Source organism: Heterodontus francisci, chromosome 8, assembly GCF_036365525.1.
Source record: "Heterodontus francisci isolate sHetFra1 chromosome 8, sHetFra1.hap1, whole genome shotgun sequence".
NCBI lineage: Eukaryota > Metazoa > Chordata > Chondrichthyes > Heterodontiformes > Heterodontidae > Heterodontus > Heterodontus francisci.
This window is the reverse complement of record NC_090378.1, coordinates 84,253,260-84,366,767: the sequence shown is the minus strand read 5'-3', so window position 1 is coordinate 84,366,767 and position 113,508 is coordinate 84,253,260. Positions and strand designations below refer to the sequence as shown.

The 113,508-nt window shown below is 43.4% G+C and overlaps 1 protein-coding gene across 1 annotated transcript; it reads right to left on the bottom strand.

Moving 5' to 3' along the window:
* Positions 1–21,721: 21,721 nt before the first annotated feature.
* On the bottom strand, positions 21,722–83,113 carry dbt (dihydrolipoamide branched chain transacylase E2). Its single transcript, XM_068037563.1, has 11 exons — positions 83,016–83,113; positions 73,861–73,981; positions 73,691–73,766; positions 57,468–57,649; positions 52,635–52,762; positions 40,059–40,287; positions 39,315–39,481; positions 38,395–38,472; positions 25,163–25,354; positions 22,799–22,870; positions 21,722–22,699 (listed from the first exon to the last, which is right to left on the bottom strand). The coding sequence occupies exons 1-11, from the start codon at positions 83,100–83,102 to the stop codon at positions 22,532–22,534; spliced, it is 1,500 nt and encodes a 499-aa protein (XP_067893664.1). The 5' UTR covers positions 83,103–83,113; the 3' UTR covers positions 21,722–22,531.
* Between the last annotated feature and the right edge of the window lie 30,395 nt (positions 83,114–113,508).

The window sequence follows — 113,508 nt, the reverse complement described above, 5'->3', positions numbered from 1 at the left end:
CTCTTTAATTTAGTGTAGTAGCAACCTACTAAATACTGTTTACTTAATGTTGATTTTTATTTTAGTTTTTATAGTAAAAGTCTTAAATTGTGAAATCTTGTTGGGTAATTCTCTAATCGGTCTGGGGAGTTCAAATCTCTTGTTTTAAAGTTAATGGTCTCTGCTGAGGTTGCAACATCGTCTAGACCCATCTTTTGTTGTCTCATTACCATCCCCTTTTGTCTTGCACCATCATCTCTTTTGTTATTTAATCTTTCCTGTCTTCCACCCTATCACAGACCTTACCTTTTGTACTTTCCTCCCCTCCCGCCACCCCCCAACATGACCAGACCTCTCCTATCTCTGTAATCTCCACCAGCCCTATAACCTTCCAAGATCTCTGCAATCCTCCAGTTCTGGTTTCTTGCGCATCCTCAATTTTAATCACTGCGCCATTGGTGGCCATGTCTTCAACTGCCCAGATCCTAAGCTCTGAATTCTCTCCCTAAATCTCTCCTCCTCTCTACCTCTCTCTCTGCTCCCTTAATGCATTCCTTAAAATCAATTTTTGATTACCTGTTCTAATATCTCTTTATTTAGCTAGGCATCAAATTTTATTTGATAACCCTCCTGTGAAGTGCCTTGGGACATTTTACTATGTTAAAGGTGCTATATAAATGCAAGTTGTTGTTATTGCTACTCTTGTCCTTCTAGATGTTGGAGGTCACAGTTTCGGGAGGTGCTGTAAAAGTTTTGGCCTATTACTGCAGCTCATCCTGTAGATAGTACACACTGTAGCCACAGTATGCTGGTGATTAAGGGAGTAGATTTTTAACAATGAAAAATAACTAAGAAAGTTTAATTACTTGAATGAAAACATTAATAGCCAAATCCATAACGAAAAATCCAGGAATTTATTTATCTTTTTGTTATGTTGACTGAAAACACTGCTATTTAGTTGTAATATTCTGTTAGGTGTACATATTGGGCCGCAAAAGAAAGTCAGTCTTTGAATCCACTACCTTAAACATTCACTCCCTCTACCACCGGAGCACAATGTGTACCATCTACCAAATGCACTACAGCAACTTGGCAAGGCTCCTTCAGCAGCACCTTCCAAACCTGCGAGCTCTACCACCTAGAAGGACAAGGGCAGCAGACACATGGGAACACCATCACCTGCAAGTTCCCTTCCAAGCCACACACCATCCTGTCTTGGAACTATATCGCTGCTGGGTCAAAATCCTTGAATTCCCTCCCTAACAGCACTGTGGATGTACCTGCACCTCACGGACTGCAGAGGTTCAAGGAGGTGGCTCACCATTACCTTCTCAAGAGCAATTAGGAATAGGCTGGCCTTGCCAGTGATGCTCACATCCCAAGAACAAAAAGAAAATTGTTTGACAAAATGTCATTGACCTGAAATAATGACTCTGTTTCTCCCTCCATTGTTGTTGCCTGACTTACTGAGTGTGTACCATATTTTATGTTTTTATTTAAATCTGTTTCTTTTACTGGCTGTGTAATGTGAATGATTCAGTGATGCTGAACAGCGAAGGACAGCTACCCAGTACAGCTTTATAACTGATTAAAGGCATTTCTAAGTGACTCACTGCAAGGTATGTGTATATCTGTGGGTGGATGTTGCCTGAGAATACAATCAGTTTCCACTGTGACTCCTTTTGTGGGAGAGCAGTGTGATGACATGTATTATTTAGCCTCATTCATGAATCCAGGAGTCACCTAAAGGTAGGTAACATTTAGGGGATTCTACACCACAACATGAGGCAACATATTGAGGAAATTGATGGGAACAAATTGGAGGGTGACTTCAAAACACAAGTGCAAGAAATTTGTCTCAGCCTGTCAGGCAGTATCAGATTGGCAGTCTTTTCTATGTGCTGCCTGCTATTCAGTTCCGTTGCAGTCAATGGAATTAAATATCAGGCACTGCATAGAAAAGATGGCCAATTCGATGCCATCCGTTTTGCACCACTGCCTGAAATAATTTTCTAGTCCTAGATATCTACAGTGCCCACAACATACTTCAGCTGGTTAAGGCAGGAAGTAGCTGAAGCATAAGGGCCAGATTCCATTCTTACTCTGTGCTGAGTTATTTAATCTTAGCTACCAGACACCTTATAATTGGATTCTGTGCAAGGAGAAGGAAGATCGTGACTAAAATAAAAACAGAAAATGCTGGAAATACTCAGCAGGTCTGGCAGCATCTGTGGACAGAGAAACAGAGTTAACGTTTCAGGTCCATGACCTTTCATCAGAACTGAGAAAAGTTTAAGATGTAAAAGCTTTTAAGCAAGTACAGAGTCAGTGTAAGGGAGGAAGGTGGGAAAAAGAATAAAAGGGAAGTTCTGTGAAAGGGTGGAAAGCAGGAGAGATTAAATGGCCAGAGGCTTGATAATACAAGGTAAAAGGGAATGGTAATCAGACAAGTAAACTAACAAAGGATGTGTCAAAGTAGGTGTAAAAGGCAAAATCATGAACAGCTGCAGTCTGAAAATAAAGGAAAAGAAGAGAAAAACCAAAACCAGCAAAGAAAAAGGAAACAAAATGGAGGCAGAAGTCTGTAAAGTGGCCAGTCAACAGATGAGGTGCTGTTCCTCAATCTTACATTGAGCTTCATTGGAACGCAGCAAGAGTCCAGGGACAACAAGGTCAGAGCGGCAGCAGGGTGGAGAATTAAAATGACTGGTGACTGGAATCTCAGCTTCATGCTTGCAGACTGAATGAAGGTGTTCCAGAAAGCAGTCACCAAATTTGCGTTTGGTCTCCCTAATGTAGAGGAGACCACACCATGAGCAGCGAATACAATATGCTAAAATTGAAAGAAGTACAAGACACTGTTTCACCTGGAAGGAATGTTTAGGGCCTTGGACGGTGAGAAGAGAGGAGATAAAAGGGCAGGTGTTGCATCCCCTGCACTTGCGTGGAAAGATGCTGTGGGAAGGTGAGGGGGTATTGGGGCTGATTGGGAAGTGGATCAGGGTATTGAAGAGGGAACAGTCCCTTTGGAATGCTGGGAGCAGAGGGGAAGGGAAATGTACTTGGTGCTGCCATCACTCTGTAGGTGGCGGGAAGGATGATCTGTTGTATGTGGAGGCTGGTGGGGTAGAAGGTGAGGGCAAGGGGAACCCTATTGTAGTTCTGGAAGGAAGGAGAAGAGGTGAGAGCAGAAGTGTGGGAAATGGAACAGGCATGGTGGAGGACTCTGTAAACCACTGTGGCGGGGGGGGGGGGGGGGGGGTGCGCGCCTCAGTTGAGGAAAGGGGGAGATATATTGGAAGTGCTTGTATGGAAGGTTGCATGTTCCGTACAGATTGATGGAGATGGAGAAACTTGGAGAATGGAATAGAGTCGTTATAGGAAGAAGGGTGTGAGGAAGGTGGTTGTGGGAGTCACTTGGCTTAAAATAGGTATTGGTTGACAGGCTATCCGCAGAAATGGAGACAGAGAAGTTGAGGAAGGGGGGAGTCGGAGATGGATTGTTGTCCAATGACACCTGGGGGAAGTTTGTGTGAACATCGGGCGAGTGGAGGATCTGGCTCTGCTCTGATGTTATATGGTAGAATAATCTGCCAATACTCATTGTACTAGGTACAAGAGGATGCTCAATGCCCGTGGGTCGGTATCCCGGGGTGAGTCACAGCTTTTAGGAAAGATAACTGGAGGAGAGGAAGAAAAAAGGATGTAACTGAAGAATAAATAAAAACACATTTTAAAAATTGAAAACTGGAGGCGTTTTGGAATTGGCGTTAGCTGTCTATAAATCTGCTGTTAATGGACTCTAATTATAAATATTTTATTAGCCCCCCCCCCCCCCCCCGCCATTGTCGGGTTATACTGCCTCCACTTGGTATCTGTCTTGGTGTAGAAACTCGTTAACCTACCCGGCTGACCTAGTGCCCTCCTGTGAATGCTATATAACACTACTCACTAATGTGCAAATCTCTCCTTTGGTTAAGCATATATATAAAAAATGTTTACACCTTGAAAGTCAATTGTTGAACATTTTCCAGTTTTTCTGCTCGGAATGCAATATGTCTGATAGTGAGCGGCTTCTTCAAAGAAACCCTCTTTTAAAACTCAACAATGTCAATCGGAGCACAATAAAGTCATAGTTTCGAAGAAATGTGATTAAAAAAGAGGGTGTGTTAGGAAGAATGTTTTAAGGATTTGTTTATTTCAACATGCGATATGCCTGGTGGACAGAGTCAACAGCAACTAACGAGCAATAGAGAGAATTAACAAAACCAAACGAACCTGTGGGTAATACACTACTTTATTTTCTTAAACTGTAAGAACCACCAAAATCATTATTTAATTTGCTTTTAATTTGAAAAATTCTCACTTTAAAACATTGCAATTTCCTTTTAAGACACAGCAACATCAATTATTTTTTGTTTAAAAAACCTAAAGAGAAATTATAATTTATAACTTTTAGCTAAAATAGTGTAAAAATTAAATAATTAACTTTAGCAAATGGGAGGGCCGGTGTCAAACCCTGTTCTCTTGATCACTTGAACGCTGTGTAGTGTCACAGAGAGAACAGTGCCTTCTGAGAACGTCTTCACCCCGGGACTGTGCTTTGCGACCAATGCAACAGCGAATAGTAGCAGCCTGGTGGGCGCCGAGGACGAGGCCAGACAGCAGCTCACTTGCTATGGAGAAGCTTTCCCTTGGGACAGGCGGGGGGAAAGCGCCTTTTGAGGCTGGGGAGCTGAGGTTAGATACAACTGAGAAGAAAATGAACAATTAAATAGGAAATCAAATAGTCATTGCCTTTCCCCATTTTCTCGAGAAAAGCGTGTAATCCACATTGGCATCTTTTTTAAAAATTATTTCTGTATTGTTTAAAAAATCGGGGGTCCGACCTTTAACGAAGCGATGGTTAAACCCCCGTTTTGTGGAACGGAACCCTTGGACCTATGAAAGGAAGTGAAAGGTTCAGATGAATTTAGCCTTTAAATGTGGGTAATATGTAAAATAAGAACAACCAAATGGAACATTACACGAAATAACTAATGGGAATTTTAACAGCGACCGATTAAATAAAAAGAAAATACACAAACATTCTCCGTTTTAAAATACATAAACAGCTCTCCTTGCTGGTTTTGGATATTAAAGTGTGGAAATGTCGGTTCTTTCACTCCTGCAAGTTCTCCGGTCAAACCAGGCGCCCGGTGAATAACGCGCCCGGGTTTCAGAGTGTCTTAAATCTCAGTACAAGCAGTTCCTGCTCAATAACACATTTCTTTCTGTCAAATTTACAATAATCGGAGATTATGGCAAAGTCAAGTAAAAGAACTTTGGGAATCGAAGTATTAAAAAAAAAACACTTCAAATGCTGGAAATCTGCAAGAAATTGAGAAAGTCTCTCTCTAGCCGAAACGTTAGCCCATTTTTATTTAGTTTTCAGATGCTGAGATTTTCCCCCTAACATTCTCGGTTTTATTGGGGTAATGGGGCCTGGGTGAGATGATTGGTGGTTCTGTCGCGGTTAAACTCGACGCTCATGTTGTGTGACGGGTTTCCCGTAGATTTACGAGGTTCTGTTGCATTTTATTCATGATACACAGCAAATACCAGGCAGAGAGCGAAGAGTGAAGGGTTTTGGAAGCAAAATTCTGCGTACGTGTCCACGGTGGGACTCCAAACGGCTCTGCTGGAACACCATAGATCGGAGGCTCTGGTCGCCCCTAAGACCAAGTAGCAGATGATCTTGTACCTCTCGTAGCCCAGGGCTTTCACTGCCGTCTTCACACACTCGGCCAGCTCCACTGCTGCCAGAGCCGAGCCCTGCGGCTCGTACTTGGCATCTTTCAGCCTGCTGTCCAGTACCGTGCGAATTGCTGCCCGAGCTTCTTCAGCAGAGAAGGTCCTGGCGGCTCGGGGCTCATAGATGTTCGCAGTCGGACTGTTCAACCTGGAGCCGCTGGTGCCGGGGTTTGACCTCTGGCTCTGGATCATCCAGCGATCTTTCTCTCGCTTCTTCTCCTTTCCCCTTTTTGCCAGGACCCTCGTTTGCTGCCGTTGTATGTCGCTGCCCGCACCAGCCGAACCCCATCCTTTAGCGATCTGAACGCTCCAGATCTTGGGAAAACTCCTGCAATTCTTCAATCTTTCAGCCTCCCCGAAGCTACAGCTTCCCATTGTTTCGCCGAAAAGCGGACAACTGTGGCGGAGACCTGGAAAAACGCTGGCTGAGTTAGTTATCTGGGCTGACGCACGTTCATGTCACTGTATACATTTACTGCGGAGATGGATTTAACCCTTTGTAAATGTCCAGAACTCCGGCTGGTGCCGATCTGTAAGCCGGATGGACCCTCGCCGACAGTCCTGAAATAACCGAGAGTCCAGGAATCCAAGGAAGGAGGAATTTAGTCTATATGTAGAGGGAACACCTGACGGGGGCTGGCCTGGCCGGGGGGGGGTGGGGGGAAGGGGTTGAGAAAATTCATTGAACAATCTGGTCAGCAGATCACATTGTGTTCAGACTGTCCTGGAAACCACACATGCCAAATGAGAAATATTAATTTCATGGTTTGGAACCTTGCTTGAGACTTTTACTGAAAATTCTTACAAATAACTTTAAAAAAAAAACAACTGGCAGCCAAGATGGCCACAGCAATTTACATTTGAAACACTAAAGGATTAGACTGGAGACAACATGGCTGACTCAACCTAGCCAGAATGATGGGGTGCTTTCTGATTGAATTACCTGAAATGGCTTTATCAACATGGTCGACAGGAGCCATTGACTTTGAAAGAGCCAACTCCCACCAAGTGTGACTGGACAACTGGAGGGGTAGAGCCTTGAATCTCAGAGAAGATTCCAGAAGGATCTCATTACCACCACAAAGAGGTTTGGTAATGTCATATGACTGCTTATGTAAGCTTTGTCACACAGAAAGCAGAGAAGGGTAACTGAAAAAGCTATCAACGAAGCAGCTCTCTCTCTCTCTCTCTCTTTCCGGTCAGACTGTCACAGCCAGCAACTAGGGGACAAGCCTGAACCCCTCTTCTGCCTTCAGAAGCCCTGAGAAAAGCAAGCTCACCACTGTGCACGTGGCCTAATGAGGACTTCAGGACTACAATTTCAACTGCGGTCTCTGGGACTGATACACTGTATTTAAATTCCATTTATTCCAGACTCTACCCCAACCACAAAAGCTGTTTTCCATGTGTAATCTATTTGTGTGTGTGTGACTCTCATGTGAATGTGTACATGAAGGTGTAGCATATTTTAGTAATTTTAACCGGTTTAGAGTGTTAAGAATAATAAACTTGCATCTTTCATGTTTAAACGCAAGAAAACCTGTCTGATTGGTTCTTTGGCAATTATATTAGTGGAACAAGAGCAAGTGCACACTGAGGTGGTAAGTTCAATCATTGTGTAAAAAGGATAAACCCTGTTGCGGTCAAACCAGAGAAGGGACAAAAGGGGAAGCCTGAGACCCCTTCCTCACGTGGCTGTAGCAAGACCTACTGGCAATGCATTGATCTAAAGTTGCTCTCTCCACTGTTTTAGCCTAAGTATTAATCCAATTGTTTGAAACCAAGTTAACATTTGTCCAGATACAGAGAATCAATTTCAATCGGAACTATATACCAAATATTGCTAGATTACTATTTCAAGTGTTAATATGAGGATGAAATCATATTTAATTGTGAATATCATTCATTACACAACAACTTACACTCCTTTTTTATTCTCTTCAAGTTAAATGCAGGATTGAAAACAAAACCCACTTGACTGGGCTGCGTGGATGAATGGAACTAATATGAGGTTGAATGGTACATAAGCAAAATACTATGGATGCTGGAAATCTGAAATAAAAACAAAAAGTGCTGAAAATACTCAGCAGGTCTGGCAGCATCGGTGGAGAGAGAAACAGAGTTAACGTTTCAGGTCGATGACTTTCGAATGGCGCTCCTCATCTGTAATTACCTCTGATCCTATCCTCCATCTACTGCCACCAATCAGCCCTTTCAAATAGTTATTTAAAAATGCTTACTAAAGCATCAGATCTTGGCAAGTTATTGTTTCATAAAAGGCTTTTCACCCTTCTTTGCTTTGCCCAGTCACCATTATGCAAAAATGAGTCGTGGTTTTACATGTCCGTCGCTTTTGGATCACAGGTGGCATCACAGCTGAAGCTGACCCTATTCTAACCTGAACATCACACATACATACTTCTAGCAGGGGTGGTTGGATAGTGATAAAGAGCAAGCTGAGGTCAATTGCAGCATCCTGTCTTAGCATTGCCATTTCCTGGGCTAAGATCAGCTAAATCAGCGGAGACTGCTGATCAAATTTGTGACTTCTCATGTCTGCATGGCCCAAATACTCATCTGATAAACTGAATGGGTCAATGGGAAGCGTACTAGTTATCTTTTTATTTTAACCAGTAAATTACTTTGCCTACAGTCAGAATTCTTTTTCGGTCTGCAAGATGGCAACTGAGTTGGCAATGGAATGCAGAAACTTGCTCCACAGAGACACCGAATGACAGTTGACAGAATAAAACTGGATGAAAATAAAAATAATCATTTACCATGGTAAATGTTGAGGGGGAAAAAGTGCCAAAAACTGTGGCAACAAATTTTACAGATTTTGGACAGGAAATGCAACATTTTTAATAACATAAGATGTGTATCATAACAGCATGATGAGGACATTATCAGGAGACATTTCAGAAACTAGTAGAATGTTTAAGAAATAACAAACTTAATTTATGGGTATATATAATTTGTCAATTGCTAGAATCTAATGCAATAGGATTTACTTTGAATTATTGTAGGCAGAAGCTAGAGTGGGATCAAACTCAAAACAGTAATTTCTCAGTTGTTGCTTGAATCTACCTATGGCAAAACATTTGTATGTTTCAGTGTGAATTACTTAATCACGCTGAGCATTTATCAAAAATATATTTGCATAATAGACCTTCTTTGACATTGCACATTGAGTTTTGCCCCATTAAAACCAATCATAATTGTGGGACCTGTGCTAGTATGGAAAATTAATTTGGACTCCAAGTGACTATTATAGACAAAAAAGAATATCACTTGATATTTTCTTCATTTGGATTTTCAGTAATTCTTGAAAACTGAAAGATGTATTGTGCAGTGGCAGCCACCAATTTAATTTATAATTTTATTTCCCAAGATTAATTTATCTCTGCTAATTTTTAAGGATCTTTAATGCCAGTTTTTATTGTCAATTTAAAAGCCTAAGGTTTTAAAAATTTCTTTCAGGTTTGATTTTAGTATAAAAATGAGATAACATTAGTGGGGAAACATCGGATACTAAAAGCCTGGGCAAATTCAGAGGAAAAAAAATCACACAAAAAATAGTTGTAATTTTGAACATCACCAGTACTCAGGAAAACAAGCAAGAAACTTAAGAAAGGCACAGTCAAGCTAAATAATAACCCACAACTATTAACAACCTACAGGATTTTTTTATGGGCGTGCCATAAAATTGTCACTTGACCCCGTAGGTAGCTTTTTTTTTTAATTAAAAGTTGAAGATCTAATGCTTATTGCTGTAGATTCAGCCATTACAATGGTGGGATAATGGGAAAAAAACTATTGGAGAATATGCACAGTTGTAAACTTGCTTTTAGTAATTGATGCCTTGGTGTATTAACTGAGTCAGCCTTGGTTAATGATCTTAGTGCCCAGGGGACTATCAGTGTGTTAATTACATGAATGCCTGCTGTCCTTGCTCAATACCCAACAAAGAGTAAAAGATTAATAAAAACAAGAAATGCTGGAACCACTCAGCAGGTCTGGCAGCATCTGTGGAAAGACAAGCAGAGTTAATGTTTCGGGTCAGTGACTCTGCTTCTCTTTCCACAGATGCTGCCAGACCTGCTGAGTGGTTCCAGCATTTCTTGTTTTTATTTCAGATTTCCAGCATCCGCAGTATTTTGCTTTTAGTAAAAGATTAATGTCTGCTGCAGTATAAAGAATATAGTCCTCACAGCACCACCTAAAGATGATCCAGGTCCCCTTAAAAATCCAAATTGCAAGGTCATTTTTAAAATTAAAATTGAGTCTAGAGATGAGCATGCCCACATCCATGTCAATGCCACAGTTTGCTCTAATGGGCGAACCCCTGGTTTCCACGTCATGAACATACATTATACAAGTAACCCACTGCTGGTGTCAGTGAGTAGGGTCATGTGAAGAAACATCAATTGCATGAAGTACCACCTGTTTAAATTCACCCCAGCAGAAGTTAATGCCATTCTGGCAGGACAAAGAAAATTGGCTAAAAAAAATTGCGGCGTTATTTAACAAACTAATAGCTTTTCTTTCCAACCGTGTTGGTGGCCTGTAGACCTTAACCCTACATCTGGGTTGCTCAATTACGAAAAAAAACTAATCGATCAGTTTTTGTATGCCAGTAAAATGTCTGTTGGAACAAAAATGAATAAAATACCTCTCCCACATAACTCCTCACTACGAATGTTCATACAATTCTCCCCACCGCCCCACTCCAGTGTTACTCTATATGGAGGACTTGTAGACCTGCTTATTGCCATAGAGAAGGGTCAAATTTGCAGGTGTGGGGGCCACAGGTGACATAGTAGGAATCCCTGAAACGACTATTAAAAACAAAGTTGCTTTCAGGTTTTTTTTTACACATATGAGCTGCAGTTTGAGCAGCGAATTGGTCCGCAATCAGATTGAGCAGAACCTCCCTCTTCCCCGCCCCCCAAACCCTTTAATAGGGAGTTCCACGAGTGGCTATCGTGTGTTTGATTGACCATGGCCGGAGGTGGGAGTGGAATGTGGCCGCGACATGTGCAGCGCACCATGGGCTCGCTTTCTCACCTAGAAGAGCAAGAATGGAGGAACGTTGAGGGCGGCGTGAAGATCGCCAGGTAGACCCGCAGTTGCTCAGGCTGGGGGTGAGCGCCAGGTGAGTTCTAAATAAACCAATTAGTAAAATAAACAAAAGAAGCTCTGTTTTTAATACACAGATTTTTACTGAGCTTTGTTCAAGAGATGGTTTGTTTTAAAATATTTAGATGTGTAGTAGTTCGGAGTGAACTATTCTGTTTACGGTTAGTCATAGGTGAAATTTGCCTCGCGAATGCAAACCTATTACAGGTTGACCACTTTTAATGGAGGCAAGAGGGTTTAGGCACATAAAAGTGGGGTTTCTTTTCTGCATATGTAGTTGTAAACTCAAAGGGCGCCAAACTACACGTTCGCTCAAGGTATTATTTTCCCTATCATGGCCAGTTGAGTCGAGTCTGCTCTGGAGTTGGTGATTTACCCTGATCAGATCTGTACTGTATCCGGCAGGAAGGTCTCTGATAGCTTCCTGCTACTCAGGGAAACCATTGCCTATGTACAGAGAGGGGGGTGGACATCTGTCTCATCAGCTTGGACCAGGAGAAGGCTTTTGACAGGATATCGCACACAAACATGATGGATGTGCTCTTCAAAATGGGGTTTGGGGAGGGAATCCGCAATTGGATCAAACTGCTCTACACAAACATTAGTAGCAAGTGCAAATCAATGGGTGGGAATCAGAAAGTTTCCCAATCAAATCTAGAGTCAGGCAGGGCTGTCCTCTCTCCCCTGTCTTGTTAGTATGCTGTATCAAACCTTTTGCTGAGTCCATTAGGAAGGATGCGGGCATAAGAGGGGTGACAATTCCAGGCAGCAGAAGCACTCAGGTCAAAGGCTCTCTGTACATGGACACTGCTGCCATCTTCTGCTTGGATCTGCTGTCCGTTCACAGACTGATGAGCATCTGTGACCAGTTCGAACTGGCCTCGGGAGCCAAAGTAAATCACAGCAAGAGCGAGGCCATGTTCTTTGGGACCTGGGCTGACCGATCCTTTGTCCCCTTCACCGTCGGGTCAGACTACCTGAAGGTGCTGGGGATATGGTTTGGAGGGGCCGGGTCATGCACCAAAACCTGGAAGGAGCAAGCAACCATGGTACACCATAGGCTGAGCATGTGGTAGCAGCATTCTCTCTCCATTGTGGGTAAGAACCTGGTCATCAGGTGTGAGGCGCTCATGTTATTGTTGTATGTGGCACAGGTCTGGTCCATACCCCACTCCTGCACTGTGGCAGTCACCCGAGCCACTTCCCGCTTTACCTGGAGATCAAGCCAGTGGCGCAGTGGTTAGCACCGCAGCTTCACAGCTCCAGCGACCCAGGTTCAATTCTGGGTACTGCCTGTGTGGAGTTTGCAAGTTCTCCCTGTGTCTGCGTGGGTTTTCTCCGGGTGCTCCGGTTTCCTCCCACATGCCAAAGACTTGCAGGTTGATAGGTAAATTGGCCATTATAAATTGCCCCTAGTATAGGTAGGTGGTAGGGAAATATAGGGACAGGTGGGGATGTGGCAGGAATATGGAATTAGTGTAGGATTAGTATAAATGGGTGGTTGATGGTCGGCACAGACTCGGTGGGCCGAAGGGCCTGTTTCAGTGCTGTATCACTAAACTAAAAAGGACTGTGTCTGCAGGGAGGCGATGTTCAAACTTCTAGATAAAGGGGGAAAAAACATACCCAAAGTTGCCCTCATCTGATGGCCACCTTTGTGTGTGGCTGCATCAAGCTATGCATAGAATCCCAATGCGTAAACACTACGTGCTGAGGTTCTATCTGTCTCCAGTGTTGCGAAGGATGGGTCTGGTCACATTGCTGCGGAACGCTCCAGTCAGTTGGACTGTGCCGTACGACCTATCCTTCGTGGAAATGTTTGTGCAGAAAATCACCTTTGACCACAAATCCATCAGGCAGTGGTCTGCACAGAATGTTCTCGAGGCCTACGGGAAACGGAGATGGTGGATCCTATCAGATGGTTCCCCGAGCAGACTGCCAAAATCATTTGGCAGAATACCTCATCGCCAGGACAATCAAACAAGCACCAAGACATAGCTAGGCAGATGGTGAGAAAGGCCCTCCCCGTCAGATTCTTCCTGCACGCCCAGAGTCTCTCACCCTCCGCACAATGCCCTCGAGGTGGCTGTGGTGGGGAAGAGACTGTCGTCCATCTCCTTCTGGAATGTGCCTTTGCAAAGCAGGTGTGGAAAGAGATGCAGTGGTTTTTTGTCGAGGTTCATCCCGAGCAGCTCTGTAACACAGGAGTCTGTGCTCTACGGGCTGTTCCCAGGGACGCACACCGAGATAAACATCAACTGCTGCTGGAGGACCATCAACACAGTGAAAGATGCTCTTTGGTCTGCCCGAAACCTGCTGGTCTTTCAGTGCAAAGAGTTGTCCACAACCGAGTGTTGCAGACTGGCACATTCCAAGGTCTAGCACTATGTGCTGAGGGATGCACTAAAGCTTGGGGCAGACGCTGCCATGTCTCAATAGGGAATGGCCTCTGTCCAAGATCCTCCCACCATACTGAACCGAGGGGGCTGGAACCTGTTTAAAACCCCTCGGGCTGTATGCACCAAATATGTCTTTTGCTGTGTAATGCAAATGCACATTGCATATAAAATGGAATGGGAAGAGTTGTGAGGCAACTCTCGTTCTGTATTGAAGGAATTTGATTTCTATTGTACTTTCCAAAGTGTGAAATTTGGACTGCTTTGAACTGTTTCGTAATGTAATTTTTGTTTTACAAGTTTCTATGACTAAAGTATATTTTTGGAAAAAAAGTTATTTTCCCTCAGGTCAGTTCTGCCACACAGAGTCCAGCATCATGCAAATTATTACCACTGCTGCCTGGTATATATACCAGTTAAAAAAGTATCATATTTGTTTAACTTGCTGCATTTGGGATAAAATGCCCAGGTCCATTTCAAAAGATTTCAAGCATCCATGAATTTGAGAGTTACTCTCAAAGTTTCTGTTATTGTACTGAATAATTGGGTTACGACTACCTGCAAATAGTCCTAGGCAAAATTCTTTTTACACAGCTAGGAATTTAATGTGTCAAATTAGTGTCAAATCAGTGATTAGGTGTCTTTTGAATCAGGAAAGACTATATTTTGTAATAGATGTTTGTTAGAATCATAGAAACTTACAGCACAGAAGGAGGCCATTTTTGCAGGCTCTTTGAAAGAATGGTCGCATTCACGCTTTTTGTCCAAATATTGTAAGTTCCTCATTTTCGAGTACCTGTCCAACTCCCTTTTGAAGTTATTTATGGAATCAGTTTCCACCATCTTTTCAGGTAAAACATTCCCGATAACCCTCTGAATTTCTCTCATCTACACTCTCGACCTTTTGCCAACGTTTTGGTCTTTATTGCGACACTTTAAGTTGATTCCACCCATGCATTCGCCAGTCAGTCCTGATGAACAGCAGAACTCTTACATCTACGACTAGAGTTTCTGTGCTGATGTCTAACTCAATTTCAGGAAAAAAATTGCAAAGCTACAGACAAACTAAAGTAAGTAGCAGCTTGCTCACTTGATGAGGCACTTTAAAATTGGACTGGTGGCAAGCACGAGTCTCATTCAGCCAGCCAGAATTGGTAGGAAGATTCATTTCTTGCAGATCGCTGATCTTGGCTTGTTCTAGTGTTTTAAATTTGGTTTGCAGCTGGCTGTGGGAGAAGCAGGATTGGAAAACTCAGTGTCACTTATGAACCGTTGAGGCTGTCTTGGTCTGGTACTTGAAAGATAGCTATTCACACACATAGGGCTGAATTTTCCCATGGACCGACTTTGGGACCAAATGGGGGTCCCGAGCTCACAAACGGCGGCAGTGAGACTGACGGCGCAATCTTCCGGGAGGCAGTCTCCGAATTGGCTGCAACTGTGCCAACCATCCTGCAGAGGACGGTGGGCGGGGTACTGATGCTGCAGGCTGAAATCAGAAGACTGGCTGCCTTAACAGCTCCACTGGGAGAGGTGGGCACTACTGAGGCAGGTCGGAGACAGTGATGGCACCTCAACAGAGAGGCACCCTTGGCAGCATGGATCCAATTCAAAAACTATTAGGGCAGAAGCCGTTAGGCATTTCGGAGTGGAGGGGAACCCCTCCCCAGAGGAATCGTTTGGGCCACACGTGTGGCCTTTCCTGCCTGTGGCCCCTTTATTGGGGCGTGGAGTCTTCAGCTCCAGTGCCCCCCACCCCCCAACTCCATTGAGCTGGCAGTCTTGGCACATGGCAGGGAGCTGCTCTACCACCAGCAAAATGCTGGCAAGGCTGCAGAATTGCCCCTAATTGGCATCTTAATCATAGAACATAGAACAATACAGCACAGTACAGGCCCTTCGGCCCACAATGTTGTGCCGAACCTTTAACCTACTCTAAGATCAAACTAACTACCTACCCTTCATTCTACTATCATCCATGTACCTATCCAAGAGTCGCTTAAATGCCCCTAACGTATCTGCTTCTACTACCACCGCTGGCAGCAAATTCCACGTACCCACCACTCTCTGTGTAAAGAACCTACCTCTGACATCTCCCCGAAACCTTCCTCCAATCACCTTAAAATTATGCCCCCTGGTGATAGCCCTTTCCACCTTGGGAAAAAGTCTCTGACTATCCACTCTATCTATGCCTCTCATCATCTTGTACCCCTCTATCAAGTCACCTCTCATCCTTCTTCGCTCCAATGAGAAAAGCCCTAGCTCCCTCAATCTTTCTTCGTAGGACATGCCCTCCAGTCCAGGCAGCATCCTAGTAAATCTCCTCTGCACCCTCTCTAAAGCTTCCACATCCTTCCTATAATGAGGCGACCAGAACTAAACACAATATTCCAAGTGTGGTCAAACCAGGGTCTTATAAAGCTGGAGCATAACCTCACGGCTCTTAAACTCAATCCCCCTGTTAATGAAAGCCAACACACCATACGCCTTCTTAACAACCCTATCAACTTGGGTGGCAACTTTGAGCGATCTATGGACATGGACCCCAAGATCCCTCTGTTCCTCCACACTGCCAAGAATCCTGTCTTTAAGCCTGTATTCCGCATTCAAATTCGACCTTCCAAAATGAATCACTTCACACTTTTCCAGGTTGAACTCCATCTGCCACTTCTCAGACCAGCTCTGCATCCTGTCAATGTCCCATTGCAACCTACAACAGCCTTCCACACTATCCACAACTCCAGCAACCTTCGTGCCATCGGCAAACTTGCTAACCCAGCCTTCCACTTCCTCATCCAAGTCATTTATAAAAATCACAAAGAGCAGAGGTCCCAGAACAGATCCTTGTGGAACACCACTGGTCACCGAGCTCCATGCTGAATACTTTCCATCTACTACCACCCTCTGACTTCTATGGGCCAGCCAATTTTGTATCCAGACAGCCAACTTTCCCTGAATCCCATGCCTCCTTACTTTCTGAATGAGCCTACCATGGGGAACCTTGTCAACGCCTTGCTAAAATCCATATACACCACATCCACTGCTCTTCCTTCATCAATGTGTTTTGTCACATCTTCAAAGAATTCAATAAGGCTTGTGAGGCATGACCTGCCACTCACAAAGCTATGCTGACTGTCTCTAATCAAATCATGCTTTTCCAAATAATCATAAATCCTGTCTCTCAGAATCCTCTCCAATAATTTGCCCACTACCGATGTAAGACTGACTGGTCTATAATTCCCAGGGTTATCCCTATTCCCTTTCTTGAATAAGGGAACAACATTTGCCACCCTCCAATCATCCGGTACTACTCCAGTGGACAGTAAAGACGCAAAGATCATCACCAAAGGCGCAGCAATCTCTTCCCTCGCTTCCCGTAATATCCTTGGATATATCCCGTCTGGCCCCGGGGACTTATCTGTTCTCATATCATTCAAAATTTCCAGCACATCCTCCCTCTTAACCTCAGCCTGTTCGAGCATATCAGCCTGTTCCACGCTGTCCTCACAAACGACCAGGTCCCTCTCACTAGTGAATACTGAAGCAAAGTATTCATTTAGGACCTTCCCTACCTCCTCCGATTCCAGGCACAAGTTCCCTCCACTATCCCTGATCGGCCCTACCCTCACTCTGGCCATCCTCTTGTTCCTCACATAAGTGTAGAACACCTTGGGATTTTCCTTAATCCTACCCGCCAAGACTTTTTCATGTCCCCTTCTAGCTCTCCTAAGTCCATTCTTCAGTTCCTTCCTGGCTACCTTGTAACCCTCTAGAGCCCTGTCTGATCCTTGCTTCCTCAACCTTAAGTAAGCTTCCTTCTTCCTCTTGACTAGCTGTTCCACATCCCTTGTCATCCAAGGTTCCTTCACCCTACCATTCCTTCCCTGCCTCATCGGGACAAACCTATCCAGCAGTCGCAGCAAGTGCTCCCTAAACAACCTCCACATTTCTGTCGTGCATTTCCCTGAGAACATCTGTTCCCAATTTATGCTCCCCAGTTCCTGCCTAATAGCATTGTAATTCCCCCTCCCCCAATTAAATATTTTCCCATCCCGTCTGCTCCTGTCCCTCTCCATGACTATAGTAAAGGTCAGGGAGTTGTGATCACTATCACCGAAATGCTCTCCCAAGAGATCTGCCACCTGGCCTGGTTTGTTGCCAAGCACCAAGTCCAACATAGTCTCCCCTCTAGTCGGCCTATCTACATATTGAGTCAGGAAACCTTCTTGGACACACCTGACAAAAACTGCTCCATCCAAACTATTTACACTAAGGAGGTTCCAATCAATATTAGGGAAGTTGAAGTCACCCATGACAACAACCCTGTTACTTCTGCACCTTTCCAAAATCTGCCTCCCAATCTGTTCCTCCATGTCTCTGTTGCTATTGGGGGGTCTATAGAAAACTCCCAATAAAGTGACTGCTCCTTTCCTGTTTCTGACTTCCACCCATAATGACTCAGTACACAAACCCTCCTCGACGACCTCCCTTTCTGCAGCTGTGGTACTATCCCTGATTAACAATGCCACTCCCCCACCTCTTTTACCTCCCTCCCTCTTCCTTTTGAAACATCTAAACCCCGGAACATCCAACATCCATTCCTGCCCCTGTGATATCCACGTCTCCGTAATGGCCACAACATCGTAGCTCCAAGTACTGATCCATGCTCTAAGTTCATCACCCTTATTCCTGACACTTCTTGCGTTAAAATAGACACACTTCAATCCATCATACTGGCTGCAACTTTGCCCTGTCAACTGTCTAACCTTCCTCACAGACTCTCTGCACTCGGTATCTGCCTGTTCAACAGCTACCCCATCCACTGATCCGTGGCTCCGGTTCCCATCCCCCTGCCAAACTAGTTTAAACTTAATTAGCTGCCCCCCTCCGTGGAGCAGATAGCTGAACCTTTTCCCAGCCTGTCCCTATTTCCCCCTTCTAACTTTGTGTCATCCGAAAACTTGGATATACAATTCTATTCCTTCATCCAAGTCATTAATATGGTGAAAAGTTGAGGCCCTAGAACATATCCCTGGAGACCACCACTTACTGCCATGATTCCTTTCTGAATTTTCCCAAAGTCTCCAATGTTTCATGGGCTATTATATTCTGCCTATTGCTCCCTTTCCCATGTACTGAATTCATTAGTGATCAGGAGCAGAATCCTTATCTGATTTTCTCTTCACCAGCTTGGGGGCTGTTAACACAAAGGCAACAAGTACCTCTTATGGCACCCAATTAAGATCAGCTGAGCAAAAAGTAATTGAACTTACAATTGTCTCACCTTATGGTTCGATCACAGATTTTCTGATTGGTGTTATCTTTACAACAACATTAATTCATTTACTTAAACAGCTTAATGTCAATCTTCAAGAGGCCCCAATCAGAAAATTGAGGACAATGTCTTTAACAGCTGAGTCACTTAAATCACCCAAGCCTGAATGTTGTCCATGTCTTGCTGCATGCAGAAACAGACTGCTTCATTACGAGAAGTTGCAAATAGAACTGAACACTGTGCAATCATCAGCAAAGATCTCCCCTTCTGACCTTATGTTGGAGGAAAGGTCATTGATGAAGCAGCTTAAGATGGTTGGGCCTAGGACACTACCATGAGGAACTCCTGTAGTGATGTCCTGGGGCTGTGATAATTGTCCTCCAATAACCACAACCATCTTCCTTTGTGCTCGGTATGACTCCAGCCAGTAGAGATTTCCTCGATTCCCTTTAATATCAATTTTATTAGGGCTTCTTGATGCTGTGCTTGGCCAAATGCTGTGTTGATGTCAAGGGCAGTCACTCTGAACTCACCTCTGGAATTCAGCTGTTTTGGCAGTTATTATTCAACAGATCTTTCCAACATCCCCTCAGGTGCTGCACAGATATTTGAGTTCATTGCTTTCACTTTTGATACAGGAAAGAAGGGACCTGCATTTCAGGGCCTTATTTATAACAGTACTGATTTTAGAACTCTTGGTGCTTGTGTACCAGCCTTCCTTCAGCATGTTTACATGGAGTTGCACATTCATGCTTGAAGAAAAATGCTTGTCTGTAAGGTCTGTTGGAAGGTTATACATGGCTGATCAGTCACCATCATCTTAGTGCACTCAATGTTCTTAATATGCACCTAAACACTTCTCCCACGCTCTTCCTCTTCCCTGCCCCCACACAATTTCAGGCAGAATACTAGTTTGAGATAATCAACATTTTATAACCATATCCTGTTCTTTTATTTAATAGTGTTCTGTTGCTTGGATTTATTTCCAATCTTCCATCTTGGTTAATCATTCATGGCAGACTCCGTAATACAATACCTAAACAAGGCAGTACTTCAGGGTGCTACTGATTAGTGAGCTAGGCGACTTGGGCAATGATGAGACCGGAAGGGGCCAACCTCTGTTTCAGATATTCCTACAAGCCAATTCCCTAGTAAGGTAGTGGGGTCTTACTTGGATAAAAATTTAAAAAATAAAATTAAAAATAACAAGCAGGAAGCTTATAAATGCTCTAATTCAAAAGTTTCACAATTTTAACTGGCTAAACTCCACATGCTTGAGCAAGGATGGATATTTGTAAGCAGGATGTGGCCCCACTCAGATTTGTTGGAAAAATTGAAGCCCATGAGATAAAAGGGGCAGCGGCTGTGTGGATACAAAATTGGTTAAGGGACAAAAGTGGTGGTGAATGGTTGTTTTTCAGAATGGACAGGGTTGGTGTTCTGACCACTACTCTTTTTGATCTATATTACTGACCTGGCCTTGGGAAATGCATGGCATATCAAAGTTTGCAGACACACAAAACTTGGAAATATAGTAAACAGAGAGGAGGTAGTAACAGACTTCAACAGGACAGAGACTGGTAAAATGGGCAGACACATGGCAGATGAAATTTAAAACAGAAGTGTGAAGTGATTCATTTTGGTAGGGAGAATGAGGAGAGGTAATGTAAAGTAAATGGTACAGTTTTAAAGGAAACCTCTGAAAGGTGGAAGGACGAGCTGAGAAGGCTGTTAAAAAGGCACATGGGATGCTTGGCTTTATTAATAGAGAGACAGAATACAAAGCAAGGAAGTTGTGCTGAACCTTTACAAAACACTGGTTACACCTCAGCTGGAGTATTCTAGCTAATTTCTCAGCACCACACGTTATGAAAGATGTCAAGGTCTTTGAGAAGGTGCAGCGGAGATTTACTAGAATGATATCAGGATGAAAGACTTCAGTTATGTGGTGAGCCTTGAGAAACTGGGGTTGTTCTCAGAGCAGAGAAGGTTAAGGAGAGATTTGACAGAGCTATTTAACAGGGTTTTAATAGAGCAAATGAGAAACTGTTTCTAAGTGACTGAATGGTTGGTATCCAAAGAACAGAGATTTAAGGGATTGCCAAAAGCACCAGAGGTGACCTGCAGGAAAAAAATTTCCACGAGTTACAGATCTGGAATGCACTACCCGAAAGGTTGGTGGAAGCAGATTTAATAACTTTCAAAAACTGAACACTTGAAAAGGAAAAAAATCTGCAGTGCAATGAAGAGCGAGTAGGGGAGGGGAATAATTGGATAGCTGTTTCAAAGAGCAGACAGACACAATGGGCTAAATGGCTTCCATCTGTTCTGTATTATTCTACGATGCTAAGAGAAGAAAGATTGTGCACTCCACATTATTCAAACAGAAACTCTAATTGTGGGGATATCTCAGTAACTTGGTTAAAAATCTCAAATATTGTGATAGGTTCCACATTCCATTAAAAAGGGAGAGAATTTCTTGATAAGTTTCTTTTCCTCTCTTATTGAAGGTATATGCCCAGGAAAGTACTAGTCCATAAAAAGAAATGGGGGCCAGGTGAGACAAGATGGCAAAGAGAAAAAAATATTTTAGCTTCAAAGACAGTTACAGAATGAAGATGACCAAAACCTGCAAACCATAATTAGTTAGCAATCATTCTTTGTCTTTAAGACAATAGTGACAATTTAAAGTTATTGTATGTGGCATTAAGATGTAGCATTTGCAGAATTTGCAACCTATTGGCTAAACACAAAGCACAATACTGTAAACTAAAGACTATCTACATCTGTTATTTACATGAAATAATATACATTTTGCTACAAATCGAAAACAAAAACACCAACAGCCGTTTATGCAAACACACAAATGTCCTATGCACAATAAAAGGAGCTTTGCTACCTGATGAACCTCAGTGGAATATAGAAAGTCGGTCAAAATAGAAGTCACATTCAAAGGAAATCACAACTCACAATCATATTTTCCCTTCTAAAACACAGACAAAACACTTTTACAAGTGTTTATCCAGCAAATAATCTTGAAACCTTGTTCAGTTAGTGCTGCATAGAAAGTGCTGCATTTTTATTTTTCAAAAATGTTCAAAATGAAAGTCTGCTGCAAAGATCAAAAAAGCTTCAAATGTTATTTCACAGTAAATATTTATTGCAACCAATCTTGTAAAGATCAGAACAATTATATGTATATTTTGCACATGATCTTTGGACTTTAAATTAGAGTTGGAATACATATTTAATGTTTTTCATGTGACCAGAACCTGGAAATCGTCGGGTTAATAAAACTGCATAAACCCTTTGAGCACAGAGCACCAAAACTTAAAACAGGCCACAGTTATTAGTTTATTACAACAGTGGAGATCAATAAACATCCTATGGTTCTGCACATTTCTAACATTCCATAATTTTTTGTAAAATTTCGTAAGGTACAATTTCTGCAGCCATTATGTAACAGAAGAAATGTGTATATTCTGAAAGCTTATAAAAAGTCTTCAGTGTGCAAAGGGACGAGGAGAGAAGACAAATTAGACTGCAAACTGCTTTTATTGAATTACGGCCTGTGTTTTTGCAGTTAAAGTTAGATGCTATAATTGTCAGACTTCCACAATGGCCTAACCGTCATTTTCTGGGGGGGGGGGGGGGGGGGGGGCGGGGGAAGGGTGGTTTATAGGGAGAAAGAGAGAAGGAATTGATTCTTTAACCACGTGTTCAGTATAAACCTTGCCCTCGAACAACTGTAACCCTTCCACCACTATTAACAAAAAGAACCGAAACCTAACCTCTACCAAATATAAACTGCTTTAAACAAGTTACTGTTCAGAATACAAAACCATTAGAGAAGGATGTGGCAGCACTTATAAATCATAATCGAAATAAAATGAACTGCTCTTCTTTGAAGCTGGTCTGTTGTAGGAAGGTGTTTATCAATCACCCTCTTTTACTTTAGGTCTAGCAGCATGAATGCGGGGTTCTCCAAATAAGACTTCCAAAGATTTGAAAAGCGGGCCATTGTGGCTCCATCGATGATCCGGTGATCAGCCGACCAGCTAATGTTCATGATTTGAGCCTTGATCACTTCACCTTTATCATTAAATCGGGGGAGGACCTAAAGCATTAAATATGTTTATCAGAAATGTGGGTAAGATAGCATATGAAAACATATGAATTCCTACAACCACAAGAATAACCATGCCATAATACATACCTGTATCTTTCCGATAGCTCCAATAGCTACCTCTGGAGGTAATATGACGGGTTTAGCGTAGGTACCACCGATCTACAGACAGACACACATGGCACAGTAAAGATCTCTGAAGCATCCAACATTATAAACCTTATTTTACAATTAAATAAAAGAAACTGCACAGTTAGAATGTGGAACTATAATTGTTTTTGAACTGGCAAAGAGCCAATGAAATGGCGCACAGAGGTGTCCATTAGTGTAATCACTATACGTACAGCATACCACATTAGTCATGTAGCTACTGTATCTACAGCTAGCTGTGTGTCAGGGTGTACAAGCTGATACTGTGACCCCCAGTAGTGTACACTCATTGGAGCTGGATACTCGAATTCTGGCTTTACAGTCACATGTGACTGTCACATTTATTTTTAGCTTGTTAGCAGGAAAGCCAACATTGTACTAAACCATCATGTGAAACTCTAAATATACTTTTAACCAGAAGATAAATCTGATCAAAATCAGTGAAATTCGAAACACTACATTAATATGAGCAGTTGAATCACCAACATTTAAATTGCAACTAGACAGCAGCTGAGTCTGGGGATTAAGAAGTAAAAAAAAAATCCAGTCCTTCATGTAACGGAGAGCTTGACTCAAGCTCATGAGTTCAAATGCCAGGGCTGCCCAACATGCCAACCTGGTTCTGTTTGGGGGACAGGGAGAAGAGAAGCAGTCAGCTGAAAGCAGCACTGCAAAGTGACCAGAGTTCTATCACCAGTGAATGAAGAACTGATCAGAATCATCAGGCTCAAATTGCAGTCCCTGCAGATCTAAGAGCCACACTGGGGTAGGACTAAGGAACAAAATTAACATATTAAGCATGTATGTCTGACATAAAAAGAAATGTAGTTTTATGCTGCATTAACGTATTTGTAACCATTCAAAAAGGACCTATACACCAAATATTAAAATAATTCAATTAGGTTATATTCTCATTATTTGGTAATCATTTGTGGATCGTCACTTAAACTGGAGTGATGATACAGTGTTAATTCCTTTCATAAAGAGCACAGAGAGATGCTAATCTCAGCCACTACATCCACTGCTTTCTACTGCCCACCCCCATCAGGCTGAAAATAAAATTATCCTTCCAAACTTCACCGCACAAATGATTTAAAAATAAGCCACAAGAATAACTGCAAGATTGTAATCTCATCATGGGGATCAGCTGACAGCTAACCAGCCAAGTTTTGCTTTTTGCACATTAGGATGTGAGCACCTCAATGTGATTCCAACAATGTAATCACTCTCCAGATGCCATTGTTCATAATAACAGGATAGTATTTAAACCTACTTCTTTACCTATATTGCTCCAATATTTCAGAAACTGATTTACACACCAAAACTAGTAATCCTGATATTTGGGTTAAAAGGTAGGCTTGCAGCTTAGCTTCAAACAGGCATTAGCAAAAATACCCAGAAGAGTGCCTAAAGAATATATTTGGAAGTTTTGTCTGAAAAACCTTCAGTTGAGTTTTAATTTTCTTTGAAGTTAGCAATGTTAGCACTAGGAAATGGGACATATTCCACTCAGCTCATAGTAATCCAAGGCCAGCAACAGGACAAAAGACTATTTTACATGCATGCATTAACCCCAATAGAACATCCCTACTGCACCATCATTTCCTACATCAACCATCCTGGCAGCTCGAGTGAGACTGGTACATTTACTATTACTTGTACAGAACTATGGGTCCTCAGTGAGCAGTGCTTACTAGAAACTGGGTTAATGCTGCTTTAAACTTACTTCACGCTCAAGACAGTCAGTAGCCCAGGTTAGCCCTGGACCTGAATCTAGGTCTGAGAGGTAGAAGTGCCTCTTACAGAATAATGTTTTAATTCAGTTACAAGTTACAGAAACTATATTAGTCATTTATATTTACAAAGCAGTTAGCTACAGTTACAATTTTATCCTTTTAGCTCTGTACCCTTTGCAAACTGATATCTCCCACAGCACTGTAATATTGTTTTAAATAATCTTAGCAACAGACAGCATAACCCTGTACTTGAATCATTCCTTATTTGGATTAGAATTCAAATGACCAACAATGTTTTGCATATAGGTGACATAGCAGCAGGGTGCAACCAGAGAAAACTGTGCTGAGGACATAGATCTTGTGATAGTGGCTGAAGAGGCAAAGACCAGGTGGAGTTATGGCTACAGTTCTCACAAAAACTATATCCATTTTTGGTACTTCCAGTATCTGACAGAATGTGGCATTAATGAATTGAATAACAGCCTAAGTTATTAGTGGTGGATCATTAAAAAGCAAATCAAAGGCAAAGACATGGGAAAAAGCAGTAAAGTAACTGCATTTTACTGACCGAGCCAATGTTGGAGAGAGTGAATGTCCCTCCACTGAGGTCATTTGTCCCCAGCTGATTTGCAGAGCCCAAAGTCTGCAGCCGGTTTAATTCTGCTGCAATCTCAAAGACACTAAGAACCTGTATATTCTTAACAACTGGAACAATCAGACCTTGCTGCGTATCCATAGCGATGCCAATGTTGTGGGAAGCCTGGTTAAGAAATACAAGTGTTAGAAACAAACTAAGATCAATATTTTACAAATTACACACAGTTAACTCTCATCTTTTGGCTGCTAATATTTTAATCACTGGTAATTTATTATAGTTCAGCATTGAGATATTTATCAGTAATTTCTGCTCCCTCGTGCACTTTAGCTGATCGAGTACTGTGGTGAATGCTTTTGTTGGGACTGGTTCTTTGGTTCCAAGAACAAAATGACTTCACTGGATTTACCCATTCATTAGACAAATAAATTTATAATGGTACATTTATACTACAGACCACTTTCTGAAGGCAGTTTTGCAACAACAAATGCAGCTCCAGTTAATGTAGAAACTGCCCAAGTATTTTAAATAAAAAGGAAAACTTGTGTGATGAATATCTGAAATAAAAACAAAAAGCTGGAAAAGCACTATATATCGATCAGCATGTGAAACAGAAAGGTAGATTAACATTTTAGAAATAGGTGCACTCTCCATAAGTGGGAATACACTGTAGGGCAGTTTCTAAGCAAGCAAATCTACATTCTAATAACTGTACAAACATCAATAAAGCTGAAAACAGTGACCATTACCTGAGGTCTCTGTGAAGGCCTGTGTTGACTAGCAGCTTGTACGTGTGGACACTTCAACTGTTCAGTTTACCAGTGGCCAGTAAATCATCTCCCATGACAAGCTGCTTTGTCTGATGCAATCTTGCCAGAAACCAACTCTTTTGGTGATGCACAGTGCTTTGTGAACATCAGAACTGTTATATCACCAACTTCAGAACTGATTGATGCCAATGTTATCCATTTTTTATGCCTTGACAGGCTACTTGATTTTTTTTTTAGAGGGGGTGTTGAGGAGGGGGAACATAGTGAGCCAAAGCTGTTTTTACCCAATATCAACATATACGCCTTCTGGTAGGAGTCACTGAACACCAGTGATAAGTGGTGACCTTACTTGACTTGTCCTTTCCTCCGTGCTGAAGGCAACTGCACAACACACAGTGGCGCAGTGGTTAGCACCGCAGCCTCACAGCTCCAGCGACCCGGGTTCAATTCCGGGTACTGCCTGTGTGGAGTTTGCAAGTTCTCCCTGTGTCTGCGTGGGTTTTCTCCGGGTGCTCCGGTTTCCTCCCACATGCCAAAGACTTGCAGGGTGATAGGTTAATTGGCCATTATAAATTGCCCCTAGTATAGGTAGGTGGTAGGGAAATATAGGGACAGGTGGGGATGTGGTAGGAATATGGAATTAGGGTAGGATTAGTATAAATGGGTGGTAGATGGTCGGCACAGACCCGGTGGGCCAAAGGGCCTGTTTCAGTGCTGTATCTCTAAACTAAAAAATTAAACTAAACTAACACTCATCAGATGCAGCTATCATTGTTCAGGTAAGATAGGTAGAGACTGGGGAACTGAACAGGGGATAGTCCATATGGCATGGTACACAAAGCAGTGCCTTTAAATACTCGGCCATCAGGGAAGTCAGAAGTCTTACATCTTTAATCAGTTAGGGAAGAGTTTCCTGATCTTTCAATCACAAATTACTTTAAAAGTGCCTATGCAGCTAGAATTTGCCAAACAGAATTTCTGGTGCAAGACAGATAATTAACATTAGCTCCAAAGATGGAGCAGAAATAAGAAATGTTGTTAACAGCAGAGTAACATTTCTCAAAATTATGCAATTTTGACAAAAGGCTTTATAAAAAAGAAATAAACTTTCCAGAAGCACTATAAACGTGTTTGAGTTTACCAATTAGCTGTATTTAAGGAGCACAATCATAAAAACTCCCCCTTCTCAAAGAATTTAAGCATAATAGTTTAACATTTGCTTTTCTCAACTTTGGTTTTCCACTGGGAAACCCAAGTAACACTGAATTCTTGCTCAACGACAAAAGCACATCTGTTACAGGACAGCAAACAAAAAATTAACACTCAAACACATATGGCATTTACCCATTTCTTTAAACAAACAATTTCTGAGAGCAGTACAATGACATGATCTTATGCCATGTTTTAGTCCGAATCTACCGTCACCATTACTTTGTCGTTACACGTGCTTGTGTTCCACAGATTTGCTTTAAAAATAAACTGCCACAAATTATGAAAATATACCAGCAGTATTCTACATAAGCAAGGGTTCAAAAAGGTGGTGACTTCTTCCTGTCCATGCAAAGATGTTTAGGTACCTTTGTTCTTGTCAATTAGATTTAAATTTTAACACCAGGTGTTATATTTTGCAAGCATACTGAAATGATAAGTTAATGGCTAGGACCATTTTAAAGTAACAGGAATTGTTTATATGGACTTCATCATTGTGTAAAGTCAGCTTTTACACGGTTTTATAGTGGATGTGTGTAAAGCTTGGTTACCTAGTTCATGTGAAACTGGCCATTCTATTGCATTTTCTTTATTCATAGCTTTAAAATTTGCCTGTTTTCCTTCTTCAAAGAAATTGCTTCATGCTTCAAAGAGTAGGGTCTATCTGCGATTCTGCAATCCTCAGTGGATTCCAAAGGATTTTCCTACACATAAGAACGCCTGGCTTACATATACCAAGTGTCATTCCCTATCTGAGGGATAAGACTCGAGGCAATATTACGAACAGTCATGAAAAATCTGCCTCCATCATTCACCATGCACTAATAAGGATTTTGCCAGTTTTATACTGAAGCACCAATACAACTGCTGGAGAACAGCTGCTGAGAATTCTTCTGCATAGTGTTTTACAAATTGTAGTGGTCTTGTAAGAAGCAAGGAAGAATTTGGATTTACATTACCACCTTCCACAACTTCCTAACATTTCAAATCACTGCACAGCTACTAAATTACTTTTGAAATGTTGTCACTGTTGGAATACGGGTAGGGCCCTACCAAATTCATGGCCGTGAAAAATGCATCACGGACCATGGAATCTTGGGTCCTCCATGAAATCGGCCATTGTGTGCATTTTATTCATTGATGCGAGGCTCACCTCTCTGATTGGTAAATGAGGGAGGGCTTCCAGAGCAGTTTTGAGAGAAGCAGTCTCAAGTAATAGGCAAGTGAGAATGACAGAGTGAGCAAATCAAAAATGGCCACAACCCTCACTGCAGGCCATCAACTGAATGAATTTGGAGGCCAAATTCTGCATGCCGCTGGTGAAATACTGTTTTGTACAATCTGCAATGTTTTGTTGGATCACATACAGCGGGCAATAACTCAGTGCCACGAAGAGTCCAAAAGCCACCGCAGCAGAAAGAGAGCACCCGACACTGCACTGCTGTAAAACGAACAGGCAAAAAAACAAGAAATGATTAAATTTTTTATTCAGTCATGGGATGTGGGCGTTGCTGGCCAGGCCAGCATTTATTGCCCATCCCTAATTGCCCTAGGGAAGGTGGTAGTGAGCTGCCTTCTTGAACCGCTGAAGTCCATGTGGGGTAGGTACACCTGTGAGAATAAGAAATACTGAAATGTTGTTTCTACAGCTTGTGGAAAGTTACCAAGAAGTCATTTGTGCACAACATAATGAAATCACTGAAAAAGAGAACTGATAAGGATATGTCAGTGGCGACCTTAAGACAGTACATCACTGACAAAGAGAACTGATAAGGGTATGTGGAGACCTTAAGACAGTACATCACTGACAAAGAGAATTGATAAGGGTATGTAAGTACAGACCTTGGGACAGTACATCACTTAAAAATTGTGCTTAGGCAGATAACAGAGAAACAGCAAGAGTTAGAACAAAGGATGTAGTGAATAAGAAACTGCCCCACTAAGATAAAGGCTGACAGCTGCAAGTTAAAACACACAATGGAGAGCCAAATAAGGTAAAACAAAAACAAGAGTTAGGGGCTAGAAAGTTAGAGTAGGGGGAGAAGTAAACAGAGGAGGAGACTGTAGCAACCATAGGATAGGTTAGTGTCATAATATGTTATAACCAATAATGTAAAATAAAGGCGTGGACAAATGGATTTGTATTGTATAAACATGAACTGAATATGTTGATCGGTGTGCCTGCTTGTAGGACACCCGATCTTGCAAGAACGTTAAATAAACTTACTTCTTCAGAGTTTGACTTGGTGTAAATTATTATCAAGTGGGCCATGTTTCTCACACACCCACAGTGCTGTTAAATGACAGAACAATGAACAGCACTGGCCAAAAGCACAAACATGAAAAAAAAAGTGGGCAGGCACATGGTAAAACAATGAATGATGGTACAAACTAAAATAAGAAAATAAAAAATAAAAAAAGGGGGGGGGGGCAGTCATGCTCTGAAATTAGTGAACTCAATGTTTAGTCCGGTAGGCTGTAAATGATTTAACCTCTCTAAGAAGTCGACAGAGAGCTCAGAAAATTGTCAGTTTTTTTTAGGCTGCTTTTGCTGACAATGCAGCCACTAGGTGGCGCTGCACTGGTAAATGCACAAATGCAGCCTGTGCCACTAAAACGTCACAGTCTGCAATGTCCTGGCAGTTGCCAGGACTAAAGATGGCGCTGCTCAAATAATCACACAAAGGCAATGTAAACACATGGCAGCACACAATGGCTGGAGAGCTGAGCGGGTGGGCAGGGGGAGGAGTGTGCAAGCGGGCGGGAGAGCGAGCGGGCGAGCGAGTGCGCACCTGCTGCCGCCAAGTTCTTCAGCCACTCGCTCCACGCTCCTCCCCCTCCCCCAAAAACCCGCACTCTCCCCGCTTCCCCCCCCAAACCTGCTCTCTCCCCGCGTTGCGCGGGATTTCAACTGCGCATGCGCCAACCAGTCCTGGCAATGCGGAACACAGCGCAAGCGCAGAGAGCAGCAGCCTGTTTGCGTATGTGCGCAGCCTGATGACATCAACAGCCAGCTGCAATGTCGAGAATCATATTTTTTAAATTCATTCATGGGATGTGGGCATCGCTGGCTAGCCCAGCATTTATTGCCCATCCCTAATTGCCCTTGAGAAGGTGGTGGAGAGCTGCCTTCTTGAACCGCTGCAGTCCATTTGGGGTAGGTACACCCACAGTGCTGTTCGGAAGAGAGTTCCAGGATTTTGACCAAGCGACAGTGAAGGAACGGCAAAATAGTTCCAAGTCAGGATGGTGTGTGACTTGGAGGGGAACTTGCAGGTGGTGGTGTTCTCATGCATTTGCTGCCCTTGTCCTTCTAGTTGGTAGAGGTCGTGGGTTTGGAAGGTGCCATCTAAGGAGCCTTGGTGCGTTGCTGCAGTGCATCTTGTAGATGGTACACACTGCTGTCACTGTGCGTCAGTGATGGAGGAAGTGAATGTGTATGGATGGGTGTCAATCAAGCAGGCTGCTTTGTCCTGGATGGTGTCGAGCTTCTTGCGTGTTGTTGGAGCTGCACCCATCCAGGCAAGTGGAGAGTATTCCATCACACTCCTGACTTGTGTCTTGTAGATGGTGGACAGGCTTTGGGGAGTCAGGTGCCGAGTTACTTGCTGCAGGATTCCTAGCCTCGGACCTGTTCTTATAGCCACGGTATTTATATGGCTACTCCAGTTCAGTTTCGAGTCAATGGTAACCCCCAGGATGTTGATAATGGTGGATTCAGTGATCGTAATGCCACTGAATGACAAGGGGAGATGGTTAGATTCTCTCTTGTTGGAGATGGTCATTGCCTGGCACTTGTGTGGTGCGAATGTTACTTGCCACTTATCAGCCCAAGCTTGGATATTGTCCAGATCTTGCTGCATTTCTACACAGACTGCTTCATTATCTGAGGAGTCGCGAATGGTGCTGAACATTGTGCAATCATCAGCGAACATCCCCAACTCTGACCTTATGATGGAGGGAAGGTCATTGGTGGAGCAGCTGAAGATGGTTGGGCCTAGGACACTACCCTGAGGAACTCCTGCAGTGATGTCCTGGAACTGAGATGATTGACCTCCAACAACTACAACCATCTTTCTTTGCGCTAGGTATGACTCCAACCAGTGAGAGTTTTCCCCCGATTCCCATTGACTTCAGTTTTGCTAGGGCTCCTTGATGCCATACTCAGTCAAATGCTGCCTTGATGTCAAGGGCAGTCATTCTCACCTCATCTCGAGTTCAGCTGTTTTGTCCATGTTTGAACCAAGGCTGTAAGGAGGTCAGGAGCTGAGTGGCCCTGGCGGAACCCAAACTAAGCGTCACTGAGCAGGTTATTGCTAAGCAAGTGCTATTTGATAGTACAGTCGATGACATCTTCCATCATTTTACTGATGATTGAGAGCAGACTGATGGGGCAGTAATTGGCTGCATTGGACTTGTCCTGCATTTTGAATACAGGACATACCTGGGCAATTTTCCACAATGCCCGGTAGATGCCAGTGTTGTAGCTGTACCGGAACAGCTTGGCTAGGGGCATGGCAAGTTTTGGAGCACAGGTCTTCAGTACTATTGCTGCAGTATTGTCAAGGCCCATAGCCTTTGCAGTATCCAGTGCCTTCAGTCGTTTCTTGCTATCACGTGGAGTGAATCGAATTGGCTGAAGTCTGACATCTGTGATGCTGGGGACTTCAGCAGGAGGCAGAGATGAATCATCAACTCGGCACTTCTGGCTGAAGATTGTTGCAAATGCTGGAGCCTTATCGTTCGCACTGATGTGCTGGGCTCCCCCATCATTGAGGATGGGGATATTTGTGGAGCCACCTCCTCCAGTTAGTTGTTTAATTGCCTACCACCATTCACAGCTGGATGTGGCAGGACTGCAGAGCTTTAATCTGATCTGTTGGTTATGGGATAGCTTAGCTCTGTCTATCACATGCTGCTTATGCGGTTTGGCACGTAAGTAGTCCTGTGTTGTAGTTTCACCAGATTGACACCTTATTTTTGAGGTATGCCTGGTGCTGCTTCTGCAAGCCCTCCTGCACACTTCATTGAACCAGGGTTGGTCTCCTGGCTTGATGGTAATGGTAGAGTGGGGAATATGCCGGGCCATGAGGTTACAGATTGTGGTTGAGTACAATTCTACTGCTGCTGATAGCCCACAGCACCTCATGTCTGCTTTCATTAGTGAAAATAACTTGCATGACAAAATCTTCACATCTGTACTCCATGGTGTAATGCCTAATGCTGTCCATATTACATGTAATGCACATATAATTTCTTGTCAGTGAGCTGTGGAAAAGCGAGTTTGGCAAAGTCGATAAACTGGTCAGCTACATTAAAAAGATCTTCAAACACAGCCCTGGCCGCAAGCTTTGATACAGACAACACATTGCAAATGTGGCTGAAAGTGGGGAACAAAACATTGCCCATTCGTCTAGAGCCAGTAATTACATGTTGGAATTCTTGGTTTCTTGCATACAGTATCATGTAGCTCCCCTGAAATACTACTCAGACTTCGTCTCAGAAGAGCTCACACTGATGGTGAAAACACAGGTTTTAACATTGTAATCCTTCTAAACAATTCTCAGCTTAATGAGGAGGTTCAGTTTATTTCCAAGAATGCTACATGATTGATGGATTTAATCACGGTTTGAATCTCGACACGTCACAATCCACAAAGCTTGCAATAAAAGTAATGGATGTACTCTTCTGGGCTGAATTAAATGCCTATGGTCAACAGGTGGTTTTCTTGCATGACAAAGAAGCTCAAACTATATTACTGCTACGGGGATGTGTGAAGCAGTGATGAAAAAGAGGATCAGAGGTTTCAACAACCTTCTGCAGCATTCCTGAAAGCTGTGCATATCTTTGACCCTGCACAAATGCACCTATTAGTTTTAAACTTGTTTGATGAGATTCCTGGCTTTGACAAAAACTGTAGCATAAGTTTAAAAGAAAAGGCCTATAGAGTTGCCAGAAATAGTAGTAAACCTGAGGATTGGTAGGATTTTATAATATAGCAAAGGAGGACGAAGAAACTGATAAAGAAAGGGAGAATAGAATATGAATGTAAGCTAGCAAAAAACATAAAAACAGACTGTAAAGGCTTCTATGGGTACATAAAAAGGAAACGTTTGGCTGAGACAAATGTGGGTCCATTACAGGTAGAATCAGGAGAATTTATAATAGGGAATAGAGAAATGGCAGAGAAGCTAAATGATTACTTTGTGTCTGTCTTCACTGAGGAACATACAAGCAATCTCCCAGAATTAGAGATTCAAGGGATTAGGGGGAAATAAAGAACATTAGTATTAATAAGGTTGTATTGGATAAATTAATGGGGCTGAAGATTGATAAATCCCCAGGACCTGATATTCTACACCTGAGTGTTGAAAAAGGTAGCTATGGAGGTAGTGGATGCATTGATCATCTTCCAAAATTCTATAGATTCTGGAGTGGTTCCTGCAGATTGGAAGGTAGAAAATGTCACCCCATTTAAGAAGGGAGGGAGTGAGAAAACAGGGCATTACAGATCTGTTAGCCTTGCATCCTATTCATGTGATAAATGGACACTTGGATAATAATCTGATTGGGCATAGTCAACATGGATTTATGAATGGGAAATCATGTTTGACAAACCTGTTGGAGTTTTTTCGAGGATGTTACTAACAGAACTGATAAAGGGGAGTAGGTGGACATGGGACACCTGGATTTTCAAAAGGCCTTTGATAAAGTCCCCCTAGGAGGTTGGTTAGCAAAATGAAAGCACATGGGATAGAAGATAATATACTGGCATGGATTAGGGATTGGTTAACAGGCAAAAAACAGAGAGTAAGAATAAACAGGTCATTCTTGTGTTGGCAGGCTGTGACTAGTGGGGTACCACAGGGATCAGTGCTTGGGTTCCAGCTGTTCACAATATATATCAATGATTTGGATGTGGGGACCAAATATTATAATTCCAAGTTCACGGATGACACAAAACTAGGTGGGAATGGGTGTTGTGAGGAAGATGCAAAGCGGCTTCAAGGGGATTTAAAAAGACTTAGTGAGTGGGCAAGCACTGGCAGATGGAATATAATGTGGAAAAATGTGAGGTTATCCATTTGGTAGGAGGAACAGATGTGCATAGTATTTCTTAAATGGTAAAAGATTAGAAAGCGTAGATATACAAAGGGACTTGGGTGTCCTGGTCAATAAGTCACTGAAAGCTAACATGCAGGTGCAGCAAGCAATTAAGAAGGCTAATGGTATGTTAGCCTTTATCGCAAGAGGACGAGAGTACAGGAGTAGTGAAGTCTTGCTTCAACTTGTACAGAACCTTGGCTAGACAGCACCTGGGAGTACTCTGTGTAGTTTTGGTCCCCTAACTTTAGGGAGGATATTATCGCCATTCAGAGAGTGCAACAAAGGTTTACCAGACTTGTTCCTGGGATGGTGGGACAGTCCTATGAAGAGAGATTGGGGAAACTGAACCTGTATTCTCTAGAGCTTCAAAGAATGAGGGGTGATCTCTTTGAAACCTACAAAATGCTTAAAAAGATAGACAGGGTAGATGCAGCTAAAATGTTTCCCCTGGTTGGGGAGTCTAGAACCAGGGGACACAATTTTACAATAAGGGGGAAGACACTTAGGACAGAGATGAGGAGACATTTCTTTACTCAGAGGATTGTGAATCTTTGGAATTCTCTACCCCAGAGGGCTGTGGAAGCTCAGTCATTGAGTATGTTTAAAGCAGAGACTGACAGATTTCTAAATATGAATGACACCAGGGGTTATGAGGATAGTGTGGGAGAACGACATTGAAGTGGATGATCAGCCATGATCGTATTGAATGGCGGAGCACGCTCGATGGGCTGACTCCTACTCCTATGTTCCTATGTAGGCTGGAGATTCCTGCTTAGAAAAGCATTGCAAAAGAAGCAGATTGTACTTTGCCTGGGCTGCAGTTTTGGAACTCTGTGGAATGCAGAATTCCCCATCTTACAAGGCTAGCACGGCACTGTCTGACAATTCCAACAAACTCTGTGGATGCAGAGAGAGCTGTGTCTAAACATGGACAGAAGTTCACGGGGCAGAGACAGGGAATAAAGAAAGAGACAGTTGCAAGTTGCTCACATTCAACCACTGACTTCACTGAGTAACGCATGTGACCTGTTTATATTCAGCTTTTTACAGTAGTTTGAGTATATAATAAATGCCATTTGAAACCATAAACATCCCTTGTATTTTTTTTTGTTTTAAATAGATCATTTACATGGTTTCTTGTGACACGGTGAAATTTACAATTTATATATCTGAAATAGTGAAATTCATGATTCTTAAAATGCTGTGACTATGAAATTTGTCGGGGCCTAAATATGGGGAAAGCGCAGCAGTCAATTTATGCACAGCAAAGTCCCACATATTGTAGTGATATAAATGACCTGATTTATTTTTGGTTGTGTTGTTTGAGGGATAACTGTTGCCAGGGCAACAGGAGAACTCCCTTTCTCATCTTCGAATAGTTACACAGGATTTTCTACGTCCACTTGGGTCACTGTCATATCAGAAAGAAGGCACTTAAAACAGTGCAGCATTCCTCTGTCCAGAGCTGTACCCTAGGAGTCTAATTTCCTTTTAAAAAATTTCATCTGACTTTGTACATATAAAAGTGAAATCTTGTCAGTTTGGTTTTTCTATTGGGGTTAGTACGTAAATTTGATTCTTTTGGTTTGTTGATCTCTATGGGGATCAACAGGAGACAGAGTAGCAGTGGAAGGGAGTTTCTCAAAATGGAGACGTGTGACCAGTGGTGTTCCACAGGGATCCGTGCTGGGACCACTGTTGTTTGTGATATATATAAATGATTTGGAGGAAAGTATAGGTGGTCTGATTAGCAAGTTTGCAGACGACACTAAGATTGGTGGAGTAGCAGATAGTGAAGGGGACTGTCAGAGAATACAGCAGAATATAGATAGATTGGAGAGTTGGGCAGAGAAATGGCAGATGGAGTTCAATCCATGCAAATGCGAGGTGATGCATTTTGGAAGATCCAATTCAAGAGTGAACTATACAATAAATGGAAAAGTCCTGGGGAAAATTGATGTAGAGAGAGATTTGGGTGTTCAGGTCCATTGTTCCCTGAAGGTGGCAACGCAGGTCAATAGAGTGGTCAAGAAGGCATACGGCATGCTTTCCTTCATCGGACGGGGTATTGAGTACAAGAGTTGGCAGGTCATGTTACAGTTGTATAAGACTTTGGTTCGGCTACATTTGGAATACTGCGTGCAGTTCTGGTCGCCACATTACCAAAAGGATGTAGATGCTTTGGAGAGGGTGCAGAGGAGGTTCACCAGGATGTTGCCTGGTATGGAGGGCGCTAGCTATGAAGAGAGGTTGAGTAGATTAGGATTATTTTCATTAGAAAGACGGAGGTTGAGGGAGGACCTGATTGAGGTGTACAAAATCATGAGAGGTATAGACAGGGTGGATAGCAAGAAGCTTTTTCCCCCAGAGTGGGGGATTCAATTACTAGGGGTCACGAGTTCAAAGTGAGAGGGGAAAAGTTTAGGGGGGGATATGCGTGGAAAGTTCTTTACGCAGAGGGTGGTGGGTGCCTGGAACGCGTTGCCAGCGGAGGTGGTAGACGCGGGCACGATAGCGTCTTTTAAGATGTATCTAGACAGATACATGAATGGGCAGGAAGCAAAGAGATACAGACCCTTAGAAAATAGGCGACATGTTTAGATAGAGGATCTGGATCGGCGCAGGCTTGGAGGGCCTGTTCCTGTGCTGTAATTTTCTTTGTTCTTATAACAAAACACATTTGATTTCTCATTTAAACCAGTTTAATCTCTGGTTTGTGTTATATTTCCACTTACCAAAAAATAAATGAGAACATGTAGCATGATATTAAGTTTAGCCCAGGAGAGTAACCTCAAATGAAATTATCGTTAATCTGTAGCTTCACACAAGCCTCAATGGCATAAGGCAAGTAGATGCAAATTCAGACTATAAAGAGGGTGGTCTACTCACAGCAAGTAAGGGCAAAAGAGCCCTAGTCATCACTGTAGGGCACTGAAACCCCTGGCATTCAGACCATTCTCCAGCAACAGTCGCAACCACTGATTGTGTGACATATCAATAAATTGCAGCACTTTGGATATACTCAGGCAGAACCCACATGTACTCTCATCATTTCATCCCTAGAACTCAGCAAGCAGCTCTATCCAGAAAAGTGCAATTGCCAAAATAAGTTTATACAATATTTAAATTCAGCTTTAGTCCTCAACATTAACCACTGGTTGCAGGTCTCTGGGTACTGGTTAAAGCAAGTTCATTTCAGATCTATGGAGGCAAATTTTATTGACACTGCTCTATGTGATACTGCTAAGTATTTTATATTAATGAAAAAAGCTGCTTGGAAAGAGCAAAATTGGTTGTGCAAACTCTGAATCCATAAGCATAGACTAGACACCCTCTCGGCCTGTAGAGATGGTGAGATAGATAAGCAGAGTACTGCAATTAAAATAAAATTAGTAAAATACCAAAGAAAATTACTTCATGTGCAGGACTGGAATTCTAGTGTAAGCCTATTGACATTGCACAGCACTTAACAAGAATATTAAAAACACACTTTTTAAACTATAACATTGTCATTAAAACTAGTTGAACGTAACTATCTGTATCTTTCTAATCAGATTTTAAGATATCTGCATACATATTAATTCTCAAGGATGTACAGTAGGTCAGGTACTAGCAGCAAACCATTAAACAAAAGTCAAACAGAGTAGCTATGGATACAATACTATTTCTGAACTCTTATTTAATTATTAACTTTAAAAGAAAACACATCAACAGGGCCTGGTAAGATTATTTAAGGGATATGTTATCTGATTCAAAAATTAGAATCACAATGTGTTCTTTTGTGAACGCTGCATGTCTGAGTACAGATGACGTTGTCCAGATACAACTTTGAACCTTGTTCCCCATTGCTCTTCGACAAGTAACTGTTCCCTTTTGTAGCAAGGCAGCACAAAGAACATATAGAAAAGGTACATACAGATATGATATTTTTGTTCTGATCCAAATCATCTCATTAATCCAACCAAGTTATAGACCTAATAGCAGCAATCATTAAACCCAGTAATCACTGAAATTAGTTTAAGGTTTGTTAATATTTAGATTACCCATAAAAGAAATCTACTGTACTCCTTAACATTCATTTTTTAAGCTTCACGTGCTGCAGTTATATCATTACTTTACCTTATAAGTTATAAACTGGCAGTTCTCATCCAATGAAGCATTTAGGATAGGATGCTGTAGCAAACCCAAAGATGCTGCCTATTGGAATCAAGCACAAAAATAAATTAAATGTATTACATTTTTTTAATTTTACAAGCCACCTTTTTATTTATCAAAGATAAATGAAATAGTTTGTACTTCATAAGACCGCCCCTCACATTTTCATTTTTTGTTGTCTAAGGCCTAAAAAAAAAATCAGTGTCCCAATCCATCTATCATGAGGTCTGTAACCATCAGAAATATCTCAGAGCAGATTGCACAAACATTACTACCAATGATTCTGTCACTTCTAATATGGTAAAGAGTAAAGTTTGAAATGTGTCACTATATACTAGATCTTCTGTGGAATTGCTCATGCTAGCAAGAGGATATGTTGATCATGGTTTTCTCTCAAACTTAATCAATTTAAAATTACTGTGGAAACATTTGCCATTCAATTTTACTAGTAAAACTTATTTGCAGATACTGGTCATTAAAATGGAGGGAATTTCTGAATTTTCTCTGAACCATTTTGTATATTTAAATTTCTATCCATCAAGAGACCATAGGCAATGCCTCAGGCATATATAGATATGCAGCTACCAAAACATAGGTAGGAACACCAGCTCTTGATGGGTGGGATTGAAAGCCTTTAGATAACAGAAACAAACAAAACCAAAAAACCGGAATATAAAGAAATCAGAAGAAAAAAAAAGTCTCATCTCTGCCAAACTGTGTGCCAGTCAGCAGTTGCTAAGACAGAAGACTTTCATTTAATACTCACACAATGGATTAAAACACAACTCTGCATCACTCAATTTTATGGCACTTTTGAACAAGTTTCAAATGCAAGTTTCAGTTTTGACCAAGTCAAAATTCAGATTTATTTTTGTTCTTCCCACCTTTAGAAAGAATGGCATGAAAGAGAGTTTGATTCCTCGATCTTCAGTCACAGCTTTCAGCTCTTTTCGTAGCTTCATAAGACGGGTTAAATCCACTTCGTCGCAGTAGCCAAAATGAGGAATTTTCAGAGCAATGGACATGGTCTTTACCATAGCTTTCTGGATCCCTGTGGTCAAAAAGTACTGAAGCTGTTTCCTGGTATTCTGTTTTGTCAAGTTTTATATACAGAATATTTAAAAATGAAATAATTCCACCAATTTAGTTGTTTGTATGTTACAAGTTTACTAAGAAAGAATCTTAATGTAACTGATGCTGAGATTGATTTACATGGAGTGTGGGCTGCAGCTAAACAGAATCTTTGAAACTATCTTGCATCTTTTGCCCTTCACACTTTTACAATTTCCCCATGCCCATCCACTACTCTGCAGAGAGAGCATCCCATGGCTCTGGAACTGGCTGCTTGAAAACTTGTCACAGCAGCTTGTGGTGGATTACATTCTAAACTTCCGACCTGGAAGAAATGGGGAGGAGGAGCAGACACCAAATCTTCAAGAGCTGCTTCCAGTATTAGCAGTGTTGAGATTGGGAAATCCCCGTACATAAAATTGTGGGTACTTAGCCACTTTGTGCCATTGTGAGCTGGTATTCCAATGTATTGTGCCACTGCACCACTCCAGATCATTCACGTTTTAAAATCACAATTAAACTTCTTGCAGAATTCAGAACACTCACAAACATGTTACCTTTAACTGGCTCAGTTCTATCTTTTCCCGTAAACGCCAAAGTTGGAGTTATTGGTTTAGGAACAGTTGGTGCCCCTTTAGGTTTGGATAGAGCGGGTTCTGGTGGAGGCGGACTAATCTCAGGTGACGGTGGTAAAATGGCCCCAGTTTGCTTCGCCAAGTAGTTCAGTATATCCTCTTTGAGGATTCGCTCATCTTTTCCAGTTCCAACCACTTCGCTTAGCTTTATCTGTATAAAGAACACACTGCATTAGATATTTGTGATTAAACTGTATAAACGAGTTAGATTACAAAGTCACTAGCTGGTCAGTGGTTCTCTAACAGTTGCTGTCACAGATAGGAGGGACACAAGTTTGATGCCCCCCCACCCCTTGACCAATGTCTCAATCTCAGGCCCCCAGAAGCATAAAAGGAAAAATTATATGAGAAATCTTCAATGAGCCGTTTCCATGCTTCTCTTGGCAATTGGCAGATCAACAATAATATCTGTTCAGGAGCAGGCTGCCACTCAAACTTCTTGGATACAAGTGTATGCACGATCTATACATAAATAGGTCTTGGACTCCCATGCACCAAGGCTAAGTCTGATTGCCAAAACTGATCACTATTCAAATGCTGAATCCTTGAATGGTTGCATTCTGGCCCTGGATGGGCCGCTAAATGAGACACTTCCTTCAGGAGGAAAGGATTGGAAGAGAAAATAGGGGTAGTACAAGATTTGCCATTTGAAAGCCCAGTCTGTGATAAGCACTGTTCCACATGCTTGGCTAAAGTCATAAAATGTTGTGGGTAGATAAGCGGTAGTGGATTTATAACTTTAATAAAGCCACAATCCTATTAATATAAAAAACAAAAGATTCAACATAAATCTCTAACTGATTATTTATGGTAGCAAATAAAGAGATCTGCCAAAAAGTATATCATTCCTAGTACAAATGCACGATCACAGAATTGTTACAGTGCAGAAAGAGGCCATTCGGCCCGTCATGTCTGCACCGGTTCTCTGAAAGAGCAATTCACTTAGTCGTGCCAGTCCCCTGCCTTCTCCTTGTAACCCTGCACATTCATTCTTTTCATATAACAGTCTAATACAGAATCACCGAATTAACAAATCCAAAAATAAATTAGAAATAGAAAAACCCTTGTGGCATCGCCAGTAACTGACATAATGGAAAAAGTAAAAATCTGCAAGTGCTGGAAATGTGAAAATTAAAAAAAAAATGCCATAAACACAGTTCAGTCAGCAGCTGCAACAAGACAGGTACTAAATAATTACTTTGCAGTGTTTACCAAGGAAGAGGACTTTCCCAAAGCTACTTGCTGTAGGTTTCTGGGATACTGGCTAAGATAAAAATGGATAGAGGAGGTACTAAAAAGACTGGCAGGCAAAAAGTGGATAAGTTACCTGGTCCAGATGGGATGCATTCTAGGTTGTTGAGAAAAGGGTAGAAATTGCAAAGGTGCTGGTCACTGTCCTCCTTAGATAGAGGTGGTGCCAAAGGACTTAAAGATTGCAAATGTTACACTCTTGTTTCAAAAAAAAAAAGAGGGGGGGATAAATCTGGCAACTACTGGCCAGTCAGACAGTTTAACTTTGGTGGTGGGGAAGCTTTGAGAGACAATAATCTGGGAGAAAATTAACAGCCATTTGGACAAGCATGGAAAAATGAAGAGCCATCAAGGATTTGATAAAGGCAAATAGTGTTTCACTAACTTGAGTTTTTTTTGATGAGGGGAAAATTCCACAGGTTGGACTCATACCTAGCACAAAGGAAGATGGTTGTGCTTGTTGGAGGCCAATCATCTCGGCCCCTGGACATCGCTGCAGGAGTTCCTCAGGGTAGTGTCCTAGGCCCAACCATCTTCTGCTGCTCCATCAATGACCCTCCCTCCATTATAAGGTCAGAAGTGGGGATGTTTGCTGATGATTGCATGATGTGCAATGCCATTCACAACTCCAGATACTGAAGCAGTCCATATCCATATGCAGCAAGACCTAGACAACATTCAGGTTTGGGCTGATAAGTGGCAAGTAACATTCGCGCCACACAAGTGCCAGGCAATGACATTCTCCAATGAGAGAATCTAACCATTTCCCCTTGACATTCAACAGCAATACCATCGTTGAATCCCCCAGTAACATCCTGGGGGTTACTACTAACCAGAAACTGAACTGGAGCAGTCACATAATACTGTGGCTACAAGAGTAGGTCAGAGACTGGGAATTCTGCAGTGAGTAACCCACCTCCTGAGTCCCCAAAGGCTGTCCACCATCTACAAGGCATAAGTCAGGAGTAAAAGTCAGAGTTATATAGCATAGAAACAGGCCCTTTGGCCCATCGTGTCTGTGGAGGCCATCAAGCACCTAACTATTCTAATCCCATTTTCCAGCATTTGGCCCGTAGCCTTGTATGCTATGGCGTTTCAAGCGCTCATCCAAATACTTCTTAAATGTTGTGCGGATTCCTGCCTCTACCACCCCTTCAGGCAGTGCGTTCCAGATTCCAACCACCCTCAGTGAATTTTTTTTCCCCTCAAATCCCCTCTAAGCCTCCTGCCCCTTACCTTAAATCTATGCCCCTGGTTATTGACCCCCTCCGCTAAGGGAAAAAGTTTCTTCCTATCTAACCCCCTCATAATTATATACCTCAATTATGTCTCCGCTCATCCTTCTCTGCTCTAAGGAAAACAACCCTAGCCTTTTCAGTCTCTCTTCATAGCTGAAATGCTCCAGCCCAGGCAACATCCTGGTGAATCTCCTCTGCACCCTCCCCAGTGCAATCACATCCTTCCTATAGTGTGGTGCTTAGAACTGTACACAGTACTCCAGCTGTGGCCTAACTAGCGTTTTATACAACTCCATCATAAGCTCCCTGCTCTTATATTCTATGCCTCGGCTAATAAAGGCAAGTATCCCATATGCCTTCCTAACCACCTTATCTACCTGTGCTGCTGCCTTCAGTGACCTATGGACAAGTACACTACGGTCCCTCTGATCCTCTGTACTTCCTACAGTCCTACCATCCATTTTATATTCCCTTGCCTTGTTAGTCCTCCCAAAATGCATCACCTCACACTCCTCAGGATTAAATACCATTTACCACTGCTCTGCCCATCTTACCAGCCCATCCATATCGTCCTGTAATCTAAGGCTTTCTTCCTCACTATTTACGACACCCCCAATTTTCATGTTGTCTGTGAACCTATTGATCATACCTCCTATATTCACGTCTAAATCATTAATGTACACTACAAACAGCAAGGGTTCCAGCACCGATCCTTGCGGTACACCACTGGTCACAGGCTTCCACTCGCAGAAACAATCCTCGATCATCACCCTCTGCCTCCTGAGAGAGCTATGCTGACTATCCCTGATTAATCCCTGCCTCTTGAAGTGGGGATTAATCCTGGCCCTCAGAATTTTTTCCAATAGTTTCCCAACCACTGATGTTAGACTCACTGGCCTGTAATTACCTAGTTTATCCCTGCTACCCTCCTTGAATAATGGCACCACATTCACTGTCCCCCAGTCATCTGGCACCTCTCCTGTTTGAAAATTTGTGTCAGAGGCCCTGCTATCTCCTCCCTTGCCTCACATAACAGCCTGGGATACATCTCATTTGGGCCTGGGGATTTATTCATTTTTAAGACAGCTAAAACAGCTAATACTTCCTCCCTTTCAATGCTAATATGTTCAAGTACATCACAACACCCCTCCCTGATTTCTACATCTACATCGTCCTTCTCTATAGTGAACACAGATGAAAAGTAATCATTTAAAACCTCACCTATGTCTTCCGGGTCCACACACAGATTGGCAATTTGGTCCAGAATGGGCCCCGCTCTTTCCTTGGTTATCTTCTTGCTGTTAATATACTTCTAAAACGCCTTAGGATTTTCCTTTATCTTGCCCGCAGTGTTTTTTCATGCCGCCTTTTCGCTCTCCTAATTACTTTTTTTAAGTACCTCCCCTCCTATGCTTTCTATACTCCTCTAGTGCCTCCACTGTTTTCAGTGCTCTGAATCTGCCATAAGCCTCCTTTTTTTTCCTGATCCAATCCTCTATATCCCTTGACATTCAGGGTTCCCTGGACTTGTTGGTCCTACCCTTCATCTTAACGGGTACATGTTGGCCCTGAACTCTCACTATTTCCTCTTTGAATGACTCCCGCTGGTCTGATGTAAACTTTCCTACAAGTAGCTGCTTCCAGTCCACTTTGGCCAGATCCTGTTTTATCATATTGAAATTGGCCTTCCTCCAATTCAGTACCTTTATTTCCGGTCCATCTCTGTCCTTTTCCATAACTACCTTAAATCTTAGAGTTATGGTCACTATCCCCGAAATGCTCCCCCACTGACCCTTACTACCACTTGTCTGGCTTCATTCCCTAGGATTAGGTCCAGTACAGCCCATTCTCTTGTAGGACTTTCTACGTATGGCTCAAAAAGCTCTCCTGTATGCATTTTAAAAATTCCGCCCCCTTTAAGCCTTTTGCACTAAGACTATCCCAGTTGATATTGGGGAAGTTGAAATCCCCTATTATTTTTACAGCTCTGAGATTTGCTTACATATCTGCTCCTCTATCTCTCCTTGACTGTTTGGAGGCCTGTAGTACACTCCCAGCCAAGTGATTGCCCCCTTTTTGTTTTTAAGTTCTACCCATATGGCCTCATTTAAGGAACCTTTAAAGATATCATCCCACCTGACTGCAGTAATTGACTCCTTGATCAACAGTGAAATGCCACCTCCTCTTTTACCCCCTCCCCTGTCTCGCCTGAAGATTCTACATCCTGGAATACTGAGTTGCCAGTCCTGCCCCTCCCTCAACCATGTCTCTGAGATAGCAATAATATCATAATCCCAAGTGCTAATCAACGCCCTCAATTCATCTGCCTTACTAGTAAGACTCCTTGCATTAAAATAGATGCAATCCAGCCTTTTTCACTTGTGCCTTAACAGGTCTAGATTTGCTCTGCCTTCCAGACTGACAATTTCTCTTCTATATTTGACTGTGCAACACCCCCTACTGTACCTCCACTCTGTATCCTATCCCCCTGCCAAATTAGTTTAAACCTCGCACCCCCCACCCCCACAACAGCACTAGGAAATCTCCCAGCAAGGATGTTGGTCCTGTTCTGGTTCAGATGCAACCCGTCCAACTTGTACAAGTCCTACCTTTGCCAGAAACAGACCCAGTGATCCAGGAAACCAAAGCCTTCGCTCCTGTGCCATTTCCTCAGCCACGCATTCATCTGCTCTATCCTCCTATTCCTAAACTCACTAGCACGTGGTACTGGGAGTAATCCAGAGATTGCAACCTTTGAGGCCATGTTTTTTAATCTGCTACCTAGCTCCCTAAATTCTTGTTGCAGGATCTCATCCCTCTTTCTACCTAGGTCATTGATACCAATGTGTACCATGACCTCTGACTGTTCACCCTCCTCCTTCAGAATGTCCTGCAGCCGCTCCGTGACATCCTTGACCCTAGCACCAGGGAGGCAACATACCATCCTGAATCATGTTTGCGGCCACAGAAATGCCTATCTGTACCCCTTACGATCAAATCCCCTATTACTATAGCTCTTCCACTCCTTTTCCTCCCCTCCTGTGCAGCTGAGCCACCCATGGTGCCACAGATTAGGCTCCTGCTGCATTCCTCTGAGAAGCTATCTCCCTCAACAGCATCCAAAGTGGAAAATCTGTTAGAAAGGGAGATAGACCCAGGGGACTCCTGCACGACCTGCCTAGTTCTTCCATTCTGCCTGTTGGTCACCCATTCCCTTTCTGCCTGAGCAGTCTTTACCTGCGGCGTGACCACCTCCCTGTACGTGCTATCCACAATGATCTCAGCCTTGCAGATGCTCCACAGTGTCTCCAGCCGCCACTCCAGACCTGAAACACAGATTTCGAGTAGCTGCAGCTGCAGACACATCTTGCACACATGTTCACCCCGGACACTGGAAGGGTCCCCGACTTCCCACACTGCAAAGGAGGAGCACGCCACACTGCCAAGCTGCCCTGCCATGACTTACCCTTAATTTATCCCCTTAAATTACCCAAAAATTAAATTATTTACACTAGGGACCTTGATTCCCTCAAAAAAAATTAACTACTATATTAAAAAAGAGTAGCACTTTTCCTTTTTACTTACCCAGCTATTTAGAGTTATTCCCTAACAGCAGTTACTCACCAACCAATCATCTTACAGCTTTCCTGTGATGTCACTGCTCACTTTGTTTTCAAACTCCGGCGCGTCTGGACTGCTCTCCGCTCCGCTCCCAGAAGGTAAGTGACTGGGCCTTGATCCTCGGGCTCAATTTATCGGCTCTGCTCTCGGCGTTCTCCCCTCAGGTCCACTCCGCTCCTGGAAGGTAAGTGACTGGGCCCCGATCCTCCTGCTCAATTTATCGGCTCCGCTCTCGGCATTCTCCCCTTAGGTCCGCTCTGCTCCCGGAAGGTAAGTGACTGGCACTCCTGGAAGGTAAGTGACTGGGCCTCGATCCTTGGGCTCAATTTATCAGCTCTGCTCTCTGCGTTCTCCCCTCAGGTCCACTCCGCTCCCAGAAGGTAAGTGACTGGCACTCCCGGAAGGTAAGTGACTGGGCCTCGATCCTCTGGCTCAATTTATCGGCTCTGCTCTCGGCGTTCTCCCCTCAGGTCCACTCTGCTCCCGGAAGGCAAGTGACTGGGCCTTGATCCTCGGGCTCAATTTATTGGCTCCGCTCTCGGCGTTCTCCCCTCAGGTCCGCTCTACTCCCGGAAGGTAAGTGACTGGGCCTCGATCCTCTGGCTCAATTTATCTGCTCCGCTTTTGGCGTTCTCCACTCAGGTCCGCTCCACTCCCGGAAGGTAAGTGACTGGCACTCCCGGAAGGTAAGTGACTGGGCCTCGATCCTCGGGCTCAATTTATTAGTTCCGGTCTCGGCATTCTCCCCTCAGGTCCGCTCCCGGAAGGTAAGTGATGAAATACTCTCCACTTGCCTGGATGAGAGCGGCTCCAACAACACTCAGGAAGCTCGACACCATCCAGGACAAAGCAGCCCACTTGATTGGCACCCCATCCACCACCTTCAACATTCACTCCATCCACTACTGATGCACTGCAGCAACGCATCACGCCTCCTTCAACAGCACCTTCCAAACCCGTGACCTCTTCCACCTAGAAGGACAAGGATAGCAGATGCACGGAAACACCATCACCTACAAGTTCCCCTCCAAGTCACACACCATCCTAACTTGGAAATATATCACTGTTTCTTCAGTGTCACTGGATCAAAAGCCTGGAACTCCCTCTCTAATAGCACTGCGGGTGCACCTGCACCAGATGGACTGCAGAGGTTCAAGAACCACCTTCTCAAGGGCAATTAGGGATGGGCAAGAAACGTTGGCCTTGCCAATGATGCCCATATCCCATGAAAGAATAAAAGATAGTAACAGAGAGGGTGGAAGAGAGCAGTGCAGTTGATGCATATATAGAATTAAATGTAATATATCCAAGTTTGCAGACGACACAAAGCTGGGTGGGAGTGTGATCTGTGAGGAGGATGCAGAGAAGCTCCAGTGTGATTTGGACTGGTTGAGTGAGTGGGCAAATACATGGCAGATGCAGTATAATGTGGATAAATGTGAGGTTATGCACTTTGGTGGCAAAAACAGAAAAGTAGATTTTCTGAACGGCGATAGATTGGGAAAGGGGGAGGTGCAGCAAGACCTAGGTGTCCTTGTGCACCAGTCGGTGAAAGTAAGCATGCAGGTGCAGCAGGAAGTTAAGAAGTCAAATGGTATGTTGGCCTTCATAGCAAGAGGATTCCAGTACAGGAGCAAGGATTTCTTGCTGCAATTATACAGGGCCTTCGTGAGACCACATCCAGAGTATTGTGTGCAGTTTTGGTCTCCTTATCTGAGGAAGGACGTCCTTGCTATGGAGGGAGTGCAGCGAAGGTTCACCAGACTGACTCCTGGGATGGCAGGACTGACATATGGAGAGAGATTGGGTCGATTAGACTTGTATTCGCTAGAGTTTAGAGGAATGAGAGGGGATCGCAAAGAAACCTACAAAATTCTAATAGGACTGGACAGACTAGATGCAGGAAGTATGTTCCCGATGGTGGGAGAGTCCAGGATAAGGGGCAGGCCATTTAGGACTGAGATGAGGAAGGATTTCTTCACCCAGAGAGTGGTGAATCTGTGGCATTCTCTACCACAGAAAGCAGTTGAGGCCAAATCACTAAATATATTCAAGAAAGAGTTAGACATAGTTCTCAGGGCTAAAAGGATCAAGGGACAGGGAGAAAGCATGAACAGGATACTGAGTTTGGATGATCAGCCATGATTGTATTGAATGGCGGTGCAGGCTCAAGGGGCCGAATGGCCTACTCCTGCTATTTTTCTGTGTTTTTATAGACAGACTTTCGAGAGGCGTTTGATAAAATCCCATGTATTAGACTTGGTAGCAAAACTGGAGACCACGGGATAGAAAGGGCAGCATGGATACAAAATTGGCTAAGGGACAGAAAACAAAACAGAATGGTTTAGTCTGGGACAGTTGCCAGAGAGAGAGAGATGGAGTTGATAGCTAGGGAATGGGGTTTGTAGCAGAGACTGTAGACAATGACTTCGGTCTTCCCAATATTTAATTGCAGGACATTTCTGCTCATGCAGTACTGGATATCGGACAGGCAGTCTAATAATTTAGGAACAGTGAAAGAGTCAAGAGAGGTGGTGGTGAGGTAGAGCTGAGTGTTGTCTACATACATGTGAAAACTAACGCAATGTTTTGGATGACATTGCCGACGGCAGCATCTAGACTAGAAAAAGGGGGCCAAGCGTAGATCGTTGGAGGAAACTAAGATAGTAACATATTTCAAGAGGATGTAAGACAGGAATGGGCGGACACGTCGCAGATGAAAGTCAACACGGAAAAGTATGAGGTGACACACTTTGGTGGGAAGAACGGAGAGAGACAATACATGCTAAATGTTACAATGTTAAAGAGAGTGCAAGAACGGAGACACCTAGGGGTGTTTGTGCATAAGTCTTTGAAGTTGGTTAATAAAGCATATGGGATCCTGGGCTTTATAAATAGATGCATAAAGGTGCAAAAGCCAGGAAGTTATACTAAATCTACATAAATACTAGCTTGGTCCCAGCTGGAGCATCATATCCAATTCTGGGCACCAGACTTTAGGAAGGATGTGAAGGCTTTGGAGAAGTTTAGAAGAGATTTACTCAAATGGTTCCAGGGATAAGGGATTATAGTTACATTTTTTTAATTCATTCATGGGATGTAGGCTTCACTGGCCAGGCCTATATTTATTGCCCATCCCTAATTGCCCTTGAGAAGGTGGCGGTGAGCTGCCTTCTTGAACCGCTGCAGTCCATTTGGGGTAGGTATACCCACAGTGCTGTTAGGAAGGGAGTTCCAGGATTTTGACCCAGGGACAGTGAAGGAACGGCGATATAGTTCCAAGGCGGCTTGGTGTGTGACTTGGAGGGGAACTTGCAGGTGGTGGTGTTCCCATGTATTTGCTGCCCTTGTCCTACTAGTTGGAGAGGTCGCGGGTTTGGAAGGTGCTGTCTAAGGAGCCTTGGTGCGTTGCTGCAGTGCATCTTGTAGATGGTACACACTGCTACCACAGTGCGTCAGTGGTGGAGGGAGTGAATGTTTGTAGATGGGGTGCCAATCAAGTGGGCTGGTTTGTCCTGGATGGTGTTGAGCTTCTTGAGTGTTGTTGGAGCTGCACCCATCCAGGCAAGTGGAAAGTATTCCATCACACTCCTGATTTGTGCCTTGTAGATGGTGGACAGGCTTTGGGGTGACGGGAGGAGTTACTCGTCTCAGGATTCCTAGCCTCTGACCTGCTCTTGTAGCCACGGTATTTATATGGCTACTCCAGTTCAGTTTCTGGTCAATGGTAGCCCCTAGGATGTTGATAGTGAGGGATTCAGCGATGGTAATGCCGTTGAATGTCAAGGGGAGATGTTTAGATTCTCTCTTGTTGGAGATGGTCATTGCCTGGCACTTGTGTGGCGTGAATGTTACTTGCCACTTATCAGCCCAAGCCTGGATATTGTCCAGGTCTTGCTGCATTTCTGCATGGACTGCTTCAGTATTGAGGAGTCACGAATGTTGCTGAACATTGTGCAATCATCAGCGAACATCCCCACTTCTGACCTGATGATTGAAGGAAGGTCATTGATGAAGCAGCTGAAGATGGTTGGGCCTAGGACACTACCCCGAGGAACTCCTGCAGCGATGTCCTGGAGCTCAGATGATTGACCTCAAACAACCACAACCATCTTCCTTTGCGCTAGGTATGACTCCAGCCAGCAGAGTATTTTCCCCCTGATTCCCATTGACCTCCTCCATTTTGCTAGGGCTCCTTGATGCCATACTCGGTCAAATGCTGACTTGATGTCAAGGGCAGTCACTCTCACCTCACCTGGAGTTCAGCTCTTTTGTCCATGTTTAAACCAAGGCTGTAATGAGGTCAGGAGCTGAGTGGCCCTGGCGGAACCCAAACTGAGCGTCACTGAGCAGGTTATTGCTTAGCAAGTGCCGCTTGATGGCACTGTTGATGACACCTTCCATCACTTTACTGATGATTGAGAGTAGACTGATGGGGCGGTAATTGGCCAGGTTGGACTTGTCCTGCTTTTTGTGTACAGGACATACCTGGGCAATTTTCCACATTGCCGGGTAGATGCCAGTGTTGTAGCTGTACTGGAACAGCTTGGCTAAGGGCGCGGCAAGTTCTGGAGCACAGGTCTTCAGTACTATTGTGGGAATATTGTCAGGGCCCATAGCTTTTGCAGTATCCAGTGCCTTCAGTCGTTTCTTGATATCACGCGGAGTGAATCAAATTAGCTGAAGTTTGGCATCTGTGATGCTGGGGACTTCAGGAGGAGGCCGAGATGGATCATCAACTCGGCACTTCTGGCTGAAGATTGTTGCAAATGCTGGAGCCTTATCTTTCGCACTGATGTGCTGGGCTCCCCCATCATTGAGGATGGGGATATTTGTGGAGCCACCTCCTCCAGTTAGTTGTTTAATTGTCCACCACCATTCACGGCTGGATGTGGCAGGACTGCAGAGCTTAGATCTGATCTGTTGGTCATAGGATCGCTTAGCTCTATCGCATGCTGCTTACGCAGTTTGGCATGCAAGTAGTCCTGGGTTGTAGCTTCACCAGGTTGACACCTCATTTTTGAGGTATGCCTGGTGCTGCTCCTGGCATGCCCTCCTGCACTCTTCATTGAACGTTGGTCTGCTGGCTTGATGGTAATTGTAGAGTGGGGGATATGCCAGTCCATGAGGTTACAGATTGTGGCTGAGTACAATTCTGCTGCTGATGGCACACAGCGCCTCATGGATGCCCAGTTTTGCATTGCTAGATCTGTTCGAAATCTATCCCATTTAGCACGGTGATAGTGCTACACAACACGATGGATGGTATCCTCAATGTGAAGGCGGGACTTCGTCTCCACAAGAACTGTGTGGTGGTCACTCTTACCAATACTGTCATGGACAGAAGCATCTGTGGCAGGCTGATAGGCTGGAGAAGCTTGGGTCATTTTCCTTAGAGCAGAGGTGGTTAGGAGATTTGATGGAGGTGTTTAAAATCATGAAACTTTTTCCAATGACTGAAAGGCCAATAACCAGAGGGCACAGATTTAAGGTGACTGGCCAAAGAACCTGAGGTGACATGAAGCCAATAGTGGGTAGGATTTGGCATGTACTGCCTGATAGGGTAGTGGATAAACGTTCAATAGCAGCCTTCAAAGGGAATTGGATAAATTCCTAAAGGAGAAAGAATTGCAGGGATATGGGGAAGGTGTGGGACTAATTGGATAACTCTTTCAAAGAACTGGTGCAGGTTGAATAGGCTGAATGGCATGATTCTATGACATTTAGGGTGTGTACCCTTTATCAGAAGCTCCAATATCATTCCGTTTGCATACTGTGACCAACCTGTTGTATATTTCCAGAATTTTCTGTTCTAATGAAGCTAGGCTGAGCAACAACTCACAGGCTGCTAAAATTACAAAGAAACACCAAGAAACTGTCACCATTCAATAGAATCTGAATGAAGCAAAGAGATTTAATGGCAATGAGAAATGTATGCAAACAATGATGACCTGTAAATCACCTCGATTACAGTACAAAAACCCCTCATACAAAAAAAAAATCAGATAAACCAGACCATTTGAGTAAAAACCTGAACACTATTGTTTGGATCTGTTCTACGTGCAATATCTTCTCAAACACTGACATTGCAACCATTTAAAATCTTTCAGCATCCATGGCAACGTTTGCATTAAGCTAATGTATTTCTGTAGGGTCATTTTTCTTTTACAACAGAGGACCACTGACAGCAAATAACATTGTATGCTTAATATGCAACCTTAAATCAAAAACTCTTCTTTTTGTTGTCTCCTAGATACTGGGAAACCTCTCGAAAACAAGTGCGTCTTTTTATTGTACCAACAGATGTGAATCAGCTTTTAGTGGCTGATAATAGGAGAATGTTACACAAACAGGGACAAACCCATCAAGAGAATGTCTCAAAACCTACATTGTTCTCCATTGCGAGTCTGCGTACAGCTGGTGTTGCCAGTATTTTCTGCCCTTTTATCTCCTGGTGCGTGTGTTCCTCATTCAACACCGCAGGAGCTTCGACAACATCCTGCTCTGGTACAACAGCTGTAACAAAAGCACAGGGAGACAACCGTATTAGTTGCTGCTAAAGCATAGGATCATTCAGCTTAAGTCTTTGACCTATTTCATGGACCCATTGCTCCTGTGCAATGCTTGTCTGTATATTTGCACTGATGTCTGCAGATATTGAAATACATGCATCTGAAAGTGCAACTGAAAGGGAATGTTTCCAAACTTGGCAAAACTTTTAGTGACAGTAAAACCATGAATAGAAGCAAACTGCAAACTCACAGCCACAACAAAAATAAATTTAAGATTTTGCAAGTATATATGCCTGTGCAATGCAGTAGGTTAACACACTGCACTTTCATCTCTGGGACTTGGTGTCCATTTCACTCATGAGTGGATTAGGACCCCACAACACAGGCTTGCATAAAAGTTGAGACATTTGGACTTTAATTTGAACAGCAGCTGAGTGGTACACAATATGGTAAAAGTCACTTTGCTGCAGTTGGGTTACAGGTGCTCTGAGATTGGAGATATCTATTGGCGCACAAGGAAGGAGAACTTGGATTCTGTAACTAACTCTGTACCCTAGCTGAAAGTGCATAAAGGGACAACATGGAGGAAGGTTTGCTGTACACCTATGTGTGCTCCAATAACCAGGAATACTTGATCGAGCAGTGTAAAAAGAACTGCATATAACTCATGCTCAGGCAGACCTGGGAGTAAAAGCAAAATACTGCAGATGCTGAAAATCTGAAATAAAAACAAACAAAGTGCTGAAAATACTCAGCAGGCCAGACAGCATCTGTGGAGAAAGAAGCAGAGTTAACGTTTCAGGTCTATGACCTTTTATCAGAACTGGCAAAGGTTAGAAAAGAACTAGGTTTTAAACAAGTGAAGGGGGGGTTGGGTTTGGTGGGGAAGAGAACAAAAAGTGGCGCAGTGGTTAGCACCGCAGCCTCACAGCTCCAGCGACCGGGTTCAATTCTGGGCACTGCCTGTGTGGAGTTTGCAAGTTCTCCCTGTGTCTGCGTGGGTTTTCTCCGGGTGCTCCGGTTTCCTCCCACAAGCCAAAAGACTTGCAGGTTGGTAGGTAAATTGCCCCTAGTATAGGTAGGTGGTAGGGAAATATAGGGACAGGTGGGGATGTGGTAGTAATATGAGATTAGTGTACGATTAGTATAAATGGGTGGTTGATGGTCGGCACAGACTCGGTGGGCCGAAGGGCCTGTTTCAGTGCTGTATCTCTAAACTAAATTAAACTAAAAAAAAAAGCTAAGGTGTTTGATAGGGCAGGGGCAGGAGAGATTAAATAACAAAGCTGCCATGGGACAAAGGCAAAGAGTGAGTTAATGCTTGTGGTGAAAGACAAAGCATTAGTCCAGAGAGAGTGTTAATGGCAGAGTAATCAGCAACTCTGTCCACATGAAAAGATACATGGTTAAAAAAAAATCAAAAAATATTTTTTTAAAAGCCAGTCATGCTCTGAAATTGTTGAACTCAAGGTCGAGTCCGCAAGGTTGTAGAATGCCTAATCAAAAGATCTGGTGCAGACCTGGGAGTGCCTGATTGGGGTGTTTGGAGATAAAAAGCAAAAACCCTGCTCTACTACCCACTACTGGTGCTTTACAAACAAATCCTAAAATTAACATGCAAAGCCTCACAGTACATTGTAATCTTCCATTTTCATCAAAACTATATTCACCATGCCATGAAAAGGTGGATTACATAATAGTTAAAACTGCACACAAAAGAAAAGGAAGATGAGTGTTACAACATCACGGGCTGCCAGTCAGAAACAAATTTTGTTGATCCAGGCACCAGTACAAGATGCAGCAAAACACCAAAGCAGTGAATATAATGGAGCCTCATTAAACTTCAACTGACTTCTCCTTCCACTCTTGAATAATGAAGGAGTATGACTACAGCACTTCACATTATATCCTGCAAATCCAGTTTTACAAATTACAAATTAACAGCATAGTTCAATTGATCTGGCAACAACAACAATAACAGTTATTGTTCTGGTGGCTGAGTGAGATCTGTGCATGACATGATGAAGATCACCTGCAATGGATACTCTGTAGAAATGCTGCCATGGCACAGCTAAATACTAAAAGGATCTTTGTCTTGAAAAGCCGTCAGTAATACAGCTGTTGTTCACAGTGGTTACAATCCCTGCTCCTGGGGTCTTTTGTTTGAATTCCCCTGCTGTTGGTTGCTATGATACAGTATCTTTACTAACAAATAATCCAAATTTAAAAGGATTAAGCAGTCTCAACTTTTAAAGACCTTTACTGTCCCCACCACCCAACACCCCCTCCCCCAACAAAATATTCTAGACATGCAGCCATCAATCCAAGCCAAATCTTCAGCTATATTCTGTAGAAGAGGGGATGTGCAGCACCCAATAGAGGAAGATACTATATTTCCCTCCCCGCCCAAAGCAAACACACACGGCATGATGAGGCCTACCCACAGCACTACTGACAGTACACATGGGATGGATCAAAGAACACAGTTAAGTTTTGGGAGCAATTTGAAGGGAGGGAAAGACATTTCTTAAGAGTCAGTTTCATGCCAGGCGCCCATCTGCCAAGAATGCGGCACATCAATTTTGTCATGAACAGTGATTTTTAACTGTTGTTGGAGCAAGGAAATGATTTGTTAAACAGATCAGCCTTGGCTGGAAAAAAACATTTACATACCAACAGACATCCAAGGTGAGGAAGCGCATTCCAGGGCCTGCTAAGGAGGATATAATCCACAAGGGCCAGGACTGGTTAGACCTGCTGGTCACATGACTAACTGGCTGTTCTGGGGTTTTCTTTTCAATTGGCCACAGAGTTTGAACTCAGAAAGACTGTTTGCTCCTGGACTGATAAGATCTCTCCTATCTGCTCCCATCTCTTTCTCACAAGCCTCTGAATCCACTGAAGACACATGAACACCAAGAGAGAAGTCTCCTACAGCAAACGAGGTTTAAGAAAAACACTGGGCTCCAACGAAAAGCAAGATCTACCTACAATCAAGGACTCTACAGTGAGCTCAAAGAACCGTAACAAAAACTCTTCAGATATTGCCTCAAACTTTTCCACTTTATTTTTCTTCTGCTCTTTTCTGTCTGTATTTGCATGTACGTATCGCGTATGCATGATAGCGTGGGCATGTCGTGTATCCGTAGGTGTCAACCGAATTAGAGTTTAAGATTAACTAATTTCAACTTTTCTTCTTTAAACCGAAGAAAACCTGTTTGTGCTGGTTTCTTTGCCTTATAATTGGAAAGCAGACAAGGATTCACCAAGGGGAAGCTAAAAACACATGTTTAAAATTAAACCCTGTTACGGTAAGACCAGGTGAAGGCTGAGAACAACCCCTAGACACCTTTCTCACCTGGTCGTAAGAGTCAGAAATTGTGTCTGATTGCGTACCCCACACCTCAAATATAATTTCTTAATCCCTTACTGCATTACAGTTTCATAGTTCTCAAGCATCTCCATCCAAATGGCCATCATAGGATGTGGGGTTGGGGGCGGGGGGGGGGGGGGGGGCGGGGGGGTTGCGGGGAAAGGAAGAGCAGGGCCGCCAAAACCAAGCTTAAGCAAATCCTTGCCCAACATCCACACTTCTACAGTATAGGGTAATTGGATAATAATCAGGAGCAAAAGCAGCTGCTGGCATTTACCCTCCTACTTCAGGGTGTGGAGGTTAATTGCAGCATTACTACGGTCACCTTCACCAAGATCAACTAATTCAGCACTGATCAATATCAAACTTGGGACATTCCTAGTCAGTATGGCCAACTGCCGTACCAAACAATTGATGATGAACTGGAAATTGTACACAAGATATTCTGATTCACATTAACCTAAAGCATTGGACTTGGTGGTTCAAACGTAACCAATGAAGACATTTTCATGCAGCGCAGAAAGATGCTATTCAGCTCATCATGCCTTCTTTGAAGGAACTATCCAAATAGTACCACTCCCTTGCTCTCTCCAATAGCCATGTAAATTTTTCTTTTTCAAAAGTATATCCAATTCCCCTTCTAAAGTTATTATTGAATCAGCTTCCATCACCCTTTCAGGCATGGCATTCCAGTTCATAGCAACTTGCTATGCAAAGCAATTTATCATCATTTCCCCCTATTTTTTGCCTTTACCTTAAACCTGTGTACTCTGATTACTGACTCTCCTGCCAATGAAACGTCTCTTTATTTACACTCTCAAAACTCCTCATAAATCGACTCCTAACCTTCTCATCTCTAAGAAGAAAGCAGTCTCTCCAAATAACTGATGTTCCCCTCCCTAGTATCATTCTGGTATATCACTGCACTCCCTCCAAGACCTTGACATTCTTCCTAAACTGTGGTGCTCAGAATTAGACACAATACTTCAGTTGGGGCTTTACCAGTGATTTATAAAAGTCTAGCATAAATTCCTTGCTTATGCAAACTATTTATAAAGCCAAGGATTCCACAAGCATTTTTTAAAAAAGTCTTCTAAACTTGGCCTATCACCTTCAAAGATTTGCATATTGAACCCTCGATCTCTGTTTCTGCATGACCTTTAAAAGTGTACCATTTTGTTTACATTGCCTCTCCTCATTCATCCTTCCAATGTGCAGGTTCCATGCACATTCTATTAAAATAGGGCACTTTTACCAAGACTCAGTGGTGACCAGACCCTACTTTCCCTGCAATCTCCCCCACCCAGCAATAAATCAGTGCCCGAGTTTGATGTACCTCTTACAGCTTCTGTTTCGATATCAACCAATGGTTTGCCCACGTAAGCAGTATCATCCACGCTGTAATAAATTTTTCGAACCACACCATCATATCGGCTGGTTATTGTAACAGATGCTTTGTCACTCTGAACTTCACAGATGCTGTCAAACTGAGACACTGTGTCTCCTACCTTAACATACCTGTAGAAACAGAAAAAAACAACCTTACAGTTCTGAAATAAGCATTAACTACAAAATACTGAACAATACAAGTATAACATGGAGATCTTCATAAAGCATTTCAAGAACAAAAAGCATTTTTGGAGAACAGTTGGAGAATAAAAATGTAGTTTTCCCCAGCCAAAAAGAGGACAACATAGAAACTTGCATTTTTAGAGCACCTTTGTAGGAGAAAAACATCCCAAAGCACATCAAAGAAAAATAACATCTTCTAACAATCCACATATTACATTAGCACAAAACACTAATTCTAAATATGTAGAACTGACAAAACAGACCAGTAAGATCCCAGTTTCCAGTCTGCTCTTCATTGAGTTTGCTTAAGCAGTAAGAACACTGCAAATGGCCACAGTATTTGTGTTAGGCAAAGTAAAAAATGTGTAGAGTTCCCACTTCTGATCAGAATCCAGTGATCCTTGTTAGAAGTACTAAAGTGAGAACTTTGTCAGAAGACAAAAGGGGATTTGGCTGTGATCATCTTGTCAGCAATAATCTACCAACAGGCAATATCTGCACTCACATGAAGTTATTAAACATGGCCATGCCCATGGAAGTATATACCCAAAAGTGTCAAAGTCCTTCAGAAAGGATAAGAGAGAGGGGAAATTGGTGGAAAAAGAAGAAAAAAGGAGCTCAAATAAAATAATCCAATCTCAACCTTCATTAGCCTGTAAAGAACGAACAACCTTGCATTCATATAGCACCTGTCAGATATCCCAAAGCACTTCACAGGCAATTAATTACTTGTGAAGTGCAGCAGACATTATTAACTCAACAAACTATGCCCAACCATTACCAGAGCTAGTAGGTGAGTCTGATTAATCATGCTTTTTTTTTGTTAAGTGTTCTAGTTCTGCATAGGCTGGTACTTACCCCAGACAAAACACACTGTCTGCATTTAATATCTTAGGGTGAAATGAGCATCATCTGTACTGCATTTCATTCCCACTTCATCTGTCAATTCCTGTTAGTTCCTCCCCCACTGTCCCCAGCCATGTAGCTGTTCCCAAGACTGAGGCAGGCAATCTCTAATCACTGGTTTCCAAAATCACAGTGCAACAAGGGCAGCTCTACTCTTACTGACTCCACGGAGAAACACCTTCCTTCCAAAGACACATGGGCATCTCAGATTGCCCCACCATTTCTATGCAAGTACACTTATAATTTGTTAACCAGAAGATTATGATTGGGAGGAAAGTTGGCCATTTACAGTGGGTTCTGGTTGTGAGCCTAGTCCCCTCCCCAGATGCACAAAAATTACTTGCTAAATTGTGTTAGTTGAGAATAAAACAAAATGTTAAAGCAGCCATGTGTTTATCACTCAAAAGGGGCAGAAACAGAGACAAATCTGTTTAAACAACCATACAATTTATCTATCCATGGTTACAGAAACCAACAAAAAAAGTTAATTCAATGTTTGCAGAGATCTATTTGAAAGTTATAAAGCAGTGCTGCCAGACTCAAGACCCCCTAACAATGACCACTCCCACACTCCAACAAATGCTGACAGCATATGGGAATCCACTAGTGAGCCAAACCCTACATGCCACCTCACCCAGTTCACCAAGCCCAGGCTCCCCCTCGACATGCTGTCAATCCCCAGAATCTGCACCTCAGGGTGCTTCCAAATCATAGGACCATCTCCCAAATGGTACTAAAGCCTGAGAATGCACCCCCCCACCCCCACCACCATCCAAGTGTTTCTAAACCTTGATTCCCTAAACACCAAGTTCCCAATTCCAACCTGCTACATCATGTAGATCACCTTACTGTGCATCTACAAAAAAGGATCAAGATTAAATATATATAGGTAAAGAAACAAAGAAAATAAAAGCCACTTACTTATAAATGCAAGGACGCATTTATGAATACCAGCTACTGGTTTACAATTTTCACACTAAAAACAGTGGCAGAATTTAAGTGCTAAAACAGGATGCAATAAAATAGAACTGACTGATCCAATCCATATAATTCAGTGGTACTGTTTAGTAACAATTACTTCCTGTAACTTATCTTTTTCTGTCAGTCATACCTGTATAACAGTCACACTTTTCCAATGAGGTCAGAAGCTGAGAATTCTGCGATGGGTAACTCATTTCCTGATTCTCCAAAGCCTGTCCACCATCTACAAGGCACAAGTCAGGAATGTGATGGAATACTCTCCACTTGCCTGGATGGGTGCAGCTCCAACAACACAAGAAGCTCGACACCAAAGAGGACAAAGCAGCCCGCTTGATTGGTACCCCATCTACAACCTTCAACATTCATTCCCTTCATCACTGATGCACAGTGGCAGCAGTGTTGTACGATGACGCACTGCAGCAACTCACCAAGGCTCCTTCGCTGGCATCTTCCAAGAAGGACAAGCAGATGCATGGGAACACCACCACCTGCAATTTCCCCTCTAAGGCACACAGCATTCTGGCTTGGAAATATATTACTGTTCCTTCACTGACGCTGGGTCAAAATCCTGGAACTCCCTCCTTAACAGCACTGTGGGTGTACCTACACCAGATGGACTGGAACGGTTCAAGGCGGCCGCTCACTACAATTAGGGATGGGCAATAAATGTTGGCCTAGCCAGCGACACCTATATCCCGTGAAAGAATTTTTCAAAATAATTTTACTGACCTCTCAAAATCAGCAATTACTTGATCTCTAAGCACTGTAGCCAACACAGACATCCGAAGTCCACATTGGTCTTACCTGGTACTCTGGGAACCAGGTAAGGCAGGGGAAGAAAGAGAAAAGAGGATGGAATGAAGAGGGGGCAGAGGCAACAACAACAGATGGTGGAATAGAGGAGGCAATAAAATGGGATGGGAAGCAGGCACGAAGCAACAACGTTGGAGCTCCAGGCCCTTTTCATGTTTTCAGTAACTGGTCTGTATCCTGGCTAAATAGCTACTCCCCTGTCCCGTCCTCCCACCCTGCCCCCCAAAATCATATATGACTCTGAAAACTGAGAGGATGTCTGAAACCCTTTCTGCACAAGCGCCACCTGAAAATGCGAGCTTTTAACTGCTTAACAAGTGCTCTACTCCAGTCACTGGAAAAGGTAGGGGAAGAGTGAGAGCAAAGCAGATAAGTAGAGAGCACGAGAGAGAGAGAGAAGTTACAGCAATACAAAGGCAGAGAAAGGCTTCATGTTCTGACTTACTGTGAGCACAGTAACATCCAGAGTTTTGATACTAGTTTGAGCCATGCTTAGCTCCTGCCTCACCATTTGATTATTACCGTCACTCCTTGGTGTTAGTTGCAAGCTGTGCATTAATCTGTAAAAGCACATTTACCATCTTTCTTACTTTTCAATACTTTAGAATCTGGTTGTGGGCTTATGCCCTTCATACACTGAACACTTTACTGTGCTTCCACGGTCCTGGCCTACAGCACTGACTGGATCCCTCCCCAATCCACCTCATTTCACCAATCTGCTCTGTCCCTCATTGGTGACCTTCCACATTCTCCCAGCCTAGGTCCTTGACTAGATCGCTTCCCCCAGTGACAATCAACCAACTGTATTGTCCTGTCACAAATGAAAAAAAAGGAGCAGACAGAGCTAGTACAGAAAGAGGGAGCAGAAAGAGAAAAGAAAAAGAGCAGCAAAACCACAGGAGCAAAGTGGAAAAGGGAGAGATGGACAGTGGATGCCAGTACAAGAGCGAAGAGGATACAAAGAAATAAAAGCAAAAATGGCAGAGACAGACAAGAGAAAGACTCCTCTGAATGACACTGAGCAGTGGAATGGGAGACCAACAGAGATTGCAACACAGCCCACCTCTGCCCTCACTTCAACTCCACTGGTGGTAAGACCTTCATCCAGACCTTGTTCCTCTCCAAGAATGCTGGTATTTTCTTGACACCCACCCAAGCTCCATTTCACATACACCCTTAATTCATCTAAAACTCTGGTCCCACACGCTATCCAGCACTAAATCCCATTTGGCTTTCACAAATCCTGGCCAAATTGCATTACCTCTTCACCCAACACAGTGAATTTACAGTTACTGTTTACAAGCAACTCCTATGGTCTTGCCCACTACGTTTGAAACCTTCTTCAACTCTACATTGCTGCAATGCACGTCCCCCACTTCAGATTGTGTTTTTTTTCCCCTACGTGACTTGTTTGACCTTCAGTGACATGGCCTTCAGCTGCCATGGCTCTACACTTTGGGATAGTTCCCTCTCTTAAATCCTCCACCTTATTATCTCTTGTCCCACTTCCAAAAAAACCTCAAACCTCTCTATTGCCTATGCATTCAATGACTGTGTACAATTGGGACTCTCAGTGCTGCTTGTCTACACTGAGTGCTGCTGGAGGGCATAGAGTGTGAAGAAGGAAGTTTGGTCAGTGAGTGGATTTTAAGGGTTAATCTCTCTGAAGTCTAGTTTTTGGTTTGTTTACATTTAGCAATTAATTGAAATTACTATTTAAGTTAAGAGTTATTAGGTTTCTTACAGTTTTAAACAGGGATATACAAGCTCTTAGTTAATTAGGTAGCTAGCTTAAACTGGTTCTGAGCTCTAGCACAGCTGACACAGCATTGTTTTCAGGGAGCATAAATTCAGGGGACTCAGTGCTGCTTGTCCACTGGAGGGCACAGAGTGTGAAGAAGGGAGTTTGGTAAGTGAGGGAGTTCAGTAAGGAGGGGAACTATAAATTAAGAAAAAAAATTGTCTGCATTGAGAGCTACTTTGAGTGTAAAGTGGGATTTTGGTGTGTGAGGGAGTTCAGTGAAGGAGGGGCTCCTTTCTTTCTCTTTCTACTTTTTTTCAGCCTCCAGTAGCTGCCCCTCTCTTTGGTACAGGGGAAGAAGCTGATTGGTGAGTAACTGGCAAGTTATTCTACTTCAAAGTGTAACTACTTCATAGTTTTTAAAAGTTACAGTATGACAGGTCAGCTCAGCCAAGTGGAATGTACATCCTGTGGTGTGTGGGAAGTCACGGACACACCACGTGCCCTAGACGAACATATCTGCAGAAAGTGTCACCGGCTGCAGAAGTTTGAGCTCTGGGTTTCGGAACTCGAGTGGCGGTTGGAGTCACTGTTGTGCATCTGTGAGGCAGAGGACTATGTGGATAGCACGTTTAGGGAGGTGGCCACATCGCAGGTTAGGAGCATTCAGGCATTAAGGGAATAGGTGACCGCCAGGCAGTCTAAGAGTACCAGCCAGGCAGTGCGGCAGTCCCCGAGATTATCTTGCTTGCTAATCGGTTCTCCATTTTGGATACTGGTAAGGACGATGGTTTCTCAGTGGAGTGCAGCCAGAGCAAAGTCTGATGCACCACGGGTGGCTCAGCTGCACAGGAGGGGAGGAAGAAGAGTGGAAGAGCAATAGCGATAGGGAATTCAATAGTCAGGGAATCAGAAAGGCATTTCTGCAGCAGTAATCGTGACTCCAGGATGGTATATTGCCTCCCTGGTGTCAGGGTCAAGGATGTCACTGAATGGCTGCAGGACAGCCTTCTGGGGGAGGGTGAACAGCCAGAGGTTGTGATCCACATTGGTGCCAATGACATAGGTAGGAAGAGGGATGAGGTCCTGAAAGTAGATTTTAGGGAGTTAGAAAGGAAATTAAAAAGCATGACCTCAAGAGCAGTAATCTCAGGATTACTCCCAGTGCCACATGCTAATGAGCATAGGAATAGGAAGATTGATCGATTGAACACAGAATTATAGAATCGTTGCAATGCAGAAGGAGGCCATTCCGCCCACCATGTCCACACTGGCTCTCTGAAAGAGCAATTCCCGCAGTTCCATTCCCCTGCCTTCTCCCCGTAATCCTGCACATTCTTCCTTTTCATATAAATTTCAATTGAACATGCCTCCACCACGCTCTCAGGCAACGCAGACCAGACCTTAACCTCTTGCTGCGTGAAAAGGTTTTCATGTCACTTTTCTTCTCTTAACAAATACTTCAAATCTGTGTCGTCTCGTTCTCGATCTTTTCACGAGTGGGAACAGTTTCTCCCAATCTACTCTGCCCAGACCCCTCATGATTTTAAATACCTCTATCAAATCACCTCTCAGCCTTCTCTTCTCCAAGAGAAACAGTCCTAACTTCTCCAATCTATCTTCATAACTGAAACTCCTCATCCCTGGAACCATTCTCATGAATCTTTTCTGTACTCTCGCCAATGCCCTCACGTCTTTCCTAAAGTGTGGCGCCCAGAACTGGATACAGCCGAGGTCTTATACAAGTTCAACATATCTTCCTTGCTCTTGTACTCTATGCCCCTATTAATAAAGCCCAGGATACTCTATGCTTTATCAACCGCTCTCTCAACCTGTCCTGCCATCTTCAATGAGTTATGCACATATACACCTAGGTCCCTCTGCTCCTGCACTCCCTCTAGAATTGTACCCTTTATTCTATATTGTCTTTCCATGTACTTCCTACCAAAATGAATCACTTCACATTTTTCTGCATTGAACTTCATCTGCCACCTGTCTGCCCATTCCACCAACTTGTCGATGTCCTTTTGAAGTTCGACACTATCCTCCTCACAGTTCACAATGCTTCCAAGCTTCATATCATCTGCAAACTTTGAAATTGTGCCCTTTACACCAAGGTCTAGGTCATTAGTAAATATCAGGAAAAGCAAGGCTCCCAACACTGATCCCTGGGGAACTCCACTACAAACCTTCCTCCAGCCCAAAAAACATCCATTAACCACTGTTAACCTCTGTTTCCTGTCACTCAGCCAATTTCGAATCCATGCTGCTACCAACCCTTTTATTCCATGAGCTGGAGAATTTGTGTAGAAGGGAGGGAATCAGATTTATGAAGCATTGGAACCAGTTCTGGGGCAGGTGGGACCTGTATAAGATGGACGGGCTTAATACCTTAACAGGACCAGAACTAATATCCTCACAGGGAGACTTGCCAGTGCTACTGGGGAGGGTTTAAACTAGCTTGTCAGGGGATGGGAATCTGAGGCGTAGCTCAAATTGGAAGGAAGCTGGTATCCGGAGGTAGAAAAGTAGCAAGCTACTTTAGCAGGCAGGCAAAACAAAAGCGAGCACCTAGGCTTAGAATGCAGAATATCAAAATGACAAGGTTAAGGGCACTCTACCTGAATGCACGCAGCATTCGCAACAAAGTAGATGATTTAAAAGGCACAAAGAGAGGTAAATGGGTATGATCTAATTGCCATTATGGAAACTTGGTTACAAGGTGACCAAGACTGGGTACTGAATATTCAACATTTAGGAAGGACAGGCAAAAAGGAAAAGGAGGTGGTGTTGCACTGATAATAAGGGATGGGATCAGTACGTTAGTAAGAGAGGATCTCAGATTGGAAGAACAAAATGTGTAATCTGTTTGGGTGGAGCTAAGAAACAGCAAGGGGTAGTAAACATTGGTAGGAGTTGTTTATAGGCCACCAAAACAGTAGTGGTAATGCAGGGCATGGTATTAATCAGGAGATTACAGAAGCATGTAGCATGAGTAATACAGTATCATGGGTGAGTTCAATCTGCACATAGACTGGGTAAATCTAATGAGCACTAATGCTGTGGAGGACGAGTTTCTGCAGCATGTCAGAGATGGTTTTCGAGAACAGTATGTTGAATTGACTAGAGAACAGGCTATTTTAGATCTAGTTTTATGTCATGAGAAAGGGCTAATTAATAACCTTGTTGTAAAAGAACCTTTAGGGATGAGTGACCATAATCTGATAGAATTTTACACTATGTTTGAAAGTGAGGTAGTTCAATCTGAAGCCAGGGTGTTAAATTTGAACAAAGGAAATTATGAAGGTATGAGGGGCAAATTGGCTGAGGTGGATTGGGAAAATACATTAAAAGGTATGAGTGACTAGACAATGGATAGTCTTGAAAGAATTATTACATATTTTACAGCAACAAGACATTCCTTCAAGGCACAAAAACCCCAAAAGTAAAGGTAGTCAAAGGCTTACAAAGGAAGTTAAGGATTGTATAAGATTAAAAGGCCTATAAAGTTGCCAGAAATAGTAGTAAACCTGAGGATTGGGAGGATTTTAGAATACAGCAAAGGAGGACAAAGAAACTGATAAAGGGAGAATAGAATATGAATATAAACTAGCAAAAAACATAAAAACGGACAGTAAAAGTTTCTATGGGTGTGTAAAAAGGGTTCATTACAGACAGAGTCAGGAGAATTTATAATGGGGAATAGAGAAATGGCAGAGAAACTAAATGATTACTTTGTGTCTGTCTTCACTGAGGAAAATACAAGAAATCTCCCAGAATTAGATGTCCAGGGACTAGGGAGAATGAGGAATTAAAGGAAATTAGTATTATTAAGGTTATATTGGAGAAATTAATGGGGCTGAAGGTTAATAAGTCCCCAGGACCTGATAGTCCATATCCCAGAGTGTTGAAAGGGGTAGCTATGGCGACAGCAGATGCATTGGTGATCATCTTCCAAAATTCTATAGATTCTGGAGCGGTTCCTACAGATTGGAAGGTAGCAAATGTCCTCCCACTATTTAAGGGAGGGAGAGAGAAAACAGGGAACTACAGACCTATTAACCTTACATCAGTAGTGAGGAAAATGTCAGAATGTATTCTAAAGGATGTGATAAATGGACGCTTGGATAATAATGATCTGATTGGGCATAGTCAACATGGATTTATGAATGGGAAATTTTATTTGGCAAACCTGTTGGAGTTTTTTGAGAATGTTACTAACAGAATTGATAAAGGGGAGTCGGTGGACGTAACATACTTGGATTTTCAGAAGTCTTTTGATAAAGTCCCCCACAGGAGGTTGGTTAGCAAAATTAAAGCACATGGGATAAGAGGTAATATACTGGTGTGACAGAAAATCACACCTGCCAAATGGAAACATATTAATTTTGTCATTTGGGACACTACCTGAACGTGTTTTTTTTTAAAAACTGGACATTGCACATCACTTGTTTAAAAAGACCACAGAGCCGAACAGCTGAAAACATGGTTGCACATTTGCATTCTGAGACACAGTTGAATCGAGAGACAATGGGAGTGCTCACTGATTCAATTAACAAGATTGGTCTGGGCAATGGTAATAATCAACATTCTTTGTCTGTTTAAGAGCCAGAACCCCACCCACCCCCACTGAGTGTGACTGGACAGCTTTGAAATCCAACAACCCTCCCAGTAGATGCTGTTTCAAACAAAGAGATGGTCACATCACTTACCTGCTGGCCAGATTGGAGGCTTTTTTGAATTGTGCCACACAGAAAGGAAACAGACTGCAAGTTGAGAACCAAGGAGGAAGGTCTCCCTCTCTCCAGCAAAGTCCCAGGAAAGCCAAGGTGGCAGCGTAAGCCTCAAAACTACAGAATTTTACAGGTGACCACCAAGAAGACAAATGAAACTTCTCTTCAGCCTTCTGGTACCAGAGAAGCAAGTCTGAAAGTGTGCAATGGGCCCAGCGAGAACTCCAGGACTTCAACTTCAACCAAGGACTTTACATCAAAGATAAATGACAGTAAACGAATTCCATTTATTGCCAACCCTACTTCAACTCTACCCCCAATTCTTTCTCCCCACCCCCCCATACCTATTTGTGGGTTTGTGTGTGTGTGTTTCTCTCGTATGTATGCTAGCGCGGTTGCGTCGCATATTTTAGTAATTTTAACCGAGTTAGAGTGATAAGGCTAATAAACATACATCTTTCTTCTTTAATCTAAGAAAACCAGTCTAATTGCAAATGAACCAATTAAAAATTATTAGAGAGCAGACAGCAAAGAGCTAAAATCACTGTTTTACAAGATAAACCCTATTATGGCCAAACCAGGAATGGGGCAAGAGGGGTGCCCAAGACCCCTTCCTCACCTGGTTGTAACACTGGCATGGATTAAGGATTGGTTAACAGGCAGAAAACAGAGTAGGAATAAACAGGTCATTCTTGCGTTGGCAGACTGTGACTAGTGGGGTACCGCAAGGATCAGTACTTGGGCCCCAATATTTCCAAGTTTGCAGATGATACATAACTAGGTGGAAATGTGTGCTGTGAGGAAGATGCAAAGCGGCTTCAAGGGGATTTGGACAAACTTAGTAAGTTGGCAAGAACGTTGCAGATGGAATATAATGTGGAAAAATGTGAGGTTATCCATTTTGTTAGGAGGAACAAATGTGCAGAGTATTTCTTAAATGGTGAGCGATTAGAAAGTGCAGATGTACAAAGGGATTTGGGTGTCCTTGTCAATAAATCACTGAAAGCTAACGTGCAGGTGCAGCAAGCAATTCAGAAGGCTAATGGTATGTTAACATTTATCGCAAGAGGATTTAAGTACAGGAGTAGTGAAGTCTTGTTTCAATTGTACAGAACCTTGGTTAGACCACACCTGGAGTGTTGTGTGCAGTTTTGGTCCCCTTACTTTAGGAAGTATATTTTTGCCATAGAGGGACTGCAACAAAGGTTCACCAGACTTGTTCCCAGGATGGTGGGACTGTCCTATGAAGAGAGATGGGGGAAACTGGGCCTGTATCCTCTGAGAGTTAAGAATGAGAATCTCATTGAAACCTACAAAATACTTAAAGGGTTAGACAGGGTAGATGCAGTTAAGATGTTTCCCTTGGTTGGGGAGTCTAGAACCAGGGGACACAATTTCAAAGTAAGGGGGAAGCCACTTAGGACAAAGATGAGGAGAAATTTATTTTCTCAGAGGGTTGTGAATCTTCGGAATTCTCTACCCCAGAGGGCTGTGGAAGCTCAGTCATTGAGTATGTTTAAAGCAGAGATTGACAGATTTCTGAATACCAATGACAAAGATTTTTAGGGATAGCATGGGAAAAAGGCATTGAAATGGATGATCAGCCATGATTGTACTGAATAGCAGAGCAGGCTCAACGAGTTGAATGGCCTACTCTTGCTCCTATGTTCTTAATTCTTCTCTTGCTTGGTACACATTTCGACATTAAAAGCTACCATGTAATTCCAGGTTGCCATTGTGATGTGGTACTAAGCTATGTGGACCAGGTAGGTTCTAGGTTTGATTTCCACTCTGAGCTGAGCTCGCTTTTAATCACAGCATTAATTAGGCAATATATTTGGTTTCAACAGCCAATGGCATTAGAATGGAAAAAGTTAGCCATGGTACCTGCTTCTGATTGCTGTTAACTGAACGCTACTGCAAAGTGAACAACTACGGGTGTTGGATAATGACAGAGTTTGACTCCGCTATGATACACTCAACAGCTGAATAGCCTTCCAACACTCACTGTCTAGAGTCACATTAAAAAATGACCATTTGAGCAAGGTACTATGATACATCGAACTACAGTCAGCGCCATCAGCAGAGGGAGATAAATATCTGCCACATTACTAAATTAGTAAGTCTGCTGCTTACTAAATCTAAACAACATCCGAAGGCAGAAAGTCCTGGTTATATTTTAATAATCAAGATTGTACAATGCTCTAGATGTTATTTGTTAACACATATAGCACCACCTAGTGGCCTATTCCAGTGATACTCGAATCAATACCTACATATATCCATATTTTAAAGCATTTAGAGTGTTGATAACAAGAAATGCTTTCAACACTAACAAGCAACTGTAAGGTTCTGCATTTATCTTGTTAACAAGACCAGCCGTCTCCAGATGCTCAACAATGATCTGCACAGGGGTCGATGTCTTTTTCAACATCTATACGGCAGCCACACCCTGCACCAAATCCTGGAAGGTTGACTATGCTGATGTCATAGCACAGCTCATGCAGGCAGGAAAAGTAGGAAGAAAGGGAGAAAGTTGGATGATCACAAGCAACCTGAACCTACTGGACTGCTACCTCCAAGCCTGCGCCCCAATTCAGAGAAGACTGTCTCATAGGCGTTCCATCTGAACAATGGCTGCCAGGAAGAACTCAACTTTTCCTTCTGTGAAAGGCAATTTTCCCGATCCCCACCCAAAATACCCGGATGTCACCCTGGACAGGATTCTCACCCATCAGCCTCATCCCATCAACACCGACTCCAAAGGAAAAACCAGGGTGAACCTGATCCAGGAACTTGCTGGAACGTTGTGGGGAGTAGAGCCAGAATACTGTTCTGCCTCATGGTCCTGCAGCCGCCACACAAAGATCGTTGACCAGCAGCTAAATGCTGCCACGAGTGCAATGTCAGGGGTGTTTAAGTCCACTCCAACTCAGTGGTTCCCGCTACTGTCCCACGTTGCCCCACCTGCCATTCACTGCGAGGCCACTTCGCTCTGTGAGATGGAAAAAGTCATAAGCAACAATGACTTTCCCATTCACTAAGACTTGAAAAACCTACCAAAAATATGCTTAAAACTGCACTGGCCGTTCTGGGGAAAATAGCTTCTAATATACATGCAGCTGGTATCAACCCACTTTCTAGATGGACGTAATCATGGGCTTTTAATGCTAGATGCATCCCAACATCTCATAACTAACTCAACAGCAGTCACTGGCTTCGACCTCCTTCAAAGACAGTGGACACTGCTCAACCGAATCCGGACCGGGCATGGACGACTCAGCCCCCCTGCTCCATAAGTGGAAGATGAGGGACAACCTGAAGTGCAACTGTGGCCAGGAGTCCCAGACCATGGAACACATCACATCAACCTGCCCATAAGATCTGTTGCAGGAGGCACCTCCATTCTCTACTCAGCATTTCAAGAGGCCATCGAATGGATAGTCAAACTAGACATCCTAATATAAGCTTTTCCTATCATTTCTATAACCTTAACTCGACTGAAGATTTTTTATTTAGCCATTTGAAAGAGCAGTCACATTGAGGAACTCAATTAGATCCCTTTTACTGGCCACAGTGGATCAGAACTATGGAGCTGACTGCCACCCACAATTCTTGCATCTAGTAGATGTCATTACAAACGCAAAACAATCTTGAAAAGAAAAGCCACGGTCCAGCTACCTAAAATTTACAAGCAGTTGCGAGTGTCCTATGAATGACCTCAGCAGTTTCTAACCAGTTATAATTACCCAAGCGTGGCTATTTAAAACAATGGCCTTAAAAGGACAAGCCAAGTTAGCAACTAAATATCACAGCCATGCGCTAGATCCCAGACTACCTATAAGCAATACCACAAAAGTTCCACTTCCACTTTAAAAGATGAAAATGTAGTTAGTGATAGGATTAAAGATAATAAAAGATGAAAATGGTCAAATGTTGTTTGGATATGATGGCTTCCAAGCATGGTGATTATGGAAGTATCATATCAAGGAAGGCAACTAGTTTACGATACAGATTCATTTAAGTTTAGATAGGTGCTCTGGAATTTTGCTTGATTTGGCTTTAGGGCAAGGAGCATCTTCGTAGTCATCTGTCAATAGATTAAACAGATTGGCTGGAGTGCACAAAAGTGTTTTGAAAAAATTGATCTATGAATTATTGGACTTTTTCCAGTGACACAATAAGCTATGCCACAAAATGGTGGATTGGGTTTGTGCCCACAATTCCCCTCACAAGCTATGCCTTGTTACAGATAAGAAAAAAACAAGAATTAGAGAACAGTCACTTGTAGCTGTCTCTGGGACATGGATTACACATAATTAAATGAAGGAAATGTGATTAATAGAAAAACACTTAGCATAGGTGACACTGAATAATGCTGACCACTAGAAACCTTGCCAACATCTTTACTTATAGATTAGGAACTGGCCAAGATATTTTAGGGGACATTTAAAAAAAAAAAGCTCAATTTTGCAGAAATTTGCATATAACACTGCTTTTCTGATTTAAACATGTAACCAAATACCTGCATTTCTAAAGAAACTAAGATCAAAAGCAAAGTAATAAAAGCAAAATATTGCAGATGCTGGAAATCTGAAATGAAAACAAAATGCTGGAAATACTCAGCAGGTCAGGCAGCATCTGTGGAGAGAGAAGCAAAGTTAACGTTTCAGGTCTGTGATCTTTCATCAGAACCCAGTTGATGAAAGGTCACAGACCTGAAACGTTAACTCTGCTTCTCTCTCTCCACAGATGTTGCCTGACCTGCTGAGTATTTCCAACACTTCCTGCTTTTATATCAAAAGATGTTTTTTTAAATGGAGAAACCAAAATGAAGGGGTAATGTCCATACTGCAGGACAAAGTTGAAAATACAAAGGCAAATCAGGTATTAGTGATGAGGAATTTTAAAAGGAATTTTAAAACTCTCAAGATAGTAAAAGGAAGGAAAGACTGGAGGTAGTGAAGAGCGGTATTAAGCTCCTGAAAAAGAATGAGCTAGAGTGTTATTCGATACCATGAGTCTTACTTTCAAAAAACAATGGGTATGTAAAGAGGAAGAGTAAGAAAGAGCCAGAGATGTCAAGCTTTTTCTTATATCCTGTCCAAGAATGCAAGAGGCACCAGAACAGACTTCCAGAAGTGCTAGTTGTTGTCTGCACATACAAAATGTGAATGGTGTTACATTCATAGCTGGTTTTATATGCATCAGGATAATTCCAAAGTAGTTACTTTAAGTTGTTAGCAAGTCAGAAGGTTGTGGTTGAAGATCCACTTCATGACTTAAACACATAATGCAGCGCAGAAGAATGCTGCACTGCCAGAGCTATCACCTTTTGGATGAGGTTGTTAAACCAAGATATTAAAAATCAACAATACTATTTGGAGAATAGAAATAAATTGTTCTGGCATCTGATCCAATAGGTTTCCCTCAACCAACACCTAAAACATTACAACGACTGCACTGCAAAAATATTTCATTGGTCATAAAGCATTTTGAGATGTCCTGAGGCTGTGAAAGATGCTTTTTGAATGCAAATCTATCTTTCTTTTTAAAAAAAACTTAGCCATTCATCTTAATGCTGTTTATGGGATTTGCTGTGTGTAAAAATGGCCAACCATGTTTGTCCTTATAACAAAGTAATTCATTGTATGTGAGCCACAAGATATTTGAGACGTGATAAGGCACTATATAAATGCAATCTTTCATTTAAACAAAATTTAAGATCATTTCACCAGATTACATGGGGCCATATTAAACTGTGATCTTAGCAATTTTGTTGCACAAAACCAAGATACAAGGAAGAAATATGCAAGAGGTTCTCTCATTATAAAACAGGCCCAAGACAGTAATAAAAAGATACAGCTTTCTGTATGACAGATTTGTTGTCTTGGACATAGCAATTCTACAACACGTGAGACAAATTTGGAAATGCAGCATTTTAATTTTAGACTTTCAAAAAAATTTAATCAATAAATGAATCCACTATCATTAATAAAGTTGCTGCACTCCTGAACTATTGCTGACACTGATGACATCTCAGATTGTTTATGCTACACCAGGATGTTGCATACCCTTCATAATAATTAATTTTCACAACGCAAAGCCAAATTTGTTTAATTATTTTTTACGTATGTTCTTGGTAAGCTGTTTATATTAATACAACATGTATTTATATTGTGCCTTTAACGTAGGGAAATGTCCCAAGGCATTTTGCAGGAGTATAATCAGATAAAAATGGACAATGAGCCACAGAAGGCATTCTGGGGATGTTTGACTAAAAGCTTGTTAAAGAGATAGGTTTTAAGGAGGGCCTTGTACAGAATTCACAGAATTGTTACAGCACAGAAGGAGGCCATTCAGCCCATCGTGTCTGCACCGGCTCTCCGAATGAGCAATTCACTTAGTGCCATATCCCTGGAGCAATTCTCATGAATCTTTTCTGCACTCTCTCCAAGGCCTTCACATCTCTCCTAAAGTGCGGTGCCCAGGCTGGATGCAATGCTCCAGCTGAGGCCGCACTAGTGTCTTATACAAGTTCAACATAACCTGCTTGCTGTTGTAGTCTATTAATAAAACCCAGCATACTGTATGCTTTATTAACCGCTCTCTGAAAGAAGTATTTAGATGAGCACTTGAAACGCCATAGCATACAAGGCTACGGGCCAAGTGCAGGAATATGGGATTTGAATAGTTGAGTGTTGGATGGCTGGCACAGACACGATGGGCCGAAGGGCCTGTTTCTGTGCTGTAAAACTCTATGACTCTATAACACAAAACTAATTCTTATATTGCAATTAGGAACCAACTCACCATTCCTTCACATGAACTTCTGTGATCCCTTCTCCAATATCAGAAAGTTTAAACTGAACAACTTGGCCATTAATAGCTGTAAAAATAAATAAAAGGTCGGGTCAACATCTGACACAAGTAATCTAATTGGACTAGATTTTCAACAAGAAACTAGAAAATATCTCAGTTACCAGCTGAGGTTCTGAAAAATCTTGACTGTGTGCTGATTCGAAGAGATGACTTGTTAAATGCAGGATATTCTGGCTTCACAAAATGGGTATTACTACAACACCTATACTGGTGCACACATACCTGAGAGAGAGAGAGACACACACACAGTTAACAGATCTAACAATGTAAACCACAATGGCAGGTTTGCAGTTACAAGAAGTAAGGTTCTTTTAGGATTGGGAATGGGGAAATTTGGAAATTTTACACTTCCAAGTCAAAACTGATAAAGCTGAAAGTCCTAGAGTTCACCAGTGAGCATTGTATCATATCTGGTTATTTGAAAACTTCTATGCTTATAAGTGAGAAATATCCATGCTGAAAATGCAACGTATTCCATTTCTGCAATCACTGTCAGTATTGAACATACCCAGGTGAAACAGAGTATGGGAGAGAGGCAGAGTAAAATTCTTTCTAAACTGCTCTATTGTCTTAATATAACCTCAGTAAGTGTGCCCCTTACTCTACCATCAGGGTGAAAGACTTCAATTTTCTGTATCTATCATCTTTGGAGCACCTGCATAATTCTCATCTGTAACTTACTGAAAAACTGCATTTCTCCACAAGTCTCATTTACTGTTATCATAATTTCCTTTATTGAGAATGACACAAGAAGTTGCCAAAAAAAGAACTTTGGAACCCAGCACCATCAGTAATGACTTCAAATCCATATTTACTGCACAGTTCTGAGGTTTTCATATATTTAAAAGTACCTGCATCAGAGAACCACTTAAACCCATGATTAAAATTTTATGAAGCAAATTAATAACGAACAGCTGCTGTCGCAATTATTTTTTACTTCAATCTCTTCCAACTGATCTATGGCTGTTGCTAATTTTTCCTCCCCAGTACGTTTGCCTTTGATCCACATCCCACCCATGTGTTTGCTTGTATGCATCAACTGCACTACTGTCGAGTGGTAGTGTCATCATTCATAATTCTGTCACCCAGTGACAGCTGCACCTCCTAATAACATTTGTTTACTGTCACCTATAGCAGTATGTGAAGCCCCATTACTGGTAGAGCTCTGCCCAGACAGTACAAGCTTACATTTCACAAGAGCAGCACCTGATTCAAACTGCTGAGCAGAGATTGTTAGCAAGTTTCACAATTTTGTTACTTTCTTGCAAGGATCTAGTTCGACTTCCATGCTGGAATAAGATTCACATCTTTGACAGCCTTGCTTTCATTGACCCAAACAAACACTGCACAAAATAGATTTTGGTAAGTGATGAAAACACACCTTCACATTTTTAAAAGTTTTTTTAAATAAGCACAAATCAACTAAAAAAACTCTGATTATTCTCATGTTTGACTTTACAATGTGAAAAAGAAAAATTCCGAAATAGAATTTCAGTCTTCTGCAAGAATCCATTTTTCCCTTTTTGTGCAGTATTGAGGTAGTATTTGTGTGGCCAGCTGTATTTTTCCAGTATGTGCAAATACTCCATTGTGGTGCATTCAATTTTTTCTGTACAAATTTCATATCCATAGATACTATGCATGGATAAGTATTAGATTTCTCAAATTCACTGTAGGTGAAACCTGCACTCTGCTCAGCTCATGCACACAGTATTTCTCAAAAATATTGTGTCCCTTTTGCCTTGCAATTTAAAGACAGCATAACTGAAGCAATTATCAAAGTGTGTGTAGGTATTCACTGTGTTGAAAGTCAACATTCGTTGCAATGTCTTCTATTTAAACACATCTTTCTCAGGACCTGAAGTCTGCAAAACACCTTACTTCCCTCCTCTACAGGCTTTCTTTCTGTTAGTTATTCGCTCCTGCCCTCCATCCTATCACTGGCCTTTCCCTTTGTTCGTTCTCCCTCCCCAAACCTTTTCCTTGATTCTACTTGCTTAAAAACTGAATCTAACATCTTCCAGTTCTGATGAACGGGCATCGATCTAAAACATTAATTGTTTCTCTCTCTTCAGAAGTTGCTTGACCTGCTCTATGATTCCAGCATTTTCTGCCTTGATTTCAGATTTCCAGCAACTGCAGTACTTTGCTTTTGTTTTATGTCCTAATAGAACCAGCTTCGAAAAAAGGGTATAAAGTAGAGCATCTGGAAAAGCAAACAGCATTGGAAACAAGGGTGAGATTTATTTTGCAAAGGTGTAGACTTAGAACAGAACGATAAAACATAATGCAGAATATTGAGAGTTTATTACTGAGAAACATTGGTGAGAAAACAGAGGCTCACAGTGGAGGACACCAGTCTGAAAGATTTTCTTTGTTCCTCTCATTCCTAACAAGAGTGATTAGGCAAAGTCAAGCTTGGATTTTAAAAGCCTGTAGAGCTAAGAGGAGGGAACACGGAGGGAAGTAAGGTATCTGCAGATTCAGGTCCTGAGAAAGATATATTCAAATAGGAGACATTGTCAAGAATGTCAATTTCAACTCATTTTGATAAATGGTTTAATTATGTTGCATTCAATTATCAAAATTATAAGACAAGGAGATGTCTCTCCAAAAACCACTGAGGGCCAGACATTTCTGAAATCACATCCAGCAAGGATCAACAGGCCACAGAAGCAGTGACATTTTACAAAACGTCCAACCTGAACGAAGATACTAGAGGACTCGATTGTTTAAATTAACTGTTAACCATGGCTAGATAATTAAAATTAATGCTTAGCAACCCACAGCAAACCTCCACAGGATTTCAGGGATCCACTATTTGCTCTGTCTCTGTGTTCTGCTTCTACAGTCGTATTCTTTGAAAGCCAATCTAGCTGGCATTTTTCTAATGGACATAAGAGAATAAGGGAAATTTGATGAATGCTAAGAGTATTGCATTCAGCTCCTTCTACAATATTGAAATCCAAGCATCTCCCAGAACAGTTTTTGAATAAAACTATAAGATGTATCCTTCTCTGACAAACAGACAACCTTGGTCATCAACCTCAGCATCCAGAAGAGCAAGCACCTCACTTTTACAATGGGATATGTGGTGTGGTACAGAGGTCTCAGCTGTGTATGGCCCACTATGAAGCTGTCAAGTTACTTCCTGCATTGTTCAAAGAGTTTCATGTTCTGAATTTAACATTACTTATGTGAATACAAATCTTACTAATAACAGAAATGGATTTCAATGCAAGGACATAATACATTTAAAAGTGAATTGTGGTTTTAGAACTCTTTAACGATCTGACTTAGTGTTTTGATAATCAATTTACCTGTACCAACATTTGCACATATACATAAAATGGAAACGATACATTAGTCAGGATTTGCAGGACCTCAAACGATGACCTTGCACCAGTGAGTTGCCCTTCAATACATTATTAAACAATCCCCTATTTCACTGCGTTATCACACACTGCAGTGCAAATACAAATGTGGTTAGTTAATGGGGGAAGGAAAGGTGACTACTATATGTATTACATTGTGTGTAGTTGAATAGCACACAATATCCAAAGGTTTAACCCAGCTCAATACCTGAAATCAAATGTAAAACAAATAAATTTGATAGTTAGCTAACTTCTAGTCATTTCACAAGAAGAAATAGTAGACTATTCAGCCCCTCGAGCCTGCTCTGCCATTCAATATAATCATGGCTGACCTTCTACCTCAACTCCACTTTACTGCCCAGTCCCATATCCCTGAATTCCCTGAGAGACCAAAGATCTATCAATCTCAATCTTAAATATACTCAACAATGGAGCATCCACACCCCTCTGGGGTAGAGAATTCCAAAGATTCACAACCCTCTGAGTAAAGTAATTTCTCATCTCAGTCCTAAATGATCAACTCCTTATCCTGAGACTGTGTCCCAGTGTTCTACATTTCCCAGCCAGGGACAACAACCCCTCAGTGACTACCCTGTCAAGCCCCTTCAATGAGATCACCTTTCATTCTTCTAAACTCCAGAGAGTTTGGGGAAGGTTCCATTAGATTGGAAAAAGCCACTGTAACTCCTTTATTCAAAAAGGGGAAACAGAAAGCAGGAAACTACATGCCAGTTAGCTTAACATTTGTCTTAGGGAAAATGTTAGAAGCTATTATAAAAGACTTTATAGCAGGGCACCTAGAAAAATTCAAGGTAATCAGGCAGAGTCAACATGGTTTTGTGAAAGGGAAGTCATGTTTAACCAATTTATTGGAGTTCTTTGAGGGAGTTACATGTGCTGTGGATGAAGAGGAACTGGTGGATGTACTGTACTGAAATTTTCAGAAGGCATTTGATAAGGTGCCACATCAAAGGTTATTGCGGAAAATAAAAGCTCATGGTGTAGGGGTTAACATATTGGCATGGATAGAAGATTGGCTAGCTAACAGGAAACAGAGAGAAGGCATAAATGGGTCATTTTCTGGTTGGCAAGATGGAACGAGTGGTGTGCCACAGGGATCTGTGCTGGGGCCTCAAGTTGTTACAATTTATATAAATGACTTGGAGGAAGGGACTGAAGGTATAGTTACTAAATTTGCTGATGACACGATAGGTAGGAAAGTAAGTTGTGAGGAGGACATAAAGAGGCTACAAAGGGATATAGATAACTTAAGTGAGTGGGCAAAGATCTGGCAAATGGAGTATAATGTGGAAAAATGTGAAATTGTCCATTTTGGCAGGAAGAATAAAAAAAGCATTTTATCTAAATGGTGAGAGATTGCAGAGCTCTGAGATGCAGAGAGATCTGGGTGTCCTGGTGCATTAATCACAAAAGGTTAGTATTCAGGTACAGCACATGATTAAGAAAGCAAATAGAATGTTATAGTTTACTGTGAGGGGAACTGAATATAAAAGTGGGGAGGTTATGCTTCAGGGCATTGGTGAGACCACATCTGGAGTACTGTGTACAGTATTAGTCTCCGTATTTAAGGAAGGATGTAAATGCGTTGGAAGCAGTTCAGAGAAGGTTTACTGGACTAATACCTGGAATGGGCAGGCTCTCTTATGAGGAAAGATTGGACAAATTAGGCTTGTATCTGCTGGAATTTAGAAGAGCAAGAGGGGACTTGACTGAAACATACAAGATGCTGAGGGGTCTTGACAGGGTGGATGTGGAAAGGATGTTTCCCCTTGTGGGAGAATCTAGAACTAGAGGTCACTGTTTAAAAATAAGGCGTCGCCCATTTAAGACAGAGATGAGAAATTTTTACTTTGAGGGTCTTGAGTCTTTGGAACTCTTCCTCAAAAGGTGGTGGAAGCAGAGTATTTGAAAACTTTTAAGGCAGAGGTAGCTAGATTCTTGATAAGCAAGGGGGTGAAAAGTTATTGGGAGTAGGTGGGAATGTGGAGTAATCAGTTCAGCCATGAACTTATTGAATGGCGGAGCAGGCTTGAGGGGCCATAATTCGTATGTTTGTATGAGTATAGGCTGAATTTACTAAGCCTATCATAGGACAACTCTCATCCCAGGAACCAATCTGGTGAAACTTCACTGTACTGCCTCCAATCAAAGTATATCCTTCCTTAGATATGAAGACCAAAATGGCACACAGTACTCCAGGTGTGGTTTCACCAAAGCCCTATACCATTGTAGCAAGACTTCCTTTTCTTGTACTCCAATCCCCTTGCAATAAAGGCCATTTGCCTTCCTAATTGCTTGCTGTACCTGCAAGCTAACTTCCTATTCACCTTTTAGAAAGTATTCTGCTTTTCTATTCTTACTACCAAAGTGAATAACCTCACACTTTGCACATTATACTCCATTTGACATATCGTTGCCCACTCACTTAGCCTGTCCATAATTCTCTGCAGCCTCTTTGAGCTCTCTTCACAACGTGCATGCCCACCTAGCTTTGTACCTTTAACAAACTTAGGTACATTACTCTCTGCCTGTTTGTCTCAGGCCCCTGCACTGATTCTTGCAGCACTCTACTAGTTGTAGACTGTCAACTTGAAAATGCCACATTTATCCCTAGTCTCTGCTTCCTGTCCATTAATCAATCCTCCATGCATGTTAATATATTACCCAACTCCATGAGCCCTTTATCTTAAGTATTAATCTTTTGTGTGGCACCTTATCATATGCCTTTTGGAAATCCAAGAATACTACATCTATTGGTTTCCCTTTTAGTTACATTTTCAAAAAACTCCAATAAATTAGTAAAACACGATTTCCCTTTTGTAAAACTATGTTGGCTTTGTCTGATCATACTATGGTTTTCTCAGTGCATTATTAAGGCTTTCTTAATAGATTCCAGCATTTTTCCTGATGAATGACATCAGGCTAACTGGCCTGTAGTTCTGTTTTCTCTCTCCCTCCTTTCCTGAATAGCAGAATTACATTTGCTAACTTCCAATCTGCTGGGACTGTTCTAGAATATAGGGAATTTTGGAAAATCACAACTGTGCGTCTCTGCAGCTACCTCTTTTAGAACCCTTGAATGTAGGCCATCAGGTCCTGGGGATTTGTTGGGTTTTGGTCCTTTAAGTTTCTCCAATACTTATTCTCTGCTGATATTAATCACCTTAATCTTCACTCTTATTAATGCCTTGGTCACCCTCTATTTCTGGTATGTAATTTGTGTCTTCTACTGTGAAGGTAGACACAAAATATTTGTTCAATGTCTCTGTCATTTCCTCATTCTCTGATAATTTCTCCAGTCTCTGCCTCTAAGGGACCAACAGTTACTTTAGCTACTTCATTTATATACTTGTAAAAGCTCTTACAATGTTTTTATATTCTTAGCTACTTTACTCTCATTCTATTTTTCCCTTATCAACTTTTTGGTCATCCTTTGCTGGTTTCTGAACACTCCCAATCCTCAGGTTTATTACTGTTCCTTGCAACATTATAATCCTCTTCTTTTAATCTAATACTAACTTTAAATGAATTTGGCCTAACCATCAGCCTCAAGAAAACGAACATCATGGGGCAGGATGTCAGAAATGCTCCATCCATCAATATTGGCGACCACGCTCTGGAAGTGGTTCAAGAGTTCACCTACCTAGGCTCAACTATCACCAGTAACCTGTCTCTAGATGCAGAAATCAACAAGCGCATGGGTAAGGCTTCCACTGCTATGTTCAGACTGGCCAAGAGAGTGTGGGAAAATGGCGCACTGACACGGAACACAAAAGTCCGAGTGTATCAGGCCTGTGTCCTCAGTACCTTGCTCTACGGCAGCGAGGCCTGGACAACGTATGCCAGCCAAGAGCGACGTCTCAATTCATTCCATCTTCGCTGCCTTCGGAGAATACTTGGCATCAGGTGGCAGGGCTATATCTCCAACACAGAAGTCCTTGAAGCGGCCAACATCCCCAGCTTATACACACTACTGAGTCAGCGGCGCTTGAGATGGCTTGGCCATGTGAGCCGCATGGAAGATGGCAGGATCCCCAAAGACACATTGTACAGCGAGCTCGCCACTGGTATCAGACCCACCGGCCGTCCATGTCTCCGTTATAAAGACGTCTGCAAACGCGACATGAAATCGTGTGACATTGATCACAAGTCGTGGGAGTCAGTTGCCAGCATTCGCCAGAGCTGGCGGGCAGCCATAAAGACAGGGCTAAATTGTGGCGAGTCGAAGAGACTTAGTAGTTGGCAGGAAAAAAGACAGAGGCGCAAGGGGAGAGCCAACTGTGCAACAGCCCCAACAAACAAATTTCTCTGCAGCACCTGTGGAAGAGCCTGTCACTCCAGAATTGGCCTTTATAGCCACTCCAGGCGCTGCTTCACAAACCACTGACCACCTCCAGGCGCGTATCCATTGTCTCTCGAGATAAGGAGGCCCAAAAGAAAGAACTTTAAAATTCCCTAGTAAGCCACAGATGGATCTATCGTACTGAGTTGTGTTAATGGAATGTATTTTTGATTATTTTGAGTTGTTTCATTAAATGTTTCCACCTAGTTTATTAACTGCCATACCTCATTGCCCAATCAACCATAAACTGCTCTCCTCTCATACCTGTGTAACTGGCTTTGTTTGGGACTGGAGATTGTTACTTCGTATTTAACATGGAATGCAATTGTAGAATGATCAGTTTTTTAAACTGTGAGATTACTAATTAAACCTGACTCATTGCACAATGCTTGATCCAAGACAGCCTAGTTGGTTCACAACATATTGTTCCACAAAACTGCCATGAAAGCATTCTACAAATGCATCTTCCAGACCACCTTTGCCACATTGACTTGTTTTCTGAGCCTTGTTATTCCTAATCTCCACCCATAGTGATTCTAATTCCTGAGCCAAGATCCTTTCTCACTACTTACCTTATGTCATCATTTCAGCCCATTATTGTCCTGGCCACCTCTGTTAAATGACTGAAACTGGACAACAGTATCTGCCAGCATTAATTGTTCCTGGTGACTTGAACCTCCTGAGGTGTCAAGCCAGAAAGTTTGACAGTTTTTCTTTTGATGTCCAATATTGAAATTACTATGTCACCCCATAACACTCTCACTGCAAAACAGCACTACTGTTGTCTGCTACGCAACTTGTTTTCTTTGGCAGACAAGATTGATTCACCTACACATTCTGTCAACACTACCTCCTTAACCCATTAACACTTTCTCATTCCCATCTTTCATTGATCCTTTCATCCATCTTCACTTTGACACATATTGTGCACAGTCAATCATAATACACCTTTACATGGGAAGAGTAACTTTGCACATACAGTATAGGAAAATAGATGCAATTGCAAGCATGGGGAAACTACAGCCCAAGAGTTACCGAGAGTACCTAACATAACACTACGTCCTTCGTTCAAATGAATTCACATACCGCCATTAAATAGGCACGTAATGTAAAAGAGACTGTCAGCATAGCAGATCAGTTTGTAATGTAAAAGTCTAATAATTCTGTTAAATATTGATTTTCAAATGGTTTGCAGCATGAACACTGTCTAATCCGAAGTGCAGACTGACTCGGAGCTCTAATGCCGATGATGATCATTTATGTCTAAAAGGAGTCAGCTGCTGCGAGGCTGAAGGGTAACAGCTCCAGGTCAGGGTACAAACATTGTGGCTACTGCAAGCAGCGGGAGAGAGTCACACAAGGACAAGCCAACACAGCACGCATTTGCCAAGGAGAGACAACAACAGCCGTTCAGAGGGTGAAGAACCAGCACCGATCCTAAGCTGCGGCTACATGAAGCCCTGGCCCCCTTCCCATTAACGGCTCCGGACTGTAAATCCCAGCACTCGGCTGCCAGTACCTGTCGAAGCGGAATCCTCCCAGTACCAATCCTCAGCCTCAAACCCTTACACCGCAACACAGTCCAAATAGCCCGCACCGCCGCCATTTTACCCGGAAATGACGTCGATCAGCTACCCACCCCCAACCCCGAGCCCGGATTGCCCCGTGTGCAGTTCATGCAGAAAAGCCAGGGAGAGGTAGCAGCAAAGAGTGAAATCCGACACAGCATCCATCCAACACCAGCACAGGTGCCAACCAACACAGCGTCTATTCAACACCAGCACAGTATGCAGTGCAACATAATAATAAAAGCATGCTGGAAATCTGTGTGCAATTCAATTTAATAATAAAAACAAGAAATGCTGGAACCACTCAGCAGGTCTGGCAGCATCTGTGGAAAGAGAAGCAGAGTTACGTTTCGTGTCAGTGACCCTTCTTGGGAACAGAGCCTGCTGCGTGGTTCCAGCATTTCTTGTTTTTATTTCAGATTTCCAGCATCCGCAGTATTTTGCTTTTATATTTGTGTGCAATCCAACACAGTGTCATCCAACAGCAGCACAGTGTGCAATCCAACACAGCATTCATCCAACAGCAGCACAGTGTGCAATCCAACATAGTATCTGTAGTATAAGGACCTGAAAGGGTTAATGTTGGAGATGGTGTGAGCATGCTCTTCCACTGTAGTGATGATGATGTAACAGTCACATGGTAATGTGGCTTTGGAAGAAGGGAGTATCAGTATGAAGGATGCTTGTTAGGGAGGCTTGTGGAGGGTGTAAGTATAGATTCGTAAATAATAAGTTATTAGTTGACTTTATCCAGACTCCGAGACTTTATCAATAATGCCTTAATAATGCTACAATTACAATAACAACACACAACTGGTTAAAATGACCAGAAAGTACTGAGAACATCTTGCCTCATGAAGTAGCACCAAGAGAACAGAAGATCTCTTCGGGAGACTATCAAGAGCTCTAGAGCTGCTCCGTAGCCGAAGAAGACACAAACAGTCACTCAGCCTTGCAGGCATTTAGACTGCACCACAAAAGCGTGGTGGTCTGCAACAAAATATCCAGGTCCAGCGATTGGGTTCTGCGCCACAGTGCTGGATGACAGTCTAGGATCAAGTAAGAGAATTTTAAAAGCAAACATTGTTGGATAACGGCGCACTGGGTTGTAAAATCAGGTACAGATCTCTAGTGAAAAGGCCACTCAGGACTCGGGTAGAGTCGGCAGCCATTACTCAACCAGACCGAGGGGAGAAAGCGCAGGATACCCCCAGAAAGAGCACAAACACCTTCATTAAAGTCTAACCAATTTAAAAAGAAAGGGGAACTTTCTAAAGAGCCAAACAAAGAAGAGGAAAACAGAATAGATTCAAAATTTATAATGCCTGAAAGCTTCCATGATCAGGAAGGACTAAATCAGGTACAAAATTGATCCTTATGGAGAAAAAGAGTCCTACAATTTTGGAGCTTCCCAGCTGCATACTAAATCAGAAGCAGAACAAGTAAATACTCTATAGGTTCAATTACAGATAACAAGATCATGAGGCAAGGAATAAATGAGGCTTCTGATTACGAGGCTACAAGCCTTCGACAAATATTTCAATTTATGCAGTAACAAAATTCTAGAAAGGGCAAAATTTAACAAGCAGGTCCAGAAGATAGGTGAATCTGCAGGTTCTTTTATAAATGATCTGTACAGATTGATTGAGGGATTTGACTATGGAGAATTGAAGGCGGAATGGATAAGTGACCGAATAGTTGGAATAGCTGGTGAGTCTTTATCAGATCTCTCACAGTCAAAAGATGACGTTACACTCGAGAAGGCAATCCAGATCAAAGGACAGGCAGAAGTCTGAAGACAAAACAGTGCCGTTCTGCAGGCTGAGGAGAATCCTTGGATTAGAAGAAATCCAATGACTCTACAGTAGAGGCCTGCTTTAGGTCGGGAAAAAGAACCTGACCCGAAGGCAACCGAACCACAGTGGACCCGAGCCCGCCACTACACGACCTGACCCGAGCCCGACCCAACCATCCCTTTACTTACCTTCCTGACACAGAACCTCCAGGAAGCTGCTGCGCATGCGTGATGACGTCATAGTGACATCACTCGCTCACTGCGCAGACTCAGTTTCATCCCGGACTCGCAGCTTAGGTAAGTTGTTTAATTTCAATACTTACCAGCAGAGCACTTACCGTGTGTGTCCGGCCTGACCCGACCCAACTCGGCCTGGACTCGGCCCAACCCGACCCGAGCCCAAAAGCTGGCCCCGGAAGATGGGCCTGACCCGACACATGTTGTTGGGTCCCGTCGGGTTTGGGTCAGGTAGCAGGCCTCTACTCTACAGTTGTTGAAGCCAAAGACAGGCAATCTATAGAGAAGACACACAGAGGTGAGAAGGTGCATGACACTAAGAAACCGTGCCAGCACTGTGGAGCCAGGAAGACCCACAGAGGGGAACAGTGTCCTGCCAGTAAAGCGGAATGTTTCAACTGTAAAAAGACAGGCCATTATGGAAAAATGTGCTAGAGCAAAGACCTCTTCACTCAAAATCACAAAGCAGAAGATCTTCACACAAAGAGTGGTGAAATGAAGTGCATCAACTTCCAGCAGGAAAGGAACCAGGAGATTTCCAAGGAGAAATTAATGACCCAAATCAAGGATTTTGGACAGTGGACAGTTATGTAAATAGATACCTAACGAATTTCAAATTGGACACAGGTGTGAGTGTCACAGTTCTGTCAGACCCAACAGCCATAGTTGATGAGACATTGCCTACAACCAGCAGACACACAGTCGCATGGTCCAGGCAGGACCCAACTGAAAGTGAAGGATAAGCTTCAAACAACTCTCCAATATAGAGGGAGACAAATTATGGAAACCCGATTCGTCTTGTAAAACCAAGAATTTTCCCTCCGAAGCAGAAAAGCATACTTAGACCTGCATCTGATCAAGAAGATTGATGAAGTCAAACAGCCACAGGTAAACAATCACTTTCAAGCAGACTGTTTGAAACTTTTCTCAGGACTCGGAAGACTCAAGACAAAGTATAGAATCACACTTAAAGAAGATGCCAGACCGTTTGTATCTTTGCATCCAGAAATATACCACACCCATTGATGACCAAGTTCAAGACCAGCTGGAAGAGATATTCAGGATGGGGGTCATTTCTGCTGTTATGCAACCAATGGAGTTTTGTCTGGCTATGGTTACAGTGCCAAAACAAAATGGTACTCTTCGTATCTGTGTGGATTTAAATTTAACACAGCTTAACAAAGCAGTAGAGCATGAAATTCACCCAATGTGATGACCACTTTGCAAAATGTTTCAGAGCATCATGTTTACCAAATACAATGCCAATAGTGGGTTTTGGCAGGTTCCCTTAGATGAGACCTCAAGATTACTAACTACATTTATAACACCATTCGGAAGGTTTTGTTTCAATCGGTTACCGTTTGAGATAACTTGTGCACCAGAGATCTTCCAAAGGTCTATGTCTAACATCTTCGAAGGGCTCAAAGGAGTTATTTGTCATATGGATGACATTTTGGTACATGGGTGGTCAGTAGAGAATCACAGAATTGTTACAGTGCAGAAGGAGGCCATTTGGCCCATCGTGCCGGCACTGGCTCTCTGAAAGAGCAATTCCCTCAGTTCCATTCCCCCGCCTTCTCCCCGCAATCCTGCACATTCTTCCTTCTCATATAACTGTCTAATTCCCTTTTGAATGCTTCAATTGAACCTGCCTCCATCACATTCTCAGGCAGCGCATTGCAGACCTTAACCACTCGCTGCGTGAAAAAGTTTTTCCTCATGTCACTTTTGCTTCTCTTACCAAATACTTTAAATCTGTGCCCTTTCATTCTCGATCCTTTCACGAGCGGGAAAAGTTTCTCTCTATCTACTCTGTCCAGACCCCTTATGATTTTGAATACCTCTATCAAATCACCTTTTAGCCTTCTCTTTTCCAAGGAAAACAATCCTAACTTCTCCAATCTATCTTGATAACTGAAATTCCTCATCACTGGAACCATTCTTGTGAATCTTTTCTGTACTCTCTCCAATGCCCTCACGTCTTTCCTAAAGTGCGGCACCCAGAATTGGATGCAATACTCCAGCTGAGGCCAAACTAGTGTCTTATACAAGTTCAATGTAACTGTTTTGCTCTTGTACTCTATGGCCCAATTAATAAAGTCCAGGATACTCTATGCTTTATTAACCGCTCTCTCAACCTGTCCTGCCACCTTCAATGAGTTATGCACATATACACCTAGGTCCCTCTGCTCCTGCACCCCCTTTAGAATTGTACCCTTTATTCTATACTGTCTCTCCATGTACTTCCTACCAAAATAAATCACTTCACATTTCTCTGCATTGAACTTCGTCTGCCACCTGTCTGCCAATTCCACCAACTTGTCTATGTCCTTTTGAAGTTCCACACAGTTCACAATGCTTCCAAGTTTTGTATCATCTGCAAACTTTGAAATTGTGCCCTGTACACCAAGATCTAGGTCATTAATAGATATCAAGAAAAGCAAGGGTCCCAACACTGATCCCTAGGAACTCCACTACGAACCTTCCTACAGCCTGAAAAACATCCATTAACCACTACTTTTTGTTTCCTGTCACTCAGCCAATTTCGTATCCATGTTGCTACTGTCGCTTTTATTCCATGAGCTACAAGTTTGCTCACAAGTCTGTGTGTGGCACTGTATCAAATGCAAGGAACATGACCAAATAGTTCAAGCAGTTTTGCAACAGCTCCAAGAAGCAGGGCTAACACTGATCGAGAAATGTGAATTCTCCAAGACATCAATTTGTTCCTTGGGAGTGCTTCTATTTTTATTTAAATATGTTTTTAAGGACTCATATTTAAATGGCAGAAATGGATTCATTTGGAAGCTGAAGAAATGCCTGCCAAGGAAAAAGAAATCCCCAGCTCATTTTGCCTGCAGTGTGTCAGCTCCTCTTTCCTCCTGTCTTTGGAAAAACCTTGCAATTCAAGAGTGTGCTGGCTGAAACCCCTGATGCCACATTTCTCCTGGAAAGCCTACCAGATGATTTCTTGACATCTCCAGAACAAACTGCTTCTGAACAAATCTCAGTGACCCTTCTCCGTATACCAGACCAAAAAGGGACAACTGACTTCCTTCCATATCTTCTCTTTTTTTCTGCAAGAAGTAGCAAGTATTTGGCCAAAGTATTTTTTTTTTGTTTTTTTTGTGACAGATCTCTGCAGAGAGAATTTCTATATTTTTTTCTTTGTGGGTGTGAGTTTGTGTGTGGGGAATTTAAAAAGGGAACTTTCATATTTCAATCTGTGTATTAATGCTTTGCTTCATTTCTGGATAAGTCTTGTTTTATAACAAACTGATAATTTTGTTGTTTATTAAAGAAACCTGGTTGGTGTATTTTATTCTGGGATAAAGAGTAGAGTATATGATTGACCATAACAGTAACTGGGTAAACATTTAAATATATGTAGTGACCTGTAGAAAAGTGGAACTAGAAAAGACAGTGCACTCTTCCCACCTCAGTTGTAACAGGATACATAGTAAGCAGTAAAGGTACATAGCAACCCACAGAAGACATGAGCCATTACAGAATTCCCTACTCCTACTTCCATTCAGCAGCTCCAAGGATCCTTTGGAATGATGGATCAGTTAGCCTAATTTCTGCCTCATTTAGCGCAGGTTAACAGAACCTCTATGACAACTTCTCAAAGGAGATCAAGGATGGCACTGGAGTTCACATCAAGAGTAAGCACTCCAGAAGATTAAAGAAACAAAGTGACTCCTGACAACGCAGCAGCCCGCCGACGTCATCAGAGCACTCCAAGCTTTGCCCATGCGCAAACGGTCTCCTGCTCTCAGTGAGATGCTGCGCATTTGCAGCCTACATCTTGCCAGGACTAAGTGGCGCATTCGCGGGAAAACATCATTGTGCAATGCCAGTGTCATCGTGTAACGCCAACGTCATTGAACGACTGAACGAGGCACTTTGAGGCTGGAGTTCGCTACTCACTCCCCCCGCCCACTTCCTCCCACTCAGCTATTCTCTCCCACCCTACTGGCCACTCTCCCCCCTTGGCTCCAAGCCTCGACACTTTCTCCCCCTCCCCCCCACCGATGCTTCCCCCCCTCAGCCGCTCGCTCCAGACCTCGCCACTGCTCCCCCCCCCACTCCCCTTGGCTGACTGTTCCCCACTCCTTGCTTACACCTGCCACCCCACTGTCCAGCCAGTTGCTCCCCGCTTCCCTCACCCCTCCAGCCACTAGCTCTAGGCCGTGCCGCTTCCTTCCTCTCGGCCACTCGCTCCTACGTCGTCCCGTCACCCCTTGCGCCTCGCCTTGCTTCTTCAGGCGGCGTGCGGAGAACGATTGAACATGGGAACGAGTGGCTGAGAGGAGGGAAGTGGTGCAGCCTGGAGTTAGCGTATGGGGGGGGGGGGAACATGGGGAGCGAGTGGCTGGACAGCGGGGTGACTGGGGAGGGGGGCGGGAAGAAAGGAGTGGGGAACAATTGGCTGAGGGGAGGGGAAGGGGTGTGGAGTAGTGGCGAGGTCTGGAGCGAGCGGCTGGGGAGGGTGGGGAAAATGGCGAAGCTGTAGTGAGTATTTAAGGGAAGGCAGCGGGGAGCCAGCGATGAGAGGACGGGCGCAGGAGGGACCGATAGATGGGATTTTTGGGTTGTAATTGTTTTTCTGTGATAAATTGAGCAGCGCCATCTTTCATCCTGGCAGCTGCCTGAACATCGCAGACAGTAAAATTTCAGTGTAAGAGACTGCATTTGTGCATGTGCTAATACTGCGCCACCTAGTAGTTGTGTTGCCAGCAAACAGAGCCTATTTCCTATGGGGTAGCAAAGTGGTAGCTATGTTACATACTTGTAGTATAGTATTTTAGCACATATAATTTGCAAATTCATGTTATCCCCTTTTAACTTTAAAACATTCTCCTATATTAGTAACACTAAACGTCTATAGTTATCACATCAAGTCATTATTTCTAAGAAACTATAAACACTGATTAACATAGATCATTATAACCTATAGCAACACACCTAAAATGACTACTCTCCAAGGTGCTAACTACATCTCGTATTCTTGGAAACATGCTGGTCAATAGCTGACTTGACCAGTCCTGGTAACAACTACATCTGGGTGTGATTTTGAGCTGTCTGTTTTCTCGGCCTGAGGTTCGGGTTTGGAATGACTGTCATCAAGTGTTGGTGTGCTCGATTTGGTACTTGTTGTCCCTTCATCGGCATAGCGCACACATTTGCGTGTAGGCAATGCAGTTGGATTGCCTGGTGTATGGCTGACAGAGAGTTCTCTAAGGTGAGACCCTTTTTTTTAGTGTAGTTCGATTCTATGTCGTCACCTCATAGGATTGTGCTTCTCGACAAACTTTCAACACTTCTGCTGGAATCCACGCTTTTTCCCGTGGGTGTAATACTCTCACCTTCTGACACACATGGAGTGGAGGTAGTTCTGCACTGGCATGTTTATCATGAGTGTCCTTAATCCTGTTCTGTCTTTGTTGCAGTTGGTCCGTGATTGAAGATGATGTCATGAGGTGATGGCTTGGGAGAGTGTTCCTCACGGGCTGACTGAACAGGATTTCAGCTGGGGATGGCAATTCAGAATCCAACAGAGTTGCACGAAAATGTAACACAGCGATCTGGATGCCATGTCCCGTTTCTGTGCATTTCCTGATCAGAGATTTCACCATTCCGACCATGTGCTCCACCAATCCAGCAGAGCGAGGATACCAGGGAGATGATGTGATGTGATTGACAGATCATTTCTTGCACATGTCCTGGAAGGATTTTCCACTGCACTGTGGACTGTTGTCTGATACGACTTCAACTGGGGCAACAGAAATGCTGAAAGTGGCGCATACAGTGCTGGCCACTGCTGCACTTGACATGCCCCTGAGCCTTTGAATGATCAGATATTTGGAACAGTAATCAGTTATGAGTAGGTAGTCCTCCTTGTCGAGAGTGAACAGGTCCATCGCTAGCTTGGTCCATGGAGAGGATGGGATATCGTGTGGCTGGAGTGGCTCCTTCTCCTTCTGTTTGGCTTGGTATTCTTGGCAAGCATCATACATCCTTACAACCTGGTCAATGTCTTTGCCAATGTCAGGCCAGAACACTGGTTCACGAGCAGTGCGTCTCGTCTTCTCAATCCCCATATGGCCCGGGTGAAGCTGACAAACAGTGCCTGAGCGAAGTGTCAGCGGAATCAATAACTGGCAGCCTTTGAAAAGCACTCCGTTCGATATGACAATCTCGTCCTGATATGGCCAGTATATCCTCAAGTCTGTGGGTATCTCCTTGATAGTTTTTGGCTAGCCATCAATGACGATCTGCCACAGGGTTCTAGTCTGTCTCTGGAGTTCCTCTCATTGCTGTGACCAAAACACATTAGGTCGCTGTTGTAGACATCCTCTATGTCCACACATACCTCATTGACTTGGAAGTCGAGTGGTATGCCCCATGTCTTTCTGGGGTTACGCAGTCTGCTCAGAGTGTCTGATAGAACCATCTGGTTGCAGGTTTGTACCTGACATTGCAATTGTAACCTTAAATCTTTATTAGCAATCTCTGGAGGCGAGGTGGTGCACTGGTAAGCACACTGATAAACCATTTCTGGAGGTATGAGGTCTGTTTCAACTGTGAATTCCTTATCAAACAGATACTTGTGGAATCTGGTGATTCCAAAAATGAGTACTAGATTCTCCTGCTCAATCTTTGAGTAATTTGCCTGGGCAGGTAATAGGCTCTTCAATCCAAAAGCTACAGGTTTACCGTCCTGCAGGAGGAATGCCCCAAGGCTATTCTGCGAGGCATCTACTTCTAGCGTTGCCGCTTTCTGTGGGTCATAGTACTTTAGGCACGATTTGGCTGAGAGTGCCTGCTTTAGTGCATTGAATGTATGTTGATGATCATCTTGCCAGAGAAACAGTGTGTCATTCTTCAAAAGCTCCCTGAGTGGGGATGCCTTGTCAGGGAAATGTGGCATATATGCTGCCAGGAGGTTGAACAATTCTAAGCATCTCTGTAGGTCATCCTTATCCTGTGGTGTGGGCAGAGAGTGAATGCCTTCAATTTTACTTGGATCTGGGCGAATACCTGTGTTGAAGTAGATAAACCCAAAGAAATTGATGTGGTCTGTTTAGATGGAACATTTCTTGCGATTGAAAACTAAACTTTCACACCTGGTGGTCTCCATCAGCATGTGGAGGCTTCTATCGTGTTCCTCTTTTACACGACCTACCACAGCTATGTATTCTGCAATACATACGCAACATGGGACACGCACTATTATTTGGTCCATGTGTTGCTGGAAGGTGGCTTGGCTGACCAATAGTCCAAAGGGTAGGCGGACGAGGCAGTATCTGGCAAAAGGGGTTCTGAATTTTTTTTTTATTCGTCCATGGGATGCGGGCTAGGCCAGCATTTATTCCCCATCCCTAATTGCCCTTGAAAAGGTGGTGGTGAGCTGACTTCTTGAACTGCTGCAGTCCTTGGGGTGTAGGTACACCCACAATGCTGTTAGGAAGGGAGTTCCAGGATTTTGACCCAGCAACAGTGAAGAAACGGTGATATAGTTCCAAGTCAGGATGCTGTGTGGCTTGGAGGGGAATTTGCAGGTGGTGGTGTTCCCGTGCATCTGCTGCCCTTGTCCTTCTAGGTGGTAGAGGTCGTAGGGTTTGGAAGGTGCTGTCAAAGGAGCATTGGTGAGCAGCTACATTGCATCTTGCAGATGGTACACGCTGCAGTCATGGTGCACTGGTGGTGAAGGGAATGAATGTTGAAGATGGTGGATGGGGTCCAGTCAAGCGGACTGCTTTTTCCTGGATGGTGTCAAGCATTTTGAGCGTTGTTGGAGCTGCACACAGTCAGGCATGTGGAGAGTATTCCATCACACTCCTGCCTTGTGACTTATAGATAGTGGACAGACATTAGGGAGACAGAAGGTGAGTTACTCGCTGAAGAATTCACAGCCTCTGACCTACTGTTATAGGCACAGTATTTATGTGGCTGGTCCAATTCAATTTCTGTGTTGGATTGCACACAGTGCTGGTGTTGGATAGATGCCATGTTGGATTGCACACCATGCTCATGCTCGATAGTCACTCTGTTTGACTGCACACGGTACTGGTGTTGGATGGACACTGTGTTGGATTGCCCACTGTACTGGTGTTGGATGGACAGTGTGTTGGATTGCACTTTGTGCTGGTGTTGGATGCACACTGTGTTGGATTGCACACTATGCTGGTGTTGGATGGACACGGTGTTGGATTGCACTCTATGCTGGTGTTGGATGGACACAGTGTTGGATTACACACTGTGTTGATGTTGGATGGACACTGTGTTGGATTTCACACTGTGTTGGTGTTGGATGGAGACTGTGTTGGATTGCACTCTATGCTGGTGTTGGATGGACACAGTGTTGGATTACACACTGTGTTGATGTTGGATGGACACTGTGTTGGATTTCACACTGTGTTGGTGTTGGATGGAGACTGTGTTGGATTGCACTCTATGTTGGTGTTGGATGGACACGGTGTTGGATTGCACTCTATGCTGGTGTTGGATGGACACAGTGTTGGATTACACACTGTGTTGATGTTGGATGGACACTGTGTTGGATTTCACACTGTGTTGGTGTTGGATGGAGACTGTGTTGGATTGCACTCTGTGCTGGTGTTGGATGGACACGGTGTTGGATTGCACACTGTGTTGATGTTGGATGGACACTGTGTTGGATTTCACACTGTGTTGGTGTTGGATGGAGACTGTGTTGGATTGCACTCTGTGCTGGTGTTGGATTGCACACTGTTTTGATGTTGGACGGACATGGTGTTGGATTGCACATTGTGTTGGTGTTGGATGGACACGGTGTTGGATTGCACTCTATGCTGGTGTTGGATGGACACAGTGTTGGATTACACACTGTGATGATGTTGGATGGACACTGTGTTGGATTTCACACTGTGTTGGTGTTGGATGGAGACTGTGTTGGATTGCACTCTGTGCTGGTGTTGGATTGCACAATGTTTTGGTGTTGGATGGACACCGTGTTGGATTGCACACTGTGTTGGTGTTGGATGGACACCGTGTTTGATTGCACACTATGTTGGTGTTGGATGGACACGGTGATGGATTGCACACTGTGTTGGTGTTGGATGGACACGGTGATGGATTGCACACTGTGTTGGTGTTGGGTGTCGACTTTGTTGGATAGCATACTCTGTGCTGGTGTTGGATGTAGACTATGTTGGGCTGCACACGCTGCTGGTGTTGGATGTAGACTACGTTGGATTACCCATTGTGCTGATGTTGGATGAATCGTGTGTCGGATTGCACACTGTGCTGGTGTGGGTGGAATCTATGTTGGATTGCACCCTCTGCTGGTGTTTGATGGACACTGTGTTGGATTGCACACTGTACTGGTGTTGGATTGCACACTGTACTGGTATTGGATGGACGCCATGTTGGATTGCACACTGTGCTGGTGTTGGATGGACTCCATGTTGGATTGCGCACTATGCTGGTGTTGGATTGCACACTGTCTTCATGCTGGATGGACACTGTGTTGGATTGCACACTGTGCTGGTGTTGGATGGACTCCATGTTGGATTGCACACTATGCTGGTGTTTGAATGCACACTGTCTTCGTGCTGGATGGACACTGTGTTGGATTGCACACTGTGCTGGTATTGGATGGACACTATTGTGGGAAGGAGCAAAATATGTTTAATTTCAGGTTCTGATTAAAAATTTGGGGCTCAATTTTACTAGCCCTCTGACGCTGGGGGTCGTGGTTGGTGGCGCGGTGGCACCGGACGCATTGCCAGGGACGGAGTGGCTGCCCCCTCTATATCATCGGCGGCAGCCGTTCTGCTCCCTCCATTTAAATGAGCCCCTGTGCGAAATATCGCGGGGTCTCAGCCACACACAAGTCGCACGTGCACCGTGCCTTCTTTCAAGCTTGCCGCTGAAAACGGCCATGGTGTAAACATATTTAAATTCATGATTTGGTTGGAAAGACTGTTAAAAAATGTTTAAAGTCATTTATGAAACTTTTTTTATTGGAAGGATTGTTGTGTTAGTAATTTTTAATCATATTATGTTTGAAAAGTTCTTTTATGAACGTTTAACTTGTCTTTACTGTTCCAAAAGGATGCTGAGACAACGCCAGATAGTCTGGGGAGAGACAAAAGAAGCCAATCAAATTAAGCCAGGTTAGGAAAAAGGTAACAGAATTGTATCAGGCATGGAAGGGGAAACAGGTGCAGAGCTGCAGAGAATGTGCAGTTTGACAGGTAGGTTGCTCTGAAAAAAAGATATAAAAGCAGGGGCCTCAGGACCACATTTCACACAGGCACAGGCAGAGGCATCGGAACAACAGCAGGAGAAGAACCACAGAGATAGAACTCACTCACAAGAAGAAGCCAGAGTAGAAGAAGACATCAGAGAAGAACCAAAGATAACACCACCAGTGTCCAGGAAGCTTCGAGGAGCAAGGATCAAAAGCAACTTGTCTACTATCACCTATAGTTAAGTCATAGAGTAATAGTGGGATACAGCACCGAAACAGGCCCTTCAGCCCACCGAGTCCGTGCTGACCATCAACCACCAATTTATACTAATCCTACATTAATCCCATTTTCCCTCTCACATCCCCACCTTCCCCTACCTACACTAGGGGCAATTTTTTTTTTTACAACAGCCAATTTACCCATCAACCCACAAGTCTTTGGCATGTGGGAGGAAACTGGAGCACCTGGAGGAAACCAGGGAGAACTTGCAAACTCCACACAGGCAGTACCCAGAACCAAACCCAGGTCGCTGGAGTGTGAGGCTGCACTGCTAACCACTGCGCCACTGTGTCGCCCTAAAGCATTTTGTTTAAGCATTTCCTTCATATATTCTGTTGACTTGTTACACCAAAACTATTGTCTGTTGCATTTTTTGTCTTGTCCAACAACTTGGCTGAAGTCAGGAAGCTTACAAATCTTGGCACCTCAGATGGGACAAGACTAAAACGGACTTTGGTTTGTGACAGGTTACCAGACCACGAGGTGGCTACCTGATCAACATTCACACTGAAGGAGGAAAAACCTGAAGAAGGGTGGAGCGAAACAATTTTACGCACAATAGTATTTAATGTTTAGGTCTTTCAGGAGGTACTAACATGTATTTTAGAGTCATTTACAGCACAGAAGGAGGCCATTTGGCCCATTGAGTATGTGTTGGTTGCTATTGTTGCTACTATTTTGGCTGGTGGCTGCTACTACAGTTGCTATGTATATAGAGGCAGGGTTAGTAAAGCATGTGGAGAGGACATTCAGCCTTTGTTTACAGAATGTTTGAGTTATAAGTAGTAGCGTACCCTTGGAGTAGATATTCAATTTTATTCAGGAGTGCGTAAATCAAAAGATTAAAGCAGACAAGGCAACTAGTCTGATAATATATGTAGCTTTTTACTGTGCCCAAAGGGAAGATGAGTATAGTAAAAAAAAAAGAGAATGAAAAGTTAAAAGGACAAGTCCAGATCTTAGAAATGCATGCAGCCCAACCATCTGCTGTTTTACAACAACAAAGTATGCTGACTCTGTAGGTGGGAATTGCAATGCACGAGCTACAAGAGACCAAACATTCTCTAAAACAATGTCAGAGGGATATATGACCCTTAAACAGGACCTGGAGGATGCAAGGTGAGCACTCTGGGAAACCATTAAACAATCCTATGGAGAAGCTGATCACTCCATGTGTAAAGCTGAGATTGAAAATTTAAGGAGAAAAGCAGTAGTGTCAGCTGTAACCATTTAGTCTCAGGAACCATTTGAGGGCGTAAAGGACACTGGCGATGCAAATGTTTGTGGACATTCATGAGACAGTTTTCCTCCTTTAGAACCACATCTTCCCTCTTCTTTTGAATCAGCCCCAGTGGCGGAGATTCAGACATGATGGGATATAAATCCCCAGGGTGGGATGATTGGTTGCAGATGTACCTCTAGCCCACAAACCCCTAATGAGTTGCAAGCTTGTGGCCGCGAATTAGGTCCCATTAAATTAGGCATGTGCCCTATTGTGCCTTTCACCCAGTATCAGTATTTTAAATTGGGACACCCGGAGTTAGAGGGGGAGGATCTGAAAAGGATCATCCTCGCAGCCTGTGATTCTAGTTTTAAAATGAGTGTCTACCCTGATACCTACCAGCAGGAAGCAGAAGATGTTGTGCACACCATCCTCAGAGAATTAGGTATTGACATGGATGTTAGTGATAAAATGAAAGCTTGTAAACAGTGATCAGAGGAGCATCCTGGAGCCTTTGCACGATGGCTGTATGGCTTTTATGTTTTGTCACAAGGGCAACAGCCACCAACCCCAGCTGCAGGGTTAGACCAAACCCTTTAGGAATGCCTTTCTTAAGCAGATTCACCCAGCACTAAGATCATCCTTAGGGTATGCTGTTAGTGATACAACTCCCTGGGCTGTTATGCAAGAGCTTGGGATACAGTTAAGGATAGTATTCAGGTCAAGGAATCAGCCACGAGAAAGCCTGTCCATACAGTAGAGGGATCACGAGCAGTGCCCTCAGCACCTTTTAGTAAACTGCTGGGATCCTGTTACAATGGTGGACGACACGGACATGTGGCTAGGGACTGCAGGAATACTAAGCATTCAAAAAGGAATGGTCCAGCTGATGGGGGTGGGCTTAGGGGGTGTTCCCCTAAGACCACCCCCATATTCTTCTCAACCCCCATCCACAACTGGGACCAAGATAGACCTGTTGGCTGGCAATGTGGACAATTGAGTGAGAATCTTGACAAATTAGTAATTGTTATGATTACTCAAGCCCATATTCAAGGAGGAAGCGGAGGCTTCCCTGTGTGTATGGATACCACTCAGCCATCTATGGACTCAGGGAAAAGGTCCACATGACCGGGCGAGGCCCTCTCTTGGATGGAAGTGGGGTTCCAATGTGATGTTAACGGGTGACCAGTGATACCAGTTGTTTTACTGGGGTCCAGCAACAAACTACACTTACTGACACCAGCTCCGCCATTACCTTTGTCCATGCTCCACATCCTGAATAGCATGTAATGGCGACCAAGGGTTGCTTAATGTTAAAAGGTTTTCGTGGTGGAAAGACAGCTGCATTTAAAGATAATGGTTTGAAACTCCTGTGAAAAATGTTCCAATGATTGTTAAGTCACCTGTTATGATGGTAACCTCTGATTGTAAGGGGATATTGGGCAGTGACATCCTGACACAGCATCAGGCAATTACTGACTACAATCAGAATTGCATCTGGATAGGTACAGGAGGTAGTGAACTGGTTGAGCTATCAGATGTCCTTTTTTTACCACTAAAATGGCTTCCTCATATGAACTCCCGAGTCGCCCCAATGAAAGAGTCCGTCAGATGATCCAGGCCCACTCATCTGTCTTTTCCACCAGCAAGCACAACTGTTGGCGATTGTGGGGTAAGGAAACTATCAATGGTCCTCCCCATTCCTTTTCCAGGCAATACCCCATCCATAAAGAAAGTCATCCATATATTAAAGATGTGATTGATTAATACAGCATGTAAGGAAACTTGAGGTCAGGCACGTTCATTACCAACTCTTCTATTTGGCCAGTTCGGAAACCTGATGGCAGCTGGAGGCTCAGCATTAATTATTAGTGCATAAGGTAATAACTAAATGTACTCCTACTGTCAGAGAGGCCCCAACCCTACTCTCTGAGATACCTTTAGGCTCTAAGTTTTTCTCTACACTGGACATCTCCAACGGATTTTGGAGTATTCCTGTGGCTGAAGAAGACCAATATAAATTTGCTTTCACTTTTGGAGACCGGAGCTAGACTTGGACATGTTTGCCCTAAGGTTTTCACAATGCTCCAACCATTTTTCACACAAGAATGGCCTGAATTTTAAAATGCTTCTCTCAGTCAGAGTGCCTACTGCAGTATGTGGATGATTTATTGTTAACTATGAAAACCATTGACGAGCATTTGAGTTTGCTAGATGAGTTGTTGACCTAGCTAGCAGAGGCTGGTTTGAAGATCAACCCCCGGAAAGCTCAGTTGTTGTAGGAAGATGTTACCTTCCTGGTGGTCTCTAAATCTCCACAAGGTCTCTGTCCAGACACCCATAAGGTCAAAATTATTCAACGATTATCACTCTTCGTTCATTTCTAGGATTGGTAGGATACCGACATAATTTCATTCCATGGTTTGCAGATTTGGCCAAGCCCCTCTACGAACTTCTGAAAGGAAAGGACGAACAGATACTTCTGTCCTGGACCTCAGAGCATACCAAGGCAGTATAGAACCTTAAGGCAGCAGTGATGCAGGCTACATGTCTTGTTTCACCTGATCCAATGCAACTGTTTCATCTTGAGGTGTCATCTACAGAGCTGAGTCTGACTGCTGTCCTCTGCCAGGAACACACAAACTGATTATAGCCAATTGCATACGCATCTCATATCCTACAGGAAGCAGAAACAACATATTCTCAATGTGGATGCCACCTCTTGACGATTTTCTGAGCCTTTACCTATCTCCAGCCTACAAAAGATCATCCACTCCCCACACATGCTCTTGAAATTGATGATTAAACCTGGGGATTCGCTAGTCTCTTAGTAGAGACTAAGCAGGTGGACTTTAGAGCTACTTCATCATGATCTTGACATCACTGCAAAGCAGAACATTCTTCTGCCCATTATAATGGCCGATGAAGGTCATGCTCACAAGTGTCCTCTACCTTTGATTGACTTGGAGTCGCACCTAGTGCTTCACGCACCAATTAAAGAGGCACCAAATATCTATGTTGACGACTCATCGTACCTTGTTAGGGGTTCCCCTCACACAGGATTAGCAGTAGTCTTACCTGAATGCACCCTCCAGTTCAAGAGTTCTCGACATTCATCTCAGTATGCTAAAATCATGGCTGTCCTAATTGCTGTTTGTGAAACTTCTGACCGCCCTGTGAATATATGGTCTGACAGTGCCAATGCTATGAATGCCATGCTATCAATTGCTCTCTACCACAAAAATTCATATCATACCTCAGATAGGAAACCTTTGGTCCTTGGACCATGGTTTCATCTCCTTTGATAGGAATGTCATGCACTGTGCCATATTGGGAAAGTTTATGCTGACCGGCAAGATAGTTCCATGCATATTCAAGGCAACACTGCTACAGATTTAGCCACAAAAGAAGCCTCCCTATCTGGAGATCCATTGCCAGAAATTGAGGAAACAGTAACCTCTACGTTTGCTGTTGGCCCCACAATTGATTTGGCCTCCCTCCAAGCTGACTATGACCCATACGGATCGTTACACATTGGCATGAACAAGGCCAGCCTTTGCCTACACCCACTTCATCGGTCCCTCGGACCCCCCTCTCCCCGAAGCATCACCACCCCTGTTCAAGTACCAACGAACACCGGATCAGGATCCTGTTTACTGTGTTCCCCCTGTAGTGAGCTTCTGTTTTTGTTTTATTCCCATCCCATTGGTGGTCACTATTCTGCCAAAACTACTCTTAGAAAAATTGCTTCTACTGCACAGTGGCTCTGAATGAGAAGGCTGTGAACCTCCATGTCTCCCGGTCTCTGCCTTATTTAGAGCAAAATCCTTCTTTATGTACCAGCGAGCACTTCTTTGGAGTCAGGTAGCCCCAGGTGGCCCTGAACTCATCTTCAGATTGATTTTATTGGGTCCCTGCCACCTTCGCAGGGCAATTTTATATATGCCCTCATAGTTATTGACCAGTTCACTAAGTGAATTGAAGCTTTCCCTTGTAGGTCTAACACTGTGCTTACTGCTGTTAAAATCTTATTGAGTGAGGTGTTCTGTAGGTGTGGGCTACCAATACAAGTTGACAGTGATCAGGGCACCCATTTTACAGATGCAGTTTTTTCCAAATTACAGAAACTTATCAGAATTCAGCATAAACTACAAATAGCACACCATCCGCAGTCCTCTGGGATTGTGGAGTGCAGCAATCATACCTTAACAAATGTGCTGCAGAAACTGTGTATAGTACACACTGATTTTTTTTTTAAAGCCTGCTGGAAACCCATGACTCTGTCCAAAGTTCATAGAGTCATAATCCCATATTCCCTACCTTCCCTCAATTCTCCTGCCTACACTAGGGGAAATTTACTTATCAACCTGCAAGTCTTTGGCTGTGGGAGGAAACTGGAGCACCCGGCAGAAACCCACACAGTCACAGAGACAACTTGCAAACACAACACAGGCAGTACCCAGAACCGAACCCGGATCACTGAAGCTGTGGTGCTAACCGCTGCGCCACTGTGCCACCCGCTCTCAGCACCTGTCAGCTATGAAACTGATAGTTTTGATTTTTTTAAAAGCTGGGCAACCATGAAGCTGCTCTGCTGTCAGTTCCTGTTCTCAACATCTGTCAGAGAGTGCAGGGGAACAGAGAGGGGGGGGGGGACACAGAGAGGGGGGACAGAGGGAGAAAGGGGATAGAGACGGTTTGAACAGAGAGAGAGGAACAGAGGGGGACAGAAAGAGAAAGGGATAGAGAGAGAGAGGGAGAGGGGACAGGGAGCGAGGGGACAGAGAGGGGTGGGAGAGAGAGGGGGGGATGGAGAGAGGGGGGGACAGAGGGAGAGAGGTGGACAGAGAGAGAGAGGTGAACAGAGAGAGAGAGTGGACAGAGAGAGAGAGGACAGACAGAGAGAGAGGGCAGTTAAGGGAAGGCTGGGATTGAGTGAGAGAGAGGGGGACAGAGAGAGAGGACACAGAGAGGGGGCACAGAAAGAGAGGGGGACTGAGAAAGAGAGCGAGAGAGACAGAGAAGACAGAGAGAGGGGGAAGGGGAGAGAGAGAGCGAGGGGACAGAGAGAGAGGGGGCAGAGAGAGAGAGGGGACAAAGAGAGAGGAGAGGACAGAGAGAGGAGAGGACAGAGAGTTTTAGTTTTGTTTTAGAGATACAGCACTGAAACAGGCCCTTCGGCCCACCGAGTCTGTGCCGACCATCAACCACCCATTTATACTAATCCTACACTAATCCCATATTCCTACCACATCCCCACCTGTCCCTATATTTCCCTACCACCTACCTGTACTAGGGGCAATTTATAATGGCCAATTAACCTATCAACCTGCAAGTCTTTGGCATGTGGGAGGAAACCGGAGCACCCGGAGGAAACCCACGCAGACACAGGGAGAACTTGCAAACTCCACACAGGCAGTACCCAGAATTGAACCCGGGTCGCTGGAGCTGTGAGGCTGCGGTGCTAACCACTGCGCCACTGTGCCGCCACGGGAAGGGACAGAGAGGGAAGGGGACAGAGAGAGGGAAGGGGACAGAGAGAGGGTGAGGACAGAGAGTGAGGGTGGGGACAGGGAGGGAGAGAGGGGAAATAGTGAGGTGGATAGAGAGAGAGAAGGGGAGACAGAGAGAGAGGGGCACGGGGGGGGGGGGCGTGGAGAGAGAGAGACAGAGAGAGAGAGAGAGGAGGAAGAGACTGCGATCAAGATCAGTTCTGACAGATGGACATCGATCCGGAATACTCTGCAGCGCTACAAGTATGTGGGCAGACACTAACTACTTGTGCAAGCAAATACAATGCCAGGTATCTCATGAAATCAGTGTCCAACATAGTGATCAGAAAGTAAGTCAATAAATTAGTTTTCTCATTTAAAGCTTCTTCACAAAAATGCACATTTGTTGTTATTCTGTTTAATAGTAAGGTAAATTTTTAATGTCTTTATCTTGCCAAAATTGTCTCATCGGCACCTATGTAAGATAAAAATTGTAATGTGGCCCCCCCATGCGAAAAGATTGGACACCCTTGCACCAAGCCGTGAACATTGAGTTTTAAAATAACCTAGCAGCCGCATTATTTTAAAACTCAACATTAAAGGCTTGTGTCATGTAAATTCATGTTAAAATGAAAAAAGTCACTTAGGGAATGTCTCGATTTCTAAGCTCTGGCACACATTACTTTCACTTGGACCACAAGCTCAGTGACATGTTGAAAGTTTCTGGACTTTTACTTCTATATAAATGTTGCAATTCTGCTGCTATCCATTTGGAATCACATCGTTCCAGAACTTGTACTCAGGGGAAAATCCAGGAAATCTCCAGAAGTCAGCACTGTAAGTTCCTCATGAATTCAACAGTACAGTGTAATGGGGCTGAGTAAATATGATGTATTGGATAGCTTTAATAAACCTTAATCTATGATGAACTGTCTACGATTCCTTAACAAATTCCATGCTGCATTTGCAGTTTTAAAAACTGTCATGGAAGACATCGTAAACATTTATTATGTTTCAATGACCATGTTAAAAACAGTCATTAGATTTTTTTGCTGCAAATTGGATTAAAAGACATGTTTTACAAATACGTCAAAGATCAGTAACTGCAATGTACATCATTTACTATCCAGTTTGAAGGAAAATAACCTGAGTGGCCAACATCATTTGAAAGTTGTCTGTATCATATAATTACATTACATTAAAAGTGCATCTTTGCTAACAGGTAAGGAATTTGGCTTAGACATAAATTGATTAGTCTGGTGGACAATCTTACAGACAGTGACTAAACATTTTGTAACTGATTAATACATGCAGTAACAACCGCTCAACTTTTTGCAGAAAAGCTTTTTGTTAATAATTATCTTGTCAGAGCTGAATCAGAATTGACAGTGATAGACTGAGATATAGATATAAATTAATTTAAGAGAATCACTTTATTGGAGGAACTGAAGGGTGCTCTTTATTTGTAATTCTGTTTATCTAATTTTGTCACTAGCTTTGGTGAGCGAATGCCATTTTGTCCATAAGAGATTCTGTTGTTCCTGTATTTTAGAATCCAGGATCTAGTTTAACAGCCTATCAAGATAAATAATCTAGTTTTGGCTACCTACCATTAATCTCTCTGTCCTTTCCTGTCCCACTCTGTTTTTCTGTTTTACATAACTCTTCTGATGTACTATCTGCTCGATCGTTTCAATTCTCCTGATCTGGAGATCACTGCCCTTTTGTTGGCTTCCCGGTCTTCAAACACATATTACAAGCAGGTGGAGAAGTTGCACAAACATTGACCATCACAGGTTAAGTTGTCTTGTGACAACAGCAGTGTGAGAAATGGTCCATCTTCCTATTGCTGATTTTTCTACTGCCTCACCCCAATAACTACAGTGGCGCAGTGGTTAGCACTGCAGCCTCACAGCTCCAGCGACCCGGGTTCAGTTTTGGGTACTGCCTGTGCGGAGTTTGCAAGTTCTCCCTGTGACCGCGTGGGTTTCTGCTGGGTGCTCCGGTTTCCTCCCACTGCCAAAGACTAGCAGGTTGACAGGTAAATTGGCCATTGTAAATTGCCCCTAGTGTAGGTAGGTGGTAGGAGAATGGTGGGGATGTGGTAGGGAATATGGGGTTAATGTAGGATTAGTATAAAATGGGTGGTTGCTGGTCAGCACAGACTCGGTGGGCCGAAGGGCCTGTTTCAGTGCTGTATCTCTAAATAAATAAACAATCCTCTCCATGAGTTTCATGGTTTATTGGATGAATTTTCACCCCCGACACAGTGTGAATCCATAGAGGTCATCCATTAATGTCCATCCAACAGGACATGATATGGTGTATCTAGCTCTATTCTGTCAACAAAAGTAATTTGCATTGGCATTGCATACTGTTTTGCTTGCTATCTGGCTAATACAGTTGTGCTGATCTCCATTGATGTTTGTATGCTCAGCTACTTTATTTATAGGGAGAAATGTGTTTTAAATTGGACTGTGTTTTGATGGCATTAGATTGGCTATACACTTCATATACAAATTAATTACCCCCATGCCCGTGGCTGAGTCAGTAATTTTGTCAAATATCCATGGTGCAACATGTTGGTGTGCCTGTCCCTTGCTTGGACCTGTGAGAATTCCGCAATGGCCCCAGATCCAATGGCTCTCTCATCCTGACTCTCAGAGACTGTCCTGTGGCGCACATAGTTGCTGGCTTTCCTGAACAGAGCATTGGTCACCTCATTGATGTAGCGGTGTACTACTGATTGAGAAACCCCACACATGTTGCCGGTGGATCCCTAGAATGATCCAGAGGCATAATAGTTTAGGGCCATAGTAATTTTGAGGGCCACAGGCATAGGATGGCCACCAAAACTTATTGGTCACAAATTGTTGTATAGCAGTGCACAGAGGTCTGTGATGGCCTCTCTGGACAGCTGTAGTCTTCTCTGGCAGTTTCACTCAGATACCTGTAGGTATGTCAGCCAAGTCATAGAACCATAGAAAAGTTACAGCACAGAAGGAGGCCGTTCAGCCCATTGTGTCTGTGCCAGCTAAAAAAAAAACTAGCTGCCCAATCTGATCCCACCTTCCAGCACCTGGTCTGTAGCCTTGCCGGTTACAGCACTTCAGGTGCATGAACAGGTACCTTTTAAAAGAATTGAGGGTTTCTGCCTCCACCACCGTTCCTGGCAGTGAATTCCAGACACCCATCACCCTCTGGGTGAAAATGTTTTTTCTCATGTCCCCTCTAATCCTTCTACCAATCACCTTAAATCTGTGTCCCTGGAAATTGGCCTCTCAATTAGGGGAAACAGGTCCTATAGATTCGCTGGTGTACCTGTGCTCTTCTTTGCCTTGGTGGCTGCTGCCGCTTGCGTCTAGGAGCTTCCTCTTGAGCCGCAGCTGCCTCTTGGGCCTGCCTCCAGTGGAGTCACCTCAGCACAGCCAGGGGATCCAGGAAAACAGGGTGAATCATACCCATCTCTATCCTCCTTGAACCTTCAACTTCCTTCAAAAGGTCAAGTATGCCTATCTGGGCACAGATTTGTGTTAATTTTGGTTCTGCAGGATGCCTTCATTGGCTCTATGGAATGGATTGACCTTGATCTCACAACTTTTCAAAAGGTCCGAGCCATCATGACCATACTAACACTGTTTAAGGACCTGTACTGGCCCTCTGACAACAAACACCTATACACTTAGAGACTTGTCCCCTTCACACAAAATGCACTTTCAGAGCTCCCCGCCACCCACCCCTCCCCCCCACTCACACACAATCCACTTGCACAGCTCCCCCCCCCCAACTCACACACAATCCACTTGCACAGCTCCCCCCCCCCACTCACACACAATCCACTTGCACAGCTCCCCCCCCCCCACTCACACACAATCCACTTGCACAGCTCCCCCCCCCAACTCACACACAATCCACTTGCACAGCTCCCCCCCCCAACTCACACACAATCCACTTGCACAGCTCCCCCCCCAACTCACACACAATCCACTTGCACAGCTCCCCCCCACCCCCACTCACACACAATCCACTTGCACAGCTCCCCCCCCCACCCCCACTCACGCACAATCCACTTGCACAGCTCCCCCGCCCCCCTACCACCACTCACACACAATCCACTTGGACCAGGAGAAGGCCTTTGACAGAATCTCGCACACCAACGTGATGAACGTGCTCTCCAAATGGGATTTTGGGAGGGAATCCACAAAAATATCCAACTGCTCTACACAAACATGAATAGTACAGTTTCAAACAGTGGGGGGGAAGTGGAAAGCTTTCCGATCAAATCAAATCAAAAGCTGTCCTCTCTCCTGTGTCTTGATCATGTGCTGTATCGAACCATTTGGCAAGTCTATCAGGAAGGATGTGGACATAAGTGGTATAACGATCCCAGGCAGCAGAGACACTCAAGTCAAAGCATACTGTACATGGAGGATGTCGCCACCTTCTGCTTGGATCCACTGTCGGTTCACAGGCTGATCAGCATCTGCAACCAGTTCGAACTGGCCTAGGGAGTCAAAGTAAATCCCGGCAAGAGCGAGGCCATGTTCTTTGGGAACTGGGCCAACTGATCCTTTGTCCCCTTCACCATCAGGTCAGATTACCTGAAGGTGCTGTGGATATGGTTCGGAGGGGCCGGGTTATATGCCAATGACTGGGAGGGGCGTATAACCAATGTCAGACAGAGAGTAGGCATACAGGAGCGGCGTTCCCTCTCCATTGTGGGTGGGAGCCTGGTCGTCAGGTACAAGGTGCTCTCCGTGTTGCTGCACATGGCACATGTCTGTCCCATACCCCACTTCTGTGCCACAGTCACCCCAGGCATTTTTTGGAGATCGAAAATGGACTGTGTCCGCAGGGTCATGATGTTCAAACCTCTAGATAAAAGGGGGGGGGGGGGGTAAACGTGTCCAACGTCGTCCTCATCCTGATGGCACCCTTTGTGTGCAGCTGCATCAAGCTGCGCGTGGACCCTCGTTACGCAAACACCAAGTGTTACTATTTGCTGAGGTTCTATCTGTCCCCGGTGTTGCCACGTTGCTGAGGAACGCTCCATTCAGTTGGACTGTGCTGCACTGCCTGGGACTCGTTGAAAAGTTTGCACAGAAAAACACCTTTGACCACAAGCCCAACAGGCAGTGGTTGGCACGTGAGATCCTCCAGGCCCTGCAGGAAAAGAAGATGCTGGATCCAGTTGGATGATTACCAAAGCAGACTGTCACATTCATTTGGCAAAATGCCTCTTCACCAGAACTTTCAAACAAGCACCAAGACAGCTTAGCTGGTGGTGTGCAGGACCCTCCCTGTCAGATCCTTCCAGCACTCCCGGAGTCTCAGCCCCACTGTATGTTCCCTTAAGGAGGCTGTGGTGGGGAAGAGACTGACGCCCACCTCCTTCTGCCTTTGCAAAGAATGTCTGGAAAAAGATGCAATGCTTTTGTCATTTTTCATCCCGAGCAACTCTGTAACACAGGACTCCGTGCTCTACAGGCTGTTCCCAGGGACACACACCGAGATAAACATTAACTGCTGCTGGAGTACCACCAACTTGGCGAAAGACGCTCTTTAGTCTGCTCGAAACTTGTTGGTCTTCCAGTTCAAAGAGCTGTCGACGACCGAGTGTTGCAGACTGGCACATTCTAAGGTCCAGGACTACATGCTGAGGGATGCACTAAGGTTTGGGGCAGCCACCGCAAAGGCTCAGTGGGAAAGGCCACTGTGTAAGGCCCTTCTCCATAGTACACTGTGGGACTGGAACCCATGGAAAACCCCTTGGGCTGTATGGACCAGAGAATGTTTGAAATGAAATGTAAATGTATATTGTAAACATATCATGTAATTGTAAGTGTAGTGAGACACCTCAGAATGCCATATACTGTATTGAAGGAAGCTGATCTGTATTGCACTTTATGTCATGTCAAATTTGAAGTGTTATGTACTTTTACAAATTTTATGAATAAAGTATTATTTTGAAAAAAAAATGAATTGGCTGGATCTCTCTTCTCTAGAAAAGAGAAGGCGAAGAGGTGACCTAATAGAAGTCTTTAAGATTATGAAAGTGATTGAAAGGTTGATGTCGGAAAGATGTTTCCATTTGTGGGGAGACCAAAACTAAAGGTCATAAATATATGATATTCACTAATCAATCTAATAGGGAATTCAGAAGAAATGTCTTGACCCAGAGAGCAGTTAGAATGTGGAACTCGCTACCACAAGATAAATAGCATAGATACATTTGAGAGAAATCTAGATAAACACATGAGATAGCAAGGTATAATAGATTATGCTGGTAGGGCTACGAAGAATTGCATAGAATGAACAGCACAAACCAGGCCATTCAGTCCAAAAGGTAAATACTGATAGTTATGCTCTATAAACCTCCTCCCACCCCTTTTCATCTAATCCTATCAGCATAACCTTCTATTTCTATAGATAACGGGTGATGGGAGGAAGCTTGTCTGCAGCGTAAACACTGGCATAGACCAGCTAGCCCAAATGGCCTGTTTCTATGCTGTACATTCTATGTAATTCTATGTTAAAGAAGCAGAGCTTGAGTGGATGATTGATGAATGAACAACTTGGGTCCTTCATTGATGTAAGGCCCAAGGCTCCAGAAAGTGATTGATGTAAGGGTGCGTCCAGGTCAATGATTGATGTAAGAGATGGAGGCCAGGTCAGTTCTGATGAAAGGTCTCTCTCTCCAGGTGCTGACTGACCTACTGAGTGTTTCCAGCATTTTCTGTTTTTAATCCTGAGTTGGTGATTGTTTTAAGGGGTGGGGCCAAGCTCTGAGATTGATGTTAGGGGTAGGGGCTAAGTTGGTGATTGATGCAAGGGGCAGGAACTAGGTCAGTATTGATGTAAAGGGCAGGGCTTGGGTCAATGACTGATGTAAGGGGCAGGGCCCACCTTTGTGATTAACATAACATAAAAATAGGAGCAGAAATAGGTCATATGTCCTCTGGAGCTTACTCCACCATTCAGTAAGATCGTTGCTGAGCTCCTACATCAACTCCACTTATGCACTCTATACCCAAATCCCTTGATTCCCTTAGTCCCCAAAAATCTATCAATCTCAGTCTTGGAAGAGAATTCCAAAGATTACCAACCCTCTGAGTGAAGAAATTTCACCTCATCTCAGTCCCAATTGGCTGAAGCCTTATCCTGAGACTATGGCCCTTAGTTCTAGGACCATTCTTCTCAATCTCTTCTCCGGAAAGCACCATCATCCAAGGAATCAATCTAGAGAACCTTTGTTGCACCCCTTCTAAGGCAATTATATCCTTTCTTAGGTAAGGAGACCAAAACCCTACACAGTACTCCAGTTGTGGTCTCACCAAAGCCGGACACAATTGCAGTAAGACTTCTTTACTTTTATGCTCCAACCTCTTTGCAATAAAGGCTAACATGCCATTTGCCTTCCTAATTGATTTCTGAAACAGCATCTTTCTGTGATTTGCGTACAAAGCCCCTAAATTCCTCTGAACCAACATTTACTAGTCTCTCATCCTTTGAAAATATTTTGCTTTTCCATTTTTCCTGCCAAAGTGGATAATTTCACATTTCACCATGTCATACTTTATCTGCTCACTTACTTAACCTTGTCTGTATCCTTTTGCAACCTCTTTACATCTTCCTCAGAGCTTACTTTCTCACCTAGTTTTATATTGTCAGTAACCTTGGATATATTGCACTCGGTCTCCTCATCTAAGTCATTGATATAAATTGTCAATATCTGAGGCCAAAGCACTGATCCTATCAGCACTCAAATAGTTACACCCTGCTATCCCCAAAATAGCCCTTTTATTCCTACTCTCTGTTTTCTATCTGTTAACCAATCCTCAAGCCATGTTAATATATTACCTCAAATCCCATGAGGCCTAATCTTGTGTAACAATCCCTTGTGTGGCACCGAACTGAATACCTCCTGAAAATCCAAATATGCTACATCTACTGGTTTCCCCTTATCTACTCTGCTTGTTATATCCTCTAAAAACTCTAATAGATTCGTCAAACCCATTTCCCCTGCGTTGACTCTCCCTAATCATATTGTAATTTTCCAAGTTCCCTTTTACCATATCCTTATTGATAAATTCCAGCATTTTCCCTACTATGCGTGGATTTATGTGAGGGATGGCACTCAGGCCGATGAAAGATGTCAGAGGCAGGGTTTGTGTAGGAGATTGATATGCTGGGCAGGGTTTGGTGTGAGGATGGGGATCGTTGTGAGGAGTGGGGTTTGATGTGATGAGTTGGGTTTGTGTGAGGGGCAGGGTTTAAGTGGGTGATTGACATGTGGTAATAAAAACAGAAAATGCTGGAAATATTCAGCAGGTCAGGCAGGATCTGTGGAGAGAGAAACAGAGTTAACGAACCTCACATCAGAACTGGGAATGTTAGAAATGTATTAGATTTGAAGCAATTGAAAGTGGGGAGAGTGGAAAAATAAAAAGGAAGGTCTGTGATAAGGTGGAAGACAGGAGAGATTAAATGACAGAAGAGTTGGTGGTGCAAGGCCAAAGGGAGTGGTGATGGGACAAGAAAAGAAATAAAAGATGTGTCTAGAGGAGGTGCGAATGGCAGAATAATAAACTGCTGTCATCTGAAAGCCAAAACAAGAGTAAAATTTGCAAAGAAAAAGGAAAAAAATGTGGGCAGAGATTATGGTCTGAAATTGTTGAGCTCAATGTTGAGTCCAGCAGGCTGTAAAGCGCCTAATCGAAAGATGAGGTGCTGTTCCTCGAGCTTATGTTGAGCTTCATTGGAACACTGCAGTAGGTCGTGGACAGGGAGGGCAGCATGAGAGCAACTTGAAAATTAAAATGACGGGTGACTGGAAGCTTGGAGTCACACTTATTGACCAAACACAGGTGTTGCACAAGGCGGTCACCTAATCTGCGGTTGGTCTCCCCCATGTAGAGTAGGCCGCATCATGAGCAGCGAATACAGTATATTGAATTGAAAGAAGTCCATGGAAATCGCTGTTTCACCTGGAAAGAACGTTTGGGGCCTTGGACAGTGAGGAGAGAGGAGGTAAAAGGGCAGGTGTTGCATCTCCTCTGCTTCCATGGAAAGGTGCCATGGGAAGAGGAGGGGGTGTTGGGAATGATTGATGAGTGGACCAGGGTGTGGAAGAGGGAACGGTCTCTTTGGAATACTGAAAATGAAGGGGAGGTATGTGGTGGCATCATGCTGGAGGTGGCGGAAATGGCAGAGGATGATCCGCTGAGTGTGGAGACTGCTGGGGTGGCAGGTGCGGACAAGGGGAACCCTATATGGTTCTAGGGGAGGGTTAAGTTTGTGTGAGGGGTGAGGTTTGAGCGGGTGATTGATGTGAGTTGCGGTTTTAGTAGGCAATTGATTTGAGGGGGAGGTTTGTGCAGGCGATTGATTTGAGGGGTGGAGTTTGTTATGAGGCATGGAATGTGTGTGGCTGATTGATTTGAGAGGTGAGGTTTAAGTGGGTGATTGACTTGAGGGGCGGAGTTTGTGCAGGTGATTGATTTGAGGGCTGGGGTTTGTGCGGGTGATTGATTGGAGGGGCGCCGGTTTGAGCAGATGATTGATTTAAGGGACAGAGTTTGTGCAAATGGTTGATGTGAAGGGTGGGGTTTGTGTGGCTTTATCTCTACACCTCCACCCCCTACCAGGGCAGTCTGAGGGCTCTCTGCTTCTTCCTTGAACAGAGGTCCAACCAGTCCTCATCCACCACCACCCTCATCCGCCTGGCTGAACTTGTTCTTACATTGAACAACTTCTCCTTCAATCCACTCATCTCCTTCAAAATAAAAGGTGTTGCTATGGGTACCCACATGGGTCCTCGCTATTCCTGTCTTTTTGTGGGATATGTGGATCATTCCTTGTTCTTGTCCTACACAGGCCCCATCCCTCACCTCTTCTTCCGCCACATTGATGACTGTATCGGCGCTGCTTCCTGCTCACACCCGAACTGGAAAACTTCCAATTTCCACCTTTCTCTCACTTTCACATGGTCCATCTCTGGCACTTCCCTTCCCCAATTTCATCTTTGGGGATAGGCTGTCCACTAATATTCATTATAAGCCCACCAACTTCCATGGCTATCTTGACTACACTTCTTCACACCCTGCCTCCTATAAGGACTCCATCCCATTCTCCCAGTTTCTCCATCTCCAACGCATCAGTTCTGATGATACATCTTCCACAATAGCGCTTCTGATATGTCTTCCTTTTTCCTCAACTGAGGATCCCCCCCCCACTGTGGTTAACAGCGCCCTCAACTGTGTCCAACCTATTTCCTGCATTTCTGACCTCACCCCTTCTCCTCCCTCCCAGGACCGCGACAGGGTTCCCCTTAGAGTCATAGAGAGAGATACAGCACTGAAACAGGCCCTTCGGCCCACCGAGTCTGTGCTGACCAACAACCACCCATGACCAACAACCACCCATTTATACTAATCCTACATTAATCCCATATTCCCTACCACATCCCCACCATTCTCCTACCACCTACCTACACTAGGGGCAATTTACAATGGCCAATTTACCTATCAACCTGCAAGTCTTTGGCTGTGGGAGGAAACTGGAGCACCCGGCAGAAACCCACACAGTCACAGGGACAACTTGCAAACTCTGCACAGGCAGTACCCAGAATCGAACTTGGGTCGCTGGAGCTGTGAAGCTGTGGTGCTAACCACTGCGCCACTCTTGTTCTCACTTTCCACCCCACCAGCCTCCAGATCCAGAGGATCATCCTCCGCCATTTCCACCACCTTCAGCATGATGCCACCATCAAACATATCTTCCCCTCCCCTCCCATCATTCCAAAGTGACTGTTCCCTCCATGACACCCTGCTCCACTCCTCCATCACCCCCGACATCTTTTCCCCTTCCCACTGCACCTTCCTATGCTATTGCAGGAGGTGTAAAACCTTCCCTTTTACGTCCTCTCTCCTCACCATCCAAGGCCCCAAACACCCCTTCCAGGTGAAGCATCAATTTACTTGTACTTCCTTCAATTTCATATACTGTATTTGCTGCTCACAATGCAGTCACCTCTACATTGGGGACATTCATTGGGTGACCACTTTGCAGAACACCTCCACTCAGTCCGAAAGCATAACCCCAAACTTCCAGTTGCTTGCCATTTCAACATACCACCCTGCTCTCATGCCCACATCTCTGTCCTGGGATTGCTGCAGT

Excerpts from the sequence above, each read along its gene's own strand:
- dbt (XM_068037563.1), bottom strand. The coding sequence starts at position 83,102 with ATGGCGGCGGTGCGGGCTATTTGGACTGTGTTGCGGTGTAAGGGTTTG. Across the intron at positions 57,650-73,690 it reads GAAGTTCATGTGAAGGAATG|GTATGTTAAGGTAGGAGACA; the intron begins GTGAGTTGGTTC and ends CTGTTTCTACAG. Across the intron at positions 22,700-22,798 it reads GAGCTATCGGAAAGATACAG|GTCCTCCCCCGATTTAATGA; the intron begins GTATGTATTATG and ends TTAATGCTTTAG.